The sequence below is a fragment of the Pipistrellus hanaki genome, assembly GCF_964339955.1.
Source record: "Pipistrellus hanaki genome assembly, chromosome: 8".
Lineage (NCBI taxonomy): Eukaryota > Metazoa > Chordata > Mammalia > Chiroptera > Vespertilionidae > Pipistrellus > Pipistrellus hanaki.
The window spans coordinates 33,226,234-33,370,412 of record NC_140510.1 but is presented as its reverse complement, the minus strand read 5'-3'; the positions used below and the strand labels follow the sequence as shown (position 1 = coordinate 33,370,412).

Below are 144,179 nucleotides of genomic sequence, written 5' to 3'. Positions count from 1 at the left end.
TCCAAAGGGAAGACCTACACAGAGTAATAGGGGGGTTGGAGACAGGTTCAGGGAGTTGGCCTGGAGCTAGCTGCCACTGCCCATTGCTTTCCCTGTTGCAAGTCTTCAGGGTCCCCTAGAGGATAGGACATACATGCCTGCGGGGCAGGGGAGCGGAAAGGGAATGGCATGGGGCGTGCTCCTTGGAGGGAGAGCAAGTACTGGGTCCTTAGTCCTAAGCGTATTTATCTCTTTCTTGCAGGTGGAAATCTTAGGGGAGGGCTCAATAGACTATCCATCAGCTTTCCAGGTGTGCTCTTTCAAGATTGTGGTCTCCACTCATTGGTTGGCAGCTGGGCATGGGGTCATTAGCCTAAGAAGCTGGTCCTGAGGCAGCCACAGCATCACTTGTCTGGTTTTGCTGCTCTTCTGAGCCTGGAGCTGAAATGCAACTGAGGCCTAGATGTTATCTCGAGGGAGGAAAAGGTCAGGGGGTTTAAAACTGCCTGACCAGGGATATAAAATATCCGGGGTCCAAATCACATGACCAGCGATATGCTGGGGGAGGATAGATTACCCTGGGGGCAAGGTTCTTGTTTTCCCAGCTTTGCCCCTTGCGAGGCATCCAGGGCTTTTTGTATCTGGCACGCCATCCTTTGTCTGGGGTCTGATAGTTTTACTGCTGCTCCTGCTCCTCTTAGAGCAGCAAATTCGTTCTTTATACGTGTAAATTATGTCTCTACCTACCTTGTTTATTCAAATCTGGTTCATGACCCTTGAGTGGTTCAAATTAGTGAAAAGTAATAGAAAAATCAAATTTTTATACTGCACATGGTGTGAGAGCAGACTGCAAAGCACTTCTGCCTGAGCAGTGAGTGTCATAATTGGTGGGAAAAGCAATTTAGTTTTATTAAAGCAACACTTGTCATATGACATGGTTTTAATTTGAATTTTATTCTTTTAATTGCATTTGCTTTTACATTAAATTTGATACATTTCTCTTGTTGCATAAAAGGTATTTGCAGGAAATATTATATTTAGTTATACTTGTAGATACTTATTTGGAGCATTAATTTGATTCACAATTCTTAAATAATTTATTTGGCAATACAATAACATCTATTTTCTTACTTAGAACATGTAACAGTACTCCATTCACTAATACCATTTAATTATGTGTTAGAAGACACTGGGTCTTGCTTTTTAAATAAGTATTTAATATTTTACATCATTTATAAATAAATAAACATCTTTGTTTCGCTAGCAAGATTGCATTAAAGGATATTCCCCAAGGTGATGGAGATATTTATTTCATAAATATTTGAAAACAGAATTTAAAAACAAAACAAATGATTTGACCTTAGAGATTTACATAATGCAACATACAATCATTTTTAAGATATGAAATGATACATTACAATTGGAAACATTTTTGAGCTATTTCTAAATTATCTAAAGCTATTTCAAGCCAATTCAATGCCTATCATACAACGGATGAATTCCAAGTTAACAGACTCCTGCTCACCTATGTATCTAATGCCTGGCAAGCAATTTGATAATCATAAAAAAATTTAAGTCCTCCTAATATGGTGTTAGAAAATCATTTTGAAACTATTCCATGCCATCTGGAAACCCCCATTGTAATATCAATTATCATGAAGTTTAAACAACATTGTCATTTTCACTTTGTAAGCCATCCTGTGAAGTCATTGCCCCTGAGCTTCCCATCACTTTGGCATTTGAAAGCTCACGGTTCACAGATTGTTCTTAAATGTACAATAAACTCTTACTAAATATCATTTTATTGATCTGATTTTATTTCAAGATTTTTACAATCCCATCATCTGATGGAAAAAACATATGGGAAAAGGAACACAATAATTTAAACATACATTTTATATCCAGGACACATCTGGGTTTACATTATGAGCTAGAACCCATTTTAATTTTGATCACAAGTAGCAATGAAGAGGTAAATCATGCTAAGCAAAGTAAGTCAGATGGAAAAAGTCAAGAACCATAGGATTCCACTCATATGTAGGATATAAAACTGAAAACAACAAATAGACAAACAAGACAAATAAACAAAAACTCATGGATACAGACAACAGTATGGTAGTCATTAGAGGGCAAGGGAGCTAGAGGGAAAGTAAGAAATGGGGTCAAATATATGGTGACAGAGGAAGATTTAACTTTGGGAGGTAAGCACAAGGCAATATACAGATGATGTATTATAGAATTGTATACTTGAAACCTATATGATTTTATTAGCCAACTAGAGGCCTGGTGCACAAAATTCATGCATGAAGGGTTAAGGAGGGCAGGCGGGCCAGTCCCTTGGCCTGGCCTGCACCCTCTGTAATCTGGGACTCCTCGGGGGATGTCTGACTGCCAGTTTAGGCCTGATCCCTACTGTCCTGATCATCCCTAACTGCCCTCCCCTGCCAGCCTGATTGCTCCTAACTGCTCCCCTGCTGGCCTGATTGCTTCTAACCACCTCTGCCTTGGCCCCCACCACTGTGGATTTGCTCAGAAGGACTACCAGACAACCAGAAGATGTCTGGTGGACCCGGTCTAATTAGCATATTACCCTTTTATTAGTATAGATATCACCTCAATGGCCTGTTAAAATAATGTTTAAAAAATTAACATTATTGAGATCTATGGATAAATGCTCAACATAAAGAAAAAACAAATGTTTGCATTTGTTCATTTATCTGTGAACAGCATTTTTTTTCTTTTCTTCAATCCCTACCAAGTACATGTAGGGATTGAAGAAGAGAGGAAAAAGGAGAGAGAGAAAGAGAGAAGCATCTATGTGAGAGAAAAACTTCAATTGGTTTCCTCCTGTGTGTGCCCCAAAATGGGGATCAAACCCACAACCTGCGTATGTGCTCTGACCAGGAATCAGAACTGTGACCCTCTGGTGCATGGGACAATGCTCCAACTAAATGAGCCACATGATCCAGGGCTGAACAACATGTGTGATAACAAATGGAATATTATCCAACTTCATTTGATTTTCGTTGACATTAAACATCTATATATATGATGCATTTTAAAAATTTTATTTTTCAATTACAGTTATCTTCAGTTTTATTTTGTATTCTTTTCAGGTGTACACCATTGCAGTTACACAATCATAAACTGTACAAAGTGTTTCCTTTGATGTTTCCAGTACCCACCTGCCTGCATGATACAAATTTGAAAGAAGAGCATATTCAGAGAAAGAAGGAATTTTAAGATAGAATATACAGTGAGACAAAAAGGCAGTTAGAATTCAGATTAAAAGCATAATGTAATTTATTAAAAAACAAACACCACACATTGATTTCAGAGAGGAAGGGAGAAGGAGGGGGAGATAGAAATGATGAGAGAGAATCATTGATCAGCTGCCTCCTGCATGCCCCTTTCTGGGGCTTGGCCTGCAGCCCTGGCATGTGCCCTGACCAGGAATCAAACCATGACCTCCAGGTTCAAAGATTGACACTCAACCACGAACTCACATCGGTTGGGCAATGTAGTTTCTTTATTTTAAATGTTTATGTTGATAGCATAAAAAGCTCTGAAAACATTATTTGGCTTTGTTGAACCCCAAGAATATTTATTCATCATATGGCTTCATGCATAATGATATATAGAGAAATTGAAAGTTTATACTTGTGGTCCACTGCATTTTTCCTAATATAAAGTTAAAATACGTCTGTTATGCTGAGTTTAGTGTACACTTTATTACTGGATGCTGGCTGCTATTTTGTACATAAAATATAATTAATTAAATGCATATATTGTGCAATAATAAAATGTTGGTATTCCCTTACTTAAAATGGCATATTGTCCACATTGAAGAGTAAAATTGATTTAATATTTATGAAAACAAATATATCTATAGAGAAGAGATCAGACATTAATGCTATTAGTGCCATGTATAAAAGCAACTAATGGTCTGTTAGGAAAATGTTGAAAAATGATTAATCTGGGCTATTAAATGATCATTTTCTAAACAGAACTGCATTCCACTGAGATTAGAAGTACCTCAGGCCTGCTTTGCAAGTTACTAAGTATGTGGGACTCTCTATCCCTTAATCCCACTCAAACTAGAGCAAAGCTACGTCATCTGTCTTCTTTATTTACCTTCTTATTAAAATTCTGTTGTTAGAAAGGATTTCAAGGTCCAAAAATGTTTGAAAACATTCTACTGCTATAGAATACTAAAAAGTCTTCTCTTTCCACTGATGTGTTTAATGTGAAGATATGTATTGCACATGATTGCCAAGCATGCTTTTTTTTGGTAATACTAAAAAATAAATACTCTTATTTATAGGAGATTTATAGTTTTGTCCAGTTTTATTGTTGTTGATATATGATATTAAAGCATTTGTTACTTGTATTTATCATGTGTTGTGATCACATATTTTTTCAAACTTTAAAAGTAACATATAATTGTCATTGAAACCCATTTAACAAAATAAAATAGTTTATGATTCTATTGAAACAGGACTGTCAAATAAATGAGTCCTCTTAATATTTTCAAGTTACAAATATGTTTCTGTATTATAAATATATAAACAGTCCCTTTCTCTTTATATCAGAGTTTTAAAATTACAGATTTAAACAAATTAATCTAAAAGTAGTATAATTAATGAGATTTTAAAAATCAAGCTTCCTGCTTTCATTATCCATAAAATAAAACCAACATTAGCTTTATCTGTTTTTATATGACTCTCTCATAACTTATAATGGTTATACCACCCACATGAGATTTATTTTTATGTTTGGCTAGAGATAGAAATCTGTATTTATTTTAATAGATTTAAATTACCCTATATATTGAACAATCTATTTTCCACTAATTTAAATGACCATTTTTATCATATACAAATACTAGTGGCATAAAAAGTGCTACCAAGTATTCCATAAACTTAGATGTGGACATTGATGATAAATTTCCATTCTAAAATTAATGCCAGATGGAGTAATAAACATTTTAATTACCAGAAAATCTGATCTGGATGAAGCCAACCATGGTGGGTATATAAAGAGAGAATTGCAATCCTGGAATGCCAATGAACAAGGATGTTTGTGGTTAGAGAACAGGTGAAAGAAATGTAGGAGAAAATTCCCATAAGCCAAAAACTCTGCCCTTTGGACATTAGAAACACCAGCACCATGTAACATGCTTTAAACAATTCAAACATGAGGAATATATGTGCCCTTTGTCTTTAGCAGCAAGGATTTAGGTAATGTTGTCTAGAGTAGTTTCAGAAAAGTAATGGACCAAAACTCTGAGACTTCAAATGTTACTTTTAAAATATTACAAAACATTGGGATCTAAAAAATGGTCAATTGATATATATATATATTCCATATACAAAATAAATGTTAAAATGGCATTTAGATAAGTTTTCCACAAGTAATGAAATAGAACCAAGTAATACCACAAAAACAAGAACCACTTTGTTTTTATTTTAAACAACTTTAAGTGATTAACAATGGAATATATTCCTAGAAGTAGGATCGCTGGGTCAAATGGCAGTTGCATACTTAATGTTTTGAAGAAATGCCATACCTTTTTTTTTTTTTTTTCATAATGGCTGCGCCAGTCTGCATTCCCATCAACTAGGGTTCCCTTTTCTCCACATTTTCACCAGTTAGTTCTAATAATATACAAAAATATATATATTATGATCACCTGGCATTTTTCCTGGGAACATAAGTCTGGTTCATTATATTTTTTTAACAAACAAATGCCAGTGAGGATGTGGAGAAAAGGAAATCTGGAAGGAAAAAAAGAGGGGTGATAACTGTAATATTTTCAACAATAAAGATAATGATTTTATTAATAATAAATGTAAAAATAAAATACAGTTAGAAAAAATATGGATGTGTGTAACTGGCATTGCCAGTGTTGTTCAGTGGTTAAATATCAACTAACCTATGAACCAGAGATACTGGTTCAATTCCTGGTTAGGGCACTTTCTCAGGTTTTGGGATCAATCTCCAGTAAGAGGTGTGCAGGAGGCAATTGATCAATTATTGATGTTTTTATCTCTCTCTTTCCTTTTATCTCTGAAATCAATAAAAATATCTTAAAAATATATATTTAACTATATTTATCCCTGTGGAGATTCTCAAAGAAGCCTGTAATTTCAGATATATTAAGATCTATGAGAGTGTAATAAAGCTCCATGTTGATAGCATGTTTACAATGTGAATTACATATGGTACTAGTAGACATGCCAAATGAGAAGGCAATATTCTGTGAAAAAGACAGTAATGCTGGGAAAATATAAGGCAGGAAAATAGGAAGACCAAGTCTGAAATGAATTGACTCCATAAAAGAAACTATAGACTTGAGACTATAGGAACTGAGCAGGGCTGTGGAGGACAGGACTGTAGAAATCACACATTTGCTCATAGGGTCTCCAGGAGTCAGAGTCAAATCAAAGACACATTAACAGGCATGTGCCAAACCACTAGTCTGTATCACATAATAAGTTTTATTGTTGTTGAGCTTGTCGTTAAAAATGAATAGCATTTTCACATTAGAGACAGGGATGGGGAGAGAATGTCATGGTGGAAATAAAGGTAATCCCAGATCAGGACAAAATGCTCAAAAAAACAAATGAAGCTGGAAAATGCACAGTGAGCCCAGAAAATACTTTAGGATTATCTAAATATTTTATGTCTATATCAGTATGTCATCTATTCAGGAAGGATACATTATCTATTTAAAATATAATTTATATTAAATTATGTAAACTGTAACTGCATTTTAGTTAAACCTAGTGGGTACAAAGTAAAGTCATATCTCTGACTCTTAAAGGACTTTGTATTCTAGTGGGCCTTATGGAAATAACCATAGAATGAAACTGAAGGTTTATTCTTGAGAGTTTTTTATAGGAAAGATGGGGTATTTTTTAGGAGAAGAGTAACAGAAGCTGATAGTATGCAGATGAGCTCAGCACATCCAATGATTTTATAAGCAAATAAACTTACTATAGGTTTCCATAAGAAGTCAGGAGGCCTGGAATTTTGATCTTCCTCCCTAAATTATTTATCTTTGGCAGTCTCAAGTGAGCATTTCAAATCCATTTTTTAAAAATCATTCATTATTCTTTAAATGTAAATCTGTTTGTTTCTGTGTTTTCAGATTTGTATCTGTGCCAAAAATAAAGTTACGGTATGAACAAGAAAAGTCAGAAAAGTGTCTTACTCTTTCTTCCATTTCAACAGTTTCTTGCTACTTCCCTTGTATTATTCCTATTTTTATTTCTAAATATTTTGTTTCACTGAAATGAAATCTATCTCTAAAGGAAGTGTGGAATGCCTAAGTCACATTCCAAACTCAGGCCCTTTTAGGTTGATAAGGAATCAGAAATAATTGATGACCAAAGTATGACATAGAGGCAGCTCAATTTCCATGAGTTGTATTTTTTCTACCTATCTGTATCTCACCCTTCTGCCTGCTGCAGCCTCACCTTGAGAGAGCAAAAAACCAACCTTTTTTTTAGCGTTCTTAGACTCTCTGTGGAATCTGCTGCAGAAAAGATTCCTCTTAAGATGTGTGCAGAGTTGAAAAGGAAAGCCTCAGTTTTATATAACATTCCCAGTTACCAGAACGTCAGCTCCTGCTTTTATGTTCTCTTCACAATTCCAGGCTTAGTCATGAAAGACAGTGAGATGCCTCTTTTGGTAGGGCAAATTTCCCTGGTGCTTTGCTCTGTTTCAGTATGTTGTCTTTGATCTGAGGTCCAAGATATTACTTATTAGACCCATGCCCGGAATGTTTTAATATTGTTGGGATTTCTCTTTTTATCAGATTTCTGACTGGACCTAACTGGTTCAACCCACAGAACTCTGCATCCTCTCATTCAGTTGGCTTTTCTGAATTGAACACAATTAAGTTATTATTATAAGTGTCCCACTCATTTTTTTAAAAAAATATATTGTTATTGATTTCAGAAAGGGAGAGGGAGAGAGAGATAGAAATATCAATAATGAGAGTGTGTCATTGATTAGCTGCCTCCTGCACATCTCCCACAGGGGATCAAGCCTGAAATCTGGGCTTGTGCCCCAACCTGATTCATAGGTTGATGCTCAACCACTTAGCTACTCTGGCCGGGTCCCTCATTTTTAAGAAAGTTTTTTCTATTTGAAATAGGGGATAACAATTTAGGGTGATCTCATTTAATTATTCAAAGGTTGGTTTTAATTATATCATACTGGAGGCCGGGCACACTAAATTCATGCCGGGTATGGTCCTTAGGCCTGGTCTGTGATCAGGACCATCTTCCCTGGCTGCCAGCAGTTGGCCCCGCCCCCTGCCACCACCCACACTCGGTTCCCCATTGCCATCAGATTATCAGAGCCTGTGGACTTCGGGAAGGGACTGAGAAGTGATCAGTGCACCTCATAGTGACTGGTCGAATGGTAGTTCTGGTCATTCTGCCTTTCAGTCAATTTGCATATTACTCTTTTATATATTTAGATGTGCTCTAGTCCTTCCACTTCCTTAGGTTTCTATTATCTTGGCCTCCTGAGCATTCTTGTCTCCATGAAGATTCAAGATGGGGCTCTCCTTGGATCCAGCCACAGGAAGTGCCTGTCTGGAGCTGAGGCCATGGGATGAGGAAGGGACAGAGTCTGGTGCCTGGCTTTTGGTGATCAGTTTGTTTCTGCCTGGATGCACCACAGGACCCCAAAAGAGTCACTTTTTTGAGCTTTCATTTGCACAGTCTGTACTGTGCATGCCTCCTCTGAGACACAGAGTCCAAGGGGAAGGAGAAAAATGTGAATTCCTCACGTGTTAATGAGGCTTTATACTTTGAATTGCTAGTCTGAATCAGTGTTTCAGGGGCCTTTGGTGGGTTGGGTTGGAGTGGTGGTGGGGTAGGGATTTATATTTCTATAGAGGCCTGGTGCACAGGTGGGGGCAGCTGGTCTGCCCTGATGGGGGACCCTGATCAGACCAGGGGCTGGTCCCACCCCCAGTCTGGGTGGGGATCCCCTCTAGGGGTCAGGGCTGGCTGGGTTAAGGGTCCGCAGTCATTCTGTTCATTCTGGTTGTTGTGCCATTTTGGTTGCTGGGCTTTTATTATAAAGGACATATACTTGGTATTTTTCTAAGTTTTTCAATAACAGAAAAGCATACTGGTTTACTAAAATATCATATTTGTTCTATATTTTCTATCATTACATAAGCAAAATAAATTTGTACTTATTGCAAAACAAATATAAATAAATTGATTTAGGAGAATATTAGAGTTTTAAAAATGTATATTAAAGTCTTCCTTTTATAGACCATTCTTCAAAAAATATATACATTTATGTTTTAATTGGGCCTTAGGTGATTTTTTTTCTTTTTTTTTTTTTTTTGTCTTATGTTTTTCAAGCTATAGTCTGTATGAGGTGCTGCTAATTTCTTAGCTATACTCAAAGGTATGTCTTTATTTTTTCTATAAATATTTTATAAACTAATAAAAACTGAGTCATGAAAGAATCTTATGCTTAATTCTGGAAAGCATGCTGTATATTTTAACCAATTACACCAAAACAGATTCAAGTGAAATTAGGGTTTGCTGCTTTCTGGAGTAAAAAAATCATAAGTTTAAAAATATTAATATTTTGAATCCATTTGTTATTATTTCTTATCTAGTATCTATAAATTATTCTAGTTTTTTATTTTTTTTATTTTAAGCCTCATGTTTAGAATGCATTTTCTTAAAATCTAGAATTTTAGAAATTACACTAATTACATTTGAAGGTTTATTAAAATAGTAATGTGTTGTCAGGAAAAGGAAGAGCAACAAGTGTCTCAAATTCTTTGCCACATGGACTTGTAATAGTTAACACCATGGATCTAATCTCTCCACACTCTGTTTCCCCCACATTGTTGCTAAGTAACGTTTCTTAATCACAGATCAGATGGTAGCATTCCCTCCTATCTAGTATTAAATTAATAGCTTAGAGCTTTAATGAAAATAAATAAATGAATATATATTCATTTATTTATTTTTATCCTCTTATTGAATTTATCGGAGAAACATGGCTTAACAAAAGTATACAGGTTTCAGGTGCACAATTCTACAGCACATCATCTATACACTACCATGTGTTCATCACCCAAGTCAAGTCTCAGTTCATCACCATTTGTCTCCCCTAAACCCTCCTCTGCCTCCTTGCCCCTGGCAATCATCAAATGCTGTCTGTGTCCCTGAGTTTGCCCTCTCTCTCCCTCTCTCTCTCACTCTCTCTTTTATCTCTTCTCAATCCCTTGACCACTGCATCCAGAGCCTCTCCTATCGCCTACTGACCCCAGAACAGCTGTCAGCCTGCTCTCTATCAAGGATTCTGCCTCTATTTTGCTTATTAGTTCATTTTGTTCATTAGATTCCACATATGAGTGAAATCACATGGTATTTGACTGGCTTAATATTTTGAATCATAAAACATTAGAGAGTTTCTAAGATCGATCCTCAGTTAGTATAATATTATAAATTTGATCTGCTAATTCTCAATTTAAAAAAAAATTATATTCCTATCTTCATGGCCTGTAGATAATCAGTGGCATAATTTTATTTAGTTAATAAGTAATTACTCATTACCTACTGTGTCGGAAATATGTGAGGCATTGAATATTAATATTCAGATAGGGTTCAGCTTTGCAACAAAGCTCCTTTCAGCCCAAGGCCAAGGTGCCATACAATGTGAGAATTCCTGTGGTAGACCATTGCCTAGGCAGAGAGCACACTTACTCTGCCTTGGATAAAGGGATTCTCAGAGAAAGAATGTTGGTGTATGTGAGGTGCACAGGACTGAAAAAAGCATTTCAGAGCAGGGAATCTGCACCTGTTAATCCAGATCATGGGGCATGAGAGGGACCAGGCACCCACATGTTGTAGTTTATTGCGATGAGAAAAGAGAGCTCATTTCAGTGTTGTTGGAGGTGATATGGAAGAAGCAAGTTGGGATGGGACAATGGAGAGTCTGTCACACCACTGTAAGGTTATTAAGGTTCTTTCTTTTTCTCTAGTTTTCAGAAGAACATTACAATGTTCTTTTCTTTTCTTTTCTTTTCCTTTTAATATATTTTATTGATTTTTTACAGAGAGGAAGGGACAGGAATAGAGAGCTAGAAACATCGATGAGAGAGAAACATGGACCAGCTGCCTCTGGCACACCCCCTACCAGGAATGTGCCCGCATCCAATGTACATGCCCTTGACTGAAATTGAACCTGGGACCCTTCAGTCCACAGACCAACGCTCTATCCACTGAGCCAAACCGGTTTCAGCTACAATTTTCTTTTTAATGTAAAAAATATATATATATTGTAAGTAAGATGCCTGGACTTAATTCTTGTCAAAGGAATATTACTGGCAACATATCTGAAGCAATCTAATTTGTATTAGCTAATTCTCTTTAGTTTGGAAAGAACAATATACAAACATCATAACTGCTCTCATATGAAAATCCTGAGAGCTTTATATATTCTTTGCATTCTCCTCGTCTCTTAGGATCTGGCCTACATCTCTGACATCAGTACTGAGCATTGCTCTCAGATGCTCCCAAATCTGTTGTCTGATCCACATGTAACACTTGGAACTCAGATTTTTCCCCCCTTCAACTTCAACCTATCATTGGGATCTCAAAATCCTCTCATAAACCTGACATTAGGACAATATGGAACAAACATCTTCTAAGGAATGTAATTAATGCATCAGATCCATAAGGTTGATGTGGCATTTACTTTCCATAGGAACAGGAATCTAAAATGAAACCTTCTATTCTTTGAATGCCAAGTAGCAATAATTCATATTCAATAAAAGGAGGTTTGGAGATGCTTATTTGAGAAGTTAAAAATCATGGAATATTTATTTTCTTACCATTGTGTGAAAAAATTTGATATTCAAGAAAGTTAAATAACATGAGTGGAAGAGAAACATCCTATATAATAAAAGAGTAATATGCAAATTGACCCTAATGGTGGAATGACCAGTAGCTATAATGCACCCAGACCACCAGCAGGAAGATGCTCAAAGCAGGAATTGCCCCGGGTGGTCAGTGTGCTCCCACAGGGGGAGCTCAGGTCAGCCACAAGCTGGGCTGATGGCTGCGAGCACAGAGGCGGTGGCGGGAGCCTCTCTCACCTCCTTAGGCCCAATCCCCCCTGGGAAAGGGCCTAAGCTGACAGATGGACATCCCCAAGGTGTCCCAGACTGCAAGAAAGTGCAGGCTGGGCTGAGGGGACCCCCCCCCCCCCCCACCACCACCACCTCGGAGTACTCAAAGTTTTGTTCATCAGGCCTCTAGTATATTAATAAGAGAAGAGGTTTTAAATATATTTCAAATATAACTCAGAGGGACCTTAGTAAGAACTGTAGATAATCATACCTGGCAAGCAGCAATTGGAAAGCTGCTGTGTCTTCAGTAAAGTGTTCTGGCCAGTTCCCAAACTAAGGAGTCCAAAATACCTGTGTTCTCAAATTGTTAGAGCAGCCACATAATGGAGAATAATTTCCAGTTATTCATGGCCTCCTGGTGAGAGTGGGAGGTAAGCCTGCCTGGCCACTGGTAACCTCTCTCAGGAGGCATTTGAGAGGAAGCTCTTTGTTATCATTTTGTGATTTCAAATGCACCAATTATAATTACAAAGAAGACGCTACTGCTTTAAGGCATAGTGATCTTTATAGGACAGGGGGAAGCCAAAATTAAAATTAAATTATACCTGTTTGAAGAAAAGGGATGGGACTGTGTTCTTTTTACATCCTACATCTATAATTTAGCATGACAATTTAGATACGCCTAGGAGTGGATTTCGTATTCTCAGTTACCTTGTGGGTGTAATTGCATGGTTAAGACTCACTCAAAATTTACAACTATAATGTCTGTCTTGCAATACTTTGATTTTAATTCTACTATGATAATAAGTAATCATTATAGATGGAATTCTTAATTGAGGAATGTGGGAATACACCCCTGGGACCAGGAAAACGGGAACAATATTCTGTACTATTCCAGAAGATGCATTATTAATCACAGTAAAAGGTGAACAATCTTAATATTTGTATTAGTATAATGGATTACTAAAGGAAATCATCTTTGCAAGTGGTGAGTACAGCCTTATATAATTATATAAGCCTGCATTATAGAAATATTCCAAATATTCCAACAGAGTTTATCACTAATTTTCTGAGAGTTCTAATGCTAAATGGACTCAGTTGATTTATTCAATAAGAAAATGTCCTAGGTAATTAGCTTTAAATTAATGTATGTAAGGTCACATATTCTAAACCCTGAAAATGTCCTAGGTAATTAGCTTTAAATTAATGTATCTAAGGTCACATATTCTAAACCCTGAATTAATAAAAACAAATCCTTGTTGTCAGGAATCAGTAACCACAAAATGAGATCATATTTAATTTTATATCCACAATGTTAGATTATTTGCCTCTAGGCCTACCTACCAGATATTAGTCCCCTAGAAAAGAGTCATTTCCCCAGTTATTCTGTAATTTTCTCAAGGTGCAGTGCTCTGAGTAGATTCTTTTATTCCATCTTTCTTTGCTGTTTGCACCAATGCTGATCCTCATGGTAGCATCACTGTCCTAGGCAAATATGATGACCTCAGCTGACCAGCACTATCCCAACACCCACTCGTGCCTAAGGACTCAAAGTTGATGTCTGAGCTTCTGCTGTCATTGCCACTACCACTCTGAAAACGAGAGGCTGATTGTGCTGTTTTTTGTACCTAGTCCACCTCCACATCTATATCCTAATAGTTTACTGTTTCTATCTAAAGCTCCAGACACGCTCTAGGTGTTCACATATCAATCTCCTCCCCAGAATTCACTAGTTCACAGCATGTTTGACTGTGAATGCATTGAGCCCCTTAACAAGGAGAGAGAATCTGCCTTATCCATTCGTAGTCAATCTTCATCCTCTGACTCAAAGGAGATTCTTATAATATAATTAAGTAAATAAATAAATAAACAAACATAAATAAATAGATAAGTAGATGCTATGAGCATTAGCATTGAATTTTTTGCTTGTTTGTTTTTGTGGACATATGTTTTCATTTCTCATGAGTAAACACTAGATAGGAAAACCCAGTAATTTTATTCCTAGGTATTTACCCTAGAGAAATGAAAACATGTTTGCAGACACGGAACTTGTATTCATCATAGTTAAAAAACAAACAAACAAACACACACACACACACACACACACACACATTAAAAACACAACTAGACACAACACAAATTTTCCTCAACAAGAGAACAAAATTTTTAAAATGTGGTTCATTCATATAATAGAAATCAATTTAGAAGTAAAAATGAACAAATTTTTGGTATTTCAACAACATGGGTAAAGTCTCCAGCATTATGTTGAGAAAAAAAAGCTAGACAGGAAAAAATAAGTGCACTATATGGTTCCGTTTAAGTGTAATTCTTGAACAGGCAAAACAAAATCAGGGTAATATAAATCAGATTAATGATAGCTTGGGGTAGGCAAGTGGAGGTGAGAGCTTCAATTGCAAAGATAAAAATGTTTATATTGTGATTGGGGTGGGATCACTTAAATCTGGGAATTTTATGTAGGTAAATTATTTTTTATTAAAGGTTTAATTTCTTCAGACCTAGAGAATAGTTTTCCCAAAGTTCCAGTCACACAATTCTTATCTTACTATTACTATTTTTAATTACACTTTACTGAAAACATTTTCACATGCATATGGTCAGCTGATTTTATAACTACTCCTCTATATCTAGCTCCTCTATATTAAATAGAGCATGGAGGACCACCCCATTTTCCATTGCTTTTGAAACACCGTTGACTTGCCTGGACTTGGCTTCTCTTCTCAGTTCAAAGCCATTGCACCTACCCATGCAATATATAACTCACCTACATTTACGTACAGAGAACAGAGCTAAAAAAAGTTCCTTTGTGGTAACCAACATAAAAAGGAAATAAAAAAAAACAAACACACTACCTTCTTTACTCTTTTAAGTGAATTTATAATAATAATTTATGCTTGACTTGTGTTAACTTATAATTTTGAAGTTTGACTTGAGTTAAAAGGTGATATATCCATGATTTATGCATCTTGCTTCTATATCATAATTACTTATGATGTTTGTTAATTTATATCCCTTCATTTTCTTACCATATGGTCATTTTCCTACAGAGTAAACTTTTATAAAGCTACTTCCAAAAATACATGTTTTATCTTTTCAAAAGTTTCACAAAGTCATCTTTTTTTCTTTTCCCTTGATATTTTTAGCCTTATGTCAATAATGCTGCTGTTGCATTGCAAAAAGCTTTCCCATTAGGAATGGTACAAACTTTAAAATGTCCTTAAAATAACACTACAGAAGCATTATTTATTTTCTCTCATGGCAAATAAAATATAGGGTAACTACTTTACAAACTTGTTTAATAAGTTAGCCCAGAGTCATTTGCAATATACCCAAGGGCAACATGTTGGCTTGAATTCTTAACTAATTATGTGTTCCAGCAAAGAATACCTTAAAAGTGGTTTCAAAAGTAGGTATTCCATAAAATTTACATTTACCTTATAAAATTTATCATAGCCAAATTTTCCAAAGACATTGAAACTATCACTGCTTCCATTGTCACTACGGAGAGTCTTGAACAAATACACTAAATTTATAACCATTAAGCAAAATGAGATTAATATTTCATTTTAACAAATATAAGCAGAAGTGCAAAATCACACAAAATCTGTTGTATTTCAATTTAGGCTAAGTTTATTTTTTGGTGGGTATTTTTTTGTGTGGCTTATATAGCTTGCATGTCTAAAATATTATTAAACACTTAGTGTATATAGGCCCACAATGTGTATTTTTCAATCTTTGGAAGAATTATTCTAATAACATGTTTATGTGTTTATTCTATTTCCTAGTTGTCAATGATTCTATAGTCAAATTTACCTTAAACACATTTTTCTTTGAGGTTTTAGATATTTTGTATCGTTACTGAATTAATGCATAGTCTAAAATTTGCATGGCCTTGATTGATCCAGAAAGTTAGATTTATTTCTATGTTGCTGAAATCACAAACTACATAGCTAAGGGAAAAGAAAAGGTATCTAGCTGTTATATTAAGAACATGTACCTATGATTGAGAAGACCTATCCTGTTCATATGTTATAAAATGAAAATGGGTTCAAGTTCTACTTTCATCATTTATTAAAAAATTGTTTTGATTAAGTCACTTTTGCTTGAATTTCCTTATTTTGATAAGTTCAGAGAAGAAGCAGGAAATTCAATTTAAAAAGGGAAAGGTAGATTGCCCATTTCTTAATTGGATTGTTTGTATTTTTGGTGTTGAGTTTTATAAGTTCCTGGAAAGATACTTCTCTAAAGAGGGCATACAGATGGCAAATAGATATATGAAAAAATGCTCAACATCACTAATCATCAGAGAAATGCAAATTAAAACCACAATTAGATATCACCTCACAACTGTCATAATGGATAGCATCAACAAACAACAAGTGTTGGCAAAGATGTGAAGAAAACGGAACCCTTGTGCACTCTTGGTGGAAATGCAGACTGTGGAAAGCGTGGGGGTATCTCAAAAAATTAAAAATGCAATTGCCTTATGACTCAGCAACTCCACTTCTGAGAATATATCCAAAGAAACCTGAAATACTAATTCTAAAGAATCTATGCACCCCTATGTTCATTGCAGCATTATTTACTATAGACAATATTTGGAAACAGCCCAAGTGTCCATCAGTAGATGAGTGGATAAAAAAAAACTGTGGTACATTTGTATAATGGAATACGACTCAGCTGTAAAAAAAAAAAAAAAAAAGATCTTAACTTTTGTGACATCATGGATGGACCCGGAGAGTATTATGCTAAGTGAAACAAGTTAGAGAAAGACAAGTACCATATGATTTCCTTTATATATAGAATCTAATGAACAAAATAAACTAACAAAGTGGAGACAGATTCATGGATACAAGGGACAGACTGACAGTTTTCAGAGGCATTGGGGGATGGGCTGAGGGTTAACAACAATAACAACAAACCAGTACATTTAAGCAATGGACAAAATTAGTGTCATGTGTTATCTGTATCATTTTCTGAAAATGAGAAGTTAATACGTAGAAGCCTAAGAATTCTAAAAGAATTTTAATAAAATTTTAACAATGATAAGGCATCACTTTTAGAAATGTCAATATTAAGTTATCTTAAAATTATTTCACATTATCTATACTAATAAAAGAGTGATATGCTAATTAGACCCAGAGACCTTCCGGACAAAGCCTGGGACTTGGCTAGCTTGCAAATCACCCCCCAAACAGCCCTTAGCCTCTCACCCAGGCTGGCCACGCCCCCCAGTGAGGAACCTCACCCCAATGGGGCCATGGCCAGCCCACCATCAGCAATCAGCCCCTTACCCAGGCTCACCCTACCCCCAGCAGGGACCCTCACACCAATGGGGGCATGGCCAGCCTGCAAATGGCCATCAGCTTCTTGCCCAGGGTGACCACGCTCCGAGAAGTGTCTCCCCACCCCTGGTGGGGGTGTGGCCAGCCTGTAAATGGCCCTCAGTTCCTCACTCAGGCCTGACCCCCCCCTCCCCCCCCCCGGGTGGGAACCCCCACCCCAATGGAGGCATGGCTGGCCTGCAAACTGCCCCAAGCCCCTCACCCAGGCCAGCCCTTCCCATCAAGGGGACTCCCACCCTGATCCAGGAACCCCTTCAGGGCAGACCAGCTGACCCCCACCCGTGCGCCAGACCTCTATCTATACTAATAAAAGGGTAATATGCTAATTAGACCAGGAGACCTTCCAGATGTCCTTCTGGACAAAGCCATGGTGACAGGGCCAAGGCAGAGGTGGTTAGGGATGATCAGGCCAGGAGGGGAGCCAGTTGGGGGTTATTAGGCCAGCAAGGGGGGGGGTGGGCAGTTGAGGGAGAGAAGGCCGGTGGGGGGGCAGCTGGGGACAAGCAGGCCAGCAGGCAGAGTGTTTAGGGGCGATTAGGTAGGCAAGCAGGCGAGCAGTTAGGAGCCAGTGGTCCCAAATTGTGAGAGGGATGTCTGATCCCTGTGGGATCAGGCCTAAACCAGAAGTCAGACATCCCCTGAGGGGTCCCAGATTGAGGGACCCCGCAGGCCGGACTGAGGGACACCCCTTCTCCCATGCATGAATTTCATGCACTAGGCCACTAGTGTATATACAAAAGCCTAAGCAACTGTTCAACCATTGGACCATTAGACCAGTAGCTATGACATGCTCTGACAACCAGGGGGCAGACGCTCCAACTATTAGTTTGCTGTTGGGGTCCAACCAATTGGGACTGATCAAGACTGGCCGGACATGCACTGGATCCCTCCCACAGTTCCTCCCTGGCCCTGATTATGCACCAGTGGGGTCCCTTGCCCTGGCCTGCACCCTCTTGCAATCTGGGACCCCCTCAGGAGATATCTGCAGGCCAGGTCAAGGAACCCCACTGAAGCACAAATTGGTGCACCAGGCCTCCAATATTGTATAATTGGCTATCATTTAAAGAGATATCGTGATTTACCAATTACCTATTATGTCCTTTTTAATATAAAGATAAAATAATTTTTATCAAATGCTAACAAGAAACACTCAATAAGCAAAATATTAAGCTAAAAATGGCAATCAGATACGGAATTAACTGAAGTAGCTTTGTTTCCCAGGGATATTTAATAAATGATGTTTTTCTTAGTAATCTCTCTACAAACCCATTAATCATAGTATTTACAAAGTTTAACCAAAATATTGTCTTGTAAATGCAAATATTATTTATTTTTGGTTCTTAAACATATGTAGCATTAATTGACCATAACCTGGAACTCAAAAATATTTGTGACAAGAGAAAAGGCTTTTAATGAGGCTACTAAATTTGAAAAAATAAATATCCTGAAAGTTTAAACTTTCTCCCACATATTTCTTGACTCATATTTAGATTAAAAAAAGGATAGTTATGTATCTTTAACAACACAAAATAATATTAAATAGCATTCTGTAAATATTAAATAGCATTCTTTTTTAACTGTGAACTTTAGCTTAAATGTTGACTAATATTTTAGGTAAGTCTATTATCCTACCTCAAAATAACATTTAAAAAGCATGTATTCCCTCAAATTTGGATCTTTGATTTTGAATTCCTAATATGCTCAGAAAGAATTCTAAATAAATACTATATAGAGCAATGACATCTCAGAAACAGCCCTCAGCAACTGCTAGCATTTACTGAATGCCATGTTCCTGGAACTGTGTTGTATACTTAATATATCTTATCTCATTTAATTTTCTGTGGGGCAAGAAGGTAACTTGATTAAGGTTATTTTCCAGATGAGAAATCTGTGACCCAGAAAGTTTAATGAAGTTGCTCAAGACTGCAAAGATATTGAGTAGAAAAATCAAGAAATACATCTATCTTTATTTGGGTCCAACACAAAGGCTCTTTCTACTATTACCAAGCTATTGGGTTCAACAAAATTGGTAGTCGCTCAGCTGGAAATTGACTACTGAGCAATGTGAACAAAATAAGCAAAGTTATTGCAACATAATACCCAGAGGCAACTTCTACCCATGTCTAGAATGAGTGATAAAAAAGAAATATAGATCTAGTGATAATTACCCTAGCATGTATTATATAGAATAGTATGATAATTATTATACACACACATAAAAAGAAAAGAATAGTGTCATTCTTTTCTAATACCTCTCAAATAAGTTTGAGAGATAACAGTTTAAACAAATATATACAGGGTGGGCAAAAGTAAGTTTACAGTTGTGAGTATATGAAAGTTTATTGTTTTATTATTATTTATTTATTATTGCATTATTTTCTAAATGAACAACTGTAAATCTACTTTTGTCCAGCCCTGAATATATTTAAATTACAGGATCTTAATATAATAATATTTATTGTAAACACCCTGACAAGAGAATCTAGTATGAAACATAACTCCAAGTATTTTGGGCCAAATATCCTTTTTTATTTATTTTTAAATTGGCCTTCTCAGGATAAATATCCAGTCTAGAAGAACAAAAATACTAAAGCTAAAGCTACAAGATAACTATATTTTTTATTATTTTGCACAATATAACTAAACGCATAATAAAACAAACAAATCAAATATATATATATATATATATATATATATATATATATATATATATATATAATATCATATAGGAAATTTGGCTGGATTTATTTCTGCAAACCCATTTGAAATATAGTCAATTCAGTCTTAATCTAATTACTCTGAGCAGATCCAAACATCTTCTAATCCCTCCCTCTCCCCCTCTTTTTTAAATCTCAATTCACCCAACAACTTAAATACTCTTCACTGAAAACAGTCTACAGATTTTGTCAAACTTGGACTGGGGAGATATCAGGACAAGGCTGATAAGAATTTGAGGGACAGAAGAAGGGACCAAAGCATAAATATAGCCACATCCAAGTGGAAATAAGGTAAGGTATGTCCAGCTAGCATGGCTCAGTGGTTGTGGTAGACTTATGAACCAGAAGATCGTAGTTCTATTCCCTGTCAGGGCACATGTCGGGTTGCAGGCTCCATCCCCAGTGCTGGAGACAGTAGATCAATGTTTCTCTCTCATCATTGATGTTTCTCTCTCTCTCTCTCTCTCTCTCTCTCTCTCTCTCTCTCTCTCTCTCTATCTCTCTCTCTCTCTCTCTCTCTCTCTCTCCATTCCTCTCTGAAATTTATAAAGATATATTTTTTAAAAGATAAGGGAAGCAAGCAAGTGAGCAACAATAAAGAGGGGGGGAAAGGAGATATCACAGACTATTATTATACAACTAAGCAAACAAGAAATGAAAGAAAGAACCCAGCCTAAGTAAAGGTTATTTGAGTTCAGGACCTAGGCATAAGGCACTAGAAAAAACTCAATACCAATGCAATATCTATCTGAGAGTGGATTTCTTCCTGTCCAGAATCAGTTCCTTTAAAGTGTTACTCAAATGGAGAGTACTAAGCTTTCTCTCTTAATTCCTGAAAAGGGTTTCTAATTTATTTAATATGTTTCTAGTTCTAAAAAGAACCACTGTCAAATTTACATGAAAGAAAATTTCACTATATGAAAACTTCTCAATGATATATAATCATAAGTTGGGAAAATTAATATACTAGACTAGAGGCCTGGTGCAAGAAATTCAGGCATGGGTAGGGTCCCTAGGCCTGGCCTGAGATCAGGGCCGATCTGTGGGGTGATCGGCAGGGCAATCAGGGGCCCCTGCTGGCACCTGCCTTGGCTGGCATGGGGCCTGCTGGCTGGGAGCAGCTCCTGGTGGTCAGTGTGCATCATAGCAACCAGTTGTTCCACCGGTTGTTCTGCCATTCAGTCAATTTGCATATTAGGCTTTTATTATATAGGATATTTCCCCATTATTTTAATGACTTTTTGTTTAAGATGATGGCAAAAGATATATGAACAAATAGAGACAGACACTGAAAAAAGTGTGAAGATCTTATGAGCAAACATCATTTATCACAAATTTTGTGCAGCTGGCCTCTAGTTTTTAAATAAATGAAGTAATGACCCACTATGTTAGTCCCACTGATCCAAAGCTGTCCTGATATAAAGATCAGCAACATCTCATAAATCCTGGATCAAAGGATTTATATTTAGAATAATGCAAGTCAGATTCACTTAAGTTTTCTTATTTTTTTCCTCTCTGTAAACCAAACATCAATACCTTAAAGGAGAATGCTGACATCTAAATTAAATGATGATATCTGCTTTACCAGGTTATGAACTTGCTTATAATCTTCCCCAGTCTCAATTAGCAGAACAAAAAGAAAAGACATTTTTAAGTATGTTATTGATTTGTTTGCCACCCGAATAATGTTGAAACATACAGCGATTTGTTCTTCTAAATCTGACCTCAGGAACCACAGCCAAAATAGTCAAGCACCCAGCTGTGCTTCTTTTCTGCAGGATCCGAATTGCACACTCATGCATGTTACCTTTTCTCTTTCTTTTATTATGTGCTTCCCAGTGTGTAATCTTTCTAAAACAAGCCCTTTAATTACACGTTGCCAAAAGTGTCACCTACTGTGAAATGATTCCTGTGCTCCAAACAGAGACTCTGTGGGTCCTGCGAGGTTCTGAAGTTTCCATTACGTGCACAAACCCTAAGAGCAGCTGTTAACAAATCTGTTGGTGGCTCTGTGTAAAAAGGAGCCAGGCTGTGTTCCTGCTGTATGTTCTTTTGGTCAGAAAGAGCAATTTGCATTTCCAAAGGCTTCGTGGGCCGGAGGAAAGGCAGCATAGATGTAATAATAGCTTAACCCGAAACACTTGGACGAATATATTACTAATATTGAGAGCTTGATGAAATTATGAGCAGTGATAAGAAAGACATTTATTTACCTTGGGGAAACAGTAATAGTAAAACTTGATTGATCGAGTGAGAAGGAATGCATGGTTCTTAAGTATTTTCTAAAGAAATGCAAGATTTAATATTTCATTGAATTGTTTAATATGGATCTAATTGGATAAAATCAAGTAGAATAAAACAAATTTGGGTGGTAATGTGGATCAATTATATCTTTAAGCTGAAACCGGTTTGGCTCAGTGGTAGAGTGTTGGTCTGCGGACTGAAAGGTCCCAGGTTCGATTCCGGTGAGGGGCATGTACATTGGTTGCAGGCACACCCCCGGTAGGGGGTATGCAAGAGGCAGCTGGTCGATGTTTCTCTCTCTTAGACTTTTCTAGCTCTCTATCTCTCTCCCTTCCTCTCTGTAAGAAAAACCAATAAAATATATATTAAAAAAATTATATCTTTAAGAAATCTTTTAAAATATTGGAATTCTTTGTTTTCTTATAATATTATAAAACCTTATCTATGTTGACCCTATTTATTAAATATAACTTTAAATTATAAAAAATTATATATAAATACAGCTTCTATAACTTTTCCTCTCAACTAAAAACTCAGTTTCATTCCATACAGTTATATTAGATTATATTCCAAGCAATTTTAAGACATTATAATGGATTAATATACTGTCAGCATATTAGGTTGTGAACTTGCTTATAATCTTCCTCAATCTCAATTAGCAGAACAAAAAGGAAAGACATTTTTAAGTATGTTATTGATTTGTTTTCCAACCAAATAATGTTGAAACATACAGTGATTTGTTTTTCTAAATCTGACTTCAGGAACCACAGCCACAATAGTCAAGCACCCAGCTTGACTATTTAAAGTTATATGTAAAAATCAGTTTGGAATAAAGTAACATTATATATGTAATCATCATATTATATGATGATTCCTTAAAAAATAAACTGTAAAACAATATAGATAGAATAAATAGAGGAAAAATCTAGCATTCAAGCCATTGTAGCTACCTAATTCATTTTAATACACATTTCTAAAAACTTTGATCAATATGAAGAATCACAATGTTTTATGTATTTACTGTCAGATTTATTGAAAGTTTTATAAAATGACCAGGATTTACATTTTCAAGTTTCATTCACTACTTCCTCTGTTCTTTACATATGATTCCTTTCTCTACTACTTTATTAAGATTCTTCCTTAAGGTCCATGGTTAGACCTCTAATTGCTACATCCATAAATTGTTTCTAAGCTGTCACCTTTGCGTTCTTAATCACAATTTTATTGATGAAATGCTGTTCTTAAATTCAGTTCTTTCTTTTTCTGGTTTTGCTTCGGTGTCATACATTTGTGACTCCAGTAGTTTTTTTCATTACTTTTTGTTTACTTAAACCCAATCATATTTCAATGTATATGTAAGACTCTTTATGTTCTAAGAGCTCTAGACTTATATCTCAAAATATTTTCTTTCATATTATACTAGAGGCCCTCAGCCTGGCCTGTACCATCTGACAATCCGGGGCCCCTCAGGGGATGTTGGAGGCTCCATGCATGGATTCGGCCTGATCCCTGCAGGCCAGGCGGAGAAATCCCACCAGTGCAGGAATCCATGCTCCTGGCCTCTATTATGCATATAAGATCTTTGGTTAATCTCTTCCCACTTTCCCCTATTCCTCTGAGATTCATCAGTCTCTTCCATGTTTCCATGCCTGTGCATTGAGTGTCTATTTTCTAAAGAAAAATGTCAGTGTGTGTCATAGCTACCAGTGGAACGGTTGCTTAGGCTTTTATATATATAAATGCTTCAGAGTTACTGGTCTTCCTTTATTTGCTTTACGGACCATTTGTATGAGCCATCCTCTCTAAGCTTCCTTTGTCCTTTCCTTCTAAATTATACTCAGCAAAAAGGCTTTAGAATCTGACTAAACTTTAAATAAGCTGCATCCTGCCTCTGAACTCCTAACCTAGCTCTTGCATAGGCCAAAATCCACATGGCCTAACCGCAGAGGTGCGTTAGCTCCCTTTCTAACCTCAGAGGTCCATTAGCTCCCTTTTTTTTTTTTTTTTTTTAGACCATTTTACTTTAGAAAATTAGTAATTGAAAATTCTTTCTCAGCTTTTTTAAGGTGTAAATCATTTTAAAATTCTCTTACTAGTTTTAAAACACAGGCCTGTCTTTCTGAAGGACCTGAGACTCATTCTTTCTAAATGTAATCATCAAGAAGCCTAACTTCTGTGGGAGTCTTGCTCCCAGTTGTAGTATTGCCTCCTGTTATAAAGAGACAAGAAAGTTTACTTTTTCTTTGTCTAAGGACAATTAGTAAGTATAGATGGCCTATGATCACTCACCCCAGTTATATGAAAATGGCCCCCTGAAAGAGGTGTGGATTTGTGAAGGATACCTTCAGACCACAGCAACCCTGATAGAAGGAAACTAGGGGAGGGAGTAGTGGAACAAACACCCTGATCACACTTGCCCATCTCTCATTCTCTGCCAATGCCCATCTGAAAATCAGAGGTAAATAGAGCCTACTGATGAGGTCATTTGGGCCGCAGAGCAACATAGGCTATTTAATTCACTCATGTATCCACTCATCCCTTTTACAAACATTTTTATATGACAATCATTACTAGTATACTAGGTTCTGGTTATATATATATATATATATATATATATATATATATATATAGTATTACATTAATAACTGCATTATAATTGCTTACTACATAAATATTTCCAAATGCAGTGGAATTCTAGGAAATAAAGTTAAGAAATTAGTGACATTTTTACTACCATTTGAGTTAAGGATTATAGATAAATATATTGGCAGACAAGAAGTGGAAGCAAGGATTACTAGACATGAGTAGCTCCACATATCTGGGCTTCATTAATTAATGAAAGAGATGAAGAATGTTCAAAGATGTTGGTAAATCTATGGACAGATGGATAGCACATCACTATGGAGACCAAAAAGGAAGAGTCTTGCCAGTAGTATCACTCAACATTGTCCTAAATATGGAACCCTCAAAGAAAATCATAACTAAAAATCTACTTTTCAGTTTTGATTGTGAGGAAAGTATTATTGATTGTCTCAAGATCTGCAGGTGGAATATTACAAAGCATTCAGTGTTTATTCAAAGATGGAGGAATTTAAAACGTTATTACATTATTTTTTTTCTCAGAAATGGTTTGTGATTTTAAAAAAGTGTTAGCTTGTATTGAAATACGTTTTCTCATTTTTTTCTTTCTTTTCCTGAGAAGAAGAAGACTATAATAATGATGAACTGTATCCGTAGTGCCATCTAAATCTTACTTTTTTCTCATTAGAGGAAAGAAAAGGCAGAGATTAAACCATTATTCTCCAAATAGCACATGAGAAGTTCCAACTTAATTTTAGCAGGGCTAGCCACATAAATGTTGAGCCATATCTACATAAACACACATACTCTAAATGTGTGTTTATTTCCCAAAAACTCATATGTAAAGTCAGTATTTTTAATGTATCAGATCATTTAACAAAATATTTTGTCTTTCGTATTCTGATTTTAAGTTATAAGTCTTCAATGAAATTTTCTGCCATTATTTAATAGAAAAATCATTTTAGGGACATTTCTAAATACTAGTTATGAGTTATTATTTATGGGCTAAAGTATAAGTACTAAAAGAAGTAGTAAAAATAAGTACTTTAAAATTTTCCTGAAAAATTATATCTGATCTATTCATAAGAGTCCGTAGAACAAATCAAGAGTAAATATGAAGGAAAACAACAGAAGTCTATAAGAGAAGAATGAGGCAATGAATGCTGTAAATCCAGATAGAAAGATAGTTTCAGCATATGGAGTAATCAGCAAATCAAAGTCCAGATAGATCATGCTAAGAATACAACTTTTACTGATAAAGATAACAAAAACATATCAATCTATTTATGTGAATATTTTTATTTGTCCATAGTTTTGGATCCCTTTGTCCATTAAGGCTTTCTATAATTGTAGTAGCCATAGATATTCATTCAGTAAATTTGTATAGGGTTTAACATGTTTGTGGTCACTCAGCTAGTAAGCAGACAATACAGGATTGTTTCCTACATAGTCCATAGAAACTACAGGGCAGCATTTCACAAGGTAATGTTATTACATCTATCTTTTCTCCATTCTAGACTCTAAGCTCCCTAGGCACAAATTTACTTTTTGCACTTATGCATTCTTTTACTAGCTCAGTGACTGGCAATGAATAAATAAATTGAAATCTAGATATACAGATCACAACATCATAACCAGACACCATGATGCATTTGGTAGCAATTAATATTATTTCAGAAACACCTATATGTCAATCAGTGGCTTCATGAAAATGCTGAGCACCCACTAAAGGAATGGCCAAGTGTATGCATGAGCCAGAGAATGCCTTATCTTGAGATTGCCAGTTTTACTTTCAAGCTGCCTTAGGGAAATATTAGTCAGAGTTTGAAAAACCAGAAATAGGGAAAATGCCTAGAGTGATAGATGCAAGATGTAGATAGATGATGATGATGATAGATGATAGCTAGATATAGATAGATAATAGATGATAGATAGATAGATAGATGATAGATAATAGATGATAAATAGATGATATATGATAGATAGATAGATAGATAGATAGATAGATAGATAGATAGATATAGAGTGTTATCAGTGGTCAGAAGCAAACTCAGGGAACAGTCAACTGACATAAAATAAAAAGAGGCAACTTGAAGTCATGAATTCATAGGTAAAGTAAGTTATTACACAATGCCAGTAGATACAGGCTATATAGAAATTATTGTTTCTTCAACCTTCTCTAAATGTGAGTTCTGCCTATGAGTAGAAGGCAAATCTAAACAACTGCAGAATCAAGAGTAACAGTTTTATTTATCTTTTAGGAAAGTAGACAGATATAGGATTATAAGAACACTTCTATATGGAAAATTATAAAAACCAATGTTTTATTGCTCACTTGCAACAAGGAGCTCATACTCTTAAGAAATTAGATTTTAAAATTTGTCACAAGAGTAATATCGATAATTAAGAGTGCAGTAACTGAGTGTCTTTATTTAAGTGAATTTCTATCCATTTGTCAGGCTTTGGGTAGATATTAATATACACTATATCATATCTGAGTAAAATCTTTCTACCTTATTTCTCCCTTATTAAAAGAAGTTTGACATTCTTAGAAGATGCCATAAGAACAAATAACTAGTTTTCAAAATTCAGTTTTCATCTAAAGTTATAAATCTTGCAAAATCTATATTAATAAATGGTAATATGCTAATTGGATTGGATAGACCGGATGTCCTTTCCTGACAAAGTCTGGCCTGGGCAAAGCCACTTGGAGTCCCAGGTGCCTGTGGTCAATCCAGGCGAATCTGGCTCAGGTCCCAGTTGCCTACGGGCAGCCAGAAGAAGGAAGCCTGGGTCCAGGGGTCCTGGGTGTGGAGGCCTCAGCAGAGCCAGTTAGGTGCGACCAGGCAGGCAGGCAGGTGAGCAGTTAGGAGTCAGTGGTCTTGGATTGTGAGAAGATGTAGACTGGGCTGAAGACCTCCCCCTTCCCCCTTGTGCACAGATTTCTTGCACCGGGCCTCTAGTATTTAAATAATTATGACTTTGCCAGTTGGCCTTTCATTGGTAAATAAAATATCCAGACTTTTAGAGGTTTGTTCATTTTTTTCCCCTTTAAAGTTGAATGATAAAACCTTTTGATAACAAGTTTTGGAGTGGAACATGCTACCACACAAAGAAATTAACAACCACACTGAAATTCCAAAGCCATTTCTCCATATTTTTCTCCTGAATTTATTGCACTTGTAGGCCAATGAAAAAAATTTATGTTGGATGGCAATATTTTACAAGTACAATCATGTATGGATTGGACATCAAGTTGCATCAGAAATTCTCTGTTTAGAAGATGATATTTGGTGTTGGGGTGAATGAAAGAACACAATGTGTGATCTCAGGAGGAAATGAAAAAACAACAACAAACCACAGATATGATAGAGGTGATGAGTGGCCATTTCCTATAAATAAATGTGTAGAGACTTGTGTGACAAAACAAAAGGACTTGTGAATTAAATGAGTTAACTTTATATGTACTCTTTTTTCCTCCCTTATACAAATTGAAATTAATCATTATTAAACTACTAAATAAAATTGCTTGAAAGAATGTCAGAATTACTACTTTTAATAATAGGCATTATAATTTTTAAAAGTTATGGCTAGAAACATAATTTGATACTACAGAGCTATGCAATTAAGCAGAAAACACAGGATGAGCAAAAGTAGGTCTACAGTTGCTTATATGGAAAATAAGGCAAAAAGTAATAAATAATAATACAAGAATAAACTGGTTCATGTGCTCACAACTGTAAACACACATTTGACCATGTGTGTTTCTAAAAAAACAAAACAAAACATATACTCACAAAAAAAACCCAGACACATCTGACCATATTTCTAAGCTGAAAAATGATTAATTAACCAAGATAACTCTAAGTTTAATCTTCAAGTATGCTCAGTGTTATGAATTTCTTTAGAAGTTAGAAACTATTTTATTGGCTTTTTTAAGACAGCACAGGCTGTTAATAAGCTGATTGATAAAATTGGTATTTTATTATATTAAATTCTTTAGGTTTCAAGACACTAAATTCTTATTTAATTTTTATTGCCTTCATCATTGTTCTGTCAGAATCAAAACACTTAATTCTGAAACTTTATCTTGAAGTATAAATAGTATGGTACTTTGATGCCAGATAAAGAAATTACTTACAAATGAGAAAACCAAGTTTCAGAAATCATATTTTTATTTGCAGATCTAGATTGTCCTACTCAAATACATAACCTAAAATAACATGAGTAAAGGGAAAAATTATCAGCTACTATGTGTGTATATGTGTATCCATGTGAACATATATAACACACACACACACACACACACACACACACACACAAATATGTATTTACACACACCAGTATGTACATAGGAGGAGGTGTTGAGGTCTCCTCTGATGGAAAATTTGTCTTAAGATGAGAAAGACTGGAACTCCACAGACATAGCTCCATGTACATACTGGTAACTTTTCCTGTGCTTTGAGAAAAATTGAGAAGTACTGTAAAAAAATTAACTTTCTGAAATCCAGAGAAAGTTTTTTGTAATTTCTTCAATCAATAACAAACTGAAGTTAATTTGAGGAATTGCTTTAAGGTCTTTTCCATCATTCTTTGTTTAAATCACTTGCAAGAGACAGAGATCACTAGGGCACTTGAGCCCAGGCCACATCTGGCTTGGTCAGGCGAGGGGAATGGTGCAGAGAGCCAGGAGGATTAGGCTGTGGGAAGGGCTGGCATCAGATGCCCTTTCCTGTTTTAACAGTTAATAATTACATGGAGGAATTTTGCTCACACTTCTGTTGTGTTCTAATTATTTATAGTTCAGCTCCCCAGCTGCATCATACCACTTTCTGCCTCAGGTCTCTGGAGACAGCTGACAGCAGCTATTAGAGGACAGTGACTTCAGACTACGGACTGGGCTGCATTTAAAGTGTTCCTGTTGCAGAATATATCCTGTTGGTTTCGCCTTCCTCTATTGGCAAGAAAACGATTCTCAAGCGATTCCGAAGGGTAATGCTCAATAGATAGCTTGAAGAGGGAAAAAATGCAAAGAAAAGGTATTACAAAATCCAAGAAGCCTTCTGCTTATATTGTTTGACATGATATTTTCAAATGGAGTTGTAATTGTTACTTAAGGGACAATATTCCCGAAAAAAGTTATGAGTTCTTCTATGTATGTGGCTTCTGTCAACTTTGTGCGTTTATCATTCCTGTGTACATTAAAATTATTCATATAAGTTACTCAAACATTATTTCTTGTCAAAATTATTCTGAAGCTATAATGATTTGTTTAAAGGGCTTTAAGTAGAATTAAGTTAGCAATGCTGTTTGAAACTGAAAGATAATTATAGCCCAATAACTGAATCACAAATAATCTCCTCATTTCAAGAGCTTCTGAATGCATTCTCATTATATCTTTTCAAAATGTGTGTCACCTGACATACTTTTGATAATAAAGCTCCTGATTACAATTATGGGTATTTTAAAAGAAAATAATTTGATGAACTCATTTTTTGTTGGAATATGTAAAAATTTTAAATTTGCTAAAGTTTAAAAATGAGGAAAGCAAAACTGAACATATTATAATATCTAATTTTCTATGAATTGACCACTCTTCTCATTTGCTTTGTAAATTCATAGAAGTTGTGATTATCAAAAGTATATCTGTATTTTGTTTGGTGAATTGTTTTTGTTTGGAAAATATTTGTGAACCAAACTAGAAGAAAAAAATCTTTTTTTTTTTACTTATGATCTAAGTATAGGCCAAGAATAGCATTAAAAAAAAGAAACAAGCATATTTCTATCACACTAGAAACTACAGCATGTGGTCATGAGCAAGAGTCACAATAAAGATTTGAAGGACCTTACCATAATACTATGTGAGAGAGATATAGCCAACCATTGCTAGTTTGAAGATGAAAAGGACCACAAACAAAAAAAATCTGGGTAGCCTTTAAAAGCTAGGAAAAGTGAAAAAACATTTCTCCCTAGAAGTTCCTAAAAAGAAATACAGTCCTGCCAAATCTTAATTTTATAACACAAATATCTCTTAAAAAATTAAATCTTCATAAAAATTTTCATGAATACACCAGCAATATTTTCTTGCCAAAATTTATCCTGAAATCCTTTAAGCTTCAATTTTTACTTCTTTTTTCCCTCCAAAAATCATAGTAAGTTGTGATGGAACTAGCGGAGAAAAATAACTTTAGACCCTATATTTATTTTAACATTTTTGCTTTATCAAAAGCTTTTTAAATAAGTCAATATGTCCATGGTTAGTAATTTGAAGATGCTCTTAATAATCAGACTATATATGACTACACACTTTCATAAAAAAATAAATTATTAGACAAATTGAAAAATGAAGGAAGCTACAAAGAGGTTTAATTTATTCATTTTTGATGCAGGCCTACAGAGCAGAAAAGACAAATTATAATTTCTAATAAATGGTAGCAATGTATAATATTTTTAAAAAATGACTAAATGACTCTATGCACTGCCGTATATATATTTACATGCCAGGTGTTGCATGGGCTGTAAGTATAAAGAGATACAGTATGTGTCTGTGTGTGTGAAGTATAAGGTTCTCCCTCCTCCCAACTGGTGGGCGGAGTTATGACATTACTGGCACCTGTCACAGAGACATCTCCAAGACATTGAGCCATCAATCAGCGCCTGCCAAAGTGTCCTGGAGCCCATCCTTTCCTGTTCTGCCCTGGGTCCAACCCTCTCCTGTTCCTCCCCTTAAAAAGACCCCCAGACCAGCCACGTGCTGCTGATCCTCCATGTCCAGGTGGCACCCGGGCTGGGTCCATCTCCCTTCCCAACTCCTTCAATTCTGATTTCTCTACCTCCGTAATGAGTCCCGCTCATTACTGGGGAATAAACTTTACTTTAAAACTCCTTGGTGGTCAGTTTCCCGAGCCTCAAACATTACATGAAGAACAGGCAGAGATGAATTAATGTGGTTGTCTAGTTCACACTAAAACATTGAAAATTATTTGTTTTATTTAAAAATATATTTATATCTAAAAGTGAGATTTATCTTTCATCCACATTAGAATCAATGTTATGACCTGCCTTAAAAGCAATGCATTCAATAATCATGGCAAATATGTGATCATATCAATGTTTTATGAGATAAAAATATTTTGTTAAATTAATTGGAAGCATAATACCAAGTAAAAATAAATTATTTTCTGCTAATGGGCAATGTTTATCAAAAAGTATAATAAGTTAAAATCATAGATTTGACATTGTAAAAAATGTAACAATATAAACTATATGTCCTAAGCCCTTCAAGTTTATAATCAACTGAAAAACATTTTCACTTTAAAAATATTTTCACATTAAAGAAAAATAATTTAAAAATTTTGTTACAAACTAGGTCATGTTTATTTGCAAAATGAATTTCTATTATATCACTATAGGATTATTTAAGTAAGCATTTAATTCCTAGAATTAATCTACCTTAAATGCAAAAAAAATTAATTGAATAAAATCAATATTTCTATTGCTATAGAAAATTTGTCATACTTTTTTTTTTTAGTTTTTCAGTTTCTTTTTTTTTTTTTTCTTTTCTAAAGAAACACATTTTAAGTAATGCTAGTTTAACCAATGGAGAAAAAAACTTCTATCAAAACATACAATTTCCATTATAGACTAGAAAGCTGTTATGCCCAGATTTTGAGATCCCCAAAGGTCACCAAGGAGCCGAGTCTGATGCAAAAACAAAGAGCCTTTTATTCAAGCTCAAGTTGGGTCTCTCCACCCCTATCAATGCAGCAGCAAGATGCAGAAATCCTTGAGTTCTAAGAGTACAGCTTCTTTATAGGCTTAGGGTTGTGTGGTGGGGTGAGGGCCAGGGTCCAGTTACACAGGTGGCTGGATGCGGTTAGCTTATTTGGCCTTCTGCATTTCTATTGGCTAATTTAAGGGTGGGTTAGGCAACTGGAACTATTTGGTAAAAAACTACTGTTTAAAAATGTTTGCTTTCTAGCCTGCTTTACCCGGTTTGAAGATAAACTCAGCTATATGACCTTGTAGGCCAGAGACTAGATATGCCCATACTCTCATTGCCATGCCAGGTGCATTTTCAATTGAATAGAACTGTGTTGTTTTCAAGGCCAGCATCGAGATAACCACTAAGTGCACATAGGGCTGGCTCTTCAACAAAAAGGGAAGTTCTGCTTACAACCTTGTTCTGCCCTTTCAAAGGCTAATATTTAAAAAAAAAATAGTTGTAGGCCAAAAAGTTTGCTTATATGAATGACAGGCATCATATCATCCCTTTGAAGCACAAAAACATCAGATAAAATTTTTCGCTCAATCTGTGACCTTCTTCATTTGTGAGATTTTAATAAATTCATACATAGAGCTTGACAGTCAGTTAGTCTTTAGATAAAGGTATATCTATACGTCTTAGTCCAGATTTCCAGATGAGAGAACAACATAATTCAGAATCTAAGTGGGATTTACGCCTCACCATGTACCTATCCAGTTTTACCCAGAAGCCTAAGAAACCGGTCTGTCGGAAGTAGTGTTTGTAATAGCTAAGCTCTAACACTGTTAGGTCCCACTTCTGAATGTTGGGGTCTAGAGGAACCTTATCATATTTGAGATGGAAGGCTTTAATTTTAGCAAACTCATCAATATCTCATGATTGATATTTCTACCTCTCTTTCCCTCTCCTTTTCTCTCTGAAATCAATAAAAATATACTTTAAAAAAAGATTACCGTATGTGCTTTCTTAAAAGTGGTTGCTTCCAAGGAGTCTGAAAAATAAAAGAGAGAGAATTATTCTGGCATTTCAAAGGTGTGTTATCCTAGAATGAGGCACAAGAACAATGAACAGGGCTTGCTTAAGGCAAAGATAAATATTTTCCTACAGATATAGGCCTGAGTCATGACTGTCCAGGCACTATTTAAGTTTCTTCCTTATTGAGAAATGATCATCTGTGACATATCTGTGGACAAAATTGATACATACTTCTGACTAGAGAGTTAGCATTATTATAAACAATAAATATAATAAGTGTCCAGAGTGGGACAAAAGTAGGTTTATAGTTGTGAACAGAATTTATTTTGTATTATTATTTGTTAATTATTATGTTGTTTTCCATACAAACAACGGTAAGCCTGTCTTTGCTCTGTATAATATTTTAGGAAATAAGTACTATGGCAAAAAAGAGAGAATAAATTAAAGTGGGACAGGATTAGGGATGAATGGAACTGGCACAAATAGGGTAATCTGAGTAGAGAACTTTGAGGTGACATTTGGTCAATTGTATGCAGATATCTGGAGGAAGAACATCTCAAGCAGAGAGAATAGCCAGTGCAAATTCCCTAAAGCTGTTGCCTGCATGTTACTCAAAGAAAGAGCAAGGGAGTGGTGTGGCTGGTCTGTAGTGAAAGAAGTGTGCCTGGGAAAACGAAATCAGACAAGGAAAAGGAAGGAGGAAACAACCCATTCTGTAGGACCTTGTAGGCACGTATACATACCTTGACATCCTTAAATTATTTGATCCATATTTTGAACAATCACTGTCACTTAAGGAGTTGGAGAAGGGGTTCTAGTTAAGCGGCTATGGCAGTTATTCACTTAAACTTGGGTGGGTGGCTGAGACAAAATGTAGTGGAGCTCATGATGAGAGGGGCTGGATGTGAGATACCTTGAAGGAGAACGAAGGATGGATGATTCTGAATATTTGGCTAAACCATTTACAGTTGCCACAACTGACTTCATCAGACTCCCTGTGCAACTGGCACAGGTTTGTGAGGAAAGCTCCAGTGGAGTTCCTGAGAGTTCAGCTAGAGATATTTGCTAGAATTATGTTACAATGCCATATAGGAAGTTAGATATGAAATTTCTAATATAGATGTAATTTTCATACACAAAGCATGATATCGTTTATAATATTCTACAGATGCATAATTCTGTGGTGAGCTTACATATTTATGTCTTTTTAGAAAAAGAGACATAATAAATAGTTGACTCAATGATAAAAGGAGCACTGAAAATAAAAAAGTTGTTCTGAGAGCACTGAAATAAATAGTTAATACAACTCTCTAGAAGTTCATTCAAATTCTGATTTTTAAGGCAAATAAAAATATGATTGGTGCTGTGACTGGTTCAGCTCAATGGATAGAGTGTTGGCCTGCAGACTGAAAGGTCCCAGGTTCAATTCCGGTCAAGGGCATGTATCTTGGTTGCAGGCACATCCCCATGGGAGGTGTGCAGGAGGCAGCTGATCGGTGTTTCTCTCTCATCAATGTTTCTAATTCTCTATTCATCTCTGTAAAAAAAATCAATAAAATATATTTAAAAATATGATTGGATATGTCTGGCACAGAGTAACTAATATCTCACCAGTGAGTGTTAAGGGGCTCAGGAAAGAGTCGAATGATAGGCATGGAAAACTCTCACTTTGACAAGAGATATATCAACTTGTTTTGCTTCTATAATGCAAATTGAATTGACAACCAAAAGAATAAAAATAATTTAGAGCATATGTGTTTGAAAGATGAGTGCAAAGCTAGGCAGAGCTCTAGGACAACTCTGGAGTACATTTAAAAATTGATCAAGAAAATGAGTGGGTGTCATGCAATCAGAAATGCCTAGATTTGAGGTCTTTACGTGGAATTATGTTTGCTTTAAGAAAATTCACTCTTATGTGGATTAAATCGAATCCTAAGAATATTTTCTTAACAATTAGCAGTTGAGATTACATATGCTTTTTATATCTGTGTATATGTCAGTGTGTGTATGAGAAAGAGAGGAAAAGGAAAAAAAGGGAAGAGAAAGGCAATGAACCATAGAAATATAAACTGAAAACACCAAAACACATTTTTTTTCTATTTAAATAAATTAATCCTAACTCTATAAATGTTGTATGGGATGCCTTGCTGATGTTTCCTAACTTAAAACCTCTCCTTTTTTTATTTTTTTTAATGCATTGTGAAAAGAAACTCACTCAAATAAAATAATCTACATAAAATACTGAAGAAAATTATCTGCACATTGTAACTTCATATTCCTTAATGGTAAAGATAGATGAGATTTTTGCAGAAAGCAGTGTTATACAGAAGAAAACCACTGCCATAAGAATTTACCTCTTGTTTAGACATTTCAGGGTTTTTCTGACATTTGAATTGGTGCTCAGTACTATATTAGATCATTGAGCAACTATGAATGACACTGTTGAACTTGCTCCTGGGCTACTTTTGAAAGGCACCATTATTTTCCTCATGGGTTAACTTATTTCTACACAATTGGTTCCAAAATCATCTTTGTTTATTATTTTTACTAGTGGCCTGGTGCATGAAATTCATGCATGGGAGGGAGGTTGTCCCTCAGCCCAGCTTGCACCCTCTCCAATCTGGGACCCCTCAAATATCCCTCTCACAATCTGAGCTGCTGGATCCTAACTGCTCACTTCCCTGATTACCTTTAACGACTCTGCCTGCTGGCCTGATCTTCCCCAACTGCCCCCCCCAGCACACACACCCCAACTTGATTGCTCCCAACTGCCCCCCCATTGGCCTGCTCACCTCCAACTGCCCTCCACTGCCAGCGAGTTCGCCCCCATCTGCCCCTCTGCTGGCCTGCTCATCCCCAACTGCCCCCCTTGCCAGTTTGATCTCTTCTAGCCACCTCTGCCTTGGTCCTACCACCATGGCTTTGTACTGAAGATATCTGGAAGGTCTCCTAGAAGGTCTCCTGGTCTAATTAGCATATTACTCCTTTATTAGTATATATAATATTTTACTTTACAAAAGAAAATGTAATTTAAAGAATACATTTCAGTGTCCTCAGGAATTTCTCTTTTTGAGAGTGGGTTGGTACATCACATCACAGATTTCTGTGAGATTTGATGGTTGTGGAACCAGCTGCCTGGTGGCTCTTTTCATTTTGTCCCACAGATGTCCAATTGGATTGAGATCTGCTGATTGTGGAGGCCAGCTAAGCAAGGTAAAATCTCCCTCATGTTCTTGAAACCACTCCTGCACAATACAAACACCATGGCATAGCACATTGACTTGTTGGAAGAAGCCATCTCCACTGGGATACACCATCAACATGATAAGATGAACTTGATCAGCAACGATACTTAGGTATGTTGTGCTATTCAGACGTTGTTCCACACAAATTAAAAGGCCCAAATCATGCCAGGAAAACCTGCCCCAAACCATAACACTGCCCCCACCAGCATGAAGGGTTGAACTCATGCATGTGGGGTGTATGATCTCATGCTGTTTCCGTGAAATCCTCACTCTGCTGTCTGCATGATGCAACAAGAAACGTGATTCATCAGGCCACATGACTTTTTTCCAATGCTCGACTATCCAATCCTTGAGTTCCTGTGCAAATTGGAGATGTTTTATCTTGGTAACTACAGACAGCAAAGGTGTTTGAACAGGCCTTCGGCTTCCATATCCCATATGATTCACTATACGGCTAATTTGCCTACAAATGTCAGGTGGTCATAATAATCAGGCCACTCAGTATATATAGGGAGAGTTAGATTCTTTCTTCACATTTTTTGTGGATATTTTCCTAAAACCAAGTTTACATAAATTGTCAGTGGTTAAAATTCTGAGAAAAATTATCTGCATGTTGTAATGTCATATTTCTTAATGACAAAGATAAATTAGATTTTGGGAAATAAATGGTTGAGAAAAGAGTGCAATAGAGTGGTTTTCTTAATAGATGTTCATCTTTTTTCTCAGAAGTTAATTGTCTGTTTGATAATTAAAGCTGAGTGCATTGTATTAATCCCATCATGAAAATGTTGAATATAAATCATGTTGTAATTAGTCAATATTAGACAATGTAGGCTGCATAATTTAGGCTTAAAATTTTAACTAAAACAACATTTCCAAAGTGTGATGTGCATCATTCATTAGTGGACTTTATAAAAGATGCATGTTGGAGCACTGCTGACTCAGAATCTTTGTTAATAGGGCAAACAAATAAAAAATTAACCTGCGCCTGGTATGACTCAAAAACACAAACAAACATGCCAAATTGAAAGAGCAACTAAATGGAAATAGCTTGCTTCATAACAAGTTTAAAAATCATACTCAATTCTGAAAAACTAAAAAGTTTTCATCTAAGATCAGGAACAAGACAAGGTTGTCCATTCTCACCACTCTTATCCAACATAATGCTGGAAGTCCTAGCCAGAGTAATAAGGTAAGAGAAAGAAATAAAAGGCATCAATACAAGGAAGGAAGAAGTTAAAGTATTACCTTTTTTGCAGATGACATGATTCTGTATATAGAAAACCCTAAAGACTCTACCAAAAAACCTTTAGACATAATAAATAATTACCATCAAGTTGCAGGATACAAAATCAATGTGCAAAAATCCATTGCCTTCCTGTGTACCAACAACAAAACTTCTGAAAAAGAAATGGAAAACAAACAAACGAACAAAAAAATTCATTTGGCAATTGCACCCCAAAGAATCAAATACCTAGGAAAGAACTTGACAAATACAAATTTAGCTATAGGCCAGTCAGTGTTGCTCAGTGGTTGAGAGTAAACCCATGAACCAGGAGGCCGCAATTTGATCCCAAGTCTGGGAACATGACCAGGTTGCTGGCTCAATCCACAGAAGGGGGTGTACAGAAGGCAGACAATCAATGACTGTCTCTCATAACTGATGTTTCTATCTCTCTTCCTTCTCCTTCCTCTCTCTAAAATCAATTTTTTAAAAAAGAATTTAGCTCTAATGGATATCTTTTAATATTGTAGTTTAAGGAAGCTCCCTGTATTCCTTAATTGCTAAGAATTCAATCATGAATGAATATTGAATATTGTCAAATTCTTTCACTTCCTCAAATAGTATGATGTGCCATGCCAGCAGGGCCAAGGGTGAGCCTGAGGATGGGTGGTGAAGGATTGAAAAAACACAGATAAGAGAATACAGCTGGAACTAAGTGGATCTCCTGTGCCTGGTTGAGGATACAAAATATCCAGCCTGCAAGCCATACTTTTATTTTATAATCTGATTAAAACAAGGGTAGATTAACATGTATACAGATGTTTTTGTGTTAGCAACATTTGATGCACCTCCCTCAGTCCATTAGCTACTTAGGAAGGAATTAGGGAGGGCTATATGGTCAGGCTTAATTATGCTAGGAGAGCTCTGCCCTCCAGGCTGGGACTTGTCTGTGGCCCTGCCATGGGTCAGCCGCTCCCTACAGTGTGATCATATGATTTTTCTTCTTTATTGTTAATACAGTAGATTACATTGACTTTTCATTGTTACATCAGTTTTGTATTCCTGGACTAAAACTCACTTGGTTATGAAGTATTATCCTCTATTTATATGGCTTTATTGGATTTGTTGTTGTTTTGTTGAGAATTACCCCCACTCAGAGTTTAACACTAAAACAAATTTTCAGTTGTTGTTTTTAAATAAAGTTTGAAAATAAAGTTAAAACTCTTGCTCTTTAGGATATAACAACAATGGCATGTGTTTTTACATTTTACCTTTATCCTCAAGACTTTGAGAGCAAAATGTAACTAATAAAATGTTTTCCCAGTGGATCTATTTCATCTTCATCCCCCCCCCCCCCAAAAAAAAGGGATTTTTTTCCCCACTTTTTTTTGTTCCGTTTTCTGTTTTATTGTTGTTACAACTAGAGCTGCAGCATTGGAAGGGACTGGAGAATGTGAATGATTTTCACTGAGTTTGGACCTAACTGAATAAAAACGTATTGATGGAAGTGGTAAATAGCATCTAAAATAGAGCAAGTTATATTTCCATTTACCTGTTTGAAGAAGCTTTGATTCATGACTTTCTCAGACCCATAAACACTTCTCAAAGCAATCTACCCATGTGTGGTAAATAGTTAATGTCTTCTTGCCCAAGATCAATTTTTCTTCTGTTCACACCTTATTTTCCCTCAAGAAATGGTTTCTTCTCCAATCTGATCCTATTTTATTTATGTGGAGCAGATGTTTCTGGGATGAGTATGTAATGCAGGCTTGGTCAATGGAGCATTACATTTCACTTTGCTCAGAAATGCTGGTTCAGGTGCAGAAGTATGAATCAATCAAAGGCAATTAGAGTTGAGCCGGGGATTTTGTGGAGTGACCAATAGAGATATATCTTAATTCCAGGTTTTTTTTAAACAGTATGAAAGCAAACTTGGAGATTCAGGAGACTGCAATTGAGGCTCTCATGTGCACTATATATATGAGAGTAAATAAAACATAGAGGAAAGTAGAAGGAAAAGTGATATAGCAATACAAACAGATAGAGAGAAAGATAAATGAGACCCTTATGATGTTATCTGAGCCCTGGAATTTTTAGAGACTAAAGAATATTTTACTTCTAGGTTTTCAGTAAAATTATATAATAAATGTCTCTCTTTTTAGGGTGCTTAAACCAATTTAAGTTTGATTTTTTTGTTATTTGTAGCCCCAAATTTCCTAATGTCATATAATTACTTCTGGTGCCTGATTTCATAATTCAATGTTCTTCAAACTTGCATGATCATAAGAATCAGTTGATATTTATAGAAATTCAGATTCCCATATCACTCCCCTGAGAAGTTCTGTTTTAGTATGGGTTCTGTTTTTAAGTATGATTCATGGATGAATAGTAGGATCACAAAGTATGAACATTATTGTATCTGCAAAATAAGAAGAAAAAAATCAATTCTCATATGCTGAGTATTATATAATTTTCTGGTTTGTCTAGCATACCAGCACAGAGCCTCATAATCATAAAATTTTAAAGATGGGAGAAATGGTAGATATAATCTGGTCCAACAGCTCATTTTTTTTCACTGTAAAATTATAGCTGAGAAAAGAAAAGTAACACACAAATTCCATCCAGAGTTTGTAGCAGAAAAAATACTACTTGAATCTACTGCTAGCTTCAATTTACTTTATTACCAACAATCACATTTCTAAATTTAAAAAGGCATTTTAAAAGTACATCAATAGCAGGATGGTGAAAAATCTACCTTTATTTTTCTTGGGCATAGAAAATTAACTAAAAGAACTTACAGTATGTTCTGAATTTTTAGCATAGTTCATAGTTCAATGGTCAAATTAATAATTTGACCATATAACAATAATATATTCCTTGCTACTTAGACTATAAATACCCTAATTGATGTTGTGATTTTGTAACTATGTTCTCTAATGATCATATGCCAAGTATTTTATTTATAATCAAATATTAAAAGCTATTAACGATGAAAGGATTTTAAGGCTAGATAAGTCATGTTTTACTATTAATCCAAGAATTAGCACACACAACATTGCTTGAAGAGTCCATTGGTTAAAGGCAGTCATCCCAAATAATAAATTCATTAAACATATACACTGAATAAGGATTTTTCAAATTTATCTTCCCAGTATTAGGTAAAAACTGTAAGTAAAATACAACAATGATGGCAGCTTACAGAATATTCTATGGATTTTCAGGAAGAAAATAAAAAGCCTTTTTCACATTATAAATAAAACATTTAAAACTAATCATTATCATGTTTTCCTCCCCCTTTAAGTTTGCAGGGGCCCAAGTTGAGCCGGCCCAGAATGTGCCAGGTTATTTGAGATGAAAACAATTAAAGCCCAACCTATTCCAGAAAAAAAAAGAAAAAAGAAAAAGAAAGAAACACTATTCAGGAAAGGAAACTCAATATGTTCTTTTTTATTATATTTACCTTAGTGTGTATGAAAAAAAGTGTGGCACACAAGGAGGATTCAAACAAGTCACTCTATGTCCCATTGTTTGTTAAAGTCACTCTGTATCCCATTGTTTCTGGGTTGCCAAGCAAGAATGTGGTTACTATATGTTTGCTTTCCTCATCTACCTATACATTTCCCACTTTACCTTTGAAATCTCTGATCCGTGCCTCTTTCTCTTTAGTCCACAATGGCATATTAGCTTCAACTGCCCAATGCATCCTTGGGTCTCATATTGTTATGAAATCCTCATATGTAGCTACACAATACATTTGGTCATTTTCTCCTGTTAATCTATCTAATATTACTCTGATTATTTTTCTGTCCCCACAAGTAGGAAATATCAACCTTATTACCAACTCCAGCTGGAATTGTTAAAGCCTTCAATTAATGTCACAAAAGGTGATATTCTAAACTATTTGTTGCTACCTCAAAATTCCAATGTTCTTAAAAATATGTAAGTTATTGTATACATAATGAGACACTGGCATTGCTTGTATAAATAATTTTCTCAGAGTATCATATTTATAATTATATGCTGAAAATATATATGTATTAACATCAACATTAGCTATATAAATTTACTTCATTTCTTATATATTTTTATGTGTATAATTTTTAAAAATTTTTTTATTGATTTTGGAGAAAATGGAGAGGAAAAGATAGAAACATCAATGATGAGAGAAAATTATTGATCAGCCACTTCCTGCATGTCCCACACAGGGGATAGAGCCCACAACCTGGGCATGTGCCCTGAACAGGAATCAAACCCTAACCTTCTGATCCATAGGTCAACACTCACCCACAAAGCCATGCTGGCTGGGCTCAGTATAATTTTAAAGGGTAATCTTGTTATCTATTTATAGTGAAAATAAGCAAATACTCATAGTTTAGAAATAGATTTAGAAAACAAATAGAAGTATTTATGCCATAATACAATATTAACATTTTTATTGAAATAAAAACAGAAATAATATAAACCTCTGTATCCCAAATTTTGTCATATATCCAAATTAACATGAATGCCTTTCAGAACAACAGACTCCGAACTCTAAGCTTATCACATGGGACTCCTATGAAGTTGTGAGAGGGCAGGGCAGGGTGGGGAATGAGAGGGCAGGTGGAGTGAGAGGGCAGGGCGGGGTGAGAGGGCAGGGTGGGGCGGGTCTAGCTCCAGGTAAATGGACCCTAGACCTAACCCAACCAATCAGGTTAGCCAAGGTAGCGGCACCACCCTCCCTATAAAACCCATTGATATGTTAAGTTCTTCCTCTTTCTCGCCATGCCATCCTTAGTGTAAGTGGGACTGAGCTTGGACTAGTCCAAAATAAATACAAGCTTTCTGCAATTGCATCGGATTCGGCTCCCTGGTAGTCTTTGGGGTTTATGACACTTGGGCATAACAGATGTGCCATGGGTTCTGTGTGTTTTACAAAAAGTTTTCATCTTGGTGCCTAAAGATCACCAACTTTATGCTCACCAAGGTCCCTCTCTGTTTATTTCTGCATCCTGTCTAGAGGAGGATGTGGATAGCAGCATCCTTTTCTACATTTTGGAGAATTACACACACATAACAAACCCCTTTGCAATCAATATTATAAATGGTCAAAAGATTGCTAACTGAGATTATATATATATATATATATATATATATATATATATATATATATATATATAATTATATTTTTTTTTCCAGTTAAACAACAATAGCGGCAAATAATTTTGACTAGAAGCTATGGTTAGTGTTGTTTTTAAAAAATGATTCCTGATATTCAATTTGGTTGAAAGATATTTTATTTAATCTCTAAAGTCTGCACAAGTGTGATCTAGTTTCCCAGAATGGTTCTATACATTTGTACCTACGAGAATCAAAGAGAGGGACAGGCAGTGTAAGAGCTTCTTAATATGATTTGTTGAAGTGCCTTTTAATAAAGTGCAATTTTCGTTCTGTGCTTTTCCCAAACTCACTGCATCAATTTGAATCATTAAGGAGTGAAGCTAGAGACATTGACTACATTTTTATGTGGTACTTTCAGTTCTTAGGGGTTTCAACTACCCACTCTCTCCACTGTCTGAATTTCAAATTATCTTAAAAATTGATAGCCTCATTTCAAGTGTTTGGATTTGCAAATCTTTGTGAGACATCCAGATAAGCACTTTACAATGCAAATTATGGTGACTGGCTTTCCTACTTCTAACTGGTATTTCTACTCACTTTCTTGGATGAGAAAAGGAAATAGCTCATGTAATTATATATGTATTTATTTTGAAGAATATTTGTTTCCCACTAAACTACATCTATTATTATGAGAAATTACATATATACTGCCAGAGCCCTAGCCAGTTGGCTCAGTTGGTTGGAGCATCATCCCGCAGATCAAGAGGTTTCAGGTTTGATTCCCAATTGGAGTCCATGTTGTGGGTTGGGTCTTGAGTTGGGTACATATGTTACGCTCTCACGTCGTTGTTTCTCTCTCTCTCTTCCCCTTCCTTTCTCTATATAATCAATGAAAACATACCCTTAAGTGAGAATATTTTAAGATATTAGTTAGCATACAACATATTTATTTTCTCCCAGCAAGAAAGATGTCTCATGCACTATTATAAAAACAGTAGATATTGCCGAAACCGGTTTGGCTCAGTGGTAGAGCATCGGTCTGCAGACTGAAGGGTCCCGGGTTCGATTCCAGTCAAGGGCATGTACGTTGGCTGAGGGCACATCCCCAGTAGGGGATGTGCAGGAGGCAGCTAGTAGATGTTTCTCTCTCATCAACGTTTCTGGCTTTCTATCTCTCTCCCTTCCTCTCTGTAAAAAATCAATAAAATAAATAAATAAAATGAAAATAAAAACAGTAGATATGCCTTTTTGTTACCCATGGTATTAACAGTTACTAGCTTCCCCCATTTTTATTTCTTGTTTGAATTTGTCCTACCATGGCAAGATGTCTTGTATCTATAGCATTTATCCAACAATTGGCCACATCATCGTTCTATCATTGAAACAAAACGTCTCCCAAATTTAGATATTGTTCACTAGGAATTGCACGGCACAAATGAGATTTCACTACCATAGATCATTGGCCTCTCAATCCATCCCTTGTGTTTTCTAAAGCATCGTATTAATCATGTCACTATTGTGCTTAAAATTTACAAAAATTAGCCTCCAGATTCCTTAGTCTGGTATCCAGTATCCTAAATGACCTAGACCCAAAACACAATTTATCTCTGCCAAAATACATTATCTTAATGATTCATTTAGTGAAGAACTTTTACTAATTGTGAACTGGATTTTTTCCTTTATATAGCACTTACGTTGTTCTATATTCTATCTTACTTTGCACATTATATTGACTTGGTATAGCTTAATTATTCATCCTAGTTATATTTGTCTAAAGTTTTTATTTAGACAAGTAAATTTTAAACATACACAAAAATATGATTATATTGTACAAGTATTAGTCACACATTTACATATATAGACAGAATAGCATTAAGGTGTTAAGAAAACATTCCTGCATTAAAATCTTTGGGGAATACAGTTTGTACCAAAACTCAAATAACAAGATCCAAAATATAAATATGTATTTTCAGATAGTCGCTTACATCATACCTATAGCAACTTAAAATTTTATTTGGTTTTTAAATCATCTTAATTAAAGGGTTGAATTTTCTCTGAACTACAAGAATTTCCATTGTATTTCTCCTAGCACAAAAGTGAAAAGAAAGAGATTTAAACCCAATTAAAAAATAAAGCTTATATATTCAGGCTGAGCCTTTGTGTACCTAATTGAATCAAAATGATCTATAGGTTTCAGTGGGGCCAATTTGCTGAAAAAAAGCATGATTTTCCCAGTGACAGAGAAGCTACAAGTGATTGTCCCAGATATTGAAGATCCAGTGTGTATAAATTACAGTAAATTGGGTCTACAAAAACATTTGGTTGCAGACTGATCTACCACAGCAATGTAATCTGAGCCAAAGATTTTTGTTCAACTCTCAATCCCAGAGGTTCCAAATTAAAATAAAATGTGTTTCTTGTGTTGTAATGAGTTCTTGAACTAACAACAACATAAGTATGCATAGCTTTATACTTATTAATGAAAGATAGAAATAGTAAAGAATTAGAGAATAGGGAGTAATATTAATGACTAATAGAAAAGGGATTATAATTAGCAAGTTTCAGAGAAGATATTAATTAAAGAATTAATAGGTTAATCATTCTTTGGTAAGAATAAATAGAGAAAACTGGGACTAGCAGAGAATGGCCTCATACTATGCAAAAGCATAAAACTAGACTCTTTATTCAACTGTACCACTTATTAGTTTAGTGACCTTGTTCAAATTATTTAATTTTTATGGGACTTAGTTTCACCTAATTTTCTGGGGCTTTGGTTCCTACTTTGAAAAAAAAAAAAAGTTGCTGGTCTTTATAACATCTTCCTTTTACAAGAAACTCAAAGCCTGTTTATGATCTACATAAACAGAAAGTCTCCTGCTCATATCCATTTCAGAACCAATCTTTCAAGAGATCTTTTCCCTGAAAATGACCTTTGTATGTCATATGCTTTAGTTTGCCATCTAAGTATATGTAGATCTGACACACTATTTTATTTTATTTATATATATATATATTTATATTTTATTGATTTTTTACAGAGAGGAAGGGAGAGAGATAGTGAGCTAAAAACATCGATGAGAGAGAAACATCGACCAGCTGCCTCTTGCACACCCCCTACCGAGGATGTGCCCGCAACCAATGTACATGCCCCTGACTGGAATCGAACCTGGGATCTTTCAGTCCGCAGACCAACGCTCTACCACTGAGCCAAACCGGTTTTGGCTGACACACTATTTTAAAGAATAATGCATTCTATACTATTTGCACATATATGTGAAATTTTAGCTGAATTAATTGATAAACATTTGCACATGGTGCAATTGACCTATTTTAGGTTCTTTTATTGTTGGTTTAATCGAATGTCCACTTTCTCCCTGGGGCCCTTGGGCACTGTTCATCATGGTTCACATGGAAATCAAACCACAACCCTAAGGCTAGATTTGAAGTCACCCTTGTCCTCCCTCAACTCACATAAAATGATGAGACTCAAAAATACTTTGCAGTTAGTCAAAGGCACTGCTATAAAGACATACACAGGACCACATTACATCAATTTCTATTGCAAAATATTTTCCTCTGCACAAATGGGATGATCTCCCTTGTAAAGTAGCATAAATGACTATACAGACATATGTGCAGCAAACCAACATTTTTATGTTGATCATGAGAAAAGTCAAACTACATATATGCTATCTATATATACATATATCAATACTTATATGTAAAATGTTCTAGAATTAACTCAATATTAAGACATATTTGTGCTATAATAAAAATATCAAAAATATATTGAAGAAGTTTTACTTCAGCAATATTATTGTACTGGAATAAACATCCTATCATAAACAACTATACAAGTAGGTAAAATATATGAGACAACTCTTTTAGATCTTCTCAAGACTACAAGTACAGAGAGAAGAAAAACTCAGGATTTTGCTACTAATTTAGCTACCTCTCTGCCTTTGGTAATTTCCCAACAGTGAGGTAGCTATATTAGTAGCAATTTCATGAGTTTTTCTTCCCTAATTTGGAGGTGTCAGAGAGCAGAAAGCTGACTTGGCAAAAACAGAAGGGAGACACAGAATGGAGTTCCAGAGCAAAGGCTGTGTGTGGACTAAGAATCCATGGCTAAAGGCTGAGCTGAGTGTCAATGGAGTGTGACTGCCTGAGGCTTACCAGAGAAAAACAGTGTAATGCTAAGAGTTTATCACAGGTGCTAGAAAGTAAGCAGTGCTGATAAACTTTGGGGCTTGGTCTCAGTGAAGTGGAGAAATGTTGCTAATGTCTCAACACTTGTCCTAAGTTGCAGGAGGCAAAGTCATGTAAGTAGAGACCTATTTAAACTAAGATTTACTGAAATGAAGCCTGACATCAAGCCCTGAAAAGATACGCAGGGAACCAGAACCACAAAGTTCAGCTCCTAAGAGTAATCAAAGGAATGATGACTAATAACACTAATGCTGTATCATGGATGGAATCTTGAAATAAGTACATTGTGACAATGGAGCCATAATATTGTGAGTGATAATAATATGGGAATTCTATAATATCTCAGCAATTTTTTTTCTGCAAATCTAAAGTTGTTCTAAAATAAAGAGATAATTATTTAAAAGGCTACGTAATACCACTGAACAACTTACATAATGATTAAAAATCAGTGCAATTAACATTTGAGAGGAAACGAGACTGATATTCAAAATATATTGGAGGAACTTGTCAAATGTTACAGAGCTAGTGCATGTTGGTGAAATCCATAGGCAAAAAGATAAACTACCCTATAGGTTCCATAACTAAAGATAATATACAAGGCAATGTCAACTTAGAAAATTCAATTTTCCTTCAAGATGACATCTGTCATCATTAAATATTTGCCAATTCTTTCTAAGATAAGGGTTTAATCTCCAAAATTTACAGGGGACTCATACAACTTAACTAAAGGAAGATAAACAATCCAATTAAAAAATGGGCCTAAATAGACACTTTTTGAACGAAGACATACAGAAGGCCGAGAGACATTGGTGTTCAAAGTCACCAATTGCCTGAGAGATGCAAATCAATACACAACCATTTGTAATTTAACAATGGGAATATCATAAATATTCTTATCATAAAAATAAATTCCACTCATTCATGTCTTGAGGATAGCTAATACAAACCAAACAAGAGTACCTTTGAATAATCATCAGACAATAAACTTCTGAATCTAAACATTTTTCAAACTTCAAAGATCATTGATAGTGTGATAGATTGAACCTGAGGTTTCTATGTTCCTTACGCTGACACAGATTGTCCATCTTTTGAAACCTTCATGATGTTACAAATAGTAGGCATTTCAAAACACCGAATAAGCTCAATTCATCATTAATATCTTTCTTCTGTGGTTCTCTCTTCTTGCCAGAAAGCCACTCAGCAAGGGACTTGCTGTAGCTGATACTGTAAACCTTCACCTTGTTGAGGCTAAAGACTTGCATTGCTTGGTGGTTCCTAAGAACAGCCAGCATCAGCTCTCAGGCCTTCTTTTTGTGAGTTCTTTTTGTCCCTCCACCCAAACCATCCAGGTTTTTGGTGTTTTTTTGTTTTGTTTTGTTTTTGTTTTTAATATATTTTATTAATTTTTTTACAGAGAATAAGGGAGAGGGATAGAAAGTTAGAAACATCAATGGGAGAGAAACATTGACCAGCTGCCTCCTGTACACCTCCTACCGGGAATGTGCCCGCAACCAAGGTACATGCCCTTGATCGCAATCGAACCTGGGGCCTTTCACTCCACAGGCCAACGCTCTATCCACTGAGCCAAACTAGTTAGGGCCCCACCCAGGTTTTATAATGTGTTTGCCTGAGGTTATTTGTACATATCCATCTTTTTTTTTTTCCCCCCCAATAAAACCAACTTCATATAATAGAGTTACTTAAATGTAAATGTCCCACCAAAGTATATTAAGTCTATGTAAAATCCCTAAGCTTAATTTTATTATAGTTGCTGGTCTTAAGAATTTTTTAATTATGTCTCCTGGATAGCTGAAGATACGAAATCCTGTGATATTAAATAATGCAGGGTAGAAAATTTTTTGTACAGAGAACAATTTTGTGTCCCACATTCTCAGGTTTCTCCAAGAGGTAGGTTTCCTCTAGTGTTTTTTTGTTTGATTTCTTACTATTGCTAAATAGGTAATCTCTCTCAGTTTCCATATACATATCTCTTCTCTTTCCTGCCGATTAACCTGCATGTGGAACAAACTATCTTCCCCATAATTTTTTTAGATACATTTCATATAAGTCAGCTACTTATAATAAAAATTAATAGAACCAAGTAGATTTTTCAATTATTTTGTTTGTGCCACATTTCACTCCCCCCTTTTTAGGGGTTAGTACCTAGATGTTGCATCTTCAACATTCAGACAATATTTTTTTCTCTTTATTTTATTATCATTATTATTATTTGCATTGCCATTTATTTTCCCTACACCCCCTCCATCTCTATCCCCCAACTCCCAGAAAGGCTCATTCCAGCCTGGATCCAAGGGAGGGATAGTCATGTGGCCTCACTTAAGCCAAGTTTAATATTCCATCTCTGAGTGCCTCAGACATAGCAGAGCAATTAGGTAAAGGTAACAGAGCAGATGTTTGGAGGCACCATTGGAAGTCTGAAGGGTGCTCTAGTTCTTTATTTTTTAGCTGGTATGATCCAATGAATACCCTTTTTTGAAGGCACTTTGGATGAATGTCATAGCATTTGCAATTAAAAAAATACAACCTGATACAATGTAGGTGGAGGCGGGGCCAGAATAATACCGGGTACAAATTAGCATAGAGTAGATAGCCTTATTTATAAAACATTACCTCTATGAATATCTCATAGATCATTTTTTAACCTTCATTCTAGCTATCATTCTGCTGTTTACTCTTACTTCTATCACAATTCATGTTTTGCTTCCTCTCTGGAGTTCCCTCTCTACTTCCTCTCTGACTAACTTATAAAAACCTACCATTTTGCTTAGGTTATTATGCCCATCAGATAGAATGTTACAGGATTGGTCACCAAATTATTATTATTTTTACTGTAAAAGATAGTCATTTAGTACAAAACTAAAAAGGCATCAAAGGATACAAAATAAAAAGAAAGTTTTCCTACCCCTACTGTCTCATGGACATCCAAGTTTTCTCCCTAGACACACAGGCCAGCTTAAAATTGTACATTTGAGAAAATCTTTGAATTTTCTTATAGTTTTTTTTTTTTGTTTGTTTGTTTGTTTTTGCTTTTGTTTTTTAGAGAATCAGTAGATTTCACTTTCATAGAGCACTTCAAAATAATATTGCTTCTGGTAAGTTATAATAAATTATTATACAAGGAGTATGCTATATAATAAAGAGCTAATAGGCTAATTAGACCAAATAGCAGAAGCTGGGGCCACGAGGGCCGAGGCAGCCAGAGCTGCGAGGATTTTGTGCACCAGGCCTCTAGTATAAAATAATTAGAAATATAATTTTATGTTTCTTAGGGAGGTAGCTGAAATTTGCCTTTTTTGTTTGATTTTAAGCTCATTCCATAAAAAGAATTAACAAGTATGCATGAGTTAAATAGAATGTAGAACTCTATGTCCTTTAGTTATTTTTAATATATACGTATATATTTAACATTTACATTAAAGAAATAAAATCAGAATATTATAAATTACATAGAAATATATTTTGAAATATAAAGATAAGATGAAACATGCATGTAAAGCTAATTATCAATTAGTCAATTTTGGTTTTCTTTTTACTCAAAATTAATCTTCATAGCTCACTAGATTTTTTCAACCATTATTTTAAAAATAGATAAACTGTGCCTGGCCAGAGTGGCTCAGTGTTTGAACCTCCACCTATGAACCAGGAGGACATGGTTTGATTCCTGGTTAGGGCACATGCCCAGGTTGCAGGCTCAATTCCTAGTTAGGGGCATGCAGGAGGCAGCCAATGATGACTCTTTCATCATTGTTGCTTCTATCTTTCCTCTCTTTTCCTCTCTGAAATCAATAAAAATATATTTTAAAAATTAAATCAATTTTTAAAAATGTATATTAAAAAAGAAAAATCATAATGCTAATGAGATATAATATTACTATGTTTACTTCATCTGGATTCCTATTCTTGGAGCTCACCATTAGCCTGGTCCAACTGTCTTCCTCCAGACCCTGAACACATGCAAGAGACATGGACCTACGCAGAGACACCTATACAATCATTATACTTTCTAGTTGTTTTATACAGAATTTCATGTAGAGCTTTCCACTACATTTTTTAAAATTATCTATGAAATACAATAACAATAGAATCAATATGTTTTTGGAATAAGTTACAACAACATTGAATTGGTTCTGTCAGCTTCAGTCTTTTTATTTTACATTATTTCTATTATTTTAGATATTTTAATTGCACTTTTGCTCAAGCCATTCCATTTCAAACTCCATGTGGTCCTCAATGTGAACTCATCTTTTCTATCTCTACATTTGGAAACACCTAAACCATCCATAAAGCTTTCAGACTATATTTAGGTTGCAATTTCCCTTACTTATATCTGGGAAAATTGCTCTGCAAAGAAGCACAGTTTACCAAGAACTAATGTTCTCATAATCTCACCATGACAGGCTATTTTTTGTCCCCTTGTTACCAACATAATGGATTTAATGTGACAAGTCTTAGAGTCAGGTATCTAATATTCATTGAAACTAGAGGATGGAATGTCCATTTCCAAATTAAAGAAGAGCTAGAAAGGGTATAAAAGGGAAATAGCACATTATAGTCCATAGTGCAAAGGAAATCAAGTTGCAATATTCCTGTTGTGGAAAATATACCTTTTAGTTCCAGCATCGTATACTTTAGATATAGTCCCAATGGTGGTTTAATACCATTTTCTTAAAAGAGGAATTGAAAAAAGTAGAAAGAATTTACTTTAAAGTTGTCGGAGTCCTGGCCCAGGTGCTCAGTTGGTTGGATGCTGGGTTTCTTCCACACACCAAAAGTTTGCTGATTGGATTTCTGATGGATGCCTGGGTTGCTGTCTCTCTCTCTCACGTTGCTGTTTTTCTCTCCCTCACGCTTCCTCTCTCTCTCTCTCTCTAAAAAAAAAAAAAAAAAAAAAAAAAAATTTAAAAAATTTGTCAGAGAAATTAAAAGGCTATAACTCAAGGTAGTGTGTCAAATTTAAAATTAAATGGTTAAAAATAAAAGTATGTTTCACAGGCATTAACAGTTATCTTCCTCGGCCCAGACACAGTACAGATATTTTTCTATTATTTACAAATCGACATAGTCAGTCTATTTCTAAAGGTCCAGAACTTCTCTATTAGCCAGCTTTTGGGAAGAGCCTTGGAGATGAGTAAGCATTTTTGAGATCTAAGAGAAAAGGTTGGGTGATTCTTGCTGGTTATTGCAAAGGGAGTTGTGAACAGGAAAATAATGGGGCAAGGTTTAGAAAGATCATGTTGTGAATCTTTATAAGGGTGATTCAATAAGTTCAGCGATGTTTTAAATGGCATTTTATCCCCTTCATCTTTTTCATCAAAGAGGTATATTTTTTGGCAAAGATTTATATGTGGTTTCAAATAGTACCTTCTATTCTTGCAGCATTTATACTTTAAAGAATACTGTCCTATAAATGACTGTGCCATACTTCACTATCCCATATATAACTCAATGTGCTTGTCATTTTTTTCTCTTAAAAATTCATCCAAGTGTTTTGGTCTTATCTTTCAACTTACATTTAAAAGTATGATTGATACTGAGAGGATATAATGGAAATTAAGCAATGTAAAAAAAATCTGAATGATTAAAAAATAAATAGCCATTTTGTAAAGTAAAATATAAATAAATAAAAGCATTAATAAGCCATTAAATTAAGTGTTGTCAAATGGCTAAAAGACTTTTCATCTTTTCAAAGCTTGCAGTAGTTGAAACTAATTTTCAGCATCTCATCTTTTCTTATTGATGTAATTTTGAAAGGGTCAATCCCCAAATTCACAATTTAGCTTTGCTAAGTAATACACACATAAGTGCATATCAAAGTAAATAGTGTTACTGAAGAATGACTGGACTTCAGAGCTTTGAAAGAAGATATTGTTAATGAATTAAGGAAACACATGAAATTGTGTGAAGTGTGTCATGTTAATGTTTTAAAATATCTTTTTTAGTCATTTTATATCTGTTTGAGGAAGTCTTTTAGTTATTCTTTAAGGGTATGTCTAGTATACAAAAATATTTTAGTTTTTTGTTTGTGGGGATTTTTTTATATGAGGATATCTTTATTTTCCATTCATTATGAAAGGACTTTTTCACTAGATATAGAATTGAAATAACCCACATAGATGAGCTTTATATTGGTACTGCTATCTCTTCAAGACATGTATTGATTTAAAATGTGACAAAAAGCCTGTAAAGCCAAAGGAAAAAGCAAAAGCTCAGACTGAACTGGTAGTTAATGGGGATAAAAGGAAAATTGCAACTCGTACATATGAAATTGTACCCTGGCAAGTGTCATGGGTTTACCAGTCAGCTCATTTCTTAATAGATTAGAATAATCAGGTCTATCCTAACATCTGACAAAATAAAGGTAAGTATTCTATTGAGAAAGACAAACATAATAAGTTTCAAATTCTCTCTACATGCTTTTAAATGCACATTGTCTGTGATGAAAAAAAACAAAACAAAAACCAATTGTACAAAAATACAAGAATCAATCAATACCTTGGAGAATAACCAGACAATAGAAGCAGACTTAAGTGGAGACTCAGTTACTGGAATTAGCAAAAATGAGCACTAAAATGATCTGAATAATATTCAAGAGATTAAATAAGAAAATGAGAAATTATTTTCTTATTTTCAGTAAGCTGAAAAAATGAAAAATTATTAAAAATAATATTGGAACTTTAGAACTTAAAATTATAGAAATTAAAATTAAGAACATAGTAGATTTATTGGAGATTTCCCAGAACTTAGCATATTACTAAAATAAGAAAATCCTAGAAAACTGTACACACTAAAGGATAAAGTAAAAAATAAAGAAGCAAAATATAGAAAAAATATAAAATGTATATTATAAAACTAATAAAATACATCAAACCACAGTTTCAAAACTTACTATAAACTTCAAGGGTAAGAACAAAGAACAAATCAAGTCTATAATCACAATAAAAGAAAAGAGGAAGAAAGAAACCAATTAAAACAAAAGAAAAAATTTAAACAGCTAGATAAAAAGAAGATACAAATGACATCTTCAAAGCAATGAATAAATAACTGACAAACTATAGTTCTATAGCTATAAAAAATGTCCTTCAAAACTGAAGACAAAGTACAAAGACTAGAAGAAATTATCACCAGAAGATTGACATGAATGTAAATATTTAAGGACGTTATTAAGTCAGAAAGGAAACAACTACAGATGGAAACACAATTAGAGTCGTAGTTAATGAGGAACAATTAAAAACATCCTCTCCGCCTCTGAAATTAAGAACAAGACAAGGCTGCCTGCCTTCATCAATTCTATTTACCATTGTACCAGAGATTCTTTTCATTTAAAAAAAAAAGAAACTATAAGTAGAAGTTTAATAATTGTTGTATGAAAAATAAAGCAGTTATTCACAGACAATACATTTATTTAATATTAAAAGCAAAAAAGACAAGACTTACTTTGGAAGTCAAATTAGGGTTATCTTTGTGGAAAAGCTAAAAGTTTGTAATGAGGGGTTGGGAGGAGTCAAATGGTGATTACATGAATATGATCATTTGGTGAAAATTCATTCAACTTTATAGGTTATACTTTGAATAAAAATTTGTGTACAGGCATACACACATACTTGCATATATGGAAGAGAGCACCTACTCCATAACATCAACAGCACATAAATATTTTCTAGAGCATCCCACTTCAAACAAAATTTAAAGCTTCCATAATTTGGGTACCCCTGATTTTTGAGTCACTATGTACAACAAAATATTAAACATTTTCTTTATGGATGATTTTTATTACTCATCACTTGTTATTTCTAGATATTTCACATCCAAATATATTTTTATAAAATGTATGTTTTTAAGAAAAAAATAATTACCAAAGTACAGAAAGCAAATAACAACTCACTGTAATATATAAAGCAGGGGTCCTCAAACTTTTTAAAGTGGGGGCCAGATCACGGTCCCTCAGAGAGCTGGAGGGCCGGACTATATGAACTACTAATTCCTACTGTAACACCTTGGCTGCGCTCACTGCCCAAAAAACCTGGCGGGCCGGATCAGACTCCTCTGTGGGCCGCATGTGGCCTGCGGGCCGTAGTTTGAAGACCCCTGATATAAAGTGATGAACGCCAATGGGATAACATCACCTATTCCTGGTGACTTGAGTCCAACTGATAGAAACCACAATAGCAACTTGTGGAGGCAGGTGGCATGCCCCTTCCTAGTTGTCCTCCCTTCATGGTGCTAAGAAAAATGGATACTTGTCCTTTATGAGAAGGAGAAAGTTAATGTCTGAAATCTGGAACTGACTTGGTGTTCATAGCTAAATGTCACTGCTATTGCAAGGTGCTGTTTTGTTCTCCATTTGGACATAAACAATTTCGCAGTGTAGTAAAATCAGAGAAGGACACTCAGAAACTATGATCAAATGAGACAAAATAAGGCCATTTTACAATTTTGTCTAAGCACAGACACAATCAAGTTCATTGTAGCACCTTCAAAAAGTCAAACAATTCTCTCTTTGGGCTAAAATGAGTAACAGCTACTTCTGTACCAATTGCAACTTTATCTTTAGCCTTTCTTCCCTAGAGGTAAGATTTGTTGAGATGCTGAATCATAGAATGCGCCTGATTTATGACAACACTCAAACTAGATCAATCCTCCATTTCCTTAGACTTTCCCCAAATCACCTAACAATTCCTATGTCCTATGAAACATTTTGCCTAACAATTTTTATTGAGATGCACATGTTTTCCTATGGTGTGTATTGTTCCCAGTTGCAACAATTAATAAGTTTGATTTGTTTAAATTCATATATGTTCCTGAACTTCTGTTGAAAGGCACTGACATAGGTTCTATTTTCTTGACTAACTTTATTGAGCAATACTCAATTTTGGAGAGATAGCCAAAACCCTTTCTATTCCAGGACTTCTGGGTAAAGGAAATGACATATAGCATTAATTTATACCTGAAATATTCTCTATTTGTCTGTTTGGTTCATCTGATTTAAAGTTCGGTTCCAATTCAATGTTTTGTATTGATTTTCTATCTGGATGATCTATCTGTTGAAAAGGGGGTATTGAAGTTCTTTACTGTGCAAATAGAGCTGACTTCATCTTAAAATGTTCACTCCATTGCTCCACTGGTGTGGCTCAGTGGTTGAGCATCAACCTATGAACCAAAGGTCACGATTTGATTTCCAGTCAGGGCACATGCCCAGGTTTCAGACTTGATCCCCCCATTGGGGCACATGCAGAAAGCAGCCAGTCAAAGATTCTCTCTCATAATCGATGTTTCTATCTCTCTCTTCCTCTCCCTTCCTCTCTGAAATCAATACAATTTTTTTTTTTTTAAGTTTAATCCACTTTAAAACCAATTCACTTAGACCCTTGTACCTCTCCCCTCCTTCCACCAATGGACTCAGGAATGTGCCCAGAGGCTTTGAGTTAATCACAGATCACCTTTAATTTTTCCCTTCTTCTGGGGCCAGGCATACTCAATGTTAAATGTACTCCGGTGCCAGAGTGTCATTATATGATCTCTTGTCCCCCTCAATCCCTCCTGCATTTCTCCTGGAGGTACATTTCTTAGAGGGATATAAAACAAACGGTCTGGGGATGAACAATGTGCAGATTCATTTCACTCTGCGGCCTTCCAGAATAGCTTCCTCTGAGTAAACTTCCAATTACAATCTTATAAAATGACAAGCTGGACTTGTCTGTGTCATTTATCTGGCTTATTGGCTTCGGCATTAGGGAACCACTTTTCATATATGAACTACCTTTTCGTGAAACTCCTACTGTTATTGTGTTGTTTTCTATTTCTCCCTTCTGATCTGTTAGTATTTGCTGGATATTTTATGTTATGAGTATATATTTACAATTCTTATAGCCTCTTAATAAATTAACCCCTGTATCATTATATAATGAGCTTCATTGTCTCCTGTTATAGTTTTGACTTATAACTCATTTTGCCTGATATAACTATACCTGCTCTTTAAGTTTCCATTTACGTGGAATATATCTTCCAGTCAATTTCTTTGAGTGTATGTGAGGTCTTTAAGCTAAATTGAGTGCCTTGTTGATAGCATATAAAGTGGGGATCTTTTGTTTTTATAAACCATTAAGTTACACTATGCCTTTAATTAAAAAATATAACCTATTTTTATTTAAAGTGATTATTGATAGATAAGGACTTATTAATAACATATTATTAGTTGATTTCTGGCAATTCTTTGGTTCCTTTCTTCTGCCTTTGTTGTCTTCCTTCATGAGTTGATCATTTCCTGTAGAGGAATGCTTTGACTTCCTTCTCTTTACCTTTTGTGTATCTACTGTTGGATTTTGCTTTTTGGCTACCATGAAACTTATATAAAAATCTTATAGTCTTGTATGTTGATAAAAACTTGATTTGATCACATACAAAAGCTTTACTCATTTACTCTTCCTTCAGCGTTTTATGTTTTTGATGTCTCAAATTATACCTTTTTATTGTGAATCCATTAACAAATTATTGTAACTATAGTGATTTTTAATACTTTTGTTTTGCAACCTTAGTAATCGAGTTAACACACCACCATATCAGTGTTAGAGTATTATGAACTTAGTTATATATGTAACATTACTAGTGTGTCATATATATTTTATGTTTTTATGTTACTAATTTGAACTCAAAAATTCCTTTCAATGTTTTTTGTAAGGTAGGTGGTGATAGACTTATTCAGTTTTTTAGTTTGTTTGAGAATCTTCATCTACCTTTCACTTCAGAAGGATAATTTTGCTAAGTAAAGTTAACTTGCTTGGCAGTTTTGTTTTGCTTTCTTCATGCACTATATTATTTTTTTTAATTTTATTGTTTAAGGTATTACAAATAGTAGTACATATGTCTCTTCTCCCCCCCTCCCCACACTGACCCCCCCCTGCCTCCCCTGCCCTCTGGCACTTGCCCTCACCAGGCACTTTAAATATATCGCCCCACTTGCTCCTGGCTACAAGTTTCTGCTCAGAAGTTGATAGTCTCATGGGGGCTCACTTGTATGTGAGTAATTTTTCTCTTGCTATTTTAAAATTTTTCTATCACTTCAATTTTAGACAGTTTATTATATATGACTTAGAGGATATCACTGGGATTTGAATCTAAGTAACAACAGCTTTAGTATCAGAGAAACATTTTAAAGTGCTTGAACATTACATTTCTTATCCCTAATTTAAGTTACTATTGGTTTTGGGGTGTTTTTGTTTGCTTGTTTATTTGTTTGCTTTTAAGTCCTCACCCAGAGATATTTTTCCATTGATTTTTTTTTTAGAGAGAGTGGAAGAGAGAGGGAAAGACAGAAACATCGATGTGAGAGAAACACATTGATTGGTTGCCTCCTACAGGAGCCCTCACTAGGGCCCTGGCCAGGGAGGAGGCTGCAACTGAGGTACATGCCCTTGACTAGAATCGAACCCAGGACAACCTCCGTCCATAGGCCAACGCTCTATCCACTGTGCCAAACTGGCTAGGGCGCCGAGAAACATTAAAAAAAAGAAAACAAATAAAGCAATAAGATAGTTGCTGAGGAAGCCCGTTACAGTAAACAAAAATTAATATATAGGAAATAACTCAAGGAGCAATAAGTTACTAAAGTGTGATATTTGGGAAATAGATAATATTTAATAATAATATTTTCACAAAATTTACTCAGTTAATCAGAAATATTAAAATGGATATTGGGTTTTATATATTGAAAAATCATAAAGACTGAATTTTTAGATCCTTTATTTAGTATAGATTATAAATTATTGTTATATTTCTTACATAATATATATTGAAATATTATTCAAAGTAAACTACATAGACATTACTCAGTATATCATAAAGTTGCATTTGAACTCTAGAAATTTTTTAAATGCACAAGAGTGAAAATGGTTTATTATGTGAATTCCAGATATGCTTTATCTGTGTTTTTATAAAGTGTACAAGCTAGATTTCAAGATTTCAACTTTGCTTTTTTTCTCTTGTATTCTTATTTCAAATGTGTCTGATCTGATCAATTTTTCTAATTTAATTTTTTGTGTTCCAAGTTCATTTGTGTATTTTCACTCAAAATTTTTTTTCCTGTAGGGATAAAATGAGATTGTTCTCCATATATATTATTTTAATTCTGTTTGCAAGCACATATGCACTTTTAGCAATATATCAACTCCTTACCCATTAAAATAAATGTTTTTGAAATAACAAGTCACATAATAAAAATACATTAGCATTATACCAAATATTTATACATTTATTAAAATAAAGAGCTAAAATCTTTTAATTTAACTGTGCATTTATAATTTGAACGACTGAACTTTTTGTCTTTACATCATAATGAAATAAAGTATCTTCCACTGAAGTAGCTTTAAAATGACAAAATCCATACATCATTTTGCAAATTGTATACTAAATAGATTAGTAGCACAATCTGAGACATTTTCCACTTCAGGGGAATCTTACTAACCCAATAGATTCTAACAAAAAACAATTGCCATCAAGTTTCAATTTACTATTGCACAGCACAATAAGCCAACAAAAAATTTAAGGAAGAAATTTGCCAGTTTGTTTACATTATCAACTCCTATAACATTTTAACAATATTACTTAGACTCAAGTTTAAATGTAGTACATCCCAATTCTGGCAGATATATTGAATCATCTAGATAACTTTAAAAATTCTGATGCCAGATTTTCTTTTGCAGTTATATTGATATAAATGTTCTGGTATGGGGCCTGCCCGAGAATATGTTTTATAAAGTTAACATCATAAATATAAAGCATAGCCATAGTTGAACAAAATTGTCTTAAAAGTCAGCTTTGTGTTAACTTTTAACATATTTCTAGTGAAAATAGCAGTTATTATATCTATGATTCTTAGACCATACATAAATTACCAATTGACTAGCTATGATGTTGGTTCAGCATTTCAGATTTGGGAAACAGAAATAGGTCAACTTTGTGTCATAAAATAAGTCAAGGTAAAGATAAATAATTTCAAAAACTTTTTGAAAAATCATAGCATTTAAAAAGTGTGTTTTTTAAAGGGTGAAAATTCTTATTTCTATTAATGAAATTCTCTGTAGATTGGTATCTGAAAAAACATTATCTTAAGTCAGGCTGATATGGAAATAGAAGTTTTATTATTTACTAGAGGCCCAGTGCATGAAATTTGTGCACTGGGGGGCCAGGGGGAGGATATCCCTCAGCCAGGCCTGTGCCCTCTCACAGTCAGGGAACCGTCCCTCCTTACTACCCACCCACTTGTTGTTTCTTACCACTTGGCTCACTGCTCCTTAGCACTGCCCCAGAGGCTGGAGAAGTTCCCATCATCATCACTGCGCTCGCCAATCATGAGCCTGGCTTTTGGCTGAGGGGGCAGCTCCTGAATTGAGCATCTGCCTCCTGGTGGTCAGAGCGGGTCATAGCAACCAGTTGTTCTGGTCGTTCTGCCATAAGGGTCACTTAAGCTTTTAGTATAATATATAGATAATTGTCAGTTATTTTCCATAAACCTTGATTTCTTCCTTTGTAAATTACAAAAATCCCCAATGGTCACTGTGAAAATTAACTTATGGTAACAAAGAAATAATTTATTGATAGTAGCCAGTTCTCTCCAAGAGTGTTATTTTTTGGGCTTTAGAAAAATAATTACATAATTTAAAGTCAGACAGCTTAATTCTTAAATAAAATATGTATGATTCTTCTTTAAAGTCCACCTTGTGATTACACACTAATTAGCTAATTAATCCAAACTAATTAAACCAGTAAAGATTCACTATTGAACTTTCAAATGGAGTTATTTAATAAATAAAATTACTCATAACTATTGTAGCGCCAACCCAGGTCTACTCTTAATGATATAATCAATTTTAATTAGCTGTAACGATTTCATAAGTATGTAATTTATGTAAAGTAAGTTACATTTCTAGTTTTTCAGGACTATTGCATAAGCTATACTTTTTTGACTTACTACATAAATATTTTCCTTGGAAACAGGGGCCTTCTTTATTATTTGCACATTCATAGTCTTTGCTGTGCTCTTTATTTTCAGACTCAGAGTTTCTGTCTATGGCCAATACATTCAGAAACTTGCTGCAAATCTGAATGGTCATAATTTGTAACTAAATATTTTGGTAAAGGGGATGAGATCTATACATGTCCCAGTGATTCAGAAAAGCTATATTTAAAAATGAAAATAAGTCATCAATTACATAAATTGGACTCCTTTGTGCAGATGCACAACTTGACAGGTTCAAGGTTGGGGCTGAGAAGTATAGACTATGGCCCCCATGAAATGAAAACTTTAGACAACATCTCCAATGTAGGGCTATGCTAAAGCATCACTTTTAAAATATAAGAAACAGAACACCATTGTTAATTATAATCTCTTGCTGTTACTAACTACAGCTCTCTATAACTTTTTTTTTTTTTTTTTTGCCAGTTTTTGAATATCAGGATTCCTATTTCTGTGGTTTTACAAGTGTAGTTCTGTCTGCATTTTCTTTGCCCCAGTGAATTTCTCTTCAGCACTTAACTCAGTGTTACCTCTTCTGGAAAGCCATCCCTACAATATGTCTGCTGAGTTTTCAGAAAACATGGTCTGTGCTTCTGACAGCAAAACATTCTTATTCTATAAAAAGGGTTTCTTGGGGTCTACAGGTATTGTTTATCTCTGTGTGGAGGTCTGCCCCACAGGCAAGCTCATTTGTTTCACATAAGTCTACACGGTATTTGAAGCAATAATTAACAACTAGGACATTTCACATAAAAGCCCAGATATCTTGCTTCTCAGGAACAAACATATAGCCAGGAACACTGGAGTGACACAGCAAAACTTGTTAGGGCTGAATAGGCGCTGCCTCGCAGAAGGGAGTGACTAGTTGCTCTGCAGTTTTCAAAAGCCCCACACAGCTGGCTCTCTACCAATTTGTGCATTTCAGTTTCCTTAGCAAAGTAAACAAAAAGCTGTTCTCCTAGCATGGTTAAAATTCTGCCTCTTTCTCTTACTTGAGTATTTATTAGGTATTCCTAAACAAGTCACTTAGTCTTCTTGTTACTTATTTTGCTTTTTGTCAACACAGCAACAATAATAGCATTACTATTATTATTTCATAATAGGGTGATTTTTAAAGGTTTAAACATGTAAGGTGTGTAAAAATATTATGTAACTTTAATTTAGCTTTTCTAAATATATTGACTAAACTTAGTGCTTTCTAGCTAAATGTTAAAATGTGTCATAGATATAGCTTTTCTAAATATATTGATTAAACTTAGTGCTTTCTAGCTAAATGTTAAAATGTGTCATTTTAATTTTTAATATAACAATGCAAGATTGATACTATCAGTGTAAAAATTCTAATTGTAACACATTATTTTTAAAAACATGGAGTGATGGAGTGCATATCAGTAATGCTCAGAAGATATTTGAAAATGTGTATCTAAAAATCAAGACAGAGTAGTACAGGTCTAGAGGTAAGTATTTGAGAATTATCTTTATAAAGGTACAGAAAGATTTTTAAAAATATATATATTTTATTGATTTTTTACAGAGAGGAAGAGAGAGGGATAGACAGTTAGAAACATCGATGAGAGAGCATCATCCATCAGCCGCCTCCTGCACACCCCCCACTGGGGATGTGCCCGCAACTGGAATCGAACCCAGGACCTTTCAGTCTGCAGGCCTGACACTCTATCCACTGAGCCAAACCAGTTTGGCAAGGTACAGGAAGATTTTTAAGATAGATGATTGATAGGTAGATAATGATAGAAGATAGATGATAGATAGATACATAGATAAGATAAATAGATGGCATAAAACATATAATCAAAGCTATCCATGAACTAGCCCATGCTTGTTTCTCCCTCCACTTCTTTCCTACAACTGACCCTTTAAACATATTGAACAACTTGTAATACCCTAACTGTGTCATATTTTTTCAAAATACTATTTGGAATGCCCTCCATATTAACCTTCTCCACCCTAATTCCTAGAAAACTTCTACACTTCATTTAAGACCCCATTGGAAATCCGTAACATTTTCCATGAAATGAGGATAATTATCTCTATTAATTGTTCCTCCACTTTAGTATTTATCACATTAATTTCAGTTGTGTGTTTAATCATCTATTTGCTCTTGGGCTTCTTTAGGGAAGTTCAGATCTTACTTATCTATAACAGAAGCAATTCCACAACAAATTTTTTGGATACATATATTAACCAATTTATTAGTTAAAAATTTAACAGGCCTTTCTCTAGCATATGTGCTTTGGCAAGTATTCTCCAAAGATTTTTGCAAGAATTCTCCATTTGAATTGGGTATAAATAATTCTAACTGTTCTTACCTGGAAATAGATTTGATTTATTGAAAGTCAATTTTTAAATAAGTTATAGAGAAATTGCAGAGTAATTCATACAACAACTCAGCTGTAACTCATATAATCTCAAATTTTCCTCACAGTAGCAATCAAGATTATCAAGACAAAGAAATAGGCAGGAGAGAATGTTTTCAAATATATATATGAACTATTACTTCTAAACTTATCTTTGATCATATCAATGTAATCTCCCATTTAATTGATCCAGATGTGTCTGTTTGACATTGGCCTAGTACCAGCCATGTGCCAGCACTGTGCTACTTGCCCTTGATGCATACCTGATGTTTCCTAGGAGACAGGTTAAGAAATTAAAATCGCATTTTGCACTAACAATATAAAAGATTGAAAATTTTTCAGAATAAACTGCTAATAAATGTTACCTTGTGGCTGGAAACATCAACATCAGGGCACTTGATGAATTCTACTTAGGATTAATATAATGTTCTTGATTTTGAAGTTTCTATTTATGCTCTAAAATATGTACTCACTGACATTGGGCTTCCATCCAGTTTTTCCATTCAGAGTATGAAAAACAAGGGGAAAAGTACAGAAAAAGAACCCATTGTCTTTGAGAAAATCTCTCTTTGCACTTAAACAAGATATTCTAATGAGGAAAAAATGTTTAATGGGAAACTATAATATGTAAATGTGTCCAAAAGTTCATCTCATATGTAGTCTATATTTGCAAACCATCAGGCATGTTTAAAGTTACATTAGTTTGAATAAATTACAATCTAACACTATAGGTATTTTCCCTAAAGGAAAATAATATCATGAATACAATATAATTTAACAGATGCTTTTTATCATAAATAATTTTACACAATGGATGATTTTCCCCATGCTTATACTGTTTCACCTTAAATTTGACTTTATAGACTGAGCAACTAAAGGATTTGTTTGCATCACTCTCAAGCCCAGAAGTAGCTACCAGCTTGGATTCAAAGACACCTCCAGGGGAATTCCTATGGATTTGGCTTAAGAAGAAGACAACAGAATAACTAGCACTTGCAGGAGTCCTCAAACTTTTTAAAGTGGGGGCCAGATCACGGTCCCTCAGAGAGCTAGAGGGCCGGACTATATGAACTACTAATTCCTACTGTAACACCTCGGCTGCGCTCACTGCCCAAAGAACCTGGCGGGCTGGATCAGACTCCTCTGCGGGCCACATGTGGCCCTCGGGCCGTAGTTTGAAGACCCCTGAGAGTCTGGCACCATCATGCAGGGTTTATCTGAATCCAATAAAGCATTTGGATAGTTTTGCCTATTCTTCATCCTCTCTCAGAAAACTGAGAGAAATATTTTGAGGTACTTTGTAAGAGATTAAATAAATATAACAGTATGGCTTTCTAGAAACTTTTGTGGACTCAACAAGTTCCCAGAGAGAAAATAAATTATATATTTACCTGGGATTTCTGAAATGCTAATTTTAAATACAAGCCAACCTTTTTACAGTAAAGCAAGATGGATATTATTCCCAGCTCACAATTCAAAATTACCCGTTTGGACCTTCAAATCTACCCATGTCTTAAGGAAATATTCAATAATGCTTGTTGCTAGTAACAAATACAATTAGAAATAAATATTTAAAACTAAACAAGATTTCTTAGACATTTGGCATTAGATAACACATGTATAGGTAACCATATAAGCAAAGAAGGAATCAGAGCAAAAATAAAATTTAGAAGATAATAAAAAGGAGATTATGAACAGCAAAATATCTGTATTTAGTGAAAATTATATTCTTTCATTAAAATGATAAAAAGAAGTTTATAGTTATCTAAAAATTTTGTAAAAAGAGAACTTATCAAAATATATAAAAGACTAAGTAATATATAAGAGAATATATAAGTAAATATAAAAACTGAAATTAGTAAAATAAGTAAACACATTATAAGTCATTTTAAAATGTGTAGGAATTAGAGTATATTTCAAGATTGGCAGACACAGGAAGAGCACACCTGCTCTGTCTCTCTCACTGAATATGAGGACTCAGAACAAGAAAGGTAACTTGTAGATCAGGGAAGAAGAAAAGGACTTGATCTATCACTGAACTAGTGAAAAGTCTGTGATTTATTTTCTCACCAAATACACTGACTCTTTACCCTCCACCCTGATCTGCTCTCACCAAACCCTAAAATCTAGAAGTGGCCACCTGTGCAAAGACATAAACAGTTCTAAAAGCACCCCTTTAGTTCTAGTTCGAAAAAGAGCAATGGATCTCCTGACACTCAGAGATTGTGATGATTTCTCATTTAATTTTTCTCTACCCTCCCTAGTCCTGGTTCTCAAGCAATCCTATGGAGGCCATGACCTCAGCAGCAAGAAAGACACAGTCCTCAAAATTCCAGGGAAGGGCCGCCTTCCTCCCCAACAGGTGAGCTGCAGTTCGGAGAGTGTGAGGCACTGTCTCACCCACTTGCCCATTTCTCTCGCTCTCTATCCACCTGCTACTTGACCTAAGATAAGTGTATTTTTGGAATCACACAGCAGAGCAAGATAGCTCAAGCACACACTTTCTCACCGCAGGATCAAAGGAACTAGCAGGCACCAAGGAGACTGCAGACACTGATGAGATCCATATCAAGTTCTTAGGAAATACTTTGGCTCACTTATGAGTTCTACATGCATGGATCTGACCCTAATCAACAAACTAAAGATTTTGAAAACTGAACTAAAAGATAAGAAAATACCAGATTCTAGCATAGCCACTGTATTAATTTTCTGCTGTACTTTACCAAATGAGTAGTTTGTAACACACTTTTTTTTTTTCCTTGCAGTGTCTGTGGTCAGAAGTCTAAAATGAATCATATGGAGTTAAAATTAGTGTGTTGTCAGAGTTGGTTCCCTACGGAGGGTCCACAGGAGATTTGTCCTCTGCTCAAAGCAACTTCCAGAGACAGCCAGCACGCCTGGCTGGGGGTGACCTCGCTCCAGTCATCTGCTCTCATAGTCTCATCTATTTCTGTAGAGAAATGTACCTTTGCCTCCCACTTAGATACTAGCGGCTATATTTAGTGTCCACTTGGAAAATCAAAAATTATCTCCAAATCCTTACTTTGATACATCTCTCCATAGTCCATTTTGCCATATGAGGTAACATCCTCAGGCTCTGGAGAATAAGAAACTGATATAAATGTAAATGTCAACTATACTTGAAAAAAAATTCTTTTAAGATGTTTTCAGAATGGACTAAAATAATTATCATTGGCCAAGCACTCACATTCACTGTGTGTAGGTGGTATAATCTATGAGTAGGTCAGTCTGCTGAAAAGTGTAAAATTCATAGTATATAAAAATAAAATTTATTTATAAAAAGTAAACAGTGCTGACTTGATCTGACTTGATTGGACATACTTTAGTGTGAATTTATTTGTCATAAAAATATCTCAGTATTCTACCTAAATTTTGGGATGGCAAAAATATTTTAATATGATTAATAGATAAATGTATTGTGTATTTAGTATACCAAGAGTAATATAATAACATTAGTCTAGTTACATTATACTATGTAATAGAAGTTATTCTTTTATAAAAAAAATATATAGTCTGTAATATATTAAAGCTTATAGTAGGTGTGTGGTTCATTTAAAAATTTGGTGTATATTATTTTAAAATCAATATTAAAGTTTATTTATTGCATAAAAATTCTTTGCTCAGAGATATAACAGTAATCTTCAAGAAAAACACTATGCTTTTCATGGCAATTCATATAATTACATAATTTACAGGAAGCTTTTTTTTTTTGGTAAAAAGTGACATTGCCTATACTGACATGTCCCTGGCAGAAATGATGCCCTTTTAGCTAATTTGAGCAAAAAATACTGCTGTAATATTTCACAATTATTAACTAAGGGTGTACTGAAAATAATCAAACACAATTAGAGTTTCTGCCTCAGAAGATTGCATTAATTGCTATTGACTCGAGTTGGCACTAATATTGGGACAGAAGGAAATACCCAGAATAGCAACAACAGGTTCTGTGCATCAATTATCTCCCAAACAATTATCTATATGTGTGTATGTTTGTGTGTGTGTCTGAGAGAGAGAGAGAGGGGGGGGGAGAGAGAGAGAGAGAGAGAGAGAGAGAGAGAGAGAGAGAGAGAGAGAGAGATGTGAAGAGAACTTGGGATAAAATAATTTTATAGAAATTGAAAATCTTTGGGTAAGCCTATTTTAAGAAATTACATATCAACTTCACATTATGGAATCAAAGAAAGAAAATTTAAATGTTGGTGAGCTATTTAAGGAAAATGCATATTTAAGGACACTTCCACAGTATATGTTATTCTTTTATTTTTATTTTTACATTATTATGCATCTAACAAAAATAAAATATTAAAAGTCAAATATCAGAGCCAGATCATTTCTCTGTTTACTTTAGGATTCTGGACAGGTCAGTAGTTGGAAGAGTAAAGGTTTGAATATTTTCAAATGTTCTTTTCAAGCATCTATTCTTCAACCTCCTCTTTTATTCTGCCTGTACCTTCATGCTTTCCTTCCTCAAGCAAGTATCTACAAAGTCACAGTGACTTAGCATTTCCTAAATTCTGGGGCTATAAATGTGATGGTAAAACCTTTTAATGGTTGTCAACAATCTAAAAGTGATCTAGCTCCCTGTCTTCCTGTTTTCCTTGATGTTGTTGGAAGTGGAGTCATTTGTAAAGAGTAAATGGGATATAAGTGAAGGTAGGACTGTTATAGAATAATCAGAAGCTAGGAAAGCCTTAGCCAGTTTAACTCAGTGAATAGACCATTGGCCCAAGAAACATAGGTTTCAGATTTGATTCTGGTCAAGGGCACATACCTTTGTTGCAGACTCCATCCCCTGCCCTGAAAGCAACCTTTTGGTGTGTCTCTTTCATATCAATGTTTCACTCTCTGTCACTCCCCCTCCCTTTCCCTCTTTCTAACAATTAATGGAGAGAAAAAAAAATCCTTAGGAGAGGATTAACAACAATGAAAAATTTGTAACTTTGCCTAGCTGGAGTTGCTCAGTGGTTGAGCATTGACCTATGAACCAGGAGGTCATGGTTTGATTACTGGTTAGGGAATATGACTGAGTTGCTGGCTTGATCCCTAGTGTGGGGCATCAAGAGGCAGCCGATCAATGATTCTCTCTCATCATTGATGTTTCTCTCTCTCTCTCCCTCTCCCTTCCTCTCTGAAATCAATAAAATATGATTTTTTTAAAAAAAGAAGCTAGGAAAATTCCAGGACAAGTGGAATGGGGAAGCTGAGACAGATAGTAAACAGCAATTTGTGTCCACTTAGTAAATCCTGTCTTCCCTAAACCAAGGACACTTAAGAATGAATGGTTTTCACTTCTCTCCAGCTAGAGGGTAAATAGTTTAAATCACCCTACTCAGGGAGACGGGTAACAGAAATCCAATTAGTGCCATTTGCCAACCATACCCAAGGACACAAATTAAGAGAATAAATCTCTTTGGTACATGAGCATAAAGCTGATGAATATTCTATTAATTCTCCCCAAAAGGTCCACCTTTTAGAACTTCTGAAAAGGAAGGTCCAAGTGTGCTCTCCCTCCAAGGAGCATGCCAATTCAACCCCCTTCCTCTTCTCCTCTCCCACCCCACCCCCAACTTCTAAAGGACCCCATGAGACTTGCAACCAGGGGAGCAATGGGCAGTGGTAGCTTGTCCTGGGCCAACCCCCTGAACCTGTCTCCAAGGCCCCACTTTCCCCCCTTTTCTCTGACTTCCCAGTGAGCTAAGTCAGCCCAGCCTAGGCTCTCCTGTTACTTCGATGCCCTTCCTTGTTTCTCTGTCCTAAGTACATTTTTGCTGTGGTCAATAAATTTTACTTGCTTTTCTACACTTTGTCTCTTGACTGAAATCTTTCCCTCAAGAAGACAAGAACCCAGGTCTCCTTCTCTCCTCCTTGTCTCCTCATCTCCCAGGTTACATCTTTATGGTTTAAACTGTATAACCCAGGACTTCAGGGCCATGGTCTCTCTCAAATGGCTTGCTCCTCGCTTGGAGTGGATCTTTAATAAATCCCACTTTGCTTTACTTTTATTTTTGCTTGAAGTCTTTTCTTCATAGATGGGAAGAATCGAGGTCCCAGTCAGTAACCCCAATCAATACAGGTCTTGATATAAAGAAATTGTGAAACAATATCAACCATTGCCTTGCATTGTCTTATGCATATGTACAAATGTGTAGAGTTAACACTTTAAAGAGAGCAAAATTCCTTTCTAGGTAAACAGAGGGTTTTGTTGCAATTCTGATTTAGATGTAAATGATGGGGAGAAATTGGAACATTTTCTAAGCCATTAGTAGAAGTAAAAGTCTCTGTCAAGGTTAGTTTAGGTTTTAGGAAACCAACATCTGAATTAGTCAATTACCCAAATAATAAATAGAATCCCCATAGAGGTCAGTTCTTATTAGAAATAGATTCTGAGGCAGTTTTGCACTTAGACTCTACAGTAATCTTGCATCTGTTAGGGGTGGGAGGGAGAAATAGGATAGTGAAAACTAGCTATAGTTAATAAGAAATATTAATCATGCTCTGTTAACCTTAATTGTTTTCTATTGATTAAAGAAAGCACATTCTGACCTGGCTAGGAGTGGTACAACCCCACCCTCCCCCACCTGGGAGTTAACCTCGAAATGTGTCCATTTTTCTTATCTAAGAACTGCCTAAAACAATGGAGTCCCATTGGTGCCCACCCTTTGCTACCCCTCCCTTCCCACCCCCAGCCCACATTGCCTGTAGTTTGCAATCATTTTACCCATTCTTATTCCTTTTGCCTACTCTCCCCTGTGAAACCTTTGTCCTTTTGCCCAATATAAGCAGCTTCCTTAAGGTGGCGTGAGGGTGGGATGGGTAGAGCAGATTTTTGTGGATGACTTGCTACTTTCCCATGCTGCCTGCAGTATATGAATTAACCCTGCTCTGCGTAATTGGCTCAACTGGAACGGTGAGCTGAGGTGTTTTCCTGGGAGTTGGGTCTCCTAACACTGAAGAATGAGCTCCGAGGACCAGAAGACTTAAACAAAAGTGTGGAAAGTTTATTACAAGTAAGTTCAGACTCCCCGCAAGGGGAGGGGGACCCAATAATGGGCTGCTCTTAAAGCCTTGTGGTCCAGGGGTATATATTTGCTACAAGCCTGCTCTATGCCAATCTGTGTCCTCACCTGCTGGATTCCCTCGAATGTTCTTGCCCAGCAACAGCCTGAACTTTCCTTGTTTCTATGCGTTCTTTCTCTGTCCCTGTGCTGAACTTTTCTGCATCTATGTGTTCATATACCTTGTTGTTGCAGGCCCTCCCTTTGTTTCCCACACCTCCTGCTTTGAGTCCAGAGACATTTTATTGTTTCTGAGTGGTTGTTTCCTGTGGTTAGGCTGCTCAAACTGCTATTCTGCCCCTGCCTGTGTTTCACCTGCTTTTGTTTTCCACAGGACCCCTGCCCAGTCTGCCTGCATTTCAAGTTAACCCTCTCAGTAACAGGCAGCCCGGACTCATTCCTTGTCCAGTTTCAAATCCTTTTTATTTTAGGAAGCTTGTGATTATCTTGTTCATTCCAACACATCACTGAATCTTATGCAATTTTACTTCCTTTATGTAAGCCGTAGGCCTGCAATGTGGCAATAAAAAGCACACTCAAGAGTAATAGAAAATATTGGGGAAATAGTAGTTCAGCCTGAGTGACATAATGTGAAATGCATTTCACTCTCACCATGTGGAGAGAAATAAAGGTTGTTGATATAAGAAATATCCCAACCTATAGAGAATTTTTATGAGTTTATTTGAGCCAAACCAATGACAATTACCAGCAATCAAAATCTCCATGGACTGAGAAAATGCTGCAGAGAATAGCAGTTTTCTAGTTTATTTTACACTTTAGAATCAAAGGAGGAGATATGAAGAGTGTTACATAAAATCTATTGGTGGTAGATTAAAGGGGTTGGAGAAAGCAAAGTGAGGAAATCCCTGGGACTGGATAAAAAGTAAAGTAGAAAAACACATACTTCTTTTACACTGGTGGGTATAGGATAGTTAACATTTACTGCATAGAGATAGTATTTGGGGAACCAGATAACAATGAAGTGTTTTTGTAGTTTCATGCTATGGTGTGTGCCCTGCGGGGTCTAGAAAAGAAGACACCTCCTACATTCCAAAGAAACATTATTTTTTGTGCAAAATACTCAGTTGAAGGACTGACTTAGGTCAAGATTGACCCTTGTCGATGAGGTAAAGGCCTGGGAAGTGATTACCTGTAATAACTTTCTTTTCTTTCTTTCTTTCTTTCTCTCTCTCTCTCTCTCTCTCTCTCTCTTTTTTTTTTTTTTTTTTTTTTTTTTTTTTTACAGAGAGGAAGGGAGAGCGATAGAGAGTTAGAAACATCGATCAGCTGTCTCCTGCACACCTCCTACTGGGGATGTGCCCGCAACCAAAGTACATGCCCTTGACCAGAATCAAACCTGGGACCTTTCAGTCTCAAGCTGAGACTCTATCCACTGAGCCAAACCAGTCAGTTATTGCACAGGCAATAACTTTCTGTTAGAAATTTTTATGTTCAGATCATCCCATTTGGTTACTCTTGGTCTCTGAGTTTATAGGGCTCACCAGATCTTGTCATATTTAGTATGTGGCCTCTTTTTGGTCCACTGGTTATCACATGTTATGCAAAGTACCAACAAAATAATATTCTGAGCCTACTTTCTGTAAATGAAGGCTATATTGACACAGGACTCATACTTTAATTTTTTCAAGTCAATGCATTTCAGGGTTCACATTTGAAATCTTAGTTTATCAGAAGATTTATTTCTCCTCACTTCTATTTCTTTTAATGCATATTTTATATTCAGCCATGACAACAATGAAAAACCACTTTTAAAAGTATGTATATGAAAAATGCACAAAACTAAACATTTATGTGCCTAACCCAAATTTGACTTAATTTTATAATTCTTGGGTTCTGGCTTTCTTTTGACCTTCATTTTGAATCTACTTTACATATTTGCATTGTTAATCAGTTCCCAGTACTTCTAAAATTAGAAAGGAGGTGCTAAATATCTGCTCTCTATGGCAGGTGCTGAGGGAAATGTTCTATTGTTATTGAACTGAATGCAACTTTAGTATAATCTAAATTTCCTTTTAGCACTTATTTTAGCTCTCTAGCTTGAGGAATTTTGCAACATCTAGACCAAATGCTGAAAATATTTGTGATTAGATGCTCTGTAGGGAGGAGGTAAATCCTGAAAAGGCTCTTGGTAATACAGAAACTACAAAGAAGCCTAGGTAGGGTTTTACTCTTTAATCACTGTGATCTCCTCTTGGAATTAAAGACTGTGAAGCACTGGTAAAAGCAAGCTGGGGAAGGGCAGGAGAAAGAAATGTAACTGCGGTTTGCATAACATTGGATTTCAGTAATATATCCAATGCTAAAACATCCAAAAAAGTTGCAAAATATCAGAAATATCAAATGATGTCCTAGCTCATTTGGCTTAGTGCATAGAGCATCAGCCTACTGACTAAAGAGTCCCAGGTTCAATTCCAGTCAAGGACGTAATCCCCAGTATTGGGCATGCAGGAGGCATCCAATCGATGAGTCTCTCTCATCATTGATGTTTCTATCTCTCCCTCTCCCTTCCTCTCAGAAATCAATAAAGTATATTAAAAAAAAAAAGTGATATCAAACGGTGCTTTCTTTGAAAGAATGTTACATTACCTGTTTGACTTAAGCTTTTGAGAACTCAATAAATGTCAGCATCGGTATTTCTTAAAAAAAAAAAAAAAAATCTACCAAGGAGGCAACTGCTTAGGCTTGCAACCTAAGGAACTTATGCCACCAAAGTTGCTATTATGAACTTATACAGAGAGAAGGATTAGAAAAACAAAAGCTAGTGATGGGATATTAAATATATTTATGTAAATATAATTGACATACTATATAATCAAACCCTAATATGCAAATAGACCGAACACCAGAACAATGGATAGAATGACCAGTTGTTATGATGTGCACTGACCACCAGAGAGCAGATGCTTAACACAGAAGCTGCCCCCTGGTGGTCAGTGTGCTCCCACAGGGGGAGCGCTGCTCAGTCAGAAGCCAGGATCACAGCTCTAAGCATAGTGGAGGCGGTGGAAACCTCTCCTGCCTCTGGCAGCACTAAGGAGCAGTGAATAGGTAGGCAGTAAGGAGCGAGGGGTCCTGGACTGCTAGAGGGATCCCAGACTGCAAGAGAGATGTCTGACTGCAGACCTAAGCTTGCAGTCGGACATCCCCTGAGGGGTCCTGGACTTTGAGAGGGTGAAGGTCAGGCTGAGGGTCTCCCCTCATCCCCCACCAAGTGCCCAAATTCCATGCACCAGCCTCTAGTTAAAATTAATAATATAAAATACTTCTATAATATCTAATGTACCTTAGTGGTATCATTATAATTAGCTATTTAGTATAATTAATAGAAAGAGAGAAAAGGGGTGGTCAGACATTATAAGCATGGTCATCTGGGCAGTGTCAGTGGGAAGCTACAGCTTTACACTCCCCAGGAGCCTTTGGTCAACTCCCTGCAGATCACTGGGGGAAGAGATAATCAAAGGGGGAGATGGGTGCACATGCAGTGAAGTCAGGGTGGCACAGGAGACGTACTTGCCTGTTAGTCTTGCTTAGGGAATCATGGATTGGCTAGAGAATGGTTTGAAGAAATGAAACTGACAGCCAGTGGGTCTAGGTACCTGTCATTACTTGAGCCAATTAAGCAGTGACAGGGTTGAATCATACCTGAGCAGTTATTCCAATAATACTGGCAGTTTATTCCAATAATACTTATGAGGGAGAAGGGAAAAGCTTACATGGGAAAGTAGACAAAAGAAATAAGAATGGGTATAATGGTTACAAGTTACAGACAATGCTGGGTAGGGGCTGCAAAGGGTGGGCACCAACAGGACTTCATTGTTGGGCCACAAGGTTGTTAATCTTTCCATGATGGTAGTCAGTTCTCAGATAAGGAGAATAGACCACTTTTTGAGGTTAACTGCCATGGCAGAGGGGGGTGCTGCAGGGGTTAGGGGGGGGCAGTTATAAGTCTCCCAGCCAAGTCAGAATGTGCTTTCTTTAATCAGAACAAAACAATCATGGTTAACAGATCATTACTATTTCTTATTACTATATCTACTCTCATTATTCTATTTCTGCCCCTAACAAAACTCCAATCCCCGAAGAGTTCCCTTCTCTTGTTTGCATCTGTGCTTGCTCTTGCTCTTGCTTTCTCACTTGCACCAGCCTATTCTCCCTGCAGAAGAATGTGGCCTTAAGCAGCTGACTCCATATGCAGGATGCTGGGCTGGACTGGACTTTAATATGGAGCAGAAACTATGGCCCTGATGAAGATGAGACTGAACTTCCTCCATGGCAAAGAACAGAGATGGGCCTTGGAGGAAAATCCCCTTAAGTTTACATCATCAATAAAGCTTTCCACAAAACCCTATTCTCCCATAGGGGCCTCAGGATAGTTTTTTCTCACAGTGCCCCAAGAACTCCACTTCTCCCAATAACATTGGCAGTGAAAAAGGATAAATACTGTAGATGCTGAAAAATGCAAATGAGAGTCATAGTTTTTCTGTCTCACAACATTTGTATTGTCAGTGTTTATAATAGTAGAGATTTAAACAGAAGAAAGATGATATTTCATTGTGGTTTAAGTTTTTTCTTCACTAATTACTTCTGATGTTGAACATTTTTTTATTTTTTCTTTTAAAAAATTTAATGTTTTTTGTTTGTTTGTTTGTTTTGTTTGTTTTTTGTTTTTTGTTTTGGTTTTATTTTTTTTAGAGAGAGAAGAAGGGAGAGGGAGAGAAGGTAAAAGTATTGATGATAGAGAAACATTAATCAGCTGTCTCCTATACGCCTCTACTGGGGATCAAGCCCATAACCAGTGCATATGCCCTGACCTGGAATCAAACCAGGAATCCCTTGTACTCAACCCACTGAGCCATGCCAGCAAGGCCAGCATCTTTTCTTTTCCATATTTGAAATCCATATGTCTTCTTTATTAGTAACTGTTAAAATTACTTAATCACTTTCTCAGTTGAGTTGTTTGCTTTTTTTTTTTTTATAATAAAGCCTTGACAGTTCTTTATATACTCTAGGTAAACATCTTTTATAACATATGTGACTTGCAGATATTTCTACCATTTTTTTGCCTTATCTTTTTACTCTTAGTTTTTTGGTTTTTTTAAAAAAGAACAAAAAAATTCTTAATGGTATGAAATCCAGATTATTTTATGAGCCATAAGTTTATTATTGTAGCTAAGAAATTTTGCCCAATAGAAGGTTATAAAGGTTTTCCCCTTTGTTTTATTCTAAAATTTTAAAGTTTTAGGATAAAATTTAAATCTATGATCACTCTGTTTAAATTGTTATATGTAGCCAGTGAATTGAATTTAAGTTGCATATTTTTGCATATGAATGTTCCAGTACCAGTGGTTGAAAAGACTATAATTTTTCATTTAATTGTTTTGCCCTTTTTTTGAAAATCAATTGATCATAGATGTATAGGTGTATTTATGTATTTATTTCATCCCCTTGGTCTATTTTGACAGCAACTTCACATAGCATTTATTACTACAGTTCTACTATAATAATTCTTCACATAAGGTATGTAATCTTCTCCAACATTGTTCAAAGTTGCTTTAGTTATTCTAAGATCTTTGTATTTCCATCTAAAGTTGTAATCAACTTGCTAAATTCAACAAAATGATCAAATAATTGATTCGATGCTCCCTCCCCTGGGAAATGATCTTTAGGCCACTTCACAATGGACATTTCACTTGCTTAGACCACATTCCATTTGCTAAGACCATTATCCTTCCCCTCTGGATCGCTCTAGGATCCAGACCACTCTCTTGTCCTCCTCCCCTCACCACCAGAGAATTATCTGCCCAGAAAAAGCCCACCTTTAAAATCTCTGACTCCTGCCAAAACCGGTTTGGCTCAGTGGTAGAGAGTTGGTCTGCGGACTGAAAGGTCCCAGGTTCGATTCCATTCAGGGGCATGTACGTTGGTTGCGGGCACATCCCCTGTAGGGGGTGTGCAAGAGGCAGCTGGTCGGTGTTTCTCTCTCTCTCTCCCTTCCTCTCTGTAAAAAAAAATCAATAAAAATATATTTAAAAAAGAAAAGAAAAAAATGTTTCTCTTAAAATCTCTGACTCCCCATCCCTGGGGGCAGGTGACATTTGGAGGCTTAGCCCATCTGGAATCTAGATGACCTAATACGTTTATAACCCTTCACCTCTTTGGCCTCATGCTTTCCTCCTTTGGTGACCCTAACATTGATATTTTAACATGTCTTCCAATTTATGATGGTTTTCCCCTTCATTTTTTTAGGGTCTCTTTAACTTCTTTCAGAGTTGTTTTATAATATGCAGTGTACTAACCTTATACATAATTTATCAATATATACTTATTTTAATTTTCATGCTATTACAAATTTTATGTTTTTAATTTCAATCTCTAGTTGTTTATTGTTAATAAATAAAGCACGTAAAGAAAATAAAAAGCCGCCGAAACCGGTTTGGCTCAATGGATATAGCGTCGGCTTGGGGACTGAAAGGTCCCGGGTTCGATTCCGGTCAAGGGCATGTACCTTGGTTGCGGGCATATCCCCAGTAGGGGGTGTGCAAGAGGCAGCTGATCGATAACTCTTTCTCTATTCGATGTTTCTAACTCTCTATCTCTCTCTCTTCCTCTCTGTATAAAATCAATAAAATATATTTTAAAAAAAGAAAATAAAAAGCCTTCAGATTAGAAAGAATTAAAAATGTCCATATTTACAAGAAAAATGATTAATTAGGGTGTTCTGACTGTTTACACTTCATGTGATTATTGAGATCTTGGGTCTAAGCCTCTTGTCTTGCTATTTGTTTTATATCTGTCCTATATATTCTTTATCCTGTTGTATTTTTTTTTCTGTCTTCTTTTATGATCCTACTTTATCTCCCCTGTTGACTTATTTACTACAACTCTTTGTTGTGGTTAGTGATTCCATTTGTCTGATACATTACTAATACATCACATTTTGCCTTAAAGTACTATTATACTACCTCATAAATAGTAGAAGAAATTTACAACAATTTCTATTGTCTCAACTCGGGCTTGTGTATTACTGTTTACATATATATTATGTGTACATACATTACTTTTATTCTTTACTTAAAGACATCTTTTAAAATGATTCAAACTGTAAAAATGCTTACTGTTAGGTCTGATCAAATAATTGAATCAACACCCCTTCCCCTGGCAACTGACCTTTAGGCCACTTCACAACCGACATTCCCTTTTGCTGAGACCACATTTCACTTGCTAACACCATTATCTTTCCCCTGAGGATCTGCCCAGAAAAAGCCCGCCTGTGACTTCCTGTTCCTGATGCTGACACCATTTCGGGGCTTAGCCCATCTGGTTTTCCAGATGGCCTAATAAATTTATAATTCTTTACCCCTTTTGGCCTCATGCATTTCTCCTTCTGCAGGAGGCAGACTATCTACCAACATAGAAGTAGATTAGATAGAAAGATGATGATAGATGGTAGATAGATAGATAGATAGATAGATAGATAGATAGATGATAGATAGATGGATAGATTGATGATAGATATATCGATAAATAGATGATAGGTAGATAGATAGATAGATAGATAGATAGATAGATAGATAGATAGATAGACAGATGATAGATAGATGGATAGATTGATGATAGGTAGATCGATAAATAGATGATAGGTAGATAGATAGATAGGTAGATAGATGATAGATAGATAGATAGATAGATAGATAGATAGATAGATAAGGTTCTCTCAGATTATTATGGAGACTCAGAAGCCCCATGGTCTGTTGTCTGCAGAAGAAATTCCCAAGGCAGCCAGATGTTTAGTTCTAGTTTAAACCTGAAGACCTGAGAACTAGAGGTCCCAGTGGCATTAGTTCTGGTCTGAGTCCAAAGTCCCAATGGACAGGGGTACTCACCACATAACTAAGAAATTCGGTTCCCATATACATGACCAACAAAAATGAAAATATGTTCATATAAAATACTGTGTGCACATGTTCATAGTGACTTCATTTATAATTCTCCATACCTAGAAACAACCCAAATGTCTTCCAACATGTGAACAGATATGCAAGTTAGACACACCTTTGTAATGCAATTCTAGTAAGCAATAAAAAAAAAAAGAACTCCTGATGCAAGGAAAAACATGTGACTGCATTATAAGTGAAAGAAGGAAGACTCAAATGAATATATAGTGTATGATTCTGTGAAAGCATTTTTTCAAAGGAGCACAGGGAGATATATTGTGTTGATGTAACTGATTTATATCTTGATTGTGGTGGAAGTTGTACAACTATAAGCATTTGTCAAAACTCATAGGACTATACAACAGGAAGGATATTTTAAAAACCATTTATTGTCATTATTATTATTACAGTATATTAATTGCATCACAAGAAAAATAAATGAATTGAGGAAAAAGAGAATACTGATTTTGAAATAAAATAAAAACTTTCCTGCCTTAGCCAGTTTGGCTCAGTGAATGGAGTGTCCGCCTGAAGACTGAAGGGTCCCAAATCAAGTCCAGTCAAGGGTACATGCCCAAGTTGCAGGTTCGGTCCCCAGAAGGGGGCATACAGGAGCCAGAAAATCAGATCCTCATCATTGATGTTTCTATCTCTCTCTCTCTTTCTCTTCCTTCCTCTATGAAATCAATACAAAAATAATAGAAAGAAAGAAAGAAAGAAAGAAAGAAAGAAAGAAAGAAAGAAAGAAAACAAAAACTCTCCTAAATATATTTTTCTATATTATAAACACCCACCCAGCTTGCTTGCTTAAGAATCAAAATTGAGCCCGTCAGTATGGCTCAGGGGTTGAGAGTTGACCCATACACCAAGAGGTCACCGGTTCTATTCCTCATTAGGGCAAATGCCCAGGTTGTGGGCTTGACCCCTAGTGGGAACTGTGCAGGAGGTGGCCAATCAATGTTTCTCTCTCATCAATGTTTCTTTCTCTTTCTTTTCTATTTCTCTAAAAATCAATAAAACATATTTTTTAAAAAGAATCAAACTTGAGTCCAAATGCTGACTAGTAACTAAAAAGTTTGTTTTAATAAAAAACATTCTTGCAAAGAATTAAATAAGAATATTAAATAATTGGTGTGTGAGAATTGAAGCATCTTATCAGAAAACAAAAGGTAAATGTATTATTATTATTGTGGTTATTATTATTTTACTACTATAATTAAGAGAATAAGCTCATAAAAAGGTATTTGGAATGTCAGAGTAATCCTTTTTTTCAGACCTCTCAGGGCTCAATCTCCCACCTGTGCACCAGGACCTAAGAACCCTCATTGTTATCTTGTTACCCAAATATCATCCCTATAAATATTAATTGCTAACTATCTTGAACCCACCAGTGTAAAGAAATATTTGTCTCTTCATTTCATCATCACAGAGATTTCCCTGCTTTGCTTTCTTTTGCCTTCCTAATCCACTACCAATGAATTTCATATAACCCTCTAGTGTCTCCACTTTTTATTGTAATGCATAAAATAAACTACAAAACTGCCATTCTCCAGAGCACTTTCTCGGTCCATTGAGATTTTCCTTCCTGACAATTGTCATCAGTTAGGCTCAAATAAACTCACAAAAATTCTCTATGGGTTTGTATATTTCCTATGTCAATACTTGTTTTATTATTCTTTTCAAATCCACTTAAGTTGTAATCACATACAGAAACATTATTCTAGAAAGAAAACTAGGAATTATATAGTCTAATCATTTGTGTGGTATGTCATTCCCTTTCACTAAATGCAGAACAAAGTAGAAGTAAAGTAACATAGTAGGTCATCCTACTATTACACTATGTATTATGACTTGTCAAATTTTGTTACCTTGAGACAAGGAGACCTCAGTTCTTGACTTCTTCAGGGAAAGATTTTAATCAAGAGACAAAGTGTAGAAAAGAAAGTAAGAATTTATTGACCGTAGCAAAAGTATACTTAGGGCAGTTAAAGAAGAGGTAACAGCAGAGTCTAAGCTGGACTGCCTTAGCTCACTGGGGAGTCAGAGAAAGGGGCCTTGGATATGATTCAGAGAGTTGGCCCAGGACGAGCTGCCACTGCCCATTGCTCCCCTGATTGCAGGTTATAGGATATATGCCTGTGGGGGAAAGGGAAGGGAAAAGGATTGGTACCGGCATGCTCCATGGAGGGGAATCACACTGGGGCCTTCATTTTTAGGAGTATTACAGGACATTTAAGGGAGGTTTTAGGGGAGAATCAATAGAATATTCATCAACTTTATGCTGTTGTACCAAAATGAGATTTATTCTCTAAACTTGGCTGTCCTTGAGTGTGGTTGGCAAATGGCACTAATTGGATTTCTGTTATCTGTCTCTCTGAGTTAAGGCGATGTAAGTTATTTACCCTCTAGTTTGGGGAGAAGTGCAAATCATTTACTCTTAAGTATCCTTGGTTGAAGGAAAATCCAATATAGTAGGTGACCATAAAATACTGTTTAACCACTACCTCACTTTTCCTATTCTGCTTGTCCTGGAGTTTTCCTAGCTTCTTACTATTTTTTTAAAAATAGCCGAAACCGGTTTGGCTCAGCGGTAGAGCGTCGGTCTGTGAACTGAAAGGTCCCAGGTTCGATTCTGGTCAATGGCATGTACACTGGTTGCGGGCACATCCCCGGTAGGGGGTGTGCAAGAGGCAGCTGGTCGATGATTCTCTCATCGACGTTTCTAGCTCTCTATCTCTCTCCCTTCCTCTCTGTAAAAAATCAATAAGATATATTTTAAAAATATTTTATTGATTTTTTTACAGAGAGGAAGGGAGAGAGATAGAGAGCTAGAATAATCGATGAGAGAGAGTCATCGACCAGCTGCCTCCTGTACACCCCCTACTAGAGATGTGCCCACAATCAAGGTACATGCCCTTGACCGGAATCAAACCTGAGACCTTTCAATCTGCAGGCCGACGCTCTATCTACTGAGCCAAACCGGTTTCGGTGTAGCTTCTTACTATTCTATAAGAATTTTAGAACCTTCAAAAGTATATTCAAAAATAAGGAAAACTACTTGAGCTATGTAGATCTGGTATTATTTCATTTCATCTATATAAATGAAATTCTTAAGGATTTGAAGGCAAAAACATGAAGATTTTCATATAGAACATGGAAAGACTTAGAAAAGTAAGTGAAGATATACTTCTAACAGACTAGTGGTATTGTCAGCATACATACAAAAAAATAGCTATAGAATACCAGTAAAATAACTAAAAAAGATTGAATCAAAATGCCACAGGACTAGATTGGTTGAATTTGTTTAAGTATTGTATGAATCACAACATACTCATTTTTGAATAAGAAAAGCTCACTCATAGTACCTAACCACAATTCAGGCTTTCAAAAGGTACTAACTACTACTAATTGCTGAATTTAATTCAATCACCATACAAGCCATTTTATGACTGAAATAATGCCTGACTCATAAATATTTCTATAATAATTCCTGGAAGTTTTAAAATTATGGACTTGCTTTGTCTCTGGAATTAAATTGAATAATATGTTTATATGATACAGAATTTTTTAGTTATTAGTAATAAATTAATATAACTATTTAAATTAGTTTATAATGCAGGAACACATATAAATAAGAGTTAAATTATAAGACAAACATACAAATAAATATAGACAGAAGAAAGAAATATATCAACTATGTAGGTTAATATTGCCATGAATCAAAGCCTAAAGGGGAAAAAAAGATTAGACTCTGATTCTATATTAATCAGAAGTATCTCAGTTTTGATAAAAGATATTTTCCTGAAATTATATGTTTATTATATTTGGTTGCTCAATATTTAAACAAAAACCGTGAAACACAAATTGATTTTCAATTTGATTGTGGTGATCCTTGTGTGAAACACATTATGAATATTGCTTCTAGCAAAAAGCTGATGCTGCTAAAGCATTATGTCCTTCATCATTGTAGGACAAGAAATTTCAATGACCTTGACGCCTGGTAATAATTGCATATTCGTATTGTGGTTGTTTATAAATGAAGACCCATTTATTATTTTCATATATTATTTTTCCAACAATATATTTAATCAATTTTTTCCCAACTTGTTCTAATACTGACATCATGCTAAGCCCTTAAAATTACCTTTGGTTTATGGTATGGAGCAAAAACCTTCCTGATCTTGGCAAGGGGAAATGAATTTTCACCTAAAAGTTTTATCTGATATTGTTTATAACTATTTCCATCAGTTTTTAAGCTAAATATATTGAAATAGTGTTTGCCTTCTAATTTACCCAAAACAGCATCAGAAACAGTTGGAACACCCCAGACTCTTGAATGAGTTTTCATTTTTCCTCACACCATTTCAAATAACTGGCATTGATACAAATGTTTACTGCTGAGTATAGTGTGCCGCTGGGCAAATTAGTGAACCATGGCTACTTATTGCAACATCTCTAAAATGATACCAGATAATTATTTCTTGAGAAATCAATAGTTTTTATGATGATTATACTACTTTTTAGAAGTGATGCCACATAAGAATACCCTATTGGCTGTACATATACACACAAAATGCATAGTTCTTATCTAGGAGTTGAAGTTTTCACTGTTCAAAGGCAATTGGTAGAAGACAAAACAAGAGTAGGTGCTAGTAGGATATATGCTTATCAGAAATAAGTCGATATCATGCACATAAAGTGCTTTCCTCATGCTAAGTTCAGGGCACTAAAGTAAAGTTAAAATTCTTAAATTCTTACAACGAAGAGTAACAACAGGAAAAACTATGACTTCCCTATAAAAGGCTTACTTTCTCAAAGGCCGATTATTTTGATCTAGCCTTAAACCAAACAATATAAAATCTTTAGGCATGACTTCTGAGAAGCTATAATGGAGTTACAGAAGGCAACTCTATTAAAAATACCGATTGGGCTAATGGCTTGCCCTGTGTCATGTGAAGTGGTGCTTTGTGAATTCAATTTCCCTGCTGATATTTTTAGCTCCATGTCCATCACTTAGAAAGGATTTCCATCTCAATAACCAACACAGTTTGCATATTCTATCTTAGCTTAGAAATCAATTGAAAGTAATTGAAAGAACAGGGAATTATATCTGTGCCTATAGAAGACTCTCAACAATTTTGCAAAATAGTAGAGAAGACCTTCATTTGCCTGATCTTGTCCTACGTAGCCAACATTTCCCCTAGAAATAAGATCAGTTACAGATGTACATTGTAAGTCATTGGTCAACAATGAAAAGTAATTTTTAAAGAGAGTTATGAGTAACTTTCAGTGGTAGAGATAAAATTAAATTGTTTTTAAAATCTTAATTAACCCAATGAGGGCAGATAAACACATACACAAAACAAAAAAACAGATTTTAAAACCGAACATAGTAAGTAACATGAAAATTTTTAATTAAACTGTATAAACCAAATAAAGAATAAAGAGAACCATTTAAACTCAAAAGCATGTGTGGGAAACACTGGACTTTTTTGTCCTAGTAATCTTTAATGTCTTTAAATTTGTGCTCTGACTGTCATAGCTGGGTACTTTCTCACTAAGCTAGTGTACATTTTTAGGAATTGGAATATATTTTATCTACATTTTTAAAAATTTCCTTGGTGTTCTGTTTTGGTTTGGTTCTTCTTTTTAACCTTAATGTCAATATATTCTAGGTCTGAACAAAATTTCCCAAATCCCTCATTTCCCCCAGGAGAATGTAAGATCTTCAAATAAGTCTTTATCTTTATCATTCATAATGGATTTTCCTAATGCGCCTTAATTTTGAGTGGCAGACTTGTATTTTGACACATATTAAAATCCAGTCTCAACACATGCTTGTCGAATGAATATAGTTTTCTGTTGGATGTTAAGCCAAATATAGTTTGTCTTTGTTGAGATATACATATGCTTTCAGGTGAAAGGTTACAATCCAATATGTTTCTGTTTTCCTTTGTTTCAAGAAAGCAAAGAATAAATTTCAGTGCCATGTTGTAGCTATTAATTTATCACAGGTGTTTAGAAACATTTACTCCTTCTGTTTTATATAAATGTATTCCACAGTGATCAACCCATTAATTCTCTTTTTTCTCCTCAATGTGAAGAGGATATTCAAAACCTTCTCTGAAATGGATCCATCATGAACTACATACACGCAGACACACATGCTTGCACCCCATACAACACAAAAATAGTGAAGAAAGCAGTTCTTCAAACTTCAAACTTCTTCTGTTTATAAGATTATTAAAGGCTCAATGCACACATTCGTGCACGGAGTGTGGCCCTCACAGCCACGGTGGCCTGCCTCAGCCCTTGCAGCTCCAGCTTTATGTAGAAGGTCATCCAGAAGGATGTCTAGAAGGTTATTCAGCTGTTTGGTCTAATTAGCATATTGCACTTTTATTATTAAGATCATAGATAATGACATTACATGGAATGGACATATACTTTCTAGGATACAAAAAGAGAATTTATATCTCAATTACACATAAAAGAGTAGCATTAGCTAAAAATTAAATGTTATATAGGAATCGTAAATATGGAGAAAATATGAACAATTGTTGGATAATATAAATATTAATTTTAGTAAACCAGTCAGGACAATAGCATTATGAAAATCAAAAGAAAAAGTAATAAAAATATGGATTGATTTATAAGTTAAAAATAATTAGGAAACTTTAAACTATACAAATTTTATTAGCAAAAATATTTGAAAGACTTTAAAAACCACATTTTTTTCACTGCACTTTTTAATTCCTGTTTGTTTACTCTGTGAAGAACAGTATCAATACAGCTGCATAATAAAGCTGAAAAAGATCTTGTTTAAAGGAAAAAATTGGACAGAAACATTTTGTGAATCCAGACATAAAAGCCACCAAAGAAAATTCTAGTGGAAAAACACAAGATGCCAGTTTCTTTCTTTTTTTTTCTTTCTTTTTTTTTTTTTTTTAATATATTTTATTGATTTTTAACAGAGAGAAAGGGAGAGAGATAGAGAGTTAGAAACGTCGATGAAAGAGAAGCATCGACCAGCTGCCTCTTGCACACCCCCTACTGGGGATGTGCCTGCAACCAAGGTACATGCCCTTGACCTGAATCGAATTTGGGACCTTTCAGTCCGCAGACTGACGCTCTACCACTGAGCCAAACCGGCTTCAGCAAGATGCCAGTTTCTTAAGTCTCTGTGAGACTGAGAATTTTCATAGGCTTTATGACCTATGAAGCTCCAAGATAAAAGTAGTGGTGTTTTGATATTCACCCTAATATTCCTACTTAAGACAATGATAATAGACATAACCAAATGCACCAAAGTCCACATAAATTAAATGTCCAGGTGGTTTCATTTGTATATGTTTATATATGTTCTAGCAATGAAGTAGTGGGAAAGCAAAAAATCCATAAATAGCTCTAGCTGGTGAAGCTCAGTGGTCTGAGCACTGATCCACTCACTGAAGGGTCTCAGGTTCAATTCCTGGTCAAGGGCACCTATTTGGATTGCAGGTTTGATTCCAGGCCCCTGTTGGGGCACTTCGGGGAGGCAACCAATTTATCACATCTATGTTTCTCTCTCTCCCTTCCTTCAGTTTCTCTAAAAATCAAAGAAGCTCACTACAGACTGATTAATATGCCTTTCAACATAATGATTATTGCTTGTCTCATTTTTTATTCTTATATTTCCAGTAGGACATGACCTCACTTATCTAGGGGAAATGGTGAACAACATAAACTGATGAATAAGAACAGACCCAGAGATAAGGAGCCATGGGTCACACTGTTGGACCTCAAAGGGAGGGTGGGGATAAAAGGGAGAGATCAACCAAAGGACTTATGTGCACACATATGAGCCTAACCAGTGATCAAGGACAATAGGAGGGTGGGGGCATGAGTGGGGGTGTGGTTGGAATGGGGGGTTGAGGACAAATATGTGATACCTTAATCAATAAAGAAATTAATTTAAAAAAAAAAGAAAAAAAGAAAAAAAATCAATGGAAAAAATATCCTCAGGTAAGAATTAACAACAACAGTAACAGCAACAACAAATCCATAATTATGTGGCAAAAGGAATCAATATGAGCAGAATATGCTTATTCAGGAACATAAACACACAACTATTTCCCTCTTTACTAATTCCCTGCAAGAATTTAGGGTTTAATCCTTTCCTAGGTCCCCAAATAACTGACATTTTCTATTCCTTTACTGCTGCATTTTCCCTTCCCACCAGAATGATGCATTGATGAGTATTGTTCTTAGTCCCTAGGACTCACAGGATAAGCATCCTATGCTCACATCACGGACCAAAATATCAGGAACTAGAAATGGGTCAATCAACTAACTGCTATTAGTTTCTCTGAAGCAAAATCATGCCAGCTTTATTCAAATTGTCCCATGTGAAACATCACTAAAGATATGAATCTGTTAGACAGACAGCAGTATGGTGATTGACTGAGGAAAGTGGGGTTGGGCCAGGTGGAACAGAGCAAAGGGGAGATAAATGGTGGTGGGAAAGAGACTTGGCTTTCAATAGTGAGTGCACGATGCAGTATACAGATGATGTGTTATATAAAGTTGTACACTTGAAACCCATATGGTTTTATTAGTCAATGTCACCCCAAAAGATTCAATTAAAAATATGAGTCTGTTATCATTATTAAAGGTACCTTAAATATAACTTTACTTATATTCAGGACACACATGCTGATTAGAAGGGTACACACTTTAAAATATCCACAGCAACACACTGGAATTAAAAATGAAATGTGCATAATTATATTGCCCTTCTGGCATAGTAGCAGTATGATGCTATAAAGATTATATCTTGTTTTGGGATGAAAAATGATAAGCCAGGGTTACTATTGTGGGCCAAACAATAACATATGGGATGGAGACCAATAATATCGCTCTAAATCAGCCTTAGAATTTCATAAACCATCGAATGTCATACATGGGAACTGTTATTCATTCCACCTGCTTGACATGAAGAGAGATAATGATAGAAGTTCAGAAATAAAATTAAAATGAAGACAGTTAAGCCTGCCTCTATGCTACTGGCTATAATTATTAGTGATGTGGTGGCTGCAGAGATCAGAGATTCACATTGATCTTCAGGCTATGTTTCATTACTTCTAAGAAAAATTTTATAGGAATCTACTCTAGTAAACAAAATGCTCATATAATTCTCCTTGTAAGAATTATCCTTAAAAAAAGGACACATGTCCAGTTACTTTATATGTATGTAAAGATTAAACCAAATATAGGAAAAGACTAATAATTTATTGCTAATTACTTAGAATATTTGCTTTTTTATTTTTCTGAAAATATTATACTATAAATCCATATTAATTTAAAATACTCCAACAATACAGAAATTTAAAGACAAAAAAGTAAATGTTCATCTCTTTCCCTTTCACATGCACATATACCTTCTCCTTCAGTAATTATATAAACATATAAATACATGCTATATATGCACTTTGCTTATGTACACATGTATTATTCTTACCTACAGAAAGGGAATTTTATTTTATATGCAATTTAATAACACAAACATAATTTTGTATTTATACAGTAAATTATGTTAAGTATACTCCCCTTTGACTTGCGCTCTCTCTCTCTCTCTCTCTCTCTCTCTCTCTCTCTCTCTCTCTCAATATATATATATTTTTGACTTGCGCTCTCTCTCTCTCTCTCTCTCTCTCTCTCTCTCTCTCTCTCAATATATATATATATTATTGAATTTTTACAGAGAGAAAGGGAGAGAGACAGAGAGCCAGAAACATCGATGAGAGAGAAACATCTACCAGCTGCCTCTTGCACACCCCCTACTGGGGATGTGCCCGCAACCAATGTACATGCCCTTGACCGGAATCGAACCCAGGACCCCTCAGTCTGCAGGCCGATGCTCTACCACTGAGCCAAACCGGTTTCAGCTGACTTGCTCTTTTTATTGAACAATATAAACAAAGTAGAGGCGAATGCATGAAGATTCAAACAAGAATAGGCCTCCTTCCCCTGGCTGCTGGCACCAGCTTCCCTCTGGCACCCAGCCAGGACCTGGGCCTTCACTCTGGCCACTGCCTTCAACCTTTGCTCCACCTTGATGCCCTCCTGTAGCTACCTCCAACCCCACCCCACCCCCATAGCAGGCATCCTGCCCCCCATCCCAGCCGCTCCGCACCTGTCCGCATGCTGCCCAGAGACCCAGAGCAGCTGGGGTGGGGCAGAATGCCTGCATTTTTGCCATGGCAATGATGTAAGCATCCTGGCCCAGCTGCTGTCATCTTTGTTGCATCAATTTGCATATTTCCTCCTTATTGGCTGTGGGCACGGCCATCTTTGTTATGAAGTGAGTGATGGTCAATTTGCATATTCCATCTTTATTATATAGAAAGATTTGTGTGTTTTTTTGTTTTTGTTTTTTTAACATTCTGTATAGTTTCTATAATAATAAAAACGTAATATGCTAATTAGACTGGACGTCCTTCTGGATATCCTTTCAGATAAAGTTGGGGCTGCAGCCATGGGATGGAGGGAGCTGGACTATGGCTGCAGAGGAGGGATCCAGGAATCCACCCTGCGGCTGCGAGGGAGAGATCCAGGCCGCACTGCAGCTGCAAAGGCCTACTCTTGCACAAATTTCATGTATCGGTACTCTAGTTCTTATAAAAGAGATAAGAGTATTTAGCCATTAATTTATTGAATAACTTTGTTTTTATTTTAATTGTTCACTATCATAAATAAGCTGGAAGAAATTATATAGCTATATAGACATAGATATAGTATAGGTGGATATCTTATATGTTAAAAGGCAAATATGCAAATAGACCAAGTGGCAGAACAACCAGAACAACTGAACAACCAAACAATCAGGCACTATGCCATGTGCTGACTACCAGGGGGCATGTGCAAAACATGGTGAGCATCGGCTGCAGCAGGATGGTGGAGCATTTGAGCAGAGGTGCCAGTCGCTGTCATTGGGGTGAGCCTCTGGTAGTTACTGAGAATTCTTAGCTTCTATGTGCTGCCTTCAACCTTTGCTCCACCTTGCTGCCCTCCTGTAGTACCTCCAACCCCACCCCGCTCTGGTGCTCACACCCAGTGCCAGCTCTGTTCTCTTGGCATCATCAGTGGGCACGAGCAGGGCTATCATCAAGCACATGCAGGGCCGTCACCATCAGCAGGTGAGAGTGGTGGCTGCCAGCCCCAATTGCCCCTCAGGGCTTCTCCACCTCTCCCTGCTCTTGAGGGGATATCGAAGACAGCAGCCTCCCATCACACCCGTTGACAGAGATGGCCCCACTTGCACCCACTGCTGGTGCCTGAGCCGCTGCTCGCACCCATTGCCAGCACAGGCCCCACTCACACCTGCTTACTGGTGCCTGGTGCTGGTCCTGATGGATTGGCGCCATCAGTGGGTTCCAGCAGAGGTTGCCAACCCTGATTGTCCCTGAGGGCTTCTCCATCCCCCACCCCTGCTCCTGAGGGGTGATTGCTGCTGCTCTCATCCATTACTCACACCTACTGCTGGCGCCAGCCTCAATTGCTCCACATCTTTAGCAGGTATGAGCAGGGCCAGCACTGTCAGCACATGGATGCTGCAGCTGTGGGAGCAGGGCTGCCGGCAGACAGGGGACCAGGGTGCCATGGCAGGAGGGGCCAGGTGGGGCCACAGAGGATGGGTCAAGACCCGCCTCTGCGCCTACTGTAGACTCACAGCCCACAGTTCCTTTCAAGGTACATGAATTTGTGCACTGGGCCCCTAGTATATAATGAACACACATGAGTGATATACGCAACGCACACACCCACACACATCAGGATGTTTTCCCAATTGTTTGAAAAAAAACAGGAAACTCCCACTGATATGTCTTTTTTCATTTTCACTTCTAGTCCAATGTTTTCTATGAATATTTATGCTTCGTATCTTTATATTATTTATATATATATGAGAAAAGCTATTTATTTTTCATAATTGTGGTTACTTTTGCATTTTTATTCCTCAAGATGAACTTTGAAGTTTCTCTTGGGATTACATCTTTAGGTTACATTAAAGCACTATTAATGTCTGCTTTCTAGATATGATATGTCTTTCAATAAAATTTTAATAATTTTCACAAAATATTTACATACATCTCACATTTATTCTTTTTTTAAAAAAAATTTAATATAATATATTTTATTGATTTTTCACAGAGAGGAAGGGAAAGGAATAGAGAGTTAGAAACGTCGATGAGAGAGAAACATCGACCAGCCACCTCTTGCACATCCCCCACTGGGGATGTGCCCGCAACCAAAGTACATGCCCTTGACCGGAATTGAACCCGCAGGCCAACACTCTATCCACTGAGCCAAACCGGGTTCGGCTCACATTTATTCTTATATATTTATAGATTTTTTGAGTTTACAACAGTAATTTTTTTTAATCTGAGCTTTGCTGGTGAAGAAGATGACTTTTTATTTTTTGTTAATATAGAAAATAACAAATACTTTAAATTCTCTTAAATTAAAAATGAAAAAAAATGATTCAAGTGATTCAGCATTCTCAAAATGATCTATAAATGTATCATAATTATAATTAACCTCCTCTCAGCAGTATTATGGTAGATATAGACAAGCTAACTTGAAAAGTTATATGGAAAGACAAATGAGCTAAAACAAGAAATAGATGGGCCAAAACAATTTTAATACAGAAAGATTGATTTAGAGGCATCATGCTACTTGAGTTTAGAACTATTTTAAACTATAGTAATTATGAACATATGGTATAGACATATAGATGAGTAGAAGAGAACAGAGATGGTCAATAATTTATTTTTAAGCATATAGGCAAATAAATAGGAAAATTTATCTTTTTAACATATGAATACATGAAAGAGAGAACCTTAAACCTCATATCCTATTTAAAAATTATGCAAAATCATATAGTCATTAACTTTTTAAAATAACAAACTAATAAATAAAATTGATTTTAAAATTATTTGGTTCTTTTCTTAAGCATGATTATTAGTTTGGGGATATTATACTTTTTTTCTTGTCTATTTAGACTTGCTTAATGTTGCCTTTGATGAATTATACTTGTTATATTTTTAGAAATACTCTCCCTTTTGTTTAATATATATAACTTTAAAATGTTTTTCAAATATTTGTTGTTGAAAGTATTACATATGTTCCCTTTTTTCCCCTCATTGACCCCTTCTAACTCATCCCTGCCCCAGACTTCCACCACCCTATTGTCTGTGTCCATGGGTTATGCATATATTATTTATAGTAACTTTATTTTATTGATTTTTTTTTTTTAACAGAGAGGAAGAGAGAGGGATAGAGAGCTAGAAACATTGATGAGAATCATCGATTAGCTGCCTCTTGCACACCCCCTACTGGGGATGTGCATGCCCTTGACCGGAATAAAACCTGGGACCTTTCAGTCCACAGGTCGATGCTCTATCCACTGAGCCAAACCGGTTTTGGCTGGAATACTTTTATTGAAGATCATGTACATCTAAGAGACATGTGATTCTGATATATTATTCAGTCTAAAAAAGTCCTCACATACTTTGTAGCCAGAGTAGTTTTAATAGTGCAATTTCTCATCAGCAAGCAGAGCCTTAAGCTTTTTTAAATCTATTTTTTTTTTTAATTTTAGTAACAAAATTTTATTCAAAAACCTGCTCTGGTGCACAGATTCATGCACATCGAAAGGAAGTTAGTTAGAAGGTGGCCAGCGGGTTGGGACTGGGTGAGATAAGCTGGACATGCCCTGGAGCCAACCTCCTGCAGTCCCTTCCCCCGCCAGCCACCCCTGGGGCAGTACCATGGCTGGAAAGGTGTCTGCACAGTGAGAGGGATTCCTCTAGCCAATGGGGTCCCTCAGCCTTGTCTGTGGGGATTGGGGCAAAACTGGTTCTTCAACATCCCCTGAGGGGTCCTGAATTTTGAGAGGACAATTCTCTGTCCTCAGAATCAGGCTCCACCTCTCTGGTTCCAGAGTGTGTTACTGAAAAACTGCCGCTGTCAAGTCACCACAGCTCAGCAGCTTCTGCATTGAGCATCTGCCCCTAGTGGTCAGTGCATATCTTAGCTACCAGTCAGATGGTTGCTTAGCCTTTTACATATATAGACTAGAGGCCTGGTGCATTTGTGCACCAGTGGGGTTTCTCAGCCTGGCCTGTGCCTTCTCATAATCCAGGACCCCTCAGGGGATGTTAAGGGGTTTCGGCCTGATCCCCACAGGCCAGGCCAAGGGACCACCAGTGCACAAATCCATGCACCGAACCTCTAGTATCTCTATAAGATCTTTGGTTAATCTCTTTCTGCCCTCTCCTCTCTCTCTTCTCTCTGAAATTCATCAGTCTTTTCCATGTTTCCATGCCTGTGGTTTCTACTCCTGCATTGAGCATCTGCCCCTTGATGGTCAGTTCACGTCATAACTAAGGGACAGACAGACTGTCAGCTGGTAGCTGGTTGGCTCTCATTTAGGCTTTTATATATATAGATTAGCCACAAAAGGCAAAATGCAGATATTTCTGGAGCGTTCACATTTGCCCTTATTCACCCAAGGTATACTTGACTTTGAAACACTTCTTGAGAGCAGAGATTTAGAAACAAGCACATAGGTGAAATGTACAGCTCTGGGTACTATAGAATAAGATCTTCCCAGAAACCAACAAAACCCAGAGAGGGGAAGCTAGATTTTGGGAAATTATCTTTAATCTGAAATTTTGCTGGAAGGTTTGACATTCTTGGTAGCTAGCATTACATTTCTTTTAAAAAGATTCTCCCTCTTCTTTATCCTCCTCCTTGTAGCTTTATTTTATGTTTTCCTCTTCTTAACATTATTTCTTTTTCTTATTTATGCTTTAAGCATGTCATTAATATAAAAAAGCCCCCAGTCACTGAATTTCAGTAACTGCATTAAACACATTACTAAAGCTGCCTTACAAGTTTTAATTTCTTCTTAATTTTGTGAAAAATAGGCATTTGAAATTGATTCTGAAACTTTTCTAAAGTAGTATTAGAAAGTAACCATCTTTGTTTCTCAATTATACAACTTATTTATCTTATTTACCTGCTTAATTCAACCAATAACTATAGATGGTTTATTTGTGATAACAGGAAAGAAGAAAATTAGTAATCTTCGTGATAATTTTTGTTCTGTCAACTAACTCTGACATTTACTTTAAAAAGCTTGATCTGCTTCTCTATGGGGTAAGTTTTACAAAATCATCTTCTTCATCAACTTAATTCCATTTTCTCTTAAAATGTCACATTGATTTTTTTTCTCCAAACACAGAACAAATACATCTTGCCTCCTGAGAAGTAAATGTTAAAAAGAATCCTAATATTGTTTTTATATAAACTAATATGTGTGACTAATTTAATTAAATACAAAAATAAAGAGTATTTTTACAATTAAAAAAGTGTTCAAGAACAAATGTCAAAAAGCTCTTAATCACCACTCTGTAAAAATAGAGGAAGTTCTCTCTAAACATCTTCACATTGGTAAGCTAAATTGATAAATATTTAGCATTAAGACGTGAGACAAAAAAAAAAAAAAAAAAAAAAAAAAAAAAAAATCTCTGAAAAGCTGCTATATTTCATCCCTCAAACAATTTGGTAAAAATATGATAAGAACATTTGCTCTACTTAACTTTTATTGGGAAGTGCTAAGAAAAAAAGAAAATGAAATATATTTTGTTTAAATGAGAAAACCATGCTAAAGTTATAGAGCTGAAAATGAATAAATAAAGGTTATGACTGTGGCTGGGTTACTGGGCAGTGAGGAAATGGATTTAGCCATCAGGAAAGCCAAATATATTCTTTACACCTTTGCAAAAACATTTGGGAAAATAGCATCTGAGATCAGGTGAAGGCTTGCAAAGTCCCTAGTGAGTCTGTAGCTCTGGGAGACACGGCTGGCTTCTCTTTGCTTTTTACAAGGTATTCCGAAAACTTTTTGTAAGACGAGGGATTAAACTACTGGGTCTGCACACACCTTGGGGACAAGATAGAGAATCCAGGGCTTCAGCTCTTGCCAAGGTTGGAAAAGCCAATTGTTCCTGAAGCCCAAAAAGCAGAAAATGGGACTGAAAAAAACTTTGCAACACAAAGGTTCTAGTGGGACAGTAAAATGATACCTACCATGGATGGCCTCCAAAAAAAGAATTTGAGCAACAACAACAAAAACATAAGAATCAGTCAAGGACAGATGTGCTGAGGTGTGGCCAAATAAAATAAAACTGAAAGCATGCCTTACCAGTCAATCTTATGATTTCAGATCTCTTCAAGTTAGCTGCCATTAAGGGGTGGGGGGAAAGAGGGGAGGAGAGAGGGAGAAAGAGAGAGAGAGAGAGAGAGAGAGAGAGAGAGAGAGAGAGAGAGAGAGAGGGAGGGAGGGAGAGGGAGAGAGAATTGTGCAAAATAAAGAAATAAAACACGCTTGAGAACTATCTCTAGAAAATAGCTTGAAGTATAGTTATGTTACTGGGGAGAAAACAATTAGACATTGGTTCTTATTTCCTGGAAGAAAAGATTTCAATTAAGAGACAAAGTATAGCAAAGTAAGTATTTCTTGGCTTTGGCAAAACTAGTGTAACAAGGAAGGGCATAGAAGAAGCAACAGGGAAACCTTGCCTGGTTTGCTTTGTCTCACCGAGAATCAGAGAAAAGGGGGCCTAGGAGACAAGTTCAGGGGGTTGGCCTGGGATGAGCTGCTGCTACCTATTGCTCCCCTAGTTGCAAATCCCATGGGGTTAGAGGAGGTCTCAGAGGAGGCTCAGTAGAATATCCCTCAGCTTTCCAGGTATGCTCTTTCAGGGGCATGGTCTCCACTGATTGCTCAGCCCCGGGGCAAGGGGTCCTTAGTCAGTGTAGCTGGTCCTGAGGTGTCCCTTGTCTGGTTTTGCTGCTTTTCTCCGCCTGAAGCTGACTTAGAACTGAGCGTAGATGTTATCTTTAGGGAGGAAAAGGTTAGGGGGTCCAAACTGCCTGGCCATCTATATGAAAGATCCGGGGTCCAAACCGCAGGACCAGTGATATGTTGGAGGAGGATAAGTTACCCTGGGGGCCAGGTTCTTGTTTTCCCCATTTTGCTCTTACAAGGCATCCAGGGCTTTCTGCCTTGGTGAGGATCGGTGCCTGGCCCATCGCCCTTGCTCTGCCCATGTTTACCAGTATCTTTCTGCCCATAACATTTACTATCATACAGAAATGTGTGGAAGCAGAAAAGTAGAACATTATTTTTAAAATGTTTGAATAAGCTATTTATTAAAGTACCTGCACATTGAAAAACTCACAAGTTATAATCGTAAGCTAGATAAAGTTTAGTTATTTCCTTTTTAAAATATGTTTTTGTTTATTTTTAGAGAGGGAGGAATGGAGAGAGAGAGAGAAATAGAAAGATCAGTGAGAGAGAAACGTCAATTGGCTGAACACCCCCAACTGGGGATCGAGCCCACAACCCAGGCATGTGCCCTGACTGGAAATCAAACCAGTGACCTTTGGTGCATGAGCAAAGTTCAACCAACTGAGCCAGACTGACCAGGCTGCTAGATGAATTTAACAACGTTTTATTTTTCTTTTTTAATATGTAAGCCGAACCCAGAGGAAGGAAAATAATGTTAACTGCCCACAGTAGTCTTTGTGCCCATATTTATACAAATATAATAAATAAATACTATATAATATACCTTGGGATATATTTAAATAGAACAGTTTTAATATAGATATGATTACCTATATTTACCTTTTTTTTTTTTTAATGATTTACTATTAGATATGTATGCTTTGAAAGGAAAACTTTAAGAGTTTTCTCGGTTTTCCTTTTTCTGTATATAAAGACAATGATATTTTGTTTAAAATACATTAATTTCTTTGATTAGGATGGTTAGGCCATTTAGACACAATTTTATAGGTTATGGATGCACTAGAGCATGAGTTCATGTCATTGCTGAAATCAGGGAATTCAATGAGATGATAACTCGTTACAAATCACTTAATGTTCACCATAAGCAGAGGATACGTTTGGTGTTATATAAGACTTAAGGGTTAAAGCTTTAACTGTAGTGTTCAGTTAGTATTTATATCCTGTCCACTTCTCTAATCGTCTAAATGTAAAATTCTCAATATGAAAGAAGAGTAGCAAGCCTTTTATAAATGCAAGCCTGAGGATGTAAAAACAGCTACCACATACGAAAATGATAACAATTAGCAGTTGTCACATTCAGTGTCAGAGAAACATGAAGAAGTTAGTGTATTTCTTTGGTTCACTTTGATGAAACCCATATCAAATACTATCAATAGGATTTTTCACTCCTTCAAACTACAAAGAAAATCTGTCGCCAGACATTTTTCACAGCTCTAATTACAGCATTGCTTTTGCAACTCTATAATTAAGAGTGAACTACAATTTTGCTTCCTACTCTCAGCTGTAAAAAAGTAAAATAAAATACAAATAAGAGGGTTTTTTTTAAGTGTTCTTAATTTAACATGGAATTTTGTTTCCTTAGTCTTCAGCATATTTGCCTTCAAAATTCTGTTGAAATGAAATTTAACTCATCCATAAATGCTGTTAATTTGAGATAAATGTCAGTCTTTAAAAAATGTAAGTCTATGTTTTATAATTTTTTTTCTTTATCGATAAAGGTATTACACCTATCTCTGATAATGCCTGTTTTTTTTCTAAATTTCTATGTAATAATTTTCAGTAGTTCATCTGCATGAATTGGCATGCTTACAAATAAAGGACTTGGTTTTCTGTTCTGTTCTCTTTCCAAACCTTGTGAATATTTTTCTTTATTTTAAAACGTTATATATTTATATTTCAGGTTAAGTGCCATCTTTAAAAAATTATATGATGCCCAGCTGATGTGGCTCAGTCATTGAATGTTGACCTATGAAGCATGAGGTCACAGCTCAATTCTAGGTTAGGTCACAGGCCAGGGTATGTGGGTTGCACAGGAGGTCCATCAATTGGGACTCAAAGAGCCAAACCCTTCTCTTACTTTAGTCAGACAAGGCTCTTCACCAAATATCTTTTCTCTGATTGTCACCAACCATCCTGCCTCCTCTATCCCATATCTGCATATCCTTTTCTCCAAAACACCTCTCTCTCTCTCTCTCTCTCTCTCTCTCTCTCTCTCTCTCTCTCTCTCTCTCCTCCTCCTCCTCCTCCTCCTCCTCCTCCTCCTCCTCCTCCTCCTCCTCCTCCTCCTCCTCCTCCTCCTTCTTCTCCTCCTCTTTTCTGGCTTTCTTTCTTTGATGGAAGAGAGAATCTAGGTTTAGAAGCAAGCCACAGTGGAGTGACTAACCTTTTGAGTAAAATATATTTGTCAATACCATAAATCTCTAAAGCAAAAACTACAAAATAAGAAGTGTATTAGAGAAGTACTAGCAGTAATAGTAGCAAGTACTCTAATTGTAACTATTAGCATGTGTCAGGCATAGTCTAAGCACTCTACAGATACTGAATCAGTTAACCCTCACATCAATCCTGAAAGCAAGGGGCCTTATGACTTTGATTAAATTTAGCTCCAGAAATAATTCTCTCTCTCTCTCTCTCTCTCTCTCTCTCTCTCTCTCTCTCTCTCTCTCTCTCTCTCTCTCTCTCTCTCTCTCTCTCAGAACTGTGTCCTCAAGAATGAAAGAAATGATTTATTTCCCTTACCTCATCTCATAACCCAAGGTATCTTGTGCTTTTGCCCTCTATAACCTCTAATCTACACACCAGTAGGGAGTTCAGGCTTTGAGCATTAGCTTCCCATACTCCCTCGAAAGCTCAATGGTTAGCGTTGGCTCACTAGCGCTGGGTGAATGAGCTCTTACTCTTCTGTAGCAACCTGTGAGGTAGACGTTATCACTCTCCCCATTTTACCTGTGGGGAAACTGATTTGCAGAGCGGTTAAGTAACTTGTCTGAGGTCCAACAGCTAGCACACAAAGAAGAAACAGGGATTTGGCTCTCTAGTTCATTTTTTTTTTTTTTTTTTTTTTTTTTTTAAAGAGAGATTGACTCTAAGGATCACCCAGGGGTCGGCAACCTTTAAGACATAAAGAGCCACTTGGACCCGTTTTCAAAGGAAAAAAAAAACCTCGGAGCCGCAAAACCATTGCGTCATAAGTGATACAGCACCCCGCGCCCACCCTGCTATCTGCCCTGCTAGTGTCAGACCTGCTGGGGGCCGCAGCAAAGGTTCAAAAGAGCCGCATGTGGCTCCGGAGCCGCAGGTTGCCGACCCCTGACCTAGCCCCAAACTTTCTCTTAAAATCAATGTAAATATTCAGTATAAATCTTCCAAGAAGACCATGCACTGCCCCACTGATAAATATCTGTTAAAAATTAGACTTTATATTCTTGTAATTCTTAATTTTGTCTCAAATCAAGTTGTAGGCATTTTCATAAATGTGAATTCTAGCACAAATATATGTAGTTATTATGGACAGACTACACATATTAAAAAGGATTGTGAAGGCCAGCATGGCTTTATGAAACTTGTAAAGCTTAAAAGTGAAAACAACAAAAAACATGAGGCTTGCTAATCCGCTTTTTCAAAATCATCCTTTCTAAATATTAAGGCAAGTTTTGGACCACCTGAAATTATACATATTGGTATCTCTTGATGTCGAATGATTAGAATCAACAAATTCTTTCCCTAACAAGCACATTGAACATGTTGGCACTTCTCACTAAGTGAATTTATTACCACTCCTTCCAGCAGCTCTTATTATTCCGTTTACTGTGATTTATTGTTTATCTGTGTACTGCTAGATGCAAACTGTCCTAATTTATCTGTTACTTGTAAAATGTATTCTGGTGGTTTTTACATTTTACTCTTTGTTATGATGAGGATGAGCACAGTGTTACAGAGGGGACTAACCGGGAGCAGGCAGCAAGCTAGCCCAGGCTCCTTCATGACACAGCCCTGTGTCTTTCTCATCTAGGTGTCAGTGTTCATTCTGCTGATGAAGGAGTTGTAGAGGACATCTCAGGTTACTTTCTGGTCTAATACTCTATGTTTTCCCCCTATTGGGGATTCAACAAGCAAATAAATGTGTATTTCACCCAGGACAGTCTGCCTTTCCTATTGCGTTCATTGGTGTTTGCTTCTCCTTGTTACAAGAGATGAATGGTATTTAAATAAGGGTATCCATCTTGGCCCAAGGAGTGGTTCATTCTTGCTCAAGGCTGGTTATTCTATGTTTATTCTATATTACTTAAAATATTATCAATCATGTTCATGGTTTTTTTTAACTTGAATAAATTAATATCTTATTTATATATGTAGAGAGGCAGAATATGAATATCTCATTAGTTTATATTACCCAAAAACAAAACCTTAGGTAAAATGCTCCTTATTTCACTGTTTGCTTTTTGCATTACCAATATTGATTCCATCACTGTTCCCAAGGCAACTGCTAGCATAGTGTTACCTTTACATAGAGAGGCATCTGTCAATTGTTAGAGTAAAACTCATCAGTATTTCTCTTTACAACAAACATATTTTTATTCTTTTTACCATTCAATAAATATTTACTGATCACTCACTTTCTCCTAAACCAGGATTATAGCACAAAACAAAATAGAGGAAGACCCCACTTTCACCCAATTCCTAAATTTTAAATTGCACACCATTCTGAATAACATGATAAAATCTCCCACTATCCTTCCCTGCTGCCCCTCCCCCCACTCCAGGGATGTCAATCATCCTTCTGTCCAGCTTATCCACACTGTATAGGCTGTCCACCCTTTGGCCCCTTAGGAGGCCACCTGGATTATCCTATCAGTTATCAGAAACTACTGAGCACCACTGTTCAGGGCAAGTACACTTACTTTTGTAAGAAACTGCCAAAATGTCTTTCAAAGCAGTTATATCATTTCACAATCCCTTCAACAATGAATGAGCTCACCGGTCATGTGGCTCCATGGTTGAGTGTCAACCTATGAACCAGAAGGTCAGAGCACATGCTGGATTGTGGTCTTTATCTCCAGTGTTGGTTTGCAGGAGGCAGCCAATCAATAATTCTCTCTCATCGTTGATGTTTCTACATCTCTCTCCCTTTCCCCTTTTCTCTGAAATCAATAAAAATATATTTTAAAAGAAAATGAATGAGAGTTCTTGTTGCTTTATATCCTAGCCAGCACTGGTTGTCAGCATTTTTTATTTTGACCATTCTGATAGATATGTAGTAGTATCTCTATGCTGTTTTAATTTGCACTTCCCCGATGACATATGATGTGAAGTATCCTTTCCTATGCTTATTTTATATCCTATATAATAAAAGGCTAATATGCAAATAGACCCAATGGCAGAACAACTGAATAACCAAACAACTGGTTGCTATGACTTGCGCTCTCCATCAGGGAGCGTGCACAGAACGTGGAGGGCATTGGCCACAGCAGGATGGTGGAGCAGGTGAGGAGGGCCCCAGACCAAGACGAGGCAACAGTTGCTGTCAAGCGGGGGGAGCCTCTGGTGGTTACTGAATATTATTTGCTCATGTGTGCCGTGGTCCTGCATGGTGCTTGCACTTGCTGCTGATGCAGGCCCCACTTGCACACGTTGCTGGTGCTGGAGCCGCCACTTGCACCCACTACTGGTACCTGGCACCAGCCTTGATTGCTCAGCGCCATCAGCAGTTGCGAGTGGTAGCTGCCGCCCCAATAGCCCTTCAGTAGTTTCTCCACCTTCCCTTGCTCCTGAGGGGAGATTGAAGCCAGGAGTTACCTCTAGCACTCACTGCTGGCAACAGCCCCACTCACATCTGTTGCCAGCACTGGAGCCACTGCTCATACCTGCTGCCAGACCCATCCCTGTGCCTATCGCAGCCTCACAGCCCACAGTTCCTTTCAAGGTGCACAAAGTCATGCACTGGGGTCCTAGTTCATATATTTGTGGTGAGATGTTCCTTAAGGTTTTTGGCCCACTTTTCAATTTTCTGGGGGTTTTTTTTGTTTTTTTGTTTTTGTTTTTTTTTATTGTTGAGTTTTAAGAGCTTTTCCTATATTTTGGATAAGTCCTTTATCAGGTGCAACTTTTGTAAAAATTACCTTCTAATCTCTGACTTTTCCTCTAATTTTCTTGAAGTTTTCTTGTGCAGAGCGGAAACTTTCCATTTTGATGAAGTCCATTTTATCAATTTTCCTTTCATGACTAGTACCTTTGACTATTGTATCTAAAATGGTATTACCATGCCCAAGGTCATCCAGATTTTCTCATATGTTATCTTAAGTTTTTTATAGTTTTTTGCATTTTATATTTGGGTTTATGATGCATTTTGAGTTAATTTTTATGAAGGCTATAAAGTCTGCATATAGATTTATTTTGTTTTGCTTGAGTATGTCAAATTGTTCTAGCATAATAATGTATTTTTCATGGTGCTTTATTTACCGGTCATAGTTTCTGCTAAGATCTGTTAATTTAGCAACATTTTAAGTATGCTATGAATTGTCATTTTTACTAGATAGAGAGCAACTTGATAGGGATTATATGAGCTAAAATATACACTGAGTGGCTAAATTATCATGATCTCTGAGTGCATAATAATCTGGTCACTCAGTATTTATCCTATATAATAAAAGGCAAATATGCAAATTGTCCCTTTGACCAGGAGTTCAACCAGCAGAGACCCATGCACAAATTCATGCACTGGGCCTCTATATATATTGAGTGGTCAGATTATTGTGCATTCAGAGATCATAATAATCTGGCCAGTCAGTGATTATACAGGTGTACATCACTTAGAAATATTTAAATATTTTTGTGTGTATACTAAGTCTCAATTGATAGAATTATAGACTATTTTAAAACTTACTTCTCCATGAAGTCCTTTTTTCCCTTTAAAAACCCTCATACAAACTCTAAACACAGTGTAGGCTCAATGAAAGTGAATGATTAGCATCTAATCACATGCTTCTGAATACATGTATGATATTTCCTTCTCAACATTGTTCAGATGGGAAATATTTTATTGAATATTTTACCTACAAATGACTCACATGCCATTCAGAATGTTTTTATTTATTTATTTTTAATATATTTTATTGATTTTTCACAGAGAGGAATTGAGAGGGATAGAGAGTTAGAAACGTCGATGAGAAACATCGACTAGCTGCCTCTTGCACGCCCTCTACTGGGGATGTGCCTGCAACCACGGTACCTGCCCTTGACCAGAATCGAACCCGGGACCCTTCAGTCAGCAGGCCGACGCTCTATCCACTGAGCCAAACCGGTTTTGGCTCATTCAGAATGTTTTTAACTGAATCTCAGATTTTTCTTTCACAATTAATAATACAACTTAAGAAAAAAAAAAAAAAGGATAACAGATTTTCTACATATCAATCATTTCCTAAGTTTTCCATTCAGAGCATGATTATTAAATTAGTTTATACACATGCAAAGCACTTTTCAAAGAACTACAAAAATGTTAATTATCATTTTCAGAAATTTCTGCTAAACTTCAGCTCTGCTACCTAACTAGATGCATGACTTTGAAACATCCCTAAAGTGATTGCCTACATCTGGAAAATGTTTTCCAACTTTTTCATATGCTTGGGTTCTTTTTGTCCTTCATATTTCATTTTCTTATTACCTCCTCATGGAGGATATCCATGAATCTCCCAAGTAAATAAATCCCTTCTTACTATTCTCTCTCCTGGAACCTGATTTCTTTCTTTACACGACTTTACATGGTTTGTAGGTATATAAATTCTTAGATCTTATATAATAAAATGGCAATATGCAAATAGACCCGATGGCAGAACAACCAGTCGCTATGACACTAGGGGTCAGGCACTCAATGCAGGAGTCTCCCCCTGGTGGTCAGTGCACTCCCACAAGGGGAGCTCTGCTCAATAGAAGCCTAGAAGCCCAGAACAGAAGCCAGGGCAGTGTCAGTGGTAGGAGCCTCTCCCACCTCCATAGAAGTGCTAAGGATGTCTGACTGATGGCTTATGCCCACTCCCCACAAGGGCTCCCAGACTGTGAGAGGGTGCAGGCTGGGCTGAGAGACCGCCCCCCCCCCCCCCCCCCCCCCGCCCAAGTGCATGAATCTTGTGCACTGAGCCTCTAGTGGAACTATAATGTCCATGAGGCTGAGAATCATGTCACTTGTTCACCACACAACACAGTCACCAGGTCTGGGTCAGAAATTTGCCAAATGCAGATAATCCACTTATTTACATTAAAAATTGGAATGATAAAAAATGAGAACATTTCCGTTAAAGTAATTCACATGCTCAAAGAAATAAACAAATTAAAGTTTCTATAGTTATTTTGAGGAATTAAATTTTATGATGTTAGTTCCTTCCTCCCTCATGCCATCAACCACCCTCAATGTAAAAGTACACATAGGACACAGAACAATAAATTAATATATTTTATATATTCTGGTTTTTGGCTTAAAATTCCAGTGTGCAATCAGAGAGAATGCCAGGATTATATACGTAATACTTTTGCAGAGATGAGAGGTAGGTGGACAAAAGAGATGAGATCTGGAATCAAAGCAAGACCTGTGGCCAGCGCTGCTCCCATTTGAGCTCTCATGACTCATGACTCAGGGAGGGGGAAAAAATGCCCAGAGCTCAAAGCTTTTTAATTAGAGCTATTTCATGTGCAAATGAAACACATTCTGGTTCCTTATAATCCCATGGCTCATTATACTCTTATTCAGGTGTGAATAACAAACATGTTTCCAGCATGATCCTGTCTGGATCATCTTTGGTGGACTACTTCTGAAAGCTTTGTGCATTTTATACTTGTGCAAAGATATAAAAATTAAAAAAAATTAAAAAACTGTCTAATATTTCTCAAGTCTTTGATTTTACTACTGAGTTTCTCTCAAGGATATATACACCGAATGTTGTTTTTCCTATTAACATAAAGACTTATGCCAGTGTTGGAAGTTCAAGAATCACAACTCCTGACATGGATTTTTAGTATTTTACATTCTGTAGCAAGAAGAGTGAAAATGAAGGGAATTACATAAACTATGCTTGTTTTCTGGAGTCCAGGGAGCAATTAATGGGATAAAAATTACATTAATGAACGCTGTATCATTTTATGGTAATTTTTTCTGTTACAATCACATGCACTGTTCACTGTCTCTAGCTGAGCATACAAGAAGTTGTATTTAAACTTTTATTCCTATTTATATGTTAGCAGATGTAGATATTTTAGTCAAAATCAAATGCATAATCTAAAGTAAGAAAACATAATTATATCCAAGAAAAGGAATATCACTTGTGGTTTGTATAAAGACATGATGTTTCTTAGAGGTGGTGGATAGTGATATTCAAGCTAGAATGTCAAGACTTCTAAGACCTCAAGAAATATATATTAAAATAAAAAGTATTCTAAATAAAATAAAAGTCCGATGTTCCCCTTTAGAGAAAATCAAACATCCAATTAAATTAAATACATGAAAAACAATAGAAAGAAAGGCTATAAAGGTAATTTGAGTTCTAACATGAAAGTCCTTTAATATCAAATGAAAATGTGACATCCTATATAATAAAAGGCTAATATGAAAATAGACTAAACAATGGAACAACTGAGCAACCAAACAACCAGTTGCTATGACATGTGCTGACCACCAAGGGGCACGTGCCGAACATGGTGGGCATTGACCTCAGCGAGATGGTGGAGCAGGTAAGAGGGGCACCAGACCAAGGAGGGAAGCTGGTCACTGTTATGGAGGAGAGCCTCTTGTGGTTACTGAAAATTCTTTGCTCCCACGCCATGGTCCTGTCTGGCGTTTGCACCCGCTACCAGCGTGGCCCTGATCGCTTGGTGCCATTAACAGGTATGAGCAGCAGCTGCTGCCCCAATCACCCCTCAGGGCTTCTCCACCTCCTCCTACTCCTGAGGGGTGATTGGGGCAGCAGCCACTGCTTTCTGCTTATACCTGCTGCTGACACTGTCCCCAATCACTCTGTGCTGTCAGAGGGTGGAGCAAGACTGGCGCCGTCAGCACATTTGATTGGTGGTGGTGGGAGCAGGGCTGCAGGCAGACGGGTCCAGAGGCCATGGTGGGAGGGGCCAGGTGGTGGTGCAGAATATGGTCAAGACCCACCCCTGTGTCCACTGCAGCCTTGCAGCCCACAGTTCTTTTCAAGGTGCATAAATTCGTGCACTGGGCCCCTACCTTAAAATAAGAAATAATGGAGTCCTGAAAGGTCTTGAGCAATAGACTGAATAATTAAAGCTTTGGCAAAAGCCTTTGGCAAAGCCTTCCTATGCCTATGAATTAAAGTGAGAAGCAATAAGAAACCAATAACTGAGACTTTTGAACAATTAAGTATTAATTTGTTGAAATGTGGATGTTACCCCCAAATGAAGCATTTACATTTTTTGCCTGGTGACAAATGATAGCAATTCAACAATTTTTATTAACTAACATAAAGTCAATGCTAATACATGCTATTTGGTTCTGAGAAAAACATAACTGAAAATGCACAAGAGAATGATACACAAGTTGATTGAGCAAACATTATAAAACTTGAAACAACTCTAGACTGAAACTTAGCAGATATTTTCTCAAAAAATTAATAAGCTTCCATAGATTTCAACTCCTTATTTACATCATAATAACTATGGATATGTTATGTTACATGCCCCCTGCTAGCTTTCTTAAATTCTATAAGCTGTGACTGAAGAATTGGGGATATTAAACTAGGTACTATTTAAGATTGTTACTAGCTATACAATTAAGTACACTAATAAAAGAGAAACATGCAAATTGACCATATCTCTATCATACCCACCAGCCACACCCATCAACCAATCAGGGGTGATTATGCAAATTAACCCAACTAAGATGGAGGCAGCCACAGAGCTGGAGTGAGCAGGAGGCTTGGGTTGCCCCTGGCAATGAAGGAAGCCAAGCTTTCTGGCCTGCCTTGGCCTCCATTCAAGGCTACAAAGTTTCAATTATAGAAGATAAATAAATCCCAGATACTTGCTTCCTGCTGGCCCTGGCCTCCGCTCAAGGAGGCACTGGAAAAAAAAAAAAAAATATATATATATATATATATATATGAGGGGCTGGGAGCTTGGGACACCAGGGGTTCATCAGGCCAGAATGGGACGGCAGATGTGGGTGATCAAGTTGTGGGGTTGGGCCATTGGGGATAAGCAGACCAACAGAGGGGCAGTTGGGGGACAGCAGGCCAGCAGGCAAAGTGGTTAGGGGAAATAAGGCAAGCAGGTAGGCAGGTGAGCAGTTAGGAGCCAGTAGTTCCAAATTGCGAAAGGGATGTCCGATTGCCGGTTTAGGCCCAATCCCTGTAAACCTGCAGTAGGACATCCTTCAAGGGGGCCCATATTGGAGAGGGTGCAGGCCGGGCTGAAGGACACCCTCATGCATGAATTTCATGCACTGGGCCACCAGTGTTATTCTATAAATCTATATTTTTTAGACATTCTGTAATTGCAAAACTCTCCAGTTTTATTAATTATGATTACATTGAGCAATAATTGGATTACCTTTAATGGACATTTCATTGGTGGTATTCACATATTAGGAAAATACTTTAAGATGATACTTTTTCCATCAAGTTCAATCACCCCCTCTTTAACAGCTTTGTTGTGTTATATAATCCTTCTAATTTCTCCAAGGTCTTTATATGCACATATGTTAGGCCACTTGAAGTTGTCCTACAGCTCATTGGCACTGCATTTATTATGTTTGTATATTGTTATTTAATTTGTTCTCTTTTTTAGTTTGCATAATTTCTACTAAAATGTCATAAATTCTGCTAATCTTTTCTTCTACAATGTGCAATCTATTATTAATAGAGTATATTTTCCACTTCCCACTGTAGTATTTTATTCTTCAATTTTTTTTGAAATCTTTCCTGTCAAGCATTTTATTTTGGAATTAGCTATGGGTTAGTCTTTTTTGTATTTCCTGTTTCTTTTCATGTTTGAAAATTTTTGAGTTGATGTCAAAATCATTAATTTTTACCTTGTTGGTAAATATTCTTGATTTTTTTTTTTCTGGGCCAAATTAAGTTTGTTGAAAAGAATTTAAACATTTGTTGTTGCTGTTGTTTTGCTTTCAGTGTTCATTAGTCAGAATCAGAGCAGTGCTATCTAAAGGTAATTATCCAATACTACCTTTCTGGGTACTTTATCCTCTGTAATATGAAACAAGAGGTTTTCCAATTTGGCCGGTTGGACCAGACAATCTTCTAAGCACTGTGTGAAGTCCTGTCATTGTTCTAATCCTTTTGGGAAAGTCCTCAAACTTGTGTACTTTTTACACAAGTATTCATATGCTTTCAGTATACATTTGAAAACTTGATGGGACTTTCTATAGGCCTCTGGAATTCTTTGTCAGGGAAGCTCTCCACTCTTCTGTGCTTTCTCTTGTGAGCTCTGTCTTCACCTGCTCAACGTAAGGAGTTTCCTGGTTTTGTCGAAGACTGTCGTCCCGTGCTCCAGCCTGGTAACCCGTGGGAATAAGCTGGCACAATCATGGGGTTCATTCATCTTTTCACAACATGTAGAGACCCTTCATTGTCTGATACTTAGTCTCTGGAAACCACTGTATCCATGTTTGTGTGTTTTTTGTGGCTTCCCCCCCCCCCCCGGAAAGAGGGGGAGTGAGGATAAATTATGTACATGTTTTATTCTAGGGTGGCCAAAGGCTCCATTCACTTTTTTAGTTTAAGTGTCTCAATATCACAAGATTTTTAATAAGTTGCAAGAGTATTCTACTTTTTAAAACTCTCTTGCTTGTGTAATTAAACATTGATATGAACCTCCCATCTGCCCAAGAGTTGCAAACTACAGTGGTGCCTCACACAACGAACTTAATTCGTTCCAGGAGCAAGTTTGTTATGCGAAAAGTTCGTTATGTGAAACGCGTTTTCCCATAACAATACATGTTAAAAAAAATAATTCGTTCTGTAGCATAAAATATGCTAAGATGACATAAAAAAAATATGCTAAGATGACATATTTTTATTTAGATACATCTAAAAACATAATTTAAAAAAAAAAACAAACACATTTTTTTAATTTTAAGACAGACTAAGTAGAGTCTACCGAATCTTGCACATCTTCATCCATTTTTTGCTTTTTGGCCGATGGTTCCATGAAAAACCTGTCCAAAGTTCGCTGTGCAAGGCATTCGTTATGCGAGGCACCACTGTACTCGTGGAAGAATATTCATAGTCACCTTTCAACTATACTCTACTTACTGTGTCAGGATGTTCTTGTCACCATGGAAATAAAAAATGGATGGTATCATCTGGGGGGAAAATCACTGACAACCAGGAGACAATCTATGTGAAATGGCATTTAACTTGAACTAAGCACTGACTGAGATCAGTCCCTTTACTTTGGCAACACAGAAAAGAAGTTATGTCAATATGCATGGACATGGAGTACTTGAGATTCCCAGTTTAGGCAAAATAATTACAACACTCTGCACAGAAAGAAAGAAATAAAACAAAAGAAAGGAAATAAAATAAACAAATATATATTGAACACCTACTACATGCCAGACACTATTTTAGACATTGAAACTGACATGCAAAAACAAAATACCCATTTATAAATTTACAATGAGTGATATCATTGCTATAGGGACCAAACAGACATTTTTTCCTGATGTATTTTTTCTCTTTCTATGAGCAAGCAATATGAAAACTCAGCATGCCTAGTGACTAAAAATTTATATGTAGAATATCATAAAATCAGTTAAATGCAAATGCATTTTCCATGGTAATGTTCACTGTGAAGAACATATTTCTAAATAGATTTAGTGTAGAAAATAAATTTGAGTTTATAAAGATAGACACAAAAGCTGCCTTGAGTGGTTAAACCTTCCACTCTATCTTAAACATGATATGATTTGAAAACCACTTCTCTCTTTATTAGATTCTGAGAGAAATTTGCTTTTTTTAAAGATGAAGATCATTGCATCCACTCTGGGCTTTGAAATAATATTACATTCCAGCGACTAAATTGACTTCTTCAGCACATTTAAAAATGTTTCACAGGCCATTTTAAGAACTCTCAAACATTCTAGTTTGAGTCTTTGCACTTAGGACGTGCATGGTAAAAGAGAACATTGAATTTGGATAACAAATATTATCACATTTTAGTGCAGTGTTATAATTTGTAAAGCACATTCATGATTTTCTGTATTTGATTGTACAACATTAAGAAACTCCATAATTGTCTTATTGGGGCTGCATACATCTGCATTCCACACAGTCTCTTCACAGTGCCAGACTGTCCTAGTATTCAGAGATGTTAATAGGTTCTAATGAGGCTTCAAAGATGTTAAATGTTCAGAAGTTCTCTTTGTACCACTTAGTACTCTACTGTGTTTGTAATTACAATGCAACAGCAAAAGACTAGATTGTTTTGCTTGGGGTTTCTGCCTCTATGCTTTTTAGAGAAAATAGTTCTTTTTTTTTATCTGCCTCTGTGCTTTTTAGAAAAACATTGTTCTTTTTTAAAAATATATTTTATTGATTTTTTACAGAGAGGAAGGGCAAGGGATAGAGAGTTAGAGACATCAATGAGAGAGAAACATCCATCAGCTGCCTCCTGCACACTTCCTACTGGGGATGTGCCCGCAACCAAGGTACATGTCCCTGACAGGAATTGACCTTGGGACCCTTGAGTCCGCAGGCCAATGCTCTATCCACTGAACCAAACTGATTAGGGCTAGAGGAAATTGTTTTTTTGTTGCTGTTTTAAAAAGTAATTTCTCTTCAAATTGTTATGTTATAAAAAAGATTATTTGTGTATTTTGAAACTAGCTTTTTAAAAATATATATATTATTGATTTTTTTTTACAGAGAGGAAGGGAGAGGGACAGAGAGCTAGAAACATTGATGAGAGAGAAACATTGATCAGCAGCCTCCTGCACACCCCCTACTGGGGATATGCCCGCAACCAAGGTACATGCCCTTGACAGGAATCCAACCCAGGACACTTACTTCAGTCCGCAGGCTGATGCTCTATCCACTAAGCCAAACCGGTTTCAGCTGAAACTAGTATTTTAAAGTTTAAATATTTACTATAGACAAAATAGAAAACCCCCGGTGTTTTAGAGAGTTGAGTTAGCAAAGGTTTCATATAAATAAAAAGTCTTTTAAACACACCATATATTTCTTGTTAAATAGTCAGAAAATTATATTTGAAACATGTGACAAATCTGAAAGTTATTCTGTGTCCACCATCAGCCCTCACAGCACAAAGGTTGTGACCCTCCAATAAAGAAAGCCATTCAGCCCTAGCTGGTTTGACTCATCTGCCTGCTAACTGAAGTGCCCAGGTTGCAGCCTCTCTCCCCAGTAGGGGGCGTGCAGGAGGTAGCCAATCAATGATTCTCTCTCTTCATTGCTGTTTCTAGCTCTCTCTCTGACATATATATCTCCATTCAGCTTCTGCTGTGTCTATACAGTAGTTTTCTTTGTCTGGGCTTTCTCTCTCTTCCTTCTCATAATTGGTTATTTAAGGGGAGTGAGGGTGCATGAAAGAGGGTCTTTCCCACTGAGCCATTTTACAAATAAGGTCTTTCCTTGATTCAGTTCACAGAATGTTCTGGTAATGATCTCTGGGTTTTACTCAACTCTCAAGAGTCATTTCTTTGGAATTTTGGATGATGATTTGGTATTGACAATCATAGGGGAAAAATAACTGCATAAAAATGTGCAAAAATTCTTCTATCTAGACAAAGTAAGTTAGGTCTTCTGGGCATGCAGTTTGAGGATGAAAATAACTATTCAAACTACTCTAACTTCAGCTTCTATGAGGCCAAATGGGGATACTTTGTGTTTGTATTGAACTGGTCCTGCTCCTCCTATTCACCATGTGCCTGTCTTCCCTGCATAGCTGATTTTTTTTGAGGGGGAAAAATGGCTCTAGGGAGGAATAACTAGAGAAAAATAAAACCTTCGTCACTGATAGTTAATATACTCTAAATATATACCTATTTCTGTATTTTTAAGATGTCCATGTGAATTGACTTTGTAGTGGAAAAATTTTTGATTTAGGAGCTAAAAGATGAATAAAATTATTTATGGGTTTAATGATTGCCTATATTATTTTGAGTCAGCATTATCTTTTTATCCATATTCATGTTTCCTCTGGTGGTGTCTTTATAAAATAGACTCCTCTGAGCGGAGAAACTTGATTCAATCAGTACAACTAGACTGATATTTCTTAAATAAAGGTATAAAAGAAAATATGTGAATTAATTTTGTTTATTTACCGGTTTTAGTTACTACCTCTTTTTTAAAATGTACCATTTAGAACATTTCTATTTTACCTTTTTCAGTTGTCTAATTTTGTTTTAAAAATAATAATAATTTTACTTTTGCCACGTAATGTACAACTCTCGGTACATTTGAGATCTTTATTACTGAACCAGGGAAAAAGACAGCTCTCTGGTTTTGTACCTGGGCGTATGGCACATTGGGAAAGCCCTTTAATGAGGCTTCAAATGGGTTATTCTTTGGAACTTGCTCTTGGTGGTTACTGTTATCAGTTCCATGATGACCCACATTAAAGTACATTAAAAACATTTTTTTTTTTAATGAAAGGAGCCTGGAGTACATGGGGGAAGAGGAAACAGAATTAGAAGGAAAAGGAATCCCAAATATAGGCTGTGGTAGAATATAGAAAGAAGAAAGAATAACATGTTCCATTGTTAGACCTGCTGCAAAAAGAAATGAAAAACAAAAACCAACAAAAACAGGGAAGAGAACTGATGAAACAGTAGAACATTTTCTGGAAATGACTTATAGGTCACTGGTCAGGAGCAGGGGTGAGGGAGCCAGTGAGGACATCAGCATCAAGACTAACATACATTCTCTTTTCCTAGGTGCAAAAGTGGAAAAGGAAAGAGAGCATTTGCCTTGCAACTCTGCCAGTGAACAGGACATGGAGATGGTAGCAGACCCTGGAGACATGATTAGAATGGTCTCCTGCCGAAACCGGTTTGGCTCCGTAGTAGAGTGTTGGTCTGTGGACTGAAAGGTCCCAGGTTTGATTCCGGCCAAGGGCATGTGCCTTGGTTGCGGGCACATCCCCAGTAGGGGGTGTGCAAGAGGCAACTGGTCGATGTTTCTCATCGACCTTTCTAGCTCTCTATCCCTCTCTGCTCCTCTCCATAAAAAATCAATAAAATATGTATTTTTTAAAAAAATATTTAGAATGGTCTCCTCAGCACCCACATGTTTGCCAGCTCTTGTGTGCATTTCATTTCTACAGCTGGGGGAAAAAACAAAACAGATGAAAATAATTATACTATACTAATTTAAGCTGCATCAAAAATATGAACCTTACTGTGGAGTTTATCCAGTGTCTTCTGAAGTTTTTGACAGAGTGAGCGTGAACAAAATAGGAAAGCAGTAGAATTTTGAGTGTCTGGAGGGGTTGGCGTGGGAAGGCAGCCACGGTGGCTGGGAAAGAAGGCAGAGAAAGCATGAATTTGGATGCTGAAGATAAACTTGGCTTATTTTGAATTTTGCCTAAAGTGACATGATATAAACCTTGTCCCCCCGCCACATGAAACATCTGACCACGTTGGGAGGAGAAATTGCCTGAAAAAGACAGGTGGATTTATGTACTAAACAGTGTTGGTATACTATCTATCATTCTACAATTGTTCAGTCTCTCTATTCTAGGGAGCCATGGGATTCTTAATTCAACTGCCCCTAGGCCCTCAGAAACAATACATATTACATGATATGTTTGCAAGATAAAATCTGCATCATAAAAGTTCCCCGTACCTGTCTGTAGAGATTTGGAGATTATCATAGTAATTTAAATGAATAAAATTTACTCATCAACTCAGAGGGTCATAAGGCAATGGCATTAATTCATTCTCTGTTCTTGAAAGAAGGAAGAGTGACAAACATTTTTTCAAAATCAACTGGACATGACTATGCTGCCTCCTCTTTCAATGGTTTTATCAATTCCTGATGGAGTTTCTGAGTCTGCAGTTTAAAATCATTGTAATAGATTTGGCAGTTCATAGAAGGTCTCCAGAATGAATCACTAGCACATTCATTGTTCCACCAACCTTTTAATAATTCTGTCAGATCACCTGCTGGATTCCAATTTTCTATTTCTCCAATCAGATATCTGTCTTCAATCCAACTGTTTTGATGTTTTGAAATTTCAATTAAAACAATTTGAACCTGCAATAAATTACTGGAGGTTAGCAGCAGAAGAAAAATCCTGCAGCCTCAAACCAAGACTTTTAGTTATATGCTCAGCAATGCCGTAGAACAATGCAGGAGAACCTACTATACAAGGATCAGATTGGAACATAATCCATGTCTTCAGTCCTAGAATCCCTTGTGAATTCTTAAGAGTGCAGGATTCAGTTGCTTCCTGAAATAAGAACTTATAAATAAAGTAGAATTTAAACTATGGCAACCACCCCACCTTTTAAACTTGCTGCTATTCCTATACACTGTTTTTGATTTGGAAAACAAACATCCATCCAGTTATTCATCATCAAATACAGTAATTATTTTTAATTCCTTGTTTTATTTTAATTTCCATATCCATTTAGATTGAGTTTCACCAATTCTGATTCTTACATATCTCTAGAATCCATCCTCTTTTGTTTTCATTCCTACTTCTATCTTGTACCCACCTCATCTTTCCTATAATAATATTACTAGAGGCCCAGTGCATGAAATTTGTGCATGGAGGGAGGAGGTCCCTCAGCCCAGCCAGCACCCTCTCGCAATCAGGGAGTGCTGGCTCCTAACTGCTCACCTGCCTGCCTGATCGTCCCTAATCACTTGCCTGCCTGCCTGATTGCCCTGCCCTTAACCACCTCTGCCTTGGCCACTATACCCAGGACCCAGGCTTCCCTCCCTCTGACCAGGCGCAGGCACCTGGGACATGGATCAGGTTCGCCAAAGCTGACACAGGCACCCAGGACACTGAGTGGCACCACCCCAGCCTCAGCTTTGTCAGGAAGGATGTCCAGGAGGTCATTCAGAAGACATCTGGTCTATCTGGTCTAATTAGTATATTATCCTTTTATAAGTATAGGTGAAAATTACTAACTGGACCCCTCCAAATTTATGTCTATAAATGTGCAAGAGCTTAACAGAGTGTTGCTGTTTTTTTCCAAAGGAAAAAATATATAATAATAAAAGTATAATATGCTAATTAGACCAGATGTCCTTCAAGACGATCTTCCAGACAAAGCTGGGACTGTGAGGGAAGCCTGGGTGCCAGAGGGAAGCTGGTGCCAGCTGCAGGGGGAAGAAAGACTAATCTTACACAGATTTCATGCATTGGGCCTCCAGTTAATTGCAATAATACTAGGGGCCCAGTGCACAAACTCATGCACCTTGAAAGGAACTGCGGGTAGCAAGGCTGCGGTTGGCATTGGGGCGGGTCTCAGCCCATCCTCCCCATCCTTGCCTGACCTCTGGTCCCATCTGCCAGCAGCCCTGCTCCCACCTCTGTTGCAGCTCCCACTCCATTCATACCCGCTGATGGCATGGAGTGATTGGGGCCAGTGCCAGTAGTGGGTGTGAGTGGGGCCGGCACCATCAGCAAGTGAGAACAGCGGCTACTGCCCTGATTGCCCCTCAGAAGCAGGGGGAGGTGGAGAAGCCCCCAGGGGCAATTGGGGCCTACAGCTACCACTCAGACATATTGTTGGTGCCAAGCAAATTTTCAGTAACCACCAGAGGTTCACCCTGATGGTAGCGACCAGCAACCCCACCTTGGTCTGCTGCCCCCACTCACCTGCTCCACCATCCTGCCACGGTCGACGCATGCCGTGTTTCCTGCTCTGCTGCCTGCTGCCGACACCTGCCATGTTCTGCATGAGCTCCCTGGTGGTTAGCGCACATCATAGAGATCAGTTGTTTGGCCGTTCAGTCCATTTGCATATTAGCCTTTTATTATATAGGATATGAGTTCTAAAATTAAATTCTCAAATATAGGGAGAAAATCTAGGTCCTTTCAGAATCTGGCCAGTGCCTATTTCTTATAAGCATCCTCCTATACTTCCATATATGCCTTAACAACCCAGGTTTTACCAAATGAGTCATGTTTTCTTTTTCTGGTTCTTCTGCCTAGAACCCTTTTCTTCCTCCTGTTCATTTAGCATACATCTACTCAATCCTCATCTCAGGTATCATTTCTTTAGTCAAACCTTCTCCTGAAAACTCCCTCCCCAGTCGGAAAAAATGTCCCCACCTCATAGCTTTCCAAGAACCATGACCACGATTCAACTAAATATATAAGACTTAAATTTTCCACATGTAAATTTCTCTGCACCAGCCTGAGCTGTATGAAATTTAGGGATCACCTCTTACCCTTCTTGGGTGTCAACACTGCTTCCTGGATAGTAAGGATGCCATACAAATGGTTGAGAGTGGTATCTGAACTTAATACGAACATAATGCATTTTTGCAGGTACTTTAGGTTTTTAAGCTTGGTTCTCTTCAGTATGTACATTGTTTCCATTTTGGGGAATATCCCTTATAATTGTCTACATGTTAACTTTTTATTGTTATAAATTTCATGGGGGTGGTAATTCCTTCAGGTGAAATGTTTTTACACGGATCCCATCACAGCACCACACTCCTGTTGACTGTCAGAAGATGCTTGCTGAAGTGTGTGGAGGAGGCAGTGTTAAGAGTTAACACTTCCAATCTCTTAAATGACAACTGGCTCCCGAGAGAGAAGTGGACTTTAAAAGGATGTGTGCCAGAGAGTCATCTCCTGAGCAGTCATTTCTGGAAAATGATCATGTTAATGAGAAAAAGAAGTGGAGGAAAAGTGGGGTGTGTTCTTTGCAGTGTTCAGCTTTGTGTGTTGCTTTCAACAACGTGTCTCTAATCCTCGCTGTAGGTATTGTACCTGCTGTCTGGGTCTCGTGTTCCAAGAAGTGCAAATGAAATCATGCCGAGCCACGGCACACGCCATGTGTGAGAAGGATAACCTGAACCTTTCACATATAGATAATTGCCTCTAGTGATAGTTCTGCTGAAAACAAAGGACACAGTTTGTTTTACTCTTTTAGACATGCAAAGCTCAAAAGAACACTGCTGACTGAATGAACAAGCAAAATGTGGCAAGCCATGCACACCTACTAATGTTATTAGCTATTCTGTGTGTTCAAATCCCAGGAAGACAGGGTTAGAGAACTCAAACTCCTTTACTGTCTCTGAGAAAAATTAAAAACTTCCAGCCTGCCTTGATTAATAAAATATCTAATAGGGGATATTTTTCAGCCAAAAAATGCCATTAATTTTATAGATTGGGTATAAAATAATGTCATTTATAGCTTTAGCTCAAATATTTTCCCCTGATCAAAGTAAGAAAACCCAAACCACTCAAGACTCTTCATATTCACCTGATCCTTTACAGCTCACAAGTAAGTAAGTAAGTAGTTATTAAGCCTGCTTTAATATTTCATGTTGTGCAATGGTGCTTCAATGTATTCCCTACAAATAAATAAAACACATGAGAATCCCTGTAGTCCTCACATGAAAAACTAAATAAAAGGTAAGTATCCCTTTGCTATTTCATTTTGTGACAAACTTCGCTATAAATGAACACAACGCCAGAACACATTGAAGCATAGCTTTGTATTTAGAAAAAGCCTCATCTTTTAAAGCAAAGAAATGGAATTTTCTCAGTATGTCTTCTAGACTGCCAGCTTATTCCATGCTTGTTACAGCACTCTAAGGTAATTTAGTGAACCTCTTCAGTGTTCTGTAGGCAAACGTAAGACATTTCAGGTAACACTTGTTTTCAGGTGAGGTGATAATTTAAGATATAGGTATTACTACTTATACATCTGGGATGTTGATCAATAACTAATCTGCCTCCAAAGTCACTAAATACCAGGTGATTCTGGGCTATTCTTATCTTTCCTCAAGAAGGAAAGCACAGGTAGATGGTGTGTTGATGTGCAGCAGGTACTGTCACTACATCTCATGCTCTGTGGGAACAAAGGTCTTCATGAACAATAAGCCAATACTGAAACCCTGATCCTGGAATTAGGTTTATCACTGTCACCTCTGTACCTGGCCAGGAACCTTGCAGTCCCATTAACTCTTAGACAACCTTCACATAGGTCATCTTTTTATTAAACTTTAGGTGATGAAAATTTTCTTTTTTGTCATTCTTCATAACCAGCATACCAGCATATACAGGGTGGGGCAAAAGTAGCTTCACAGTTGTTCATATGGAAAATAATGCTGGAATTAATAAATAATAATCCAAGAATAAATTCTGTGTTTTGAGTACTCACACTGCAAACCTACTTTTCCCCCTGCCCTGTATATGAATATATATAATTGGTACCTTGCAGATTACAGGATAACTGATACAACAGTCCTGTAAGGAATATATTATTATTATTATTATTATTATTATTATTAATTATTATTATTTTGTTGTTGTTAATCCTCACCTAGGATATTTTCCCATTGATTTTTGGGGAGAGTAGAAAAGAGAGGGAAAGACAGAGAGAAACGTCAATGTGGGAGAAACACATCAATTGGTGGCCTTCTGCACAGGCCCTAACCAAGGCTCAGGCCAGGGAGGAGCCTGAAACCAAGTTAAGTGTCGTTGACCCGAATCAAACCCAGGATGCTCTATCCACTGAGCAATACTGCTAGAGTATTATTGCTGATTTCCATTTGCTCAGATTAGAAAAAACTAAAACTCAAACTTATGTGATTTGATGGATGTCACCAAGTACAGCAGTGGTAAGCACAAGATTTGAACAAAACTTTTGTGTTTTACTAGATCTGTACAGTCCAATATGATAGCCAAGAGCCACATGTAATTAAGGAACACTTGATATATATTTGTGGCTAGTTTCAATTGATATATATGAATCATATATCAGATTTTGAAAACTTGAGATGAAATAAAAGATGTAAACTATCTTATTGAGAACTTATACATTGCTTGCATTTTGAAATGTTAATATTTTTACATTAGTCTAAATAAATATATTATTAAAATATATATCACCAGTTTATTATTTTAAATAATGTGGCTACTAGATAAATCAAAATTTTATATGTGGCTTACATTTTGGCTCATGCTATATTTGTTGCAGACAGCATTGTCTCAGACTATATTGTCTATATATACGTATAGGAAAATTGTGTAGGAAAGTTGATTACCTACTATCTTTTTAAGAGAAATAAAATACTTTTCTTAAAAGTGGATTGGGATTTCAGACTCTCATTAAAATGTATGGTTGTTTTTACATGTCCCAGTAAGGCTGATCACAGTTGAAAGAAATCCACTTTTACCAAGATGGTGCTCCCCAAATTCAACCTGGAGAAATATCACGTTGTATGCTCTGTGCAGATTTATTTTTTTTCTCTGTGCTATACTATCAAGTATCATCTCTTCTTGAGGATATTATTTGTACTTTAGAACTCTCAACACCTGGATCTCTGAAGGACTGGACAGTTTCTCCAGATAATCAGTGTCTGGAATCGCATTTTCATATTGAAGGAGGGACTTCCTATTAAAAGTTTAGCAGCTGTTCTCACTTTGGTGGACAATGTTGAAGGAAACTTGTTAAAATTATAAATCCCCAGTTTTCTATTTCTGTCGAGCTTTATTCAGGCAATTTGAGTAGTAGCAAATTTTCATTTTGTCAGATTTCCCAGGTGATTTTAATGTGTGTAGGCAGTAGACCACCCTCTCAGAAGCATTCCTGTGAGGGCTGTGTGAGCTCTTGGGAGCAAATGGTCCATGATAAGAACCAGGTTTGATTTTACGCATTGTTTGCAAAACTATACAGATTTTTATATAGCCCCACCATGAATCAGTTATGGTAGGAAATATAAACTAATTAGAAGTGGAATGTTTGGGGATAGATTGATGAATTTCTGATCCCTGGAATTTTAAAGAAAAATGTTTTTTAGTTATTTAAATTTAAATGTTATTACCTGTAAAATGAAGCAGAATTACATAAATCACTAGAAAATGCTGTAAAATATTGTTCTTAATTCTTTAAACTTTTGTATACAATAATTTAATTCATGAATATCTGCTAAGATCCAATCTGTAACCTTCACTATAGCTTAAAAAATATATGAACTATAGTACCTAAATTAGAAATTAATAAGCATTCTGACATTTTTTTTCTCTGATTCAAACCATACATAGGACACCTTTCAAAAAATGGAAAAGAATTTGATATTTTTAAAACATATTACTTTATAGTGAAATGCTTCCTCTCTCTCAATAGATAGACGAGAGAGAGAGAGAGAGAGAGAGAGAGAGAGAGAGAGAGAGAGAGAGAGAGATTATGTGTAGTATATTATATTGTATTTTATATTATTTCTATGATGGTCAAATATTGATCCTCTTATACTTTGGTTTTTACTGATATTTCCAAATTTCTATAATAAAATATAAAGCCTTTCGACCTTGCATTCTAAAGTCAATTACTGAACTTTGTTATTTTTTTTATTTTTATTTTTTTTAGATCGAGTGGAAGGGAGGGAGAGAAGGAAAACGAGAGAGAGAGAGAGAGAGAGAGAGAGAGAGAGAGAGAGAGAGAGAGAGAGATTATGTGTAGTATATTATATTGTATTTTATATTATTTCTATGATGGTCAAATATTGATCCTCTTATACTTTGGTTTTTACTGATATTTCCAAATTTCTATAATAAAATATAAAGCCTTTCGACCTTGCATTCTAAAGTCAATTACTGAACTTTGTTATTTTTTTTATTTATTTATTTTTTTTAGATCGAGTGGAAGGGAGGGAGAGAAGGAAAATGAGAGAGAGAGAGAGAGAGAGAGAGAGAGAGAGAGAGAGAGAGAGAGAGAGGCATCAATATGAGACTTGAACCTATAACCCAGCTATGTGCCCTTGCCCAGGAATCACCTATGGTGCGCAGGTTGAACCTCTAACTACCGGGAAACACTGGCCAGGGCTGCTATTTATTAAGAATGTCAATGGAATATGAAATTGGCAAAGATGTGGCATGAGTATGATGCAATACATGTGATTGGTTTCTAATAATGAAAGATCAGTACCTATAACATAGAAAAATAAAGTATTGCCTTTATAGTAATAAAATTCACTGACCATCTCCTTTCCCCCCTTTTTTTTTTAAATCAATCATATCATGGGGAGCCAGCAAATGTTAAAGTAAATGTAATACAGCAATTATTTTCCAAGAATCATTTGAATAGAATTGAGTAATCGTGATGTGAAGCATCTTACTAAGCACATTATAATGGGAAAGCAAAAGGCATGGTCTATGCCTTGCAGCACGAAGGCTGGCAAATACAATATATTCCATTTGGAATGGAATCAACATTCATTAAAGATTGATCATAAGTAATAAACGAGTTAATGAATAAACAAATGAGCAAATACGAGTGGCACTAAGCAGCTCTGTGAAAACTGAGGAAACAACACGTTCCTAACTATGGATGCTCTATTATCAACGGATATGGAACATTTCTTCTCAGGTTTCCACAGCCTCTCACAATGTGGCAGGAGGAAACATTTTAACTGTTATTTTAATTATCTTACACAGACATGCACGGCACAGGCTGAAGGTTCCTGTAAATTAAACAAACAAACAAACCAAACCTCAACTGCCAGCTATGGGAGTGGAGTTTGAGGAATTAGGAGAATGCACTCATTAAATGAGTGGTATGTCAGGTCCACAATCACAAAGACCACCAGGCCACACAAAAGTCACAATGACAAGATGCAAATCTTTCAGCAGGTTCACTAGTGCAGAGGTGTGACAACACTCAATGCTTAGATTCACAGGTTAACATTAATGAGCAGATTATGCTCAAACCAGCACAGTGCTGTGAAAAATTAAAACTGACAGCATCAGGGCAAAGAGTAGAGGGGAACTGAAGAAAGAGGGTCCAGCATTTGTTGATGGATTGCTTTGTACTGGACCCTTTACATTTGTTTATCTAAATCCTGACGCCAAAAGGGAGAAATAGGTATTACTCTAATTTTTCAGCATTGGAAACTGAACTCCTATATCCACAACTCCCTAACAAAGCCATATGGACAGGAAATGATAGATCCAAGATGTCCATTTTAATTCCTCAATTTCCTGTTCTGTTTTTTTTTTTCTTCTCATTCTGCTACCCATCAAGGAAGAATAGTGCTATGCAGCCATCTGAATCATTTCTGTTGTCACTGGTATCAGTTTTAACTTCCAGTCTATGCGCCGAGAGCCTCTGGTGCCTTCTAATGTGATAGGCCCACAGTAAGAAGAAATAATTATGGTTAGGAATATGTCCTAATGTTCAATTCAAATGAACTCTGCATTCCTAAATAATATGAAAGGTCAATGTTCAAGCCAGGCAGATCTATGAAATAAGTGCAGACTTATGCAGGCAGAGTTTGTGACAGTCTATCAGAGGAGCCACCTACCTGTTTTGAATCTCCACGCAGATTCCATTCATTTCACCACAACAAATTAGAAAGGCGAGAGGGAAATAAATAGCACATTGGCCAGTTCCAGTAGCTATGGTCCTTCCGCCACCCACCCTGGTTCCCCTGTTCACCATCACTGATCCATCGAGCCTGCAGGCCTGGGGGAGGGACCAAGAAGTCAACCATTTCACCCCAATCATGCACTGGTGGGGTCCCTTGGCCTGGCCTGTGCACTCTCTCAATCCGGGACCCCTTGGGGGATGTTGGAGAGCCAGTTTCAGCCTAGTCCTGCAGGCCAGGCTAAGGGACCCCACTGGTGCACGAATACATGCACCAAGCCTCATATATATATATGTGTGTGTGTGTGTGTGTGTGTGTGTGTGTGTGTGTGCATATGAGAGATTAGAGAATCACTTGACTAGATAGTCAACTCACATCCTCAATGAGTTGCCTCCAGAGGGACACAGTATCACTTACATAGTATTCAAGCTGGGATGCATAATCTAACCATGAAGAAGCATCAGAAAACCCCCAAAATGAGGAACTTTCTATTAAACACAAAAACAGGATTGTACCTTCAAAAGTGTCCAAAATGACAAAGAAAGACTTCAAAATATTCCAGATGAAAGGAGACTAAAGAGATATGATAACTAAATGAAATACTTAGACCTACATGTGTTCTTATACCAGAGGAAGAAAAATAAATGTTATAAAGAACATTATAGAGTCAACTGAAAAATTGGAATGTGCATAGTAGATTAGATAAAATATTGTATTGATATTAATTTACTGAAGTTGACATGTAAGAGAATATTTCTATTCTTAGCATTTTACTGTTTAAGAATAAAAGTGTATGATACATGCAAAATATATGATATATATGTGTATATGTATATATAATTCTACATTTAAAATAAAATAAAGTGAAGGCCTTCTATATACCAATGATGATATCATACAAAGAGACACAAACTAAGATTGATTCAATTCTGTGCACCTGACATCCACCAAGAAATAAAAAGCTTAACCTAGAATTTTAAAATAATTTGATAATAATTATAAGGTAGAAACATCAATCCTAAAGGATATATGCACCCCTATGTTCATAGCAGCACAATTTACCATAGCTAAGATTTGGAAGCAGCCTAAGTGCCCATCAATAGATGAGTGGATTAAAAAATGGCAGTATATCTATGCAAAGGAATACTACACTGTTGTAAAAAAAAAAAAAAAAAAAAAAAAAGGAATTCTTACCATTTGCAACAGCATGGATGGAACTGTAGAGCATGGTGCTAAGTGAAATAAGCCAGTCAGAGAAAGATAAGTATCACATGATCTCACTCATCTATGGGAAATAATGAGCAACATAAACTGATGAACAAAAACAGATCCAGAGACAGGGAAGCATTGATCAGACTGTCAAACCTCAGAGGGAAGGTAGGGGAGGGTGGGGTAAGGGGGAAAGATCAAGCAAAGGTCTTGTATGCATGCATATAAGCCTAACCAATGGACACAGACACCAGGGGGGTGAGGGCATGAGTGGGGAGGAGGGGTTGGGAAGGTAATGGGAGGATGAGGACGCATATGTGATAATCAATAAAGAAATTAATAATAATAATAATTATTATTATTATAATCTATACAGGTCTTCTTTAACATATTAATTTCGGATAGAAATGTAAAATATTGTACTTATACAAGGCAAGACAACAAAATCTATCATTCTTGAACATGCTTATGGTCCAACACTGAGAATGACGATATGAGTGAAAATCTAAATTAGTTGTAACGTGCATGGGTTTTCAGAGCCTCACATGCAGTTCCCAGGGCAGTAGCCAGCAGTATTCCCAACATGGGCACAGCACACTGACTTGGTCTCCAGGGTGTCCCAGTGCTTGTTTTGGATTTGCTCGCGCACAGACTCAGATGCATTTTAATCTCCAGCTCAGCCCATATGGCCACCCCATGAGCATTCAGAATAATTCTCAGGTACTTAGTCACTCAGCTTTGAAACAAAAGTGTGAGCATGCCAGGCGTGTAAATTATTCATCCTTTTCAATATAGTAGTTCGTGAACCTCAAAGAAAATGGAACAAACTCTTCCGAAGCCTATTACTTTCCAATTCCATTTAATTGCAGGATCAAAAGCTGCCTCTGCTCCCAGTCTGAGGGGCATGCACGGTGAGAGAATGGAAGTCTTCCACCCCTAAGCCCGGGTACAAGCTTCCATGTGAGTAGGAGTTTTCGGATCTGTGCTGTGATTTCTGTTGCTAGGCAACCGCTTCCTTTGTCTGTTTTGTTCCGAACAGTTGCTTTATTTATACTTGGTTTAAATGATGCAGATCATAATGTGAAATCATAAAAGAAAATAGAAAAAATATATTAAAATCGTTCCAGGGAATTATAATTCTGTATGAAAACTAATGAATGTTAATGCAAATACAGTTCCCACAAAAATCCCCAAAGAACTAAAACCCAGCAGTACCATCTACCTAATACTTTTTGAATAGGCAAAATAATAAACTGGAGTTAACTTCTGATTTCATCTCTGACAGAGCAAAATCAAATCAAATGCCTAGACAATAATTATTACAAAATATATCTTGAGGGCAACTTACAGGAAAAAAGTATAACTTTGTTCATTGTGAGATGTTGAGATAATTTGAAGGAGATTAAAATGTTTTAAAATGAAAAACAAACTGAGAAACAAAGAAAGCAAAGTAAATAAGAAAGTTAAATACAGGAGAAGAAATGTATATTCATAAACTTTCTAAAATTGGAGAAACCTTGAAATAAGTTATGTAATAATTTTTCCTGTAACACTGATCTTCAGGTTATAAGAATTGAACTAAATTTAATCTTCATTAACAAAAATCTCACCTTTAATCAAGCATCTAACTTTTGAAAATTCTTGCAAATCTATTATTTTTAAGGCAATTATTCAATGAAGCAAAACAATGGTTTTGTTCAGACCCTACTGTTACTTAAATTTTGCCAATGCCATACATATTCATTGATTTCTCATTAGCTAGTTCTCCATTTTTTCTGCTCTCACTAATAACAATCAACCACAAGGTCCAGATATTTTAGCACTTCACAGATTTTAATTCATTTGATCTTCAAATGGCTCTATGAAGAGAGTACCCTTATTACTACATTTCCCTTGTATAGATGAGAAAAATTAAGCACAAACTTGTAAAATAATTTTCCCAGAGGCATCCAGCTAGTAGGTAGCAGAACAAGGATTAAAACCCACATACTCTGGTGTGTATCCCACCTGCTGAGCCAGTAATTTAACTGTGAATTTTTCCTCCTGTGACACAATTTTGCAATTGATTACTTTCTCTCTGTACTTCTTCATTTGGGTTTTCATTTTAAAATAATAAATAAATAAATAAATATCCCCTCTCCCCGCCATTATCTTTATCTTTAAGCCTATGCACTGTGGGCTATAAAACATTTGCACTGCTGCATTCTAGTTAGAACAAGGCCTATCTAACATGTGTCCTATTTGCGACATTAATTTCCATGCCCCTTTTTAACTGTTGACTAAAGTAGTCAGTTCTCATATTGTTAATGTAGATTAGCTTGCTTTCCTACTTATTAATGTCTTCAGGCCTTTGGTTTCTCCATTATGTAGAAAAAGTATTAAATAAATACTAATAATTAAGGATCAAATACAGGCACAGTTTATGCACGAAGTCTGACTATTGATATGTGGCTATTTACTGATTTAAATAGGGGCCTCAGAATGAGTTTTCAAAATGCCCCCATAATTACAAAATCTTTATTTTGTCTGCCTCATTATTATTTTATAAGGAAATAGTTTGATAAATTTTTTGAGTCAAGGAGAAATGTGGTGTCAGAATTTTTTGTCTAAATTAACCTGGAATTTGAGATGATATTCTCTCATGCAGAGGCATTACTGAAAGCAGAAACATGAATGGGAAGTACAGAGAGATTTTGATTCATTGGGATTTGTTGCTTTAAGGCTAACCCTCAGTAAAGGTCAATTTTGCTTTATCCCATAAGCAATTGGCTTCTGATGAAATATTTCTCTCTAAGTCAATACTTTTCAAATCTTGGCTTCCAGAAAAATAGAGAAGAGACTCTCAAGAGTACATTGTTACCACTTCTTCACTGACTAGAAATAGAAGAACAAGACAAAGTAAACCAAGAAATATTGGCCATGATGAGAGGGCATTAAATTTTCTTAACACTTGTAGATTTTATGTAATTCCATCCAATGGTGCTTTGACTAAATAAAGATCATTTCAATTCATTTACAAAATTATAATTTTTAGAGTATAAACTTTTTTTCTATCAATAACATACTCAAAATAAATGTATTTGTTACTTAAATTATTATCAGTGTTAAATTGTAAGAAAATTGTTCCTTAGAACAGTTCTTTGATGGAATGCATCAAGACAATAGACTGTGTGTTTTATATAAGGTAATCTTCCACTTTTTAAATTGATTTCAAAGAGAAAGGGAGAGGGAGAGAGAGATAGAAACATCAATGATGAGAGAGACTCATCGATTGGTTGCTTCCTGCACACCCTCCACTGGGGATGAGCCAGCAACCTGGCCATGTGCCCTGACCTGGAATTGAACAGTGACCTCCTAGTTTACAGGTCGAAGCTCTACTGAGCCACGCTGGTGAGGTGGTAATCTTCTTAATGGTTTCCATAGTTTAGAAATATTATTAACTTCTCATACATTGAAATGTATTTTTTAAATGAAATGTATGTTATAAAATGTATAAATAAAAGATATGAAAAGTAAATAAACTATAATGTTGGGTCTATAACAAGAAGACCCTAAGTGAATTGCATATAGAACTAAAAAATAAGCTAACAATGTCAACAATAAAGGTTGTTTTGTTTCTTGTTGTTTTTTTTAAATGTACTATGATACAGAGAATACATAGGATTCAATCAAAGATTAAAGAGGAACTATTCAAAAGCCCACCATAAGGTGCTATACAGTCTCAATATTCACTGACAAGGTAAACGAGAGGGCTTGCAAGGAAAGGAGGGATGAGTTTGCAAACTTCTCAATTTTTATTTTTTGGTAAATTCGTGAAAGTTCTGCTTCCTGCTACTTTAGAAAATTTATCTTGGTACAAGTTTCTCTTCATAACATCACATCAGAAAATTAAATGACTGTAAGGGCAACACAGGTACCAAAAGCATTTGGATTAGACCCAGTATTAAATAATAGGCAGTGCTAATTTTTTGAATAAAGATTTTCCCATTTGTTATCTTCATTTAGAGTCATAGACAGCCAACAGAAAAAAAAAATTGAGTGGGGGTCATTTTGTATAGCAATATGGAAAAGTTTCTTATTCAAATTAATAATAATAACATCAACAAGGAACAGGTATGTACCGGTAATACTAACTTATGCCAAACCCTACTTTAAAATCTTTTTTATCTTTTAATTAAATCTTGATTAATCATATTCATGTAATAACTCAGAAAAATAGAAACTGTCCTATTCCCATTTTAGAGATGAGGCACAGAGCAGGTAAGTAATTAGTCCAAGGTCACATTAAAATAGTGTAGATAGCCCTCACCAGCTTGGCTCAGTGGATAGAGTATCTGCCTTTGGACTGAAGGGTCGGACTGAAGGGTGACAGGTTCAATTCTGGGCAAGGACATATGCTTGGGTTGTGGATTCGATCCCCGGTGTGAGGTGTGCAGGAGGCAACCAATCAATGATGTTTCTATCTCTCCCTTTCCCTTCCTCTCTGAAATCAATCAATATATATATATATATATATATATATATATATATATATATACACATACATATATATATATATATATATATACACATATATATATATATATAAAATAGTGTAGGTTATTGTAGAGTTAGAATCCATGAAATCTGGATCAACAATCTCAGTGTTTACTTATTTTGACTTTATATTGCTTTTCCATTTAAATAATGAGCTTTGTCTTTTTTGAATTTTTTAAGTTACATATAATTTTCTCTATGTTGGGAACTTGCCAAATATTTTTAGACACTCAAAAAGAACCAAACATGATAGCTGAGACCCATATTCCATAAGTATAACTTGCTGTCACAGACTCCACTAAAATGTAGACTGCCACCTCTGTTCAAGAGAATAGATCCTCTTAAACTTCATAAAATATTTTTCTGTATTATCATATATCTTCTGGTTAAATATAAAATTATCTTTAATTTTAGAAAATAAATTGTACATAAATAATAGCTTAAGTTCAAATTATAATGCTACCAAAAAATAAAAAAGGAAAGTACAAACCCAAACCCATTTGGCTCAGTGGATAAAGCATCAGCCTGTAGACTGAATGGTCCCAGGTTTGATTCCGGTCAAGGGCACGTACATTGGATGTGGGCACATCCCCAATAGGGGGTATACAGGAGGCAGTTAATTGTTGTTTCTCTCTCATTGATGTTTCTAACTGTCTATTCCTCTCTGTAAAAAATCAATAAAATATATTTTTTAAAGGAAAGTACAAGATTATGACACAAGTATTTCAGCAAAACAAGCTATGTAATACTCTACTTTCTACTCAATTGTGGGTCCTCTGATGATTAGATGTTTGAGCAATGGACACTGACTGTGAAAATGCAGTGCTTCTTCCTTCCCGTCAGAATATAATCACTGGAGATTTATAGGTGATATCTGAGTTTGTCCTTTGTTTTAGATAAAGCTTTTGCTGTTTTTGCTTCATTTATGCATATTTGCCTTTCCCCCCTTTGTTACAAAGCTGTAGTGAGAGCTAAGGGCACCTTGAGCATCTAGTGATGAAATAGCTCAAGCTGTTTTTGATCTCTGATTAATATAGAATCCCAGGATGGGGAGTTAATATAAATTAGCTTTTGATTAGAAGAAATTGTATTCCAGGTAATTAAAAATACTCACTATACCACAATATTGCCTATCTATACTTCAGGGGAAAAAAAAACACAAAAAATTTCAAATGATCAATAGATTATGAATCTACTATTTGTTAGTTAAAATTACTAAAGAATTATATTTTGTACTCAAGAATCTTACATGCTAAATAACTGTAAATACTGAGTCAAGTTAAGATTCATTGCCTGGTTATATTTGGAGCTATCAAGGGTACAGAATTACATGATATTCATCATTATTTAGAACTATTTTAAGTCCTAGATAATTAATAGTATGAACTCTTATGTTGAAATACAACATTTGTCTAATCCTAAAAAAATGGCCTTTAAATACATGTATGCATTTAAACTGATAGTGTTTATTGGTCTATAATGAGGCTGTGCAAACAGGAAAAATGTTACTGTGACAGATAATAAATTCATATTAGTTGAAATATAAGGAAAAAGTATCATGCTGGTGAGAATGATTACATTAGAAACAGTGGGGTGACTATGAAATGTGAGTTTTCTATCCAATTTGGCCAACTCACACTATCCCTAGCTACAACTTTTTTTTCCCTAACTGGAAATATTCGAGTATCTCTGGGCTGTTTAGAAATGTCTGGTAGTCTGCTATAGGCCAAGTCAGAATTTTATGCTAATTTAACTATCTACCACAAATGTTTATAAAATAAAATAAAAAGTTAAAACCATTCAGAAAAACCTCTTTTTAAAATACCCTTTGGTAGAAACAAAGCTTTTGTTTTTGTCCACAGGCAAACCCATTAGACACAATTATGGAGATCTTAGAGGTAACTGAACTCTCATTTGGAACACTGTTATTCTTCTGTTGCATTCTTTAGTTATAAACTCTATGCAACCGGGATTTTGAAAACGCAGAGTTTAAATGATTGTGGATTAAAACCAAAGACATTTGGCACACAGAGAAGGTTTAATGCATTGCAGGGGATATTATCAATAAGAACAGCAGGGGTGAGCTTTATGAAAGTAGTTTTGCCACCCTTTGCCTATAAAACTCAAGCTGTTCTTAAACATTAGTTCAGATGTAGGTTGCCTCCAAGAAATGGAATTCTTTGCTAAATTTCACAGTGCAAGTTTTTGCCCTTGGCATGTCAATGAGTTATTATTTTTTTTAAGAAAATAGGAACAAAAACTTCTTTTATTGGTTCGAAATATTGATGTTCTTTGTCTATATTTTTCATTTTTCTTATAAGCATAATGTTCCCATAGTTAAATGAAAATAGTCAAATTACATTTTTTAAAAATATGTGGATATTTTTCATTTTGAATATATTGTGTTTTGTCCTGAAGCATATGTTCTATCCAAGCTCCATACAATTTTTCAATTTTAGCTTACATATGATGCCGGAGTTCTTGTCCCAGCATTATGAAGGGTTCAGCAATCTGGAGAAAGGCTGTGCATAGATCAAACAGGAGTCCAAAGATGAAAGGTAGTTTTGAAAGTCATTGGGGGGTCAGAGGAGCTTCAGCTAACAGAGCAAAAGACTCTCTTTGACTCAGGACCCCGTGCTTTTTATTAACACAATTTGTCCTAAGGCAAGGTGGAGATAATACACTTCAAATGGCAGGGTACAGAAGCATTGTCAGATTGGGAAATAGCCTATTGCTGTTCAGGTGTTTGGCCAACAGGAGGCAATAACATGTAGAGTAAGATGCCCTGAGCTGTCTGGCAGCAAATGATTATCCTATTCAGGTTTGGGGGAGATGTTTTTGATCCATTCCAACAGATGATTACATATATAGCTCAGCCCTTGTTGAGCCCCCAAGCTTCATCAACCTTTTGATGAAACTCTTGTAATTATGACATGCTGAAACTGGCTCCTGGCAATCTGACACTTTACATTTGATAACCCCATTTTATCATAATTAAGTCCTTTTTTAGGAAATGCTTAAAAATTTCACTGATAGCACCAGATAATACATTTGGTCAACCCATGCATGGCTGGGACCAACATGATTCTTCATAAACTTTTGATTGATCTGGTTCTTGAATTCCAATTGCCTTCTGTGTTCATTAGACTGAAATTATCCTCTATTTGTAGCTTGAACATTCTATAGCTTACAGATTCTCACACTAGGAAAGAAGCAAGTTGTTCATAGTGCTGTACATCTTCTGGTAGTGCTTTTGGGTGTCATTAGTATGATATGTTCAAAAATAGCAAGAAAACAGATGATCAGAGAGAGGCTTGTTTGTGACAAATTCACCTTTATGTCTATCTTTATGCAATAGTCATGGAGCATTATGGAAGGGGGTTTCTGTCTTGTCCTGTGGATCCCTGCTAAAATGGATTGCATGGTCAAGGATTGATTTTTGAATTTGCAACAGAGAGGTTAAAATGAAAGAATTGGAATAAAACATAACAGAAGGCAGATAAAATTTAAAGAAGAATTTTACAATCACATATGTTTTCAAATTCACAAGAGAGGAAAGGCAAATTGTCAGTTCACACATCTCCCAGCATAATCCCATAAATCAAAAGAAGATGGGATTGCACAGTTTTAAGTAATCCATTGCCATGAACAAGTGGGATTTGGAAGCAACCTGTCATCCTATGAACTAAAATAGAGCACCTGCAGTTTACAGAATGGATGTACCATGGAAAACACTGGCCTCAGATTACTAGATTCTGCCCAAGTTTCCCAGTTCCATGACCCAAATATTTTAATCTGTACATTGATCAAATAATTAAACAAAAATAATTATTTCACCTTTTTTTCTTTATTCCTTAACATTTCGTAGTGTTGGATCATATTCTGATTTTTCTTTTCATCTATTGGGATGTTCCTGTAAGCCACTCAAACTTAAATGTAGTTCTATGTAATGCTGCCCAAATTCTTAAAAGCACATAATTTCCTCTTTGCCTACCCTTGAACTCTCACCTGTCAGAGTGGACCCTCTAAGGGCCTGAAACCAGCCTGTTTTGATTTTTTGTTTTATTTTGTTTTTAGTTTTTCTTATCTTTTAAAAAATCTTAGCTTCCTTCCAGAACAGAAAAGATTACCTGTCTTGCTTTGTTGTTCCTCTCTTTCCTTTTACTTTTCCATCAAGCCACCATTACCCCATGGATTTCAGTGCCCTCTGTAGCTGGCATCATGCCTACCTACTAAGAGAAAACTAATTATGGAATCTGATTGTGATTATTTTCCCCTATGGGTGGTTAGTAAAAGATGGTGATGTTTTGTGCTTATTTGATGCTATCAATAAAAAATAACAAGCCTCTACTTGTCAGTTATATTTAAATAAAATAGCATGGGTCTTTTTATTCTCTATCTCCCTAAGCAAAATAAAGTGGGAAACTAGGAATAATTGGAAACACAAAACTACTCTTAGGTATAAATATGATAATAAGAATTAAGCCCCCTAACTTGGAAGATATAAATCAGTAGTGATCAGGTAAGAATTAAGTGGAAGAAATAATGTTTAACTATTGCCCAGCTAGTGTGGGTTAGTGGTTGAGTATCGACCCGTGAACCAGAAGATCACAGTTCAATTCTCGGTTAGGGCACATGCTTGGGTTTTGGGTTTGATCCCAATAGAGGGTATAAAGGACACAGCCAATTGATGATTCTCTCTCATTATTTATATTGTTCTTTCTCTCCCTCTCCCTTCCTCTCTGAAATCAATAAAAGCATATTAAAAAATAATGTAGGACTATTGATTCACCATATGATTTATTGATTTACATTGTAGGAGGACTTTTCATGGTACATGTTTTTTTCTTTCACATGATACCTTGAGGTCTGACCCAACCTCCCTACCTTTTCTTGGAAGAAAGCCTTAGAAAAGATCCATCGCCATCTAGACATGATTTTAAAAAATAGTTGAGATATTATAGACATCACTACCATATTCATTTAAAGAGAAAAAGCCTGGACCATGGAGACAGTTGAGAAGATTTACAATTTTCACAAATTCCCTTTGAAGATGACAGACTGCATAAATGCATTGTCCTTCTTTCAGCTACAAAACTCTTGTGAAATAACTCTACACAAAAGGAATGAATCTATAACAGCAAAGAGAATGTAAAAAAAAAAGTCACAATAGAACAAGATTTTTATAACTTCTAGAAGATATTAAGAGGAGGCTGCTGGGTGACTACTAATGAGTTTGGGCCATGTAACTATGAGAGCACAGGAGAGGATTAGGTTCTCACTCAGCAGTTATATGGAGTCTGAAGTGAGAGATAAAGATGCTGTGAATGGGAGATCTGTCTGTGGATTATGTAATAGTCAGTGACAGTGACATTAACCAGAATGAAATTGAACTTGACCATGCTAGGATAAACAATATTTGCCTCATCAAAATAATGAAAAAATTATTCTCAAATTTCTGAGCCAAGACATAGGCAAAGATGTATCTTTGATTGAGAATATAATGTAATTTTAATTACCTCAACAATATAAAATTAGATAGAGAAAGGACATGGAAAAAAAGGAAGAAAAGACATTTACAGGCAATATTATTCACTGTTATTTGCATATTCAAAAACAGTGAGTCAATAAATTCTATCAAAAATGGATGAAGCAAGAAATAAAATTTTAATTGTAATATTTAAGGTTTTATATTAGCAGTTCCAATAAAATAATACTATAACTATCAAACATTGAGAAGATGGAAGGACAAGAAGGGAGAAGACAAAATGAGCTAAATCCTTAGTTTTAAAAGTACAGTCAATTGTCAGAAGTTGATAAGTTAAGAAGTGAGGTAACAATGCTGTCTATAATTATGGAAGAAATTGATAGGCAGAACTAAAATAGACTACTGTTAGAATGCTGCCTCAGAATACAGGCACAAGAGCTGGGAAGGGTGATCTTGAAGACATGATTTTAACCATAAATTCTCCTATTGTACTATTCAGTTGATCATAGTTACCACATAATTTTTATGATAGGCTAACAAAATCATATTTATTTAACTCCTAAATTTAGATATACAATATTTCTAACATTTATTCTTTCTAAATTACAATTTTCTTGGGTCAAAATGAGATAATGAAGATAAACTGTTGAATATAATGCCTCTTATATGAGAACTCAGTAAAACATTTGCCATTAATATTATAGTTCAATTCATTTACATCATTGATATTTCCTTGGATGACAGTAGAGAGGAAGATAATAAATAAGATAACAAATAATAAATTGTTTGGTTTTATATCCCCATTGTTCTAATGAATGAACCAGAAGTCACTACTTGAGATTGAATCCCAGAAGTTAGCAATCTCAGAGCAGACAAGTCCCATTTCCGCTATCCTGTGTAAAACTTAAAAAATAATATCAACAGCCTGTGTTTGGATTTCTGTCCCTACCATTAACATTGTCACAGAGACGAGGAGTCAGATACCAAGCAGAGATAGGAGCTGGAAGCCAGCATTAACGCAATAGTTGTTAAGAGTTATTGCACTTCTATTAGTGTCTAACCCCTCAAGTATGGTGTGGATTCAAACCATTCTGATTCATTTCATATAATTTTTAGGCAACCCACTAGAAGGAAATAATGTTTTTAAAACTGCTCCCCATTTTAACCTGGAGTGTTGACCATTTATTAAAAAAAGAAATTCTGTTTTTTGGGAGGTTTTGATTGAAGATGACATTAATTATAAGTACAGCTAGATTCAACAAATACCTATTGAGAACTTAAATGCATCTGGCACTAAATGCTGGAAGCAGAGCAAAAACACACACACAGGGGAAAACCAAGATGGCAGTGTAGGTGAGCAACTAATCTGCCGCCTTGCACAACAATTTCAAAACTACAACTAAAGGACAAAACATCTATCACCCAAAACCATGGGAAAGCTGGCAGAAAGAAAGGAGCACAGGTGCTGAAAAGCTGAAAAGCCTAGGTACTCTACCCAGAAAAGTTATCATTCAAAATTGAAGGGCAGATAAAATGCTTCATGGATCAGAAGAAGCTAAAGGAGTACATCACCACCAAACCAGTATTATATGAAATGCTAAAAGGTGTTCTTTAAAAAGAGGAAAAAGAAGAAAAAAGTAAAGATAAAATTATGAACAACAAATACATATCTATCAACAAGTGAATCTAAAAGTCAACTGAATTAAAAATCTGAGGAACAGAATAAACTGGTAAATATAATATAATCAGGGGCATAGAATGGGAGGGGATTGATAATTCTCAGGAGAAAAAGGGGTATCTGTGGGGAGGGGGGTACGGGAAGAGACTGAACAAAAATCATATACTTATGGATGAGGACAGCAGCAGGGAAGAGGGAGATAAGGGCAGAGGATGGAGTGGGGACCAGGTGAAGGGGAGCTATGGGGGTGGGGGGAGAGAAACAATTGTAATAATATGAACAATAAAGATTTATTTAAAAAAATAAGTACAGCTAATATAACAGATGGATGATAATGGATACATTGACTCACCAATAGAGAAAAAATACAGCCTTAGAGGAGAATGCCTAATCACTGGTCATTAGTAGGATATGTATTCAATATTTGAAACAATCATATTTAGAATAATATATTATCTTTACTAGGTAGTACATAGGTATCATAAATGTGAGCTAAGCTTATACCAAATTACATAATTTCAGGGATGCTAAAATATCTATGTCAGAAAACTGCTTATGTGTTTATGAATGGGCCAAAAGTTGAGGCAACCATTATTTCTACAGTATCTTCCAATAAGTTCTATATTAACATTTGAATTTTGCACAGCAAATCTATTTTTTAACATAATGAAGTGGTTGCATGAATTTCTTTAAACATTGTATAAGCATATAAGAGATAATTAAAACCCTAAAGTGCTTACTTTTTATTGATAAGTCTTACTTAATGACATAAAATAATTCTTAAGGAAGTTAAAGACTGGAGAAGTATTTTTTTAAAAAAGAAATTTAGGAGAAATATGTGATTGTGCATACATACTGATATATTAATGGATTGGGGAATGCACAATGACCATTACTTCCCCATGGCATATTTGAAAGGTAAAGAACATATGAATGTGTTATTTTCATTCTCTGAACTCAGAAGAGTCTCCTCCGGAAGGGACAATAGTGACAAAATTTTCCTTTAGTTTATTCTGTCAGTTTTCAGATACGTTAAAACTTTGCTTTAAAGCAGTGTTTCCCAAACTTTTGACATATGTGTACCCCTTCTATAATTTTCGTAACGCTGAGTACCACTCGTACTCATGAGAACGTAGAATTAGGCACAGCTAAGCACGGTGCAGTGCATATCCCCACCAAACTCTTCCCGTACCCCTGGGGGTCCGAGTACCACACTTTGGGAAACACTGCTAGTAAAGAATTCCTTTAGATTTAATTAGTCAACTAGAATAATATATTTTAACATTAACATATTCCTGGTAGTTATTTCTCTATTAAGATTTTTTTCTCTACATTTTGATTATTTTAACACACACAAAAAACACACATCATGGACTTCCTTGATAATCACTTTCTAGTCAGGCACAACAAATCAAACATAATGTGTAATGCCTGCCTCTCAGTTTAGGATAGATTTAAGATCAGACATCACTGTTTTATTTGTCCTGAATTGTTGAGAAAAGGATTCATAGAGTTAACTCCTAAGTTTTACATTCATGTCAAGTGAAATTCAAATGTTTTTCACAATGCTCTATAACAATATATATTTTTCAGTTAAGTTAAAAAAAATAAATGAAACCAAATCTGCTTAGGATGTCTTGGATATGACAACCAAAAAGCAAAGACAACAAAAGAAAAAACTAGCTAAGTTGGATTTCTCCAAAATTAAAACTTTTTTTTAAATTAAAGAACCATATCAACAGAGTGAAAAGACAATCTATGATTAGGAGAAATTATTTGCAAACCATATGTCATGTGATTAATATAAATAATGTATTAAAAATTCCTTCAGCTTAATAACAAAGAACCTGACTTAAAAATGGGAAAAGGGCTTCAAAAGACATTGTTCCAAAGAAGATAAAAAAGTAGCTAACACTGCCGAAACCGGTTTGGCTCAATGGATAGAGCGCTGGCCTGAGGAGTGAAAGATCCCAGGTTCGATTCCAGTCAAGGGCATGTACCTTGATTGCGGGCACATCCCCGGTAGGGGGTGTGCAAGAGGCAGCTGATGGATGATTCTCTCTCATCGATGTTTCTACCTCTCTATCCCTCTCTCTTCCTCTCTGTAAAAAGTAAATAAAATATATTTTAAAAAATAGCTAACACATGAAAAGGTGCTCAACATCATTAATTATTAGTGAAATGCAAATCAACACCCCATCAGCAGATGAATGGATAAAAAGACTGTGGCACATTTACACAATGGAATACTATGAGACTATAAAAAAGAATATCTTAACCTTTTTGGCATCATGGATGGACCTGGAGAATATTATACTGAGTGAAATAAGCCAGTCAGAGAAAGGGAAAAAAAAAACATATGGTCTCACTAATACATGGAATCTAATGAACAAAATAAACGTACAAACAAAAGTGGAACCAGAAGCATGGATACATGGAACAGACGGGCTGGTGCCCAAGGGAAATGGGAGGAGGAGACTGGCTTAAAAAGGTAAAGGAAAAAGCTAAAGAACATTTATGCGTACCCCATAGACACAGACAATGGTTTAGTAAAAGTCAAGGAAGAGGTAGGTGCGGGGAGGCTGGAGGTAGGGAGATAGCACACAATGAGACTAATGTCCACAGGATGGCTATTATAAAAATAGTTAAACTAAATGGAAATTAACAAGTGTTTGTGAGGCTGTGGAAAATTGAAACCGTGTGCTTTGCCAATGGAAATGAAAAATAGTGCAGACACTGTGGAAAATGAGATGGCTTCTCAAAAAAGTAAGCAGAATTATTATATGTTATAGCAATTCTGCTTCTGTGTATATACCTAAACCAATGAAAAGCAGGCATTGAGTAGATATTTGTATACAAATATTAATAGAAGCATTATTCACAATAGCCAAAATGTGGAAGAAGTAAAATAATGTGGTATATACACATAATGGAATACTGTTCACCTTGAAAATGGAATAAAATTCTGGTACATGCTGCAACTTGATTAAATCTTGAAGACATTTTACTAAATGAAATAAGCCAGGCACAAAAGAACAAATATTATACAATTCTACTTTATAAGGTGCCTAGAATAGCTACATTCATAGAAGTGATACAAATAGAATTGTGATGGCCAAGGGAGTTGGCTAATTTTTGGTTAATAGGAATGAAGTTTCAGTTTCATAAGATGAAAAAGTTCTGAAGATAGAGATGGTGGTGATGGTTGCACAGCAATGTGAATGTACTTAATGTCCTGAATTAAATACTTAAAATCATCACATGGTAAATTTTGTTAGGTATGATTTACCATAATTTTAAAAACTACTAGTAAAATTAAAAATTGAAACAAAGTACTGTTTAAAGGGTGTCTAAAAATTCCAAACATCAAATCAAGGGGTCTTCTTTAATAAGATTATTTCTTACTATCTGAAATTCTAATTGTTGAAGAGGAATGGGTGGGATTTGCTCTTGGGATTGACAACTCTATTGTAGTTAGATCAAAGTGGAAAATGTGTTGCAATATAGAAACAAGTTAAAATTGACCCCCTCAGAGACTATTTCTTATTTTAAAATGTTATATATTTCTTGACATAGAAGTCATTAAATACACAGCCCAAAACATTTTTATCGATTTAAATGCATAGCACATCTAGTATAGACATTAGTAACTCTTATAACTTCAAATTTCTAGAATAATTTTCTTTTGTGTGTTTTTCTCTGCTGGGATTCAGCTTCAGTTCCCCAGGGGCATGAAATAATTTCTTCTTTTCTGAACACTCTTCTATTTCATAGTCTAAAAAAATAATAATAATGTGTTCTTCTTGATAGCATTTCCCCCCCAAAACTTTTCTAATTTGTATCTGGATGAAACAAAGTTGAAACATACTAGGCAGCTTACATTTCTTCCCTAGTTCCCTGTTTCCCCGAAAATAAGACAGTGTCTTATATTAATTTTTGCTCCCAAAGATGCACTAGGTCTTATTTTCAGGGGATGTCTTATTTTTCCATGAAGAAGAATATGGTACACATTTATTGTTAAATGAAAATAAAGGAAATTTATTACCTGTATACGGTATGGTAGTACGGTAGTTGTCAACACAAACCAGACAAACTGTGGATCCTACAGTATCAAGAATTTACTCATTTATTCAATGACAATCATGTCATCATATTCTGGAACATCATCATAACAATCCAATTCCTGAATTTCCTGATGAATTTCTTGTGACTCCATTTCTTTCAGAATCAGTGGACTAAATCTCTCATGTTTAGCCTAGGGGGGCCTTATTTTCGGGGAATGCCTTATATTTCACTCAGAAGGAAACCTGTAAGTAGGTCTTATTTTCGGAGGATGTCTTATTTTTGGGGAAATACTGTATCTTGTGACAATATCCTCTGAAACAACTTGTTGAACTTTAAAGCTTTACATTGGTCATCTAAACAATAATGAAACATATTTTTGTGAAAATACTTTATTGAAGTATAAATTGCATTATATTGTATAAATTGAACCTTCTTTGAGTGCAGAGTTCAATAGTTTGTCAGATGTAAACACATTTTAACCACTAATATAATCAAGACTTCTATCACACCTCAGTGTCCCCCCATAACACTGCCCAATCACTGCACACCCCACCCATGGCAACCACTGATCCACCTTCTAAAAATATAGATTTGGGTTTTCTAAACTTTTGTATGTGAAACTTTGCCACATGTGCTATTTGTGTACGAGCCCCTAAAAGTAGAGGTCTTTCTGGAGGAAGAACAGTGATGACAGAAGGAGAAGTCGGAGAGATTTGAGGCACCCAAAGGACTTGACTTGCTGTTGCTGATTTGAGAATGCACAGGGCATTAAAGAAGCTCCAGCTCTCAGACAGCAAAGAAATGAGGACCTCAGCCCTACAGGGAGAAGAAACTCAATTGTAAGAACCCTGGGTAGCCACAAGTTTTGGCCTTATGAGACCAAGAGCAGAGGCATTGTTAAGCTTACCCGGGCATCAGACCTACACACTGAAAGGTATGATTTATTCCAGAAGCAATATAAATTAAATGGAATGTATAAAGAAAAGAGAAGATAAACAATTATAATTGCAAAAATAATTAAAATAGAAAATAACCAAAAATTTAAATGACCAAAAATGGGAAAACAAGGCTCTTTTAAAATGCCCATGAAAGAGAAAATTTTAGAGCAAGACTGATTAAGAAAACAAGAAACCTAAAAGATTTTAGAAAGTTACGTATAACAATGCTAGAGACTCACACTACTGGGTATTTAGATTTATTAAATATTATTATATTTAAGGCAGGATGATTTGCCATAAGTTTAGAGAAATAAATCATTGGAACAGAATGGAGTCTATAAGTAGACTCACATATAGATCTGGTTTATAACGAATTAATCTACCACAATTCATGGGGAAAGGATATTATTTACCAAAAAAAATGAGTGCACAGCCAAGTAAATATTCATAAAAAAGGAAAAAGAAACTTTGAACATTATTTCAAATAATTCATAAAAGTTAATTTGATATGGAAGTTAGGTCTGTGTTAAAATTACAGCCCTGGCTGGCCTGGCTAATTGGTTAGAGCATTGTCCTGCATACCAGAAGATCTTGGGTTGATTCCTAGTTAAGGGCATGTACCTAGGTTGCAGGTTCGATCCCCAACCTGGATCCAGGTGAGTGCAGAGTGCAACCAATCACGTATCTCATTCACATCAATGTTTCTCTCTCCTTCCCCCATCCTTTCCAGTCTCTCCAGAAATCAATGGAAAAAATACCCTCCCTCCTCAGGTGAGGGTTAAAGAAAAAGAAGAAAAAAAAGATGAAGTGGCTGCTAGAGGAAAATCTAGGGTAGTAAAATCTTAACCTTTGGATATCAATATGTTTTTTTTAAATAAGACATAGGAGAGACTACCATAAAGAAGACTCTATGCATTAAATTAGAGTAATAAAAAGTGAAAGTAACTGAGTTGCAATAAATATTCTTAAAAAAGTATATATCCATAAATTATTCAGCATGCATATAATGAAAATATGTGCAACATCATTAGTCATCAGATAAATACAAAATAAAACCAGAAGACAATTATACCACATAAGAAGGGCAAATAATACTACGAGTGTGCTTAAAAGGTAAACATCTAGAACTCTAATACATTTCTGGCAAGAGTTTAAATTGATTAAACCAGTTGGAAATTAGGAGTATTTATATGTAAAAAAAACCATCAAGTCATACACATATGATTAGTGTATATGTCATTTTTCGCTAAAAGTACAATAAACTATATTATACAATATATTTGAAAAATACTTGCTTAATTAATTCAAAGTATTATATATATTTTAATCCTAATCAAGAGGATATTTTTGTCAATGCCATTAATTAGTGAAAAAATGAGGTTTAAGGATTGCAAAGAAAAAAGAAGTATCATTATTCACAGATGATCAAATTTTTTAGATGATAGGTTTTAAACACAGAAATCCAAAAAAACAACTAACAAAAGTTAAGAAAATTTCAGCACTATTGTTAGCTCAAATATATATATTATCAAAATCGGTGTAATTTCATACACTGGAGAATAGTTAAAAAATAAAATATTTTCAATACTATTTTAATATCTCAACTGCTGTAGCATTATCAAATGTTATCTGATATTTTAAAGGTTAAATTAATGAAACATCAAAATGTAAAAAAGAAGACACAAAAAATAATGAAAAATACCATGTTTCATAGAAAAATGGAACATTTAACATAGCTATAAAAATATCAACACAATTTTAATAAAAATTATCAAGTTATCTAAAAGGCATGTAAAGGAATAGAAGAGTGGTCATGACAATTTTGAAAAGTAATAAGTAACAGAAACTTGTTAATGAGATTTGAAAATATATTGACTAATTAAAACTATGTGGGTTTAAAGTAGTTACCCAATATACATTTACTAGAGGCCCGATGTATGAAATTCATGCAAGAGTAGGCCTTCCTTCCGCCAGCTGCTGGCATCAGCTTCCCTCTGGCACCTGGGAACTGGGCTTCCCTCCAGCCACCAGCAGGTACCCGGGAACCAGGCTTCCCTGGTAGTCCAGGCTTTGTCTGGGAGGTTATCCAGAAGGATGCCTGGAAGGACATCTGGTCTAATTAGCATATTAGGCTTTTATTTTTAGAGATGCTACAAAATAGAGAGGACTAGTAAAAGACACAAATTTCATGGAAATGTGGCATAAACAGATCTCTGACTATACTGGAAGATGGTTTTGGCAGAAGAAATGCTAAGCATCAGCAAGAAAGGGATGCATTCTTCCTATAAATGTTGCTAGGACAACTGGCTCTCCATATGGAGAATGACAAATCAGGTGCCTACCTCAAACCGCATTCAAAAATAAATTCCAGATGGGTTAAATAACCACATGTATAAAACAAAACATTGCAATATTTATAAGAAAATATACAAAAGTATCTTTATGACATTAATGTGAGAGATTGAAAATAAGACAAACAATATTTTCCCTATAGACTGAAATAAGAGGAAATCCACAGTCTGAGAAAAATATTTGCAATGCATATTACTAATGCAATTTTTGTACTCATTCTCTTTCTGGAAATGCATATATTCAAGAAGACCTGTTAAGGTTTTCAGGTGAAGCATTGTTAGAAATAGTTAAAAATAAGTAACTTTTGGATATAATGTACACACACACACACACACACACATATGTGTGTGTGTGTACAGACATGCACATATGTGTGCACATTTTATATGATGCCAATTGTGAATACAATTTTAAGAATTGTATTTTCTACTTACAATAAAATATAATGATATTCTCCTTGCCTGTGCACATATTCCATATTTGGTTATGGAGAATGGCCAATTACTTACCACTAGAGGCCTGCTGCACAAATTCATGCACAGGTGATGGAGAATGGCCAATTACTTACCACTAGAGGCCTGCTGCACAAATTCATGCACAGGTGGGGTCCAGCCAGTCCCAACCATGATCAAGGTCAGGGGGAGGGGGCGTTCAGGGGCGGGGCTGGTTAGGGGGAGGGCCTGTGGTGGTTGGTTATCAACCCCCACCCCCTGGTCAAACTCCCAGTGGAACTCCTGGTTGAGGGGATAATTTGCATATTAACCTTTTATTACATAGGATAGTCATTATGACATTTGTTACAAATTTGGTTCCTTCAATATTTTGTCATGTGCAGTAATGTTAAATTTATGCTAAGGTTGAGTTCATCAACCTCCTCAATGGTGAGCCCCTAGGAAACACCACCAAATGTAGGGGCCTCACCAGTGGGAAGCTCCAAGCATTTCTTCCCCATGCCTCCTGCATGCTGGAGCTTGGTAATGTTGGGGTTGCAGATTTTCCAGCTGTTGATGCTGATGTTCAGACTCTTCCTCCTCTGCAGCAAGGGGCTGATTTAATTACCCTTGTCAAGAATCTTCCATTTGTCCTCATTGTTGATCTTGCTTTGAGTTTTACATCTGTTGAAGATGTAAATTGAATGCATAGGATTCACGTGAATTCTTGGAAAACTCTGACCACTTGCTGCTTTTCACCTTCAGGTTTGTACTTCTCAGCTTCCATATACTCAATGTCTTCTGTGCTCTTGTTTGTGTGTGTGAATATATATATATATGTGTGTGTGTGTGTGTGTGTGTGTGTGTGTGTATGTGTATATATGTGTATATATGTGTATATATATGTATATATGTAAATGTGCATATATTATTTTTGTTGAGGTAAATATAGGATCAACATACTTATATGCATTATTTTTATAATTCTTATGATCTAAAAGGATACTTACTAATGCATAATAAAAAAGCAACATAATTATGGAGAGAAAAGGAATAGATT

At 36.0% G+C, this 144,179-nt stretch overlaps 1 long non-coding RNA gene across 1 annotated transcript; it reads left to right on the top strand.

Moving 5' to 3' along the window:
* The first annotated feature begins 29,927 nt into the window (after nt 1-29,927).
* Nucleotides 29,928-112,921, top strand: LOC311626325. Its single transcript, XR_014795668.1, has 3 exons — nt 29,928-29,999; nt 36,912-37,103; nt 112,798-112,921. It is a non-coding gene; the product is annotated as an uncharacterized lncRNA (long non-coding RNA).
* The last annotated feature ends 31,258 nt before the right edge of the window (nt 112,922-144,179 follow it).